The 127,927-nt window shown below is 40.1% G+C and overlaps 1 protein-coding gene across 2 annotated transcripts; it reads right to left on the bottom strand.

The window, feature by feature from the left end:
• Nucleotides 1-34,565: 34,565 nt before the first annotated feature.
• Nucleotides 34,566-120,464, bottom strand: LRRC8B (leucine rich repeat containing 8 VRAC subunit B). Of its 2 annotated transcripts, XM_090269707.1 has the most exons (5): nt 120,349-120,464; nt 73,993-74,047; nt 62,572-62,676; nt 44,332-46,496; nt 34,566-35,561 (listed from the first exon to the last, which is right to left on the bottom strand). In XM_090269707.1, exons 4-5 carry the CDS (start codon nt 46,468-46,470, stop codon nt 35,289-35,291), a joined length of 2,412 nt encoding a protein of 803 aa, XP_090125833.1. In that variant the 5' UTR covers nt 46,471-46,496; nt 62,572-62,676; nt 73,993-74,047; nt 120,349-120,464; the 3' UTR covers nt 34,566-35,288. The 2 variants fall into 2 exon arrangements, with proteins under 2 accessions (XP_090125833.1, XP_090125834.1); XM_090269708.1 differs by lacking the exon at nt 73,993-74,047.
• Between the last annotated feature and the right edge of the window lie 7,463 nt (nt 120,465-127,927).

The raw sequence follows: 127,927 nt of genomic DNA, 5'->3' as shown, positions 1-127,927 counted from the left end.
TTCCGAGACATTGACAGCCCAGCTCCCTGATCTCTCAGCAGCAGGTTCCACGGATGCTGTTATCGAACGCGCCACCCATAAGTTCATGACATGCGTAAAGGAGTTGACCGTGCACATATAAATCACCTGTAGTTTAAGAGTATGGGGGGAAGGTTCTTTCTTATTGATCTGAACCGTGCTCTTCTTCTCCACACTCCCCTACCCAATTTCAGGACGCATAAGCAAACTCTGCCTTCTTGAAAGCTGACAGCAATCTATATGGAAAATCTACCCAGTGGGGAAAAAAATGTACATACAAGATTACTAAGCAATATAAAGTCTTCCAGGATGCCTATCAATACCAGCTATTCTACAAGCACCAAAAATTAAAAATTGCTCTGTCCCGGCAGCCAGGAAAAGACCGAGGTACATGAATAGAGTCATCTTTCTCTGGTTGGTTTGTTCTTACACAGCAAGCCTTAAGAAAGCCCGCACCACCTTTGACACCAACAAAAGCTGTTCTCTTGAGCTTTACCTTCTTACCCCCAGCTCTCCTGGCAATCTCCTGCACTTTTGCAACTCCAGTACTGTTTTTGCTCCCACCCACCCCCAAGACTATCTTAAATCCTTTTAGCCTTTGGGAGATAGCTCCAACACCAGCCTTAACCCAGGTGGAGACAAAAATCTGGAGTGGGGCCTTCCTCCTAGATATCAGGTGGAGAAATTCTTGGAGTGTTTTTAGGGGAAAGACAGACGCTAACTTTGGAAATTTGCTAAAATTTTTGAGTACAGTAGTCCCTCTCTATATCACGGCCTCACTGTATCGCGGAATTTTAAAAAATATTTAATTATTTATCACGGATTTTTCGCTATATCGCGGGATTTTGCAGTACTGTATACGTATGTTGTTAAAGTTATGTAGGTTTACGAGTGTAGAATATGTTTAAGAACATAAGTAGTGTTTATAAAAGTGAGGAAAAGGTTAATAAGGGAGTGGGAAAGGTTAATAAGGAACTGGGAATGGTTTATAAGTGTGTGGGAAGAGTTTATAAAGCCTTAAAATATACATAAATACTAAAATAAATGTAAGGTTCCTACTTCGCGGATTTTCACCTATCGTGGGGGGGGGTCTAGAACGTAATACCTGCGATAAGTGAGGGAATACTGTACCTTGCAAGCCACCAAGTACTATATAAGGTATGTTCAGCTCTTAAATGTATTCAAAGGCTCTATGAGGCAAGTACTAAGGGCACACACCTGTGGTGGGCCTTATCCTACAAGCTCTCTCTGAACACATCTCTCCCTCTTGTATCATTGGCACCCTGACCTCAAGCTTAGGCATCCCTGAAATGCTCGCTCACTACCCAGTGCCAAGGACTACTCAACCCTAGACTTTGTATTCAGATGAACCAAAAATACTGCTCTTCCTGTATCAATGTAAAGAAGTAATTGCTACTTTTATTTATTTTTTATCATCAGTGAGGTAACTGCTATAGGGTACTATGAGAATTAGATAACATGCTTAAAGCAGCAAGAACAGTGCCAAGTACATAATAAGTACGCAGTAAAGGTAGCTGTTATATACTCTTACTACTACTCTTCATTGCCCTGAAAACAAAAGGACTGAGAACAGCAACAAGGTTTGGGAATGGGATATGAACCCCACAAATTGAGTCTCCCCATTCTGTCCTTCCACTTGCTTAATTGCAATACTTTTGTCTACTCTGTGCATGCTTTCTAATAGGATGAACTATTGTTCTACATGTAGTCAGGTGATACACATACACACTGAAGTCTGACGGGCACTAGTCTGAAAACCACTAATAATACTGCTTAGGTCACTATTTTTTAATTTTTATTTTATAGCTTGTAAACCTTGCGTCTAGTCACCTCACCTCAGTCAACCTAACTCAACTCAGCATTCACATTTAGGCCTCAGTAAAGCACCAGGTGAATCATCAGTCAATCAGCCAACTTCTGTGCATACTGGATTGTGAGAGTCTCAAAGAAGTACTGTATAAGGCTTATTCTCTAACTTGAAGGTATTCACAGAGCATGGGAGAGGGAACTTGGCATGCACATGAACCACAATAAACAATTTCAAACTAAATATAATTGAAGTTCAGAGAAAGGAGAGGGCACTATGGGCTAGGTGTCTACAGAGCCACCACTTTGACTTTTCACTGAACACCCAATTCTTCAGGCCAAAGTTTGACATTCTAGATGGCCTTCTAGAATGACTTCCCACACTAAGCCTCCACATAGTTACAAGTTAACCATGTACTGGCCAGCAATAGCAAACAAAGTAGATTTTCCTGGGCAGTGCAAGGCCATGAAGATACAGACAGATCTAAGCTCAAAACCTGGGTCCACTACTCACTAGCTATGTGACTGAGCTTCTCGATCTTTGAACTCCCGTTCTCCATCTGTCTATTGGAACATTGATACCTCCTTTTTAAGGCTCTAGAAAAAATATCTGCAAGCCCTCTAGTGGGCCTATGGAAAAGGTGATTATATTACATTGTTTATTGTTAGCTACAATGTTGTTAGGCAGAACGCAGGCTGGGTTATATCATTCATTCCTTAAAGGCATATTTCAAAAGTCGCCTTCTCTGTGAAGCCTCTGCAGGATCCAGGCATGTATATTTCTCCCTTCCTTGTGCTCCCACACCACTTGCTCTTTATCTCTACATTTTGGCTTTACTACTGTATCTTTATTCATCTCTATGTCAACGCTTAGCATAAAGCCTAGTATTAAATGCTGAAAGAATGAGTTTTAAAGTGTTTCAATTTGTTGTACTGGTTCTGACTTTCAGTATAGCCTGTGTTAAACTAAAGGCTGTAGACCCCGCATGGATCCTTTAGCTCATAAAGCATTTACATTGAAATGAACTATTATGTACATGTATGTGCTTAAGCCTTGATTTTTCAGTGCTGACCTTATTCTTTAAAACCAACCTGCCATTCTTGCTTGTTTTGTATTTGATGTCAGTTGATCCTGCCTAGTAATAGTGAAAGTAAAATCTGATTTCTAAACCAATACCACATCATTCTCTGTCCAGCCTGTGCACATCTCTGCAGACCATTTCGGAGATTTGTGGGAAGGATGCTGAACTAACAGAAAACATTGTTTGCTCTTAACACTGTTGCAACCATTAGCACTTTCTGAATTAAGAGCTGCAAGATAAAACCCCTTTAGCAACAATTTTGAAATCTTTGACTCCATGCCACTAAAATGTTAGGACAGGGAGAACTAAACCTCCCTTAGAAAATGTCCTGTGAGACATTTACCCAAGAGGTGATGTGGTCACATGTGATCTTGACCCTAAAATGGCAGGCGAATTTGTGCCAGAGGAGACAGTGGTGATGCTGATAACCTGAAAATAGAATACTATAAAACTTAAGGTCAAATCTTCCAAAATCATCCCTTTAAATTTTATACCCTCCCACACACACATGATAGAAATGGTTGGTTCCACAAACTTGTGCGATATTCTTTAGAAATAATAATAATGAATAAGCACTTATTAGATACACACTATGAGCTAAGTACATACTAGCTTTACATATCTTATCTTGTTTAATGATCACAGCTATCCACTAGGCAGGCAGTGTTATTTTCTCCTGTTGACAGAGAAGAAAACTGAGGCATGTTATAATCAAGTAAATAGCCAAAGGTCATGTGACCAATGAGTGGAAGCTAGGATATGGACCCAGGCAAGTCTAATTTCAGAGTTCTCATGCTTAACTACTTAACCACATGGCAAAAGTGTATTTATTTTTAAATTGAGTCCATCAGGTATATTCAGTAAGGTTAATGATTTTTTTAGTAGTTTTTGAAATTGCATTCACTTGTGCCTTTCCTACTAGTGTACTCACACCCTAAATGTACCTTCATCAGCTGATTTTACAGCTCAGCCTTAACTGAAAAGCATTTTATGACCAAAAGCAAACTTCTTAATGAAAGATTATGAAGTGTCTGTGGCTCTGAGTTTAGGCAATATGAAATATGCCAGTCAGAGAGTCTCATTCTTAGAATTGTTGTTTATATGAGCCAATGATAAATAAGTAACTTTAATATGATTGATATGCAATATAAGTTTAAAGTAAACAGTGAGTCTGACATTCTCAGCAGTGATTTTTTTGTACCCAAATATCACTACTATAGCTAATTACTAAATAATATTTACTTGCTATTATTTAGCACATAGGGTCACTGATCTAAGAACTTTCATGTATTATTTACTCATTAATTAAATCTATAAATGACTGATTCTAGCCATGAGATGAATTATGCTAAAGATAATGAAATGCTCTTAGGGGTTTAGAACTTGCTTATTATTAATTTATTATAAATAAATTAAAACACATCTCCTAAAGAAGGTAACTCTTTTTTTCACAGGACTCAAAAATTTCAGCCGTTTCTTAACACCATATTATATTGTGCATATAGAATGTACCACAGAACATCTCATATCTAGTTTAACATTGACTTGCTTCAAATTTCAGTGACATCAGCCTTGCCAAAGCACATAATTTCAAGCCCAAGGAATTGCTTTTTTTCTTTGACTAAGAAACGTCTCTTTTTCTGAGGCATAAAGATCAATGGCTCAAGAAACCTTACCAGTGTAGTGAAATTGAAGATGCTCTTGTTACTCACATAAACATGACTCTCTCTTTAGAAAGGTATCATGGATGGTGCTTTGTACACTTAGAAGATACCACCCTGTAGTGACACAAGATACATTTTTTGAGCCTTTTTGGAGTTCACTTGTTAATTTCCTAACTTACATCATTTATTTCTCTGGGGAAGGGGGGACAAGAAGACCTGGTTTGCCTTTCCAGTATCAGTGATAGTGATCATTAATCATCACTTTTATTGCTATTTGTGAAAAGAGCATAAACTGAAATTCCAGGTGTGGCTCTGCCATTGACTAAGTTTGTGACTAGGGACAAGTCTCTTAGTATCTTTGGATGCTCTGCCTCCTGAAATGAAGGGCTTAAAATAGGCAATTTCCTATGACTCGTCCAGTGCTAAAACTATTCACATCAATCTTAAAATAACATATATTTATATTTCTTAGATTTTAATCAGTAATAGATACAATCACCAACATGTAATCAAGGAAGCAGGAAGGCACCATGACTGCTATCTATGGGAAATCTGTCTAAAGCAGGGCAAACTACGCAAGCAACGTCTTCCCGAAGCATCCATCACCAGAGAGATAGAGCCATTCCTCTACTGAGACATTTGCAAGCAGCTTTCTGTAGAACTCTACCCTTTGAGCACCCTGAGAAAGAGGGGTCCTGTGGTCAGATTTCCTTGGGGAATACTGTATCCTTCTTAGAGATTAACAATGCATATTAATGTGCTTAGACCATTGGAAAGTCCTACATTAAAAATACTTGTTAACTTTGCTGAACCTGGCATTTTTCTAACCATCTGATCATTGAACTGTTTCCTTTGTCACATCTATCAATATTTCAAGAAGAACAGAATCTCCCAGAATAGAATACCTGCATTGTTATTCTAGAGTTAAGGACTACAGAACCTTCATAAGACATTTTTTTTTTTTGAAAGAGAAGGATGTGATATGCTCTATTAACTCATTTAATGAATACTTACCAAATAAGCTCTCTTGGAAGATGTTTCTGCAGCTATTTTCCTTACAAGCAGCCATAATAGAGTACCTGTCATCTTTAATGGGACAAATAGCATCCATTCTTACTGGTAATAGTGTAGCCCAATTTTTTTTTTTTTTTTTTTTTTTACACTGAGGAATCTTCCCTTGTCTTTACATATTCTTATTAGCCTCTGGTTTCTTTGACAGCCTTTTAGAAATAGTTAAAACTAGTGTAAGACAAACACACCTATTCTGAGCACTCAGAGGGCTGGTGTAGAATAGTTTATTTATTAATGACTGTTGGGAGACAATTTTCCATGGGTCTCTAGTATTTCTGCACATCTTATTTCTCACGCACAGAGAGCAAGGCACTGCACTTCTTGTGAGCAAAGGGTAAGCATACTTACTGCCCCGTATAATAATGTTTCTCTCAAGGGCAAAGCACAGGCTTACTTACACTCATTATAAAAGGTTCACATTCCCTAAGCTCTTGGTTCCTCTCCTATAACACAATCTACTGTTACTGTGCTGGAACTCCAGGAACTGACACAAAAATGCTGATACCATGGCTACTGCTATTGCTATAAATAATAAACTTTCTTTCATCTCTGATTCAGGAGTTTCATGTCTTCTACCAGCATCTGAGGGGGAAAAAAACAACTGTGTCACGCAAGTTTTTTAGCTTGCAAGGAATAAAGTCTTAGACCTTTCACACTTTTTGATAATAACTGGTTTTTTCCTCCCTGTGAATTGAACATTGGTAGAATAACTTTATATCTTCAGGCCCTCCCTGAACCACCCCTGGCCTTGTGAACATTCCCTCCTATGAATGCTTCTCTAGGTTTGTTGTTGCACGTATAGCTACCCTTCCTGTTTCGGAGGATCATTCAATAGAAGGCTAGTGTTAGTGATGCAGTCTGATTATAGAATATCAAAGAAGGCACCATGAATTTCTGTCCAACATGATAACATTTCATGAAAACGATTACAAAATATTTTATACTTATCCTGTTTTTTAAAAAGAGATTTAAAAATTAATCCTCAATGAAAATGAAGTACCATCTTACAATGGGTATGTGAGGAAAGGGGTACTTGAGTTAATTGTACTGATTGCTTCCAAAAGCAATATGGAAAGAGGAAAAGGCTAGAGTTCAGATAAGATACATTTCTTCACGTAACCAGAGGAAGAATCATTTTACCACAAAATTATAACATCCAAATTTCTTGAATGTCAACAATATTCTTTAGCTTGTAAAATGCTCCTGACAACAGTCTGTGTACATATGATCTGATGCCATTTCATACTAAATGATTTCATCAACTAAACCAAAACTCAAAATTATGCTTTCTGTAATTATGCTATTGATTAATTACTTTGAAACAAACATTTTCTGTTTGAAAGGTTTTCAGGGATTTTAGAATATAACAATAATTAGATTGGGAGGATCCTGGTTTGGAAATTTGAAGAGATATGCTGCTAACCTGCAATAGTAATTTGAATGTCACAATAGGGTAGTAAATTAACATTTGTTGAGTGCTCTATTCAAAGCATGTTTTAAAGCATTTTGCTCATATTATTTCATTTAACCCATGCAACAACACTATGGAGTAGGTATCACTGTCCCCACTTCACAGATGGGGAGCCTGAAGCACAGATCAGTAATGTGACTTGCCCAAGGTCATGCTGCTAATAAGTGGCAGAACCCAGAATAGAATCTAGGCAACCTGGCTCCAAAGCTCACACCTGTCTGCCTTATAACATTAGAATTTTTTAAACTGCTAAAAAATGTAATTTTTTTTCCCTGGAATATTTAACAGAAATAAATATCAATTTTCTTGCTTCCTTGGAGTTTTATCTCTAGACCATTTTCTTCCCAGATATAATGTGCTGTTCTTCATTTCTCTATAAGGAATGTATTACAGGACCATTAAGGGTGAATTATGTGGATCATCAGCCGATGTTGACTGAGAAGGAAAATATTGCATAGCTCATTTTGAATAATGAGACATTCCAATTAAGGACGCTCTAATCAAATTTCCAACTTGAAATGTTCCACATAAGGTTTTGATGTATCTCAAACTCCTAACATATGATGCATTTGAAAAATCATTAAATAATCTAAAATAAATAAACAATGTTTGGTGTTTGCCTTTAAATCTGTATCCAGAGAAGGAGAAAAAAGCAATATTTTTAATGCTACCAGTTCTTTTCTTGGGCAAGCTTTAATTTTTCATGATGAGTAGTGTGATTACCATTTCCCAATCACCCACAATTTCCAGTCCCCAGATGGGCACATTGTGACTGTCTAGACCAACAATCACATCACAATGCTTTTCCTCAAACCAGACTGGCTGCTTATCCTAGCCAATTTCCCAAGGATTGTGCAGGTGGAAAATAGTGGGGGATTTCTGAGGACTTTAAGGGGAAAGGAACTTTAAAATATTGGCTTGACTACTACAATGATGAAGAAATCATTTACTATACAGAATTTGCAGATTGCTGCCCAGCCTCTGAAACTCCAGACTGATTTCTGAAAACTAGTGATAGGAAGGTTTCATGTAAAACTCTCCACAATGTTAGATCTGTTCAGTGTTGTGGCCACTGAAGACAGATGATATGGGACACGTTTCAGATGCAAGAGCAGGATGCACTTCTACATCAGCTGCCACTGTTTTCACAAGAAAATGAAGGAATCAGCGTGGTCTTCACTGAACAATGTTTTGGAAATCGGTGGGTATTTTTTCTCTTCCTGTCAAGGCTTTAAAGAACGAAGAGTAGAGCAGAACTATCTGCTTCTCTGTATTTCAAATCTAGAATCTAGAGGTTGAAGAGAGCAAGCCTGAATCCATCTCCTGATGTTTGTGAGACCTCAAGTAGCTGCACAGAAGTAGTGTAATTCCTTAACTGGAAGGATTTGCATTTATCTGGATTTTACCATTTATTGCATGTTGTTATAATTTATATAATAACTGAATGCCTATGGACCCAACGTTTTTTGGCAAAATCACCTTCCTAAATGTTGCACTCGTTTACTGAGGTGACACTCTAATCAAATTTACACACACCTTCAATGGCTTTATTGCTTTTTTCTGTCTCCTTGATTTTGCACATGTCTTCGTACCACCTTCCAATTTCTCTTACTTTCCTTTTCTCATCTCTCCACTTTTCTCCAACTCCCATCAGTCCTTAAATGTCCTATTCAAATCTTACCTCCATAAAGCTTTTCTAATATTTTCATTACTGTAAACTCTTACAGTAATTAATCACCTTTAATCGTCCAAGTGAGAACTTGGATAAGTCACTTAACCTCTCTGAGTCTCAGTTTCTCCATAGGTAAATGGGGATAATTAGAGGACCTACTTTATAGTGTGGTTGTGAGGATTAGATAATTTAGTACATGTGCCTTAGCACAGTGCCTGATACATTATAAACATGCAATAAATGTTAATTTTTATTAATATTAAACAGCTAAATATATCTCTTTTTTAACAGCATTTTTTTCTTGTTTTTCACATGATTAAGGTTAAAAAATTATTTGTTGATTTAATTACTTTAATGTAAAAGGAGGAATCTGTTCTTCAAGATTGTTAAAAGGATATTGCCAAACATAAAGAGTTGCCAGTTGCCAGTTTTCTTAACAATCAACATCTTGTAACTTGATACATAATAATTTTTAAATAAACATATGAGTTCATATTGCCTGAATAAACTATATACTATTTTTTACTATTTCAATTTAATATACCAATGATAATTTAATCATAATTTATCCCCCTCCCCAAAATCTAAACCCTGAAATCTGCTTGCAGGGAGAAGTAGCTACTTTTAACACTTCAGTGTTACAGGTTCTGTTTTACACAGGACTTGCACGGGGGTGCATCCCATATCCCTCAACCCTTCATGAATTTGTGATCTACAAGAGGAGGAAGATCCTTTACTCAAAAGTGAACAAATTTCTTGAAACTTAAAAAAAATTGGCAATCTTCATTTTAAAACAGTAACAGGTTTTCCATTTGAACACAAGAGGAGTCAACATTTTTGTTCAGAAGAACCAATGGGAACATGGCATTAAGTCAGGGCAAGGTTCCTAAAGTTTGTTAAAGAGGTAAAATATTAATATCTTTAATGTTAGTTGAGTTTTTGTAAAGTATATTTTATTGATTATGTTATTACAGTAGTTCCAATTTTTTTCCCCTTTGCTCCCCTCTGCCCAGTACCCCCTTCTCTCCAGTAATCCCACGCCCCTTAGTTCATGTCCATGGGTTGTGTATATAAGTTCTTTGGCTTCACCCTTTCCTATATTATTAACTTCCCCCTGTCTATTTTGTACCAACCCATTATGCTTCTTAATCCATGCACCATATCCCCATTTCTCCCCTTTCCCCCTCCCAGCTGATAACCCTCCAAATGATCCCCGTACCTATGATTCTGTTCCTAATCTGGTTTGCTTAGTTGGATTGTGTTTTTATTTTTTAGATTCAGGTGTTGATAGTTGTGAGTTTGTTGTCATTTTAGTGTTCAGAGTTTTGATCTTCTTTCTCTTAAGTAAGTCCCTTTAACATTTCATATAATAATGGCTTGGTGATGATGAACTCTTTTAGCTTTACCTTGTCCGTGAAGCACTTCATCTGCCCTTCCATTCTAAATGATAGCTTTGCTGGATAGAGTAATGTTGGTTGTGGATCCTTGCTTTTCATCACCTTGAATACTTCTTGTCAGTCCCTTCTTGCCTGCAAAGTTTTTTTTTTGAGAAACCAGCTGATAGTCTTATAGGCACCCCTTTGTAGGTAACTCTCTGCTTTTCTCTTGCTGCTTTTAGGATTCTCTCTTTATCTTGAACCTTTGGCAATTTAATTATAATGTGTCTTGGTGTGGTCCCCTCTGGGTCCAGCTTGCCTGGGACTCTCTGCGCTTCCTGGACTTGTATGTCTATTTCCTTCACAAAATTTGGGAAGTTTTGCTCCATTATTTTTTCACATAAGTTTTCAATTTCTTGCTCTTCCTCTTCTCCTTCCAGCACTCCCACTATTCGGATGATGGCATGTTTAAAGTTGTCCCAGAAGTTCCCAAGCCTCTCCTCATTTTTTTCAATCCTTGTTTCCTCACTCTGTACTGGTTGACATTTTTTCTTCCTTATGTTCCAAATCATTGATTTGAACCCGTTTTTTTCCCTTCACCATTGGTTTTGTGTGTATTTTCCTTCATTTCACTTAGCATAGCCTTCACTTCTTCCCTTATGCGTTTGCCATAGTCAAGCATATCTTTCAAGCCTGTGAACATCTTTAACACCAGTATTTGGAATTCTGCATCTGTTAGGTTGGCTATCTCGTCACTTAGTTCTCCCACTGGAACCTTGATCCGTTCCCTCTTCTGGGCCATACTTCTCTGTCTCCTCATCTTGACAGGCTCCTGTGTTTGTTTGCCTCTGTGTCTTAGGTAGTGCTGCCACTCCTATTATGTTGTAAATGGGCGGAGCCTTAGGTATTCATCAGTAAAGGGCAATCTGTTTTACCACGTTGTGGCGCTGTATGTGGGGGAGAGGTCTGAGAGGGAACAATGCCACTTGCCCAGCACTCGTCCTTTTTCCAGGCACTTCTCCCACTTCCACATGGGACTGGTGCCTCTCTAGCTGTTGCCCTGGCTGCTGTTCCCAGAGTGGGTGGTCTGTGGACATTCTAGGACCATGGGGGCCCTTTAAACAAGCGGACTCTGCTGAGAGACTGGCAATTTCTTCCTCCACCCCAACCCCAACTGGTCTGCACAGTCAGAAGCAATGAGGCTTGATTTTCCCTGTTGCTGGGACCATGAGCTGCACAGTGCGGTCTGGTGAGGAGCTGGGAATGGTCCTCAGGTGTCCCTCCTGACTTTTTAAAACATGTAACTGTGCTTTCCATTAGCCTGCCACTGCCGTCGCTACTGCTGCCACCACACCGCATCCTTTCCACCTCGGCTCCGCCTCTCCTACCTGTCTGGATGAGTATTTCTTCTTTTTATCTTTGTTTGTTGGAGTTCCATGCAGTTTGATTTTCTGGAACTTCTGGTTGTTTCTAGTTTTGAGGTAGTTCTATTCCTTCTTAGTTGTGGAGGGAGACGCAACATATCTGTCTATGCCTCCATCTTAGCTGTAAGTCGTTAGTTGAGTTTTTAATGTTTAAAATACAAAGTTTTGTTAATCACAGAGGAGCCACTATATCAGTATTACTTGGATATCATTATAATTGAACTCTTCAAGTAGTTTTAACTTCTTGACCCACTGTGTAGTCTTTTGTAATTGATCTGACACTTTAAATGATAAGTTGAGTTCTTCCTTTAAAATCTCTCTCAAGTCCTGCCTTTCCATTTCCACTTCTGCTCCCCTACTTTAGCTCTCATCACTTAGTGGTTACACAGTGCTACTGCCTTCTTCCCAGGCTTCCCTGTCTTAGCTTCATCCAGACCATCCTCCACATAATCCTCTAATTTATCCCCCAAAATACTGCTCTCAGCAAAAATATTATGAATGACTGGTCCACAGCATCTGCTCAAGAAATGACTATTTCAACTTGCTTTAAGTGACTCCCCACTGCCCACAGGGTAATATGCCCTGCCTCCACTGGGAGAGGGCATAGGAACTCTGCATTCTTTTAGATACCTGGCCCTAGGCATCCCATCTGGCTGTGCTTGAGTTGTATCATTTATGATAAAACTTTGATCCTAAATATAGCACTTTCTTGAGCCCTGTGAGTCATTCCAGTGAATTATCAAATCTGAGGGTGCTATGGAATCCTCAAATTTGTAGCGAGTTGGCCAGAAATGCAGGTGGCATGGCCTGGGGACCTCCCAAGGCTAGCATCTGAGGTAGGGGCAGTCTTGTGGAGATCTTTGTCTTTAAACTGTGGAGTCTGCACCAACTCTGGGTAGTCACTGTCAGAATTATGTTGGGATAAAAACCGAACAGAGACATATTGAGTAGCTATTACTGGAATCTGCAGAAATAGATCAAGTCACCAAAGCATGATTTTGTAGATTATAGCTGTAATAGACTAATTTACTACAAGTCTCCCCAGGATGACAAAATAATAATACTGTTTCTTCTAAATTGGCTTACATACAACTGTTAGGATGGCCTCATGCTAAAGAATCATGCCTGTGAGTCATTAGAAGACAAGAGGAGTCAAAATATTTTGACTAGCCTAGAGGAAGGCATTTGGAATGCATTGTGATCTATGGTCTTAATTCCATGAGGTTCTACCAATAGTTTATTTTGGCATAAGATAATATGTGTCCTTTTCCCAGTTTCTTTGAAAAACATTCCACCTGGACAAGGCAACTAATCTTAGCTAAAGGGTTACAAGTAAATGGGTATATTATGTGCAAAGATTTGGGATCTTCTGCATTGACTACATCCTTGGTAGCAACTCTAACTTCCCTGAGGTCTCATAGCTAGTAAGTTAGAGAATAAGCATTAGTATTTAGGGCTGTTTCATTCCAAATTTAAACTCTACACTCAACTTTACTGCCAAGTGCACAGTTTGGGGACTTGCCCTGGCCTGCCCAAATCTCATTCCAGGGTAAGAGAGCAGAAAAAAGTTATCTTTTCCACCTCAATTTATTTTTTGGGGGGGTGGGGACTGTGTTAATCAACACTCAGGGTAGAGTAAGCTGCTGAACCAATTTTCCCCAGACAAATCAGAGATTGCCACTGGCAAGACAACACTGAAATCTTTTTGTAGTCTTTTCCTTCAGCATGCTCTCTTTTAGGCAAATTGGTGCAAATTCTGGGGCAGGCGGCAACAAGTCATCATTATAGCCTCCTAGAAACATCACTCGGTGCAGCTGCCCAGAGCACACTGGCCTGTGTTTTCAGAACGTTCCCCGCCTCCCCTGAATTAACCTTCTGGTTTTTTGGAGCCAGCAGTGACTCTTCCAGCAAGAACCCTTCATTGGTGCATCTCTGTCCACCAGAAGATTCAAAATGTGCTGAAACTGTGCTGGGACTGATAAGGTGGGGGCTCTGCATTACGAAGTGTCTATATGTCATTAGTAAGGTGCTCTTCCTCGCGTGGTTGGCTGAGGACCGAACCCTCCAGGGCCTGGAGTATAGAGCCCAGCCCCTGGTGGTGGACACCGAAAGGAGTAGGATAAGAAGGCTGACCTTTGCAGGGTCTCTTGGCCACCAGCAGGGTGGGCCGCCTAGGAGAGTGTCTCACCTGTCCAGCCTTTGAACAGCTGTGGGCTGGAGCCCAGCCCACAGTCACAGGGCAGCCACCGGCCAGAGAACACCTCAAGCTGAACACTCTCCCTCCCATTTCCTAAGGTTTCATGGCATTTGATTTCCCATGGAAACAAGCAGAAATCTGTTTTAATCATCGAGCATTTTTAGTTCCCAAATTTGTATGGGAACCTGCAGATACAGACATATGGTACATTCATTATTCCAGAAAGCTACAGCTGAAAGAAAAATAGTTAAAGCCAGTCTTAAAGCTGGAAAGCGTCATCATATGCCTTCATATTACATTCCTTAATCTCAGAGACTGTCATCAGTGCTGCCAAAGGAGTGGTTTCTGTTTCAGCTCAGGACTTGTAGCAGGATTTACATTCAAATCTGGGTGTGCCTCCCCCGCAGCAGAACTGAGCAGGCCAGCTCCCATGGCTGGAGAAGGGGCCCCTCTTATCTCCTGAACCAGACTGAGGAAGTGACATGAACACTGACTCAGTTCTAATCCTGACCCTTGAATTTACTAGTCTTGTGATATTGCCTAAAACCAAGCTTCTCTGTGCCTCATTATTCTCATCTGAAAGTTTTATTCAATCAGTAACAACTATTCATTGAACATCTATTTTGTGGCAGGCACTGTTCTAAAACTGAGATGATAGCAGTGAATAAAAGAGGATCTCCGCCTTTGTGGAGTTTGGATCCTATTTGGGAGAAATAAAGCAAATGAGTAGAAGGCATAATATGCTCACTGGTGATAAGGATTATGGAGAAAAATAAGCAGGGAAAGGGAGTATCTGGGCAAGGCAATCACAAATTTTAAATACACTGGCCAGGGAAGTCCTCTTGGAGAGGAGGCAGATAAGGACAGGCCTGAAGGTGGGGTAAGAGCGAGTGGGCCAGACAGTGAAAGAAGAACATTTTGGATGGAGGTCCTGAAATTGGAGACCACTTGCTGTTTTGAGCAATAGCAAGAAGCCCAATATGGCTGAAGTCCTTGAGCTGGGGGCTTTGGAAACCACTGAAGAGATTTGACTGTGCTCACTCTCACAGTGGAGGGTTTTGGGCAGAGGAAATATGATCTAAGTTGTGTTACGGTTACTCTGGCTGCTGTGCTGAGAAGCTGAGAGTAGAGTGAAGGTGGACAAAGGCCTCCGTGGTCATCCAAGGGAGGTCCTGTGATGGCTTGGACCAGGGGGATTGGCATTTGGTGGTGAGAAGTGGTTAAATACTAGCTAATAATGTTATTCTGATGATAGAGCTGCCAGGCTGATGGATTGGATGAAAGAATGAGAGGAGTGGAAGGCTACTCCAAGGTTTTTAGCCCGATTACCAGGAAAAATGGAGTGTCTGTTTTCTGAGATGGTGAATAGGGTAAGGGGAGCAGGTGGAGAGGAATGGGAAACCTGGCATTCAGTTTTCAGCATGTTAAGTTTGAGATGCCAGCTAGAAATGCAAATGGATAAGATGAAAACACACCATTATCAAACACCAATACTTACCAAATGAAATAAATCTAAAGGAACAATTGCTTTTGCTTCCAAGGAAATTAAGAGTAATCTCTGCTGATGCTATGTGATGAGAAGCGGAAATAACTGAGAAGTAAATAACTTGGTTTCTATGCTTTCCTATTATTATTATTATTATTATTATTGCTATTACTATTATTATTATCATCATTAATCTCCTTGCGGTAAAGGTTCACAAATTAAAGGTTTTATCACTGGAACATACAATAAAGAAACACATATCCACCTGTCCATTTACTTGGTCCTTTTGAGAAAGTTACACAATGCTTTAGTCTGAATGTTTGTGTTTTCCCCAAATCCATATGTTGAAATCCTAATGCCCAACATGATGGTATTTGGAGGTGGGGGGCCTTTGGGAAGTGATTAGGTCATGAGGGTGGAGCCTTTATGAATGGGATCAGTGCTCTTATAAAAGTGACGTCGGAGAGCCCCTGCCTATTTCACATGAGAGGACATGGTAAAAATTCAGCAGTCTGCACCCCAGAGGTCCTTCACCCAAAACCCCAACCATGCTGGTGCCATGATCTTGGACTTCCCATCTCCTAGAACTATGAGAAATGTTTGTTGTTTATAAGCTACCCTGTCCTCAGTATTTTGTTATAGCAGCTAGAATGGACTAAAACATACAGGTGAGAGTTAGAAAGAGAGTATTTATGAATTAGGGTGTAGAAAAGATCATGGAGACGAGAATACCTATGCTAATATTAGTTTCAAGAAACTTGCTCTTTCCTCATTCCCACCTCCACCAAAAAGAGAAGGCTTGAATTTGGCCTCTAGTGTGTAGTGAAAATTATAACATCTAGCTGGCAAGGATGCACAGGGCCTGGCACAATGTAGCGCTCAATGAATCTTAGTCCTCCTCTCCTCTTTTTTTTCTTAAGGACAAGAACTGTATTATTAATCTTTGTGCTCTTAGTAGGTACATAATAAGTGTACTTATTTCTAGATCTGAATTTAGTCACTTTATATATTAATGTTTCTAAGGTACTTGAGATAAGTGTCTGGTCAAGGTAAATTTAAGGTTTTAATCTAGAGCAGTGTTACCAAGTAGAAATATAACGCAAGCCACATAGGTAATTTTAACTTTTCTAGTATCAACATTTAAAAAATAAAAAGACAGCAACGAAGTTGGTTGTAATTATATTATTTAACCCAATATAGCCAAGGTATTATCCTTTAAACATGTAATCAATATAAAAATATCGATACATTTAATTCTGTTTTTAATGATTCTTTGAAAACCAACATGTATTTTACTCCTATAGAATATCTCAATTCAAACTAGCCCCATGGCAAGAGCTTGATTGCCACATGTGGCTAGTGGCTGTTATACTGGGCAGTGCAGTTCTGGTGGCGATCAGGAGGCATTTTCCTCTCATGCTTTATAGTTTTGTGAGCTTGACGTCGCCAGCAGAAACATGGTGTATTTTCAGTCACTCGGGCTAAGGTATTACTTGTGTTCCTTTGCTTTATACAGCAAGCAGTTATGTGGTTGCTATTCCCATACACATCGGAAACAGAAGATCTTAAGCTGTCTTTATGCACTAACTACTTAGAATGGTAAACTGCCCTGCAAGTCTGCTTTACCTGTTCTCACTTCCCACAGGTAGAAACGCAACTTAGTAAAAACCACAAAGGAAAGATCCAAATATCAAAACTTGTGCTTGGGGTGGGTGGTCAATCCCAATGGCTGGATTTTAAAATATTACTTTTCTCTGATTTTATGTTAAAAATCTCTGCGATGAAAAAACATAAAAATGCTGGTTGGGGGAACACAACTTAGAATTGGTGGCAGGAGGTCTTCTAATGGCACACATAGGAAATAAAAACAAAGGGAAAACTATCTTGAAAAACAGAGCTCTTAGTTACAGAATAAATGGGACCTTATCTTACACTTCAGTTTATTAAAATGGGTTCACATGCTTTTGCTGACTTGATCATGTTTATAACTTACAAAATTCCTCTGACTCCAGAATATTAATGTTGGCCCTTAATGGGGAGGGTTACTATAAACAATACTGGTTCTAAGCACTTAAAAATTTTTATTTTCCATTTTTTAAAAGACTGTTTTTATTTCTTTTTAGAGAGAGGGGAAGGGAAGGAGAAGGAGAGGGAGAGAATCATCAATGTGTGAGACATACATCAACCGGTTGCCTCTTGCACACTCCAACTGGGGACCTGGCCCGCAACCCAGGCATGTACCCTGACTGGGAATCAAACCAATGACCCTTTGGTTTTCAGGCCAGCACTCAGTCCACTGAGCCACACCAGCCAGGGCTAAACACTTAAAAAAAAAAAAAAAAAAAAGATTTTATTTATTTATTTTTAGAGAGAGGGGGACAGAGGGAGAAATAGAGAGAGAGAAACATCGATGTGAGAGAGAAATCCATTGCCTCTTTTACACTCCCTGATGGGGAACTGAACCCACAACCCAGGCATGTGCCCTGACTTGGAATCAAACTGGTATGACACCCAACAAACTTAGCCATACTGGTCAGGGCTCTAAGCATTTTAAATGTATTAACTTATTTGATTCTTGTAACAGTCCTATGATCTTTATAATAAATATATAACAGGTTTGGACTGAAAAAAAAGAAAAAAAACAACAGCAATAGCAACAACAAACCCCAATCCACCAGAGAGTAAAATGGTAGTTACTAGGAGATGAGGAGTGGGATGATAAGATTGATGGTATTTAAGGGTACAAATTTGTAACAAGTAGTAAATAAACTATAGAGATATAATGTACAGTATAGTAAATATAGACAATATTGTACTATGACTATGTGATATGATAAATACTGCTACAATGGCAATCATATAAAAACATATAAATGTATCGATGTAACATGCTGTACACCTTAAATTTTACACAATGGTGCATGCCAAATTTATTCAATAAGCAATTTTTTCAAAGCTTATAACAGGTCGGGATATCAGCTCTCACATGCTTGTTAGGACACTCTCTAAGGCTCAATTTTATAATATGTGTAATACAAATAATAATGACTCACCTAATAAGATCGTTGTGAAAATTAATTTGAGTTGATTGTGAAATGTACATTGAACAGTGCTTGGTTACTTTACAAATCTTGAGGAAAGAGGTTCCAAGGTATTGTAAGGCAAGAAGGCCACAGAATTAGAATCTTTTCTTCTATTAATAGACAGTGGTTTTCAGCTTCAAGAGCCACAGTTGCCCTTGTCCGTATATTAGAACATTTAGGAGGCTCTACTAACCTTCAAGGCATTGGAGAACTCTTTCTAGAGTATTTAAATCAAGAACTTATTCCAACATCACTGAAATTTTGAAGTAATTTTTGAATAGATAATATGTGCTCATGATGCAACATTAAAATACAAAAAGAAATGAGGAAAAAAAGAGTATATAGTTACCAGCTTTTTCTGCATACACCCGAGGTGCTCTGTGAATATCAAAGGGCTCTCTCTTTTCCTCTCTCCCCCTCTTCCACTGCCCCTCTCTGGCACGCATATACACTTTCGAATGCTCAATTAGCAAGTACATTCAACAGACATCAATATTGTTTTTACTGAGATACTCCAAAGCTCCAAGTGTTTGTAAAGACTTCAAGCAAGAGTTTTAATTTAGGAGTATTGATTAAAGTTTCCCCAAGGACTCTCTCTTTTACAGACTCATAAGAGCTATTAACTCTGTTAGTGATCATCTCACCAAAAGCCCCAGACAGGTGTCAATAATTAGGTATAATGAGCAAGAAATGGTAAGGAGAGCACTTAAGGAAAGAAGGTAAAGCTGATGAGTACCTACTGGGTGTCAGATATGACTCTAAAAAGTTTTAAATGTACTGTCTTATTTAATTTTCCTAACAACTCTGGGACATGGTTATTATCCTTTCCCATTTTTCAGATAAGAAAACTGAGGTATAGAAAGAGTGACTTGCCTGAGGTAGCACAGCTAGAAACTTGAAGAGGCAGGATTCAAACTTAAGTCTGGCTGATACAGAGTCCCAAGGCCAACAACTTCCACCCTATGAAGAAGACAGAAGGGACCAGGTACCCAGGAAAGTGAAGAGTAGCTGAATTGCCAGTTGTTTTAGATGGTCTAGGAAGAGGGGGGGAATGAACACTGAAAAACTAACAAAACATTAAAAACAACACTCAATGGACAAAGATCATAGTCAGCAACACTTCTCTGGCCCAGTACATCTTCAGACATATGGACTAATGACCAGGACGCATTTTAAGTGTTCACGGAGATCAATTTAAGACAAGCACAAGGGGAGGTCAACTTCTCGTTGCTGCCGTAGTGCTTCCCCAGATTCCTCACTTCTGTGGCTCAGTGGAAATCAGTTATAATCACTTGAACACACAAGATATTTGAAAACAAACATTTCTGAATAAAAAACTTGGTCCATTTCTGGTGGTGGTATTGTCTTCGTCAGTTCAGGCAGCTATAACAAAATACCACAGACTGGGTGGTGTAAACAACAAACATTTATTTCTCACAGTTCCGGAGGCCGGGGTCCAGGATCTAGGTTTCTTCTGATTTCATGGGGGCCCCACCCTCATGACTTCATCTAAACTTAATTACCTCCCCAGGCCCCAACTCCCAATAACATCCCATTAGAGCTTAGAGCAGTGGTTCTCAACCTTCCTAATGCTGCAACCCTTTAATACAGTCCCTCATGTTGTGGTGACCTCCAACCATAAAATTATTTTCATTGCTACTTCATAACTGTAATTTTGCTACTGTTATGAATCATAATGTAAATATCTGATATGCAGGATGTATTTTCATTGTTACAAACTGAACATAATTAATGCATAGTGATTAATCACAAAAACAATATATAATTATATATGTGTTTTCTGATGGTCTTAGACAACCCCTGTGAAAGAGTCGTTTGACCCCCAACAGGGTCGCGACCCACAGGTTGAGAACCACAGGCTTAGAGTTTCAACATATGCATTTTGGAGGGACAAACATTCAGTCCATAGTACTGACAATAACAAAATGCATGCATCCAGAATTTAGCAGTTGGCACAGTTCACATAAATCATCCCATTTGCACCTCAGGGCTGTCATCAGTAAGTTAGCTATTTTATTTTCCCTGTTTTACAGATGAAGAAGCTGAGTGGAGAAGAATCCAGGGATTTTCCCAAGGTCACACAACCAGTAAGTGGCAGGGGTGGAGTACAACATTCTGGTTTTCTTATTCTAAATCCATGTTCTTTCAGCCGCATCAAGAATCAGGCCTGTTCTGCCTCTAGCAATAACAACAGCATTACCAAAGCAGGAAGAACAAAAGATGTTTATTTAGTGCTTTACCAAGTGCCAGTCTTTTTGACATTATCCCCCGGGGTAGGTACTATTATTACTCTCCATTTACATCTCTGAGAAAACCTAAAATTATCAGGGTTAAGCCACTTTTCAAGATCACACAGCTAGTACCCCACAGAACAACTATTTGAACCAGGTCTAGCTGAACCTGCAGATTATGTTCTTAATAAATGCTGTGCTCTACTGCCCTTTGAAAGCCAGTGTGTAAGACCCAAAAATTTTGTTAGACATATTTATTGAGATTTTAGTCAAAAGTGCATTTCTTGCCCTTTAAAAGCATTAGTGTCCTACAATGTACTCTATTGAAAGTCCTGTTTCTCAGGCAGGCAGATGGAAGACAGATGTTTCTTTATGCTCTGAAAGGTCCACTCTATGTAGCTGACCATAACGAGATTGTATCTTGTACTGAATGTTTCTGAAAAATGGCAACAGACCGACCATTCCAAGTAAGAGCGGAATCAAAGCAGTTACTGCATCCAGTGGATGAAAACAACAGGATGTTACTCAGTGGGCTGAGTGGGAACCTTTCATCTCAGACTTCATTCTGACTCACACAGACATTTTCAGAGGTGTCCTATCCTGAAATTCAGCCTGAAGTCAGAGAATTGCACGACTGAGACGGACGCGATGGGTGGGGTGCCCCAGGTCTGGGTAGTGCAGTGCTGAAATTTATTTCAGTGTGATACAGAATTATAGGCAGAAAACAGGCCCCCAGGCTGTGGAGAGCGTGTGAAACTGCTGTGACGTAGGTGTGACTATTCAGACAAACAGACACATTCTGTGAGTTGAGCAGTTGTACTTAAGTGCCTGAACATATTTTAAATGCCCGTTGGGAAGAAGGCTTAGAACTCCAAGATAGTATTTCACAGCCTTTCTTGTGTTTTGGAGTCAGGATTGCAACCCGTGAAAAAGTTTTTAGGGTCAATACACACGTGCACTTAGTTTTGCCAGAGCTGATTTACAGGTCAGGAAGTCCTGCAGAGAACCATAGCATCGCAGCTTGAAATTGGCCTTCCAGTCCCCTAGCTCACTGTTCCTCATTGTACTGAAGAGGAAACCGAGGTGGATCACGGGAGGTTTAATGCAGTTCTGGAGTCCATCTTAGCACAGCTGTGAGAGCAGTCCCTGAAGAACCCTAGTTCAGTGTGGTGTTTGCAGATGTGGCTGTGTTCGTGTAGCATCTAAGAACACAAACTCCGAAATCAGACCTGGATTCTAAACCAGATTTCTTTGTTTACTAGCTGTGTGTGTTTTGGTAAAACATTTAACTTATTAATGCTTCAGATTTCTCATCTATAGAACGGGCACAACCTTTTCATCATTTAACCTCATCACACCCATTAAACCCTTATTTAATGTACCTGAATTCTACTTCTCCGTGTTGTTTCCTTGCACACAAGCCTATAATGACTTCTCATTGTTTTAACAGTCTCTCCGCAAAAGTACCTGCTAGTCATTTCTGGCACATACACTTGCCTGTGGGTATTCTGGCTGACCCACTGGTCCCAGGACAGTCTGCCAATGCCTGGCTTCCTGCTTTTCATTCATTCTGCACCTACAATGTGCTAGGCACTATGCTAGCTGAAGGGGATTAGTGGGTGATGATTTTTTGTCATCAATTTAGTGAGGAGGAAATTTATAAATAACCTCACCCCATTGTTTTAAGGGTTAAGCATGAAAGCACCTAACTCCGATTTGGGGGAAGGTAGGTGGTCAGAGAAGGTGTTAGAAGGTGTTTCATCTTGGTCTTGAAGAATAAATGGAGCTTTGACAGATAAATGGATGAATGGATAGATAGATGATCGATAGATAGATAAGATAGATAGATTGAGCTTCCTTATTTATGTGGAAGGAAGGGACTTATGATTGAGAGCGCAGCATGGGCAAAGGCGTGGAGGTCTGGAAAGGCGGCTGTCTCTGCAGTTCATCTATGCAATGCAGTTCCATGTGGTGGGCCTGCAGGAATGCATGTGGGAGGGGAGTCCAGCACTGCCCAGAGGATTTGGATTGTGGCCAACAGAAAACCACTGGAGTCATGTCACATTGCTGCTTCGTTAAATCACACAGGGACAAAAGAGCAAGAACATTTAACATTTCCAGTGGGTCACGTGTAAATGACTGTGTCTGCCGGGGTCTCTTTCTCAATGTACTGAGGCACCTGGAGGCTGGGGGCATCTTCTACACAGGGTGACAGAGTGAAAAGTCAGTGTGATTACATTTCTGCCACTGACATCATTCCAATTATGTGGCGTTGGATTTTATTTTTTCAGGCTTCTTCTATTTTCAGTTACAAGGGACAACATGTTTTCCTTTAATTCCTGCTTCCTGGCTATGGACGAACACGAAAGGCTGGTGTATGGTCTCAGAAGGACTCTAACTGTCCTGTTCTCAGTAGTGCGCTGAGTGGCGATGGTTAAGTACTTATTGACAGTAGGGACCCCCGCATGCCATCCTTTGTATCTGATTGTTTCCAAGGAGATGTGGAGCTGCCCAGGGCATGGCCTGTTCTTCCAATCATCTCTTAGCTGTCTCTCCTTTTCATATTAGGAGAGAGAAAATAGGGAGGAAATAAAGGGCCCATGTGCTCCTGATGGGCCTGGTCCTCTTCTTTCTGGTCCGGTGTACTTTTCTCATCTGAGGGGAACATCCCCTTCACGTGTCAGCCAGTTGGATGGTCAGATATTTATGGAAGATCTCAAAGTCAGGTGTCGCGACTTCAGGTAAACAAGGATGCTGCTCACACCAGGTTTACAGTCTTGTTAGGAACACAGACATTAAACAAGTAGTAATTTCCAAAGTGATGAGTTAGTCAAAGTAGAGTGCTGGTTGCCGTGAGAATGCACAACAGAGGAACCTAAATGTGGACCTGGTCAAGGAGGTGGGACCCTGAGGAGGCAACCATTTAACCTGAGGACTGGAGGAACAAGAGTTAGCTACCCAAAAGAAGCAAGGGAGAGTCTTCCATACAGAGAGAAATCCATGTGCAAAGACTGAGGTGGGGAAGGGCATGTTTTAAAAAGATTTTTCTACTATCTTTGGAAGAAAACTCATTAGAGCTAATATGCTGTGAACACTTACTAGGGTCAGACAGGATGCCAACCATTTTACATAAGCTCATGGATCTTTCTAAGACCCTGTGAGGGGCATGTTTTCATGAGGGCAGAGTCCTGTTTGTCTTGTTCCCATTGGTCCCACTGTAACTTCAATACGTAAGACAGCACCTGTGTAAGAGCAGGCACTCAATATTTGTAGAACAGAGTTTACATTTTACTGAAGAGGAAATTGAGGCTCAGAGAGATAAAATTTCTCAAGTGCTATTGCTGGAGAAAGAACTCCAGCCCAGGGTGAAGCTGAGCACCTTCCTGGCAACCAAGCTTGCAGTCTGGCTCTGTCTAGGTCAATGGTTTTGCTTTTTGTTCTATACACGGCAGAGCCTGGAGCAGTCCTGAGCTAGGCACTAGAACACAGAGTTGGTGCACAGCACACCGCTCCAGGACAGCCCACTGCGGGTCAGCTGGGCCTCATGGGCATGCAGTTGGCCTTTGGAGCTGGACTGGCACTTGGTTAGGGCTATACCCCAAATGCAGGAAGGAGCTGACATCCCTCAGTGCACCCATGCCTGGAGGTGTGTCGCTCCAACTGGGAGCCTGTTAGCTGACTGGACAGTTGGCCCAGGTCAGATTCTGGGCTGCACGTCAGTGGTGATGGATCAGCCTCAGATTTCAAGCTTTGGTGTTAAAGTTCAGGAGGGCTGAGTACTTCACAGGTGGCCTCTTTACCTGTGCAACCTCAGGACGTTTCTCCTTACTGGGAGCTGTAACCTGAGCATGATGAAGGCTCCCCTGGGAATGTTCCTCTGCCCTGCCCTAGATAGCTCCTCTTCACTGTGCACCCAGCTCTCCTGATGCCGACGTACCTCAGAAGAGCCCATAAACGCATTCCATCCTCCTTTGCTTGTTTGTATGCTTTCGGTTCTTTGGTGAAGAAAAGACCTGTTCATATGTCATAAAAGTGAGACATTTCAAAAACTAAAAAATAAACATAAGACATACTCAAGCTCTTAAAAATATTGTTCAACATTAACCCCGATCAACACTTTGCACTCACTAAGCATTTCATGTGTAGGTCAGAATACTGGAGTTGGAAGGCACCCAAGGGAACGTCTAGGCACTCAGGAGGCTCAGGTAGGCCGGGGCCCTGGGCACGCCGACATACCCAGATCACATTAGAAATGGCAGGCAGCATCTCGAAAGTCAAGGCTGAATCCCAGATATCACAGGGACATCCCTCCCTCTGGCATCCTCAACACTGCCAGTTCTCTGGGAAATGTGTTAAATTTCCTGCAGGCCCCTCTAGGCCTGGGCTCAGCCAGGGCCTCTGCTGACTACCTGAAGCAGTACCCAAGCCATTTGGCTGATTTCCAGCTTTGAAAAAGAAAAAAAAAAAAAGGCTCTGGGGGCACTCTTTTCTAAGCTGGAGGAATTGGACCCACCACCAGAAAGAAAAAGGGAAGAAGGCCAATTTCTTCCACCTTCTAGTCTAGAAGAATATAAAAAGCAGCTAACATGATTGTGCAAAGTCACCTGGTATATCATCTTCCCTCCATTAGCAGAATTCAGTGGGGGCGGGAGTTGGAGGACATTTGAGACCTGCAGTCCCACTGTGTGAATGGGCCTTGGAGACACCTAATCAGAGTGACTTACAGTGGGCTTGACATGCCACTTGCCTTGAAAGGCAGGCATTTTGAAGCACCCAACGGGAAATGCCAAGTGAACCAGTGCTTCAAGAAGGCAGTTTTGAGGTAAGGCTTTCTCCATGGTTAGCCAAAAGGGAAAGCCAGGGAGGAGCACATCAGCTTTGGGTGAGGAACACAGCTTCTTATCTGGAGCATGACATGAATTCAATAAGGACAGCGTAACCCGCCCCTCCTCTCCCTTTGCAAACATCTAAATCAGCAGAACACATTTAGAATGAATTTAGCCTGAACTGGGACTGGTAGTCATTTTTCAAGTCTAAATTCTGCCAGCATTTTCTTATAATAAATATGAACTCTCAGGGAGCTAAGCTGGGACTGCAATTCAGCAATAACACCCAAACTGACTGTGAGCCTCATCTGCACCGTCAAACAAAAACAAAAACGTTAATGGCTCTCTTTATCAGGTGTGGTCTTCATCCACTATCTCCCACAGGGTCCGAAATACCGAACAGCACTCCATTCTTCTAATGAGGGCAAGTGTGCTCTTAGTTTAGGATAGGGCATTAAAATAAAAAACTGTGTACTTTCAAAAATAACCTCACCATTTACAAGTACATTGGTCCTTTGGATTAAATTATGATTTATTTATACTAAACTGTTTAAAACTGTTTGTGTATAGGTGTGCGTCTGCATGTATATCAGTCCTTCTTTAGATTATCCAGAGTCTGCACCATTATAAAGGACAGACTACAGGATTAGGTATCAAAATCCTAGGCTGGGATCGTTAACGAGCAGAGGGGAGCTTGTTCACGTGGCGCCTCGGTGTAAGACCAACAATTAGTGCTGAAGAAAACAGGGCTTTATTTACAATATTCCAACCTGGGGGTGGGGGCTTTTGTGAGCACTCCTGCTCAGAGCCCTGTTCTCCCACGGGATGCAGCACTTCCCTTGCTCCCGAAAAGGCTAGAAGCCAAAACCAAACCCAATAGTTCCCCATCCCTTATCTGTCAGCTCTTTCCTTCAGGATCTGGGGTACGATGTCATCAACCTCCATATAATAGTCCAGGAAAGCATGTGCTGTGTTACACTGGATCATGGTGAAGTCCAGGAGAAGTCCAGGAAAGGCACAAGTCTTAAGAGAGTGTCCTCTCCATATGTCTTGAGTTCCAAGAGTCCAGATAGAGTCCAGGTTTGCAAGGCAGAGTCCTCGGTGGCTTTGGAGTCAGCAAGAGCAGGCACGATCAAAGAAGCAGCGTATCTGCTTTCTTACCAGCCCAGGCCGCATGGTCAAATCCCGGCTACAAACTGCATAGCCGCTGCTTCTCACATGGCCACCACAACCTGCTGCTTCATCCTGCTCCTCTAACATGCTCCTTCCATCACACTTCTTCTCATGGCAGGTGGTGCCCTTCTACATCCTTTCAAACCGCATGGCCCCCTTCCTTTTGGCTGGCTCCTTTCCTATGGCACTCTCCTTCAGGAAAGGCTTGGCTATCCCCCTTGTCATTGATAGGCAAAGTATCTTAAACAGCATCATCTGCCCTTTTACCCACCATAGCTACCAGCCTGCCACAGATTTACAAAGGCATGTTTCAGGAAATGCCTGTGCTCCACTTTGAGTCCCATCCCCAAAATTTTGAGGCCCCTCTGTCCACTTTCTATTACAGGATCACATCCCCATACCTTGCCACACGATCTTGGCAGCGTGCATGACACAAAAAGAAGAGATTTGGTGTTACAGCCTCCAGTTCAAAACCCGGCTCTGCCATATACTAGCTATATCATCTCCTACACAACCCAGTATATCATTTAACCCCCCTGGACCTATTTCATTTTCTATTAAATAGAGATAATGCCTACCTTAATATGTTTTAAGCATTAGTTATATTCATAAAGTGTATGGCAGATGCTTTAGTAGTTCTCAATAATGGTAACTATTGAAGATGGCTCTCTCAGAGCCTAGTTTTCTTCTAAGTGAAATGGGGACAGGGGCCTACAGTGCTTTGGGCCCAGTAATACAGAATGCACAGGCAGGGCTATTATCAAGATGCAGGACGTAACTAAAAGGAACATGGCTTGTTAGAGAATGCACAGGACCCCGAGTTAGGGAGGAGTCCTGGATCTTCCACCAGGCTTTGGTTACATGTAGATGATTTGTCTCCTGAGAGCCAGCTCAGGGGGATGCACCGACTTGGATGCTTGGATGCCATGTCTCTCCCACATGGGTTTGCCGTCATGGACAAGCTGCTTAGGCTTTTCCTTCAGAAAAAGTCCATGGTTCCTTCCAATTGGAAAGTTCTGCAATTCTAGAATGACGTTAGTGGGTGAGGGAGAAAAGAAAATGGATAGGGAATGACTCACTGGCTCAAGAAGACAAATTAGGATAGATACGGAGCAGGAGGAAGCACTGGGCTTAAAGCTGATAGGAAGAGACCAGTGAGCTCTGAAAACCAGAGTGTCACTAGTGAGTCTTCAAACACCAAGGTGGCTGAGAGAGAATGAAGTGCTGATGCTGCGTTGTTTCCCTAATCCTCTGCAAAAACAAACTTTGCAGACCTGTAGGTTGAATATGATCCATTTTCTGAACAGTTGTGAGGCCTGGGGAAAGTTAACAATGTTAAGTTTTTGTAAAATGGGAATACTGCACCAAATGAAGTTGTTGGATGGGCTGAGACAGCACCCGTGAAGAACCCAACAGAGTACCAGGCATGCAGCAGGCACTAAATCACATTATTGTTGTACTCCACTATATTATTTTCCCCTCGGGTGACCGACTCCAGCTGAAGGAGCAGGGACCAGGAATGATTAGATTTTTCATCTTTTCTCAGTTTGAAGCCTTTAATGAGGTTCTGCCCAAGTAACACAAGTCCAGCAAATTTTCCTCAGGCCTCTTAATGGAGATGATTAATTCTCTTTCCCTTGGTTAGTTCTCCAGCCTTTCCCTTCCCACTGAGCAGTTGCCTGAGACTGGCTCAGTCTTATGAAAATGATGACAGAACTGCTCTTTTCTCCCCATAATGATCTGAGTAGTTTCTCTATGTTACCATAGAGGCAATAGACAAGGATGTGAATCCAAACCCAGTTCAGGCAAAGACTAGACGGAAACTCCATTCACACAGATGGCATCTGATACTCCCTGTGCTTAAACATTTGCCTGGGATACTAATTTACAAGCAACACCAAATGTCATTGGAATAATTGGAAAAAGGGGACCTGTTAACTCAGGTTTCCATATTCAGTTTCTTAGGTTACCAGCCTAAGGAATGCCAATTGGTCCCACTCCCAGTCAGCACACTGAATAAGTGTCTTATTTGAAATTGTGACAAGAAACCACCTTGTAGGAAGGAAAAATCTTGGTAACTGAAAGATATTTATTTTGGTGAGGAAAACTAAAATATTACCCTTGGCATGATGGGTATTTAATACTCCTGAAGATGGGGTTTAGTAATGAGAGAGGATATGCATGCATGGAGCATGTGGTTAGGCAGCAGTAAACAGCAGAGAAGGGCAGGGAGACGGAGGGGAGAGGGAGGGAGAGGGTTGGAGTGGGTAGGGAGTGAGATCTGGGAAGGGACAGGGTGGGGGCTGGGAGAGTAGGGTGCTTTGAGGGAGGGGGGAGGGGGGAGCAGAGGGGAGACCCAGCAGCTGATGAGCCTGCTCACGATGCCTGGGAGTAGAGGTTGCCTCTGCAACGCTTGACAGAAATGCTATGACCTGTGGGAACTCGTCATTTGCCCTCCTGCCCCCATTTGTATCTCTGCTCAGTCATCCCTAAGCTTTATCTCACTCTTGTGGCAGTTTTGTTTTTAGAGAAGGGAATAATCAGACAGCTGATATAAAGTTTCATGATTTTCCGTCATAGAAAACCAGTTCCCCAACCTCTACCAAATGCATATTAAAATATTCCAAGGATGTTTTTTAAAGGGTACAGAATTCTTGCTTGCCCACCTCTGTTCTGGGCCCGTGCCAGGCTCTGCAGGGGACTAAGCACATCTCACTGGAGACAAGTCACTGGGATTAAGTGAGGGCCCTGAATTATCAAGATCTTGCCTCCAGGGCTGCATTTGATAAAAGGCAAGGAGAGGAGAAACCAAGTAAAAGGGGAGGAAATAGAAGCCAGGAAGACTTCAATTTGGTTTATTCCCATCTCAGCGGCAGAGGGAGGCAGAGAGTAAAAAATAATGTGTTGAGCTCTACACCAACAAACAGGCCTGTGAAAAAAAGCGGACAAACTTTAGGTGTTTATTGTAAGAAATCATTTGAAAAGCTTCTCAGTAACACAGGTAGTTCTCTAGGAGGCAGGACTTACAACTCTAGTCTAGAGGAGGATGAGATGCCACAAGGTGAAGAGAGATTGGTATTTTTAAGACTATACGTGATAAAAATGACATTTTTTCTGATCCCTTTTTGGCATATAAATATATATTCTTGGATAAATATGGGGCTTGAGCTCAAGGTCTAATTTGGTGCCTGTGGATGAACAGCTTCTCTCCAGACCCGAGAGATGAGAGGGACAGAGTTGACAAGCTGGAATTTCAGAGAATCCAGAAAAGGGGGCAGAAACCCAACAAAAGCGGGAGCCCCAGAGAACCAAATCCTGCCCTCAACAGCACCGCAAAGCCTCTGTCTCCCACCAGCGGGCTTTTCACCGCATTTGCGATGAGCCATTTTGCAATGCGGAAGTGAATGCTGAAGAACCTAAGCCCCACTTACCGCTGTGCTTACGGGGGCTTGTCAATGTCACCGCCCTGCCGGCTGTTAGCACAGGATCCCAGCTGCCTAAACACCTCACCGTCCCTGAATGGCTGCTAATGCCTTCAGTCTGGCACAGGCTTTATTTCCTCAATGTATTTCCCATTCTCGAGGCATTAAGAGGTGGAGGAAAGCATTCTTAAAGTACTGCATTTCTAGGGAAAAACATGATCATCTGGTTTCAGCCGTTAATTTCCTTCATAATCTGGTTCGGTGTATATCAAGTTCTGTCCCCCAGCAGAGAAAAGATCTGAGTATCAGCTTTCTAATGAGTTCCTGAAACTGTGTGTATGTGAGGTAAGATAGAGATCTATTCAAAACGTCAAATGTTTGTGTGTTTTACCTAATAAATTTTTTTCTCCCTTTACTAAACCTTCTGAAAATTTCATCTTGCAGTTTATTCCTTTCTATTTATCTGGAGGCAAGAAGAGAGGCAGAGAGATGAGCTGGTTTGTGATCATCAGCCTCCAAAGATGAACCGGTTAGGAGAGTGACAGGTTTCACCTCTCCCTGCCCCTCAGTGTATTCTAGGATCAATCCAGCTCTTTTTAGGGGCTTGCTAGTTTGTGACTATTGTAGCTTATTTTGAAAATTCGAACGACAGTTATGAGATTCACGTGTGAACCTAAAAATCTGTCTTTGGTGAATAATGGAACCATACAGCTAGCTGCATAGGGAAGAGTGGTAGGAGGGAGGGAATCACTTTCGGACCCTGGGCACTGATAGGTGTACACCGGTAAAAATTAGTACAGTCAACTTTTTCCAGCATTTAATCTGTTTTTATTTGCCATTTATTATAAAAATTGAATCTTTATTTTACACAAAACATACTTTAAAAACAGTAAAGTTTACCAAAACTAATGAATCTCAGGCAAAGGGATTTACCACTAAAATGCAGATTTACATGGTAAACCTGAGGGCCAAAAACATTCAATGCATCACAAAATATTACATTTTCTAATAATTTATTACCAGAAGCAAAAACGGATTATGTAGGTTTCAAAATATGTAACAAAGATAAAATAAGCTAACAGGAAAGTGTCTCTACTTAAGATTGGCCCATTATTTCACTGAGAGTGAAACATCTGGAGTTTTAAAAATACTTAAACATATACAGTTAGTGTTATACACAACACATATATGCACAGCCACATCCATTCTAATTCTATGCCCCTTTGTATTTTTTAAATTGCACCATCTCTTTTAGAGAGAATATGTAACATGCAGGAGGCATTCATAACTGTTTTTCTCAGCAGTAATGTATTATTATACAAGTCAAATGCAAAACTTAAATCAGAATTAAATTCAATTGGAAGCCATCTCAACTCAGTACTTCAGCTTATGTTTTCTATGTTAATGCTTTAGTGTTGATGAAATTGTTCGTGTAAAAAAAATGTTGAAGAGAATGTAGTCCACTACCAAAGGTACTAGGCAGGTAGTTCCCAGTGGATAGAGGAGTGATGGGCCAGAAGCAGGAAGAAAACAAACAGGACTGCAGTTTTTTCACTGCCTCAGCTTTCACATCCAGCCAAAGATGAGAAGTAATTCTATTCAGGGCATTTTGCGACAGTTTCGTGTATACCATGTTTTCATAATTCAAACCAGGATACAAAATAACTCCTCCCCTCTCCCACCAGCCTTCCTCTTATTTCCAGAAAAAAATTAACACAGATTCTTACGCAATATACAGTTCCTGAAAACAGACTTATAGTTATATTCTTGTGCTTTGGGGAGGGATGAGGGATGCTGGATCAGCTCTAACAGAGATGGGTAAAGTAAAACTACTCAATTAGGTATAATTCTAGGCTCTGGCTTCCCCCCAAATGAACACATGCTCAAATAGCACTGCAAGTTCTCCAGCACAAATATATTCTGTTACTGTATAAGTGCTGATAAAGTTTAAGGAGGCGGGCAAGTGGAGAGAGATAACAAAACACCTTATGTGGCTAGGATAATGGTAAGAGAACAAAGATGGAAAGAACATTTTATTTAAAATGCAGAAAATAAAGCTCTAAATCCACAGAATAATTGTTTGATTATTTTAATAGTTTCTGAACCCATTGATATTATGCAGTGTTTTAATTAAACATACAAAATTTGAATCAGGAAACACTTGAAGAACAAAAACAAATATTTTCACCATCAGGCAATGTTATACAAATAACTCACTGCAACTCGCCACAGCACACAGTGCTGAGATTCTGAGGATCTCTATTTACCCTGTTTCACGCAGACATTTGTTAAGTGGCAGTGAAATATGTTCAACGTCTGGGGGGAAGAAATTAAGATTGAGGAGGAAGAATGAAAACACAGTATCTCTGTACCACATAGATATCCCCTGATGTAGGTTAGGGAAAGAACACTACCTTACCAGAAATGCTCAAAACTGCTTAGGTTCTCACACTAAGGTTGAACATTCAGTTTTCTTTTAAATATAACTAAGAAAATAGAAAACTTCATAATTATAAGTAATGAATAAAAAAGAGTATCTTAGCATTACCCTCTTGCAACCTTGGGAAAAACACTAAACATATCCAAAACCAATAAGCTACATTTTGCATACATAGGAGTGTGTATGTGTGTCTATGTGCATTCAAGGTCATCTGTGTGTGTGTGTGTGTACATCTCCTTATGCGTGTGCATGTAAATAAAATGAACCAATGCCATTGCTAGCATAAGCCACCAACTTTGTTCTGAATCACACCCACATCTATTTTTTGGAAAATGCACTGCACATTGTTGAAAATTAAATGCCAACTAAAGTCTCACAAGTTTAAGTGAACAAACTTCATTTTTCTTCATTTAAAATCCTCTTAAATGAATATGAACACTTACGATCTGCTCCAACAATACAGTAAAGGTGGCATCAAACTCATTTTGTGTGTCAAGTGGTGCTCTCAGAGTTCATTGCATCAATGCTATGTCATTTCAAAAGGTACCTAAAGACTGATGTGTCAGATTGACATAAAAAAGAAATCTAATAACTATGGCATCAATATCAGAATTTGCACCAGTTACTATACTCCTGTGTTTGGAGAGAAGCTTACAATACTCATTACTGATCCTGATAGTAACCTGTGTCCAGAAATTTAGAGAGGTGACAAGGAAAGTTTAGCCAATGACTTCTGCATGTGAACAAAACCAGTGACCAGCCACAGAGAAGTTCTAGTTTGTCAGGGAAATGGTAATTATTTACCCAAAAACATTTAAGTTCCAAGAACATTTAAACACCTCTCCATGTATCATGTTCACGTTTAAAACATAATCTTATCTAACAATGGAATCAATATACATGACAGTTCTATTGTGAAACATTAATATGACCATGAACTCACATTAAAAAATGGAAACAACAAGAAAACCTAGATATAGTTTTCTGCAATCCTAGAAGAAAGGTTCATCAGTTATGCCTGGGTCCCTGAGAACTTGCATGTTCTGTCTAAAGGCAAGTTTTGGTAAGAATTACATTTTTATACCATTTCTTCTCATTTAGAATAAACAATAAAGTTTAGGCAACCTTTGGTGTTCTATAGTTTTTATAGCTAATATTATTCAAATTTCATTTGACACAAGCAATTCTTTTCTCTGAGATTCAGTCCAGGGGTGTGTGGCAGGTGAGGAAAGCTACATTTTGTTATAAAGACCCATTTTCATCTTTTTGGAATGGGCAGCACATATCACAATTCCATGTTTACATTACTCTTTACCCCACAGTGTTTTCCAGTTTTGTTGTGGTGCGCTTAATAGAGTACTTCATGGTTACATCCAAAATGAGATGGCATCATAATGCCTAGACCCATTAGAGAAAAACACATTAAAAATGTACATTTCCCCAAAATGAGTCAGTTCATTTTCATTTTACAGTCGGGATGATAAAAGGCCAAGCACAAAAGCTCTCTTTCAAAAAAGAGCAAAATGTATTCCAAAGTTAAACACAGGCATGAGATGAATTCCAGTTAAATGGATCTATTTCTTTGTGAGCTTTGAGAAAGCATCTTAAACTCTGAATAGAGGCGGAGTGTTTTTCATTATAACCATATCTATAGATCATGCAGCGGGAGAAGAAAGTAAAGTATTTTGCTTTAACTCTTACTTAATTTCTACAAGGTATTTTGAAGTCAGTTTTTAAAGATGGAAATCTCTACCTCTCCCCTCCATCACAGTCTTTGAAGTAATTAAGAATTGTACCCATATAATAGCACAGTAACAGGGAAGAGAAAGGTAGATGATGTGGCCATCCTCTTATAAGGAAACCCCTAAAAACTTTAGGGCATGAAACACAGGCTTTTGTGATTCAAAAGTAATTAGTTGCAGAGTGCAAAAAACATTGTGGAGAATGCACACAAATGTGAGAATTGTGAGCAGCCAAAACAAGTATATTAATAGTAAATTCTTAGAGAAATGCGTGTGCTCTCTGTACCTTACAAAAATTATTCCTGCAGATCTGGGATCCAAGAGTACACAATACAAATATTTGTTTTACGTTTAATATAAAAACATACTAACAAATAAAAAAGGCTTTGATGCTACACGAGTAGAAGTTTTAGACAATACATTAATCTTCAGGATGTCCCAAGGGTGACATGTCCTAAGTACCCTGCTCTTGTCCTATGCGAAGGCCAAAGGCAGGCACTTTCTCAGGGCTCATTACTGTTAAGAGAAAACCAGATGATGGAAGACTCAAGCAAGCTGGGACAGGAAGTAAAAAGCCAACACGGAATTCTGCCAAACACAAGGCACCCTGCTTAAAAATAACTAAAAACATAAATCAAAGACAGTGCTGAGTGTACATCAAGGAAATTTATATTGATGAGTTTATGGTCTAGGTGATAAATATCCAAAGTCAGTTAAAACAAGTGTGCAAATAAGTAATGGGGACTGGAAAGGGAGAAGAAAGAATATCTAATCTTTGAGGTAATAATTGCAAGGTAGAGAATCAATAATTTCATGTCCCCCATTCCACCCTCAAAGTGTACTTCTCACAAGTCAATAAGCAAAAAATCAATTATTCACAAAACTCAGTTCAGTGTTAATATTTTTTACCTGTTTAATTTAGGGCCAGACACTGAGTTGCTTTAATAAGACATTTGGTTATAGTTAGTCATAATTATTACCGATATTTTTTTTATAAGTTAGGAAATTTTCATTCTCATTTAAAGCCTTGGGCACACATTTAAAAATTATTTTCTCTTTAGGTCAACATTTATCTAAGCATGACTGCAAACGTTCAGTTACGGGCAGAGGAAGAGTATTGAGCAAATTCTCCTCGACAATCAGACAGCTCCGTTTTAGGGACTGACATGCTTCCAGTTCAGGAGGAAGCGTTTCCAGGTAATTACCGATGAGCTCCAGATGCGTAAGGTTCGACAGTTCACCCACGTGAGGGGACAAACTCATCAGGCTATTTTTCCCCAAAAGTAAACACTGCAGCTTTTTGCACTGAAACAGCCCATCTGGTAGCATCTCAATCTGGAAAGGGAAAAAAGAAGCTAGTAAAGCTAGTTTTTGATGGCCTATTATATATTTACTTATGTACCTCAACCTTTCCCCAAAAACATTTCTTGATGTTTACATGTAACAATGATTATAAATCTGAAGTAGATGGAAAATACAAGGGAAAAATAAGGACATCCATCATGGAGTCAGAATTGAGGCTACCAAAAACTTCTAAGTCCTTGTTGTATATGGGTGGGCAACAAATTTGGCTCTAAATATTCTCATAAGCAATTCTCAAAGAAAACCTCATCAGTTACATACTCATTTCCCCTGAGATAAAAAGCAGCAAACCAGTAACTCAAGAGAATCATAATTATTCTTGAGCCCTAGATCAGAAATAAATTGCTCTCAAGAGTCCTTGTGAAGAGTTTACTGTCTTATAAAATGAACAACATCCTAAGAACAGATATGAGGCTATTTTCCTTGGGTTTCACAGTATAAACTGAAAATGTCATGCTGTTAAAAAAAAAAGTTGACAGAAGCAGACACAAGAATATATGATTATATATACACGTACATTTCATTGCCTTCCACATACACAATCATGAGTACCTTATTTACCCTTCTTCTTGCTTTCTGGATGGTTTGATCAAATCATATAACAGACAAGTAATTTTAAATATGATAAATAGCCTGCAATTCAGTCAACTCCAAGAGCCACTCAACTAAACTGCTCCCCTATCTGGTGGGTAGGTTGCAAGTGAATTTCTAAGGGAGCCACTGTGTGTATATGAAACAGGATTTATTGTGGAAAGATATCCAGAGGAGAGTTGAGCATGCACAGTGCCCTCAATCTCACCATGCCACACTGGGAGGTGCGTTTGGGCCCGGCAGAGCTGGACAGGACACACCTCATTCTGTAATATTGCATGTATTTATACAGGTGGGGACAGAGCATCTTGGCTACTGTGAAACAGTGTGGCTCTTGGTTTAGAAAGTGGCTGTGTTAGAAACAGGGATGAAAGGAACACTCCAGAGGAGCTCCGCCTGCTCCTCTGATGGGCTAACACAGCCCCACTGAGATCCCCTTTTAGCTGGAACTTCCAGGGCCATCCAGAATTATCTCAAAATGGTCCTACTGCATTCAGAAATGCTCATTATGTTGGAAACTCCCCTCCCCTTCATCACCCACACACACACTCAGAACTGGACAGCCTTGATGATAATCTAATGATCACTGTGCCTGAGATCAGCATTCAGTATAGCTCATCACTGTACATCAAAATACTAGGCATGAGCAACAAGAAAACATCTACTCTTTTATATCATTCCCTTCTCAAGAATGCAAATGCAACACCATACATAGGTAGGTTTCATAGCAAAGAGAGGAGACAGAAGAAACGTAAGCCCTCTGGTCAGAGACATCGGCAACTGGGCATCAGGGTTAGTGACATCTAAGTAGAGGAAACATTCGGTCCTGTGCTACGTGCTCAAGGTTGACAGTGCCTGCTGGTACCTAAGCAATGACTTAGGCAACCCGGCCGGCTCATCTGTATTTGGAAATCCGAACTGAGAGCCTCCTTTTGTGCTTATGTGTTGGGGATAAAGTGCTGAGCAAGACAGATGGGTCTGTAAGAAACTTAGTCTAATGCAGGCTTCCCTAGCCCTGGAGCTGTGGGTATTTGCTGAAAATTCTTCGTGTGGTGGGTGCCCTATGCATTGTAGGGTGCTCAGCAGCATCCCTGGCCTTTTCCTACTAGATGCTGCGCCAACCAAAAATGTCTGCAGGCAAATGTCTCCTGGGGGCAAAGCTGCTCTCATGTGAGAAGCCCTGGTCTAATGGGAGAGAGAAATAGTAAACAATCACACACAGTAGTCTGTGATGGGTGCCATGATGAAGGGAGCCCTAAGCAGAGGGGCATCAGGATACCACCCCACATCGCCCTTCTTCAGTTTGCTTCCAGATTCCAGCAAGAACCTTGCTTAATCGAACTGATTGCCTAGTGGATGAACACCCTGAAACCGCTGCCCTCACCCTCCTGTTTGGCTACCAGCACTACTGTGTTCTCACTGATCATCTTTGAAATCTCTGACTTTGTGATTTTAGTGACTTCTCAGCCCCCAACACAGGAGAGGGATTTCACAAGGCCTCTGGGGCCCAGCTATCAACGTGTCTCTGTGAGACAAGGGCTGTGGTCAGCAGAACCGCTGAGTGCCAGGTGTCCATCTCAGAGGCTTTGGCTCAACATTAGCACCCCGCGAAAGCACAAGACCTTAACACTCACTTACTTGAATTCAGTTTTGCTAAAGAAGGCTGCGAAGCTATGTTAGAGACTCAAGACCTCCTTTCAACTCCGTAATTTTGTTCTGAAAATTCTACTTACATCTTTAAAAAATAGTTTGCCCCAAAGCTTACAACAACATCAAACACTTTTTTTGCCTGGGCCAATAAATTTTATTAAAAAATGTTTGTATAATATTTATTTATATTGAATTCATTTAGTATGTTCTTTCTTAGACTATATAATACACAAGTCAGAAAGAAAAGAATTGCCTGGTGGGTCACTGATTTCTTTCAAAAATCAAAATAAATATTTATAAACTTGGTCAGGTAGATGATAAAGTTCATAAACTGAATAGTTCTATAGACTAAACAATATATACATATTATAAACTATAAAATAAACAAAAGAAACAATGGCTACAATATCATACATCCTAAAGTTCTCTGGCAACCAAATAACATCAACAAAATGTACTGATGCCCCCAGATCATCTAAGAAAGGATGATTCTCTTCCTGTATCTATGGCTGACATTGACAATGAAATATTCCATTGTTTTCCAGAGGCTGGGACCTTACTTCACAATCCTTCCTAATGTCAGATTTCCTTTTTTTCCTGGCCATTGACACATACTGTCTCACTCAGGACATGCTAATCAAATACATAAAACCCAATCATAGCAAGAAACAAAGCGTAATATTTCCATTTCTGAGTAGTGATGTCAAAGACAACAACAGCCCTGCCACGCAAAGAATCTTCTGCATTATTCCACATTCATGTGTGAAGCAATGAGGAATTTCCACGTTATCCACCTTCTGGCTACAAGTCTTTAAGTTAATAAAAGAAATGCATTCAAGGCAGAGTCCTAGGTGTAAGTTGGACTGATGTTTCAGATTTGAGTGAGGCTATTAAACTCCCCTTCCTCCCCTTCCTTGTGCTTCTCCATCACATTCCATATGATCAGAATCCAATTACACTCTGGCACTGGGAGAGAGATGGATGCGGCCTCTCCCCCTCCTGTGTTCCACACACCACTCTTAACACTGTAACAGCATTTGGACTGATGAGTCTAATGTAGTAGAAGGAGCTCTAAGTAGGAGTTGAAACACTTGGGTTCCATCCCAGTTTCATCACTAGGAATCTTCAGCCCTCAGTTTAAATTATTATACTATGAACCTCAGTTTCACTATCAGTAAAAGGAGGATTGTGGACCAGAACAGAGGCTGGATAGTAAATATTTTAGGTTTCGTGAGCCAAGAGGCAGAACTGAAAATTATGTAGGAGCTTATATAAAAAAAGAGAAAAAAATTCATACATTTTTAAGGGATGAAATTCAAAATTTAATAACAATTGAACATAATATTTTGTAATATAGGCCCACTAATGAGAAAAAAATAATTTATTCAGACAATGAAATTTGAATTTCATAAATTTTTACACATGACAAAATATTGATATTATTCTTTTGCCTTTTACCCCAACCATTTAAAAATTTAAAAACCATTCTTAGCTCAGGCTATGGGTAGATTTTGCTCCCAGACTGCAGTTTGCTGATCTCTGGTTCCTTTCAGATATGAGTCTTTGTTTCTTATTTTAGATCTATATCCCTAATTGTAAATCACAACTGATTGGAGCTTTTCATGGAGTTTAGTTTTTTGATTGTCCTCGCCCAACTCTTGTATATGCTACAATCAGAGCCTCTTTTGAAGCTACCAGTTTAAGCTAATTAGAACTTTCAAGGTCAAGTCTCACCACAGCCACTATGCAATGAATCAAACATGAACTTCACTTTAAACCTCAAGGCACTCTCCATTCCAACCACCTTGCTAAATGTTCTCACTTCTTATTACACCTGGGTGTGCCTGCTGCAATCCTCTGTGCACGTCTATCTTGTTACATTGCCCGCACCCAGTGTTTGCAGGGTGTGTTCCACGAAACACTCCCCTCAAGAGTTATTATGAAAGGGTGTCTTGCTCAAGTAAGTCTGGCAAATGTTGCATTCCTATCTCCCTGTTGGAGAAGCATAATGCATACTCATATTTTAAAGGCTCTGAAGTATCCTGCTGCAAAAATATGATTAAAAAATGCTTAATGGTTTTGTGGTAACACCTATTACTATCTTGTGGAAGACACTCTGGAGTGTTTCTCACTGAATGTGTGTCATTTGGGGAACTGCCCAATAGCTTTGATATCTAGAGAACCCCCTACCTTATCCTGGTGGGACTCTTGAAAGGAAGCAGAGTCCATGTCCCATGAGAACAGTGGTTCTCAACCTTCCTAATGCCGCGACCCTTTAAGACAGTTCCTCATGTTGTGGTGACCCCCAACCATAACTAAAGCATAGTGATTAGTCACAAAAACAATATGTAATTATATATGTGTTTTCCGATGGTCTTAGGCGACCCCTGTGAAAGGGTTGTTCGACCCCCAAAGGGGTCGCGACCCACAGGTTGAGAACCGCTGCACTAGAAGAACCAACACCACCAGATTCTTGTGTTCCCAGCCGCCTTACAGCTTGAGTGTGAGCACTCATAACTCTGCCAGTCAGGTGCTCAGACTTGGACTCTGAATTGGGCTAGTGTCACAAAGCAGCAGACACCACAAAGAACCCATTTGTGGAAGGGCAAGGGCCGCAGCAGCAGCAGACCCAAGCTTTCAGGGGCAGCGCTGGTGCCAAGAGTTGGTCAGAGGCAGGTATCTCTACCATTCTGCTTTTGTGCTATGATTTTGGCTGTGTTCCTTTTTGCTATCTGACTAACTTTGGGCTTGTTTTCCAAGCTTAATTCTGCAGCCTCTTCAGTGATAATAGATATACAACATCCTTTAAAAAAATTGTCTTTTCTGCTTAACGTCAGAGTATTTATTGCCTCCATCTATGAATCGGATACACTGCTCAAGCCTTTGAAAGTCTTTAAAACATCTTCTGTCAGAAATCTTTACCAACCTCCATTCCAAATAGATGAATGTTGCAACACACATCTCTGAGCATATGCATTTCTAAATATTTATCCATCTAATTTGATGTTTTATTTTCTAAATATTTGGTCTTCCTCAAAGAATCATGAGAATCTCCAGGTTAGGAGGAACCTGGAAATTAGTTTAATCTGTACATGAAAACTGAAGTGCCTGATTCCCTTTAACAACATTCCTACCAGGTGGCTGACAATCTATATCGGGAGAGTTTTATTAATAAGAAAATCACTTCTCCCTTCTCAAATGTTCATTCAATCTTTAGATCACTTTTTGGGAAACATGAGAAATCTTCTGCTTATCTTAGTTCTAATACTCATGGGTACTCCCAATAAGCTTTCTTTTCTATTTAAGTCTTCCAAATTTTTGAAGACCGATTTGTGGACTTTTCTCTGTCTCTTCTCTACACAATTCTTTCCATCATTGGGCTAACCTAACCTGTTCCAACTGGAGGTACTTTTCATCACTCTGGTTGCTGTCTTCTGAGTGAGTTCCAGTTTCTCTGTATCTTTTTAGGTAAGTCTCTTCACAGTTCTGAGAAGAATGTTCCTTGCCCATGTATTTGTCACGGTCATCATTATAGCTCTGAGCATGCTCAGTGACAGCTAATCAGGTTTTTGAGACAATCCAGCCAAAGGTATCATTCTACTTTGGCCATAGACTACCTTTAGCATAAAATTTTTCTTGTGTGATTTTCAAGCATCCTCCCTTATCCAAGATAGGCTTGTGCCTGATACTCACCCCTAATCTCTCGTTCAGACACAGTCAAAAAGTCCATAAACTTGGTGTCAAAAGTACCAATAGTCTTAAGGTTTCATTACATTAAACTTGAAAAAATATTAACCTGCTTATACATTTAAATAATTCATGGCCAGCTAACAATGTAATAAGCTGCAACTTTCAAAACTTCATGTGGTGATTTAACTGTATGACAACTTGGTGAAACCAATGCCTCTCAAAATAATTATTTATACTTTTTATTATAGATTTAACAATAAAAATGTAACCAAAATATTAATAGTAATCAATTCATAATTGAGCAAAACTAATTATAAATCTCTAGACCCACAGTCTCCCAAATATGGTCACAAAACCAGCAGCACCAGCTTCATCTGGGACTGCAGTATTCCCTCGCTTATCGTGGGTATTACGTTCCAGACCCTCCGCGATAGATGAAAATCCACGAAGTAGGAACCTTACATTTATTTTAGTATTTATATATATTTTGAGGCTTTATAAACCCTTCCCACACACTTTTAAACTATTCCCAGTCCCTTATAAACATTTCCCACTCCCTTATTAATCTTTTCCACTTTTATAAAACTACTTATGTTTTTAAATATATTCTACACTCTTAAACCTACGTAACTTTAACAATATATGTATACAGTACTGCAAAATCCCATGATACAGTGAAAAATCCGCGATAAATGATTAAATATAGTATTTTTAAAAATCCCATGATACAGTGAGGCCGCGATATAGAGAGGGACTACTGCAAATTTGGAATCCTGCACCAGACCTACTGAACCACAACCTGGGAGTGGGGCCTAGTAATCTGTGTTTTAACAAGCCCTTCAGGTAATTCTGATGTGCACTGCTATGTCTAGATCAATCCTAAGAACAACCTCATAATCCTTTAAGACCTGAAGATTTCTCATTTATCTTAGACTGGGCTGTAGTTTTTACATATGCATAGTCTTAGAGTTCTAAAAATCAGCATGAATTTTGCTCTCATCCCCTGACTTCCTTGTATTTCTCTAACAATCCACTGATTTCAATAATAATACCTGGTGATTAATATGTTTATTAGCCAACACCATGCTCATAGTTATATTTAGCATGAAATGTGAATTATAAAGAGTCTAGTAGAGCCCTAGCCCTGGCTGGTTTGGCTCAGTGGATTGAGCATCGGCCTGCGAGCTAAGTGTCGCTGGTTCGATCTTCCAGTCAGGGCACATCAGAGAAGGAAAACTCTGACTCCAAAAAACCTCCGCTGCCTTGCGGTATACCTCTTCAGGGGAAAGGTTAAGGGAGTAAACCCCGACAGAAAATCCGGAGCCGGAGTCCCTAAGGCGGTTTGACGTTGTAGTCAACACCGGCAACTCCTGCGGCGCACCTGAAGCCAAGCTGTATTGACTCCGTCTTTCCCTTGGACCCTTCAGCTGCGAAGAGAGGGGGGGTCTGCTGCATGGGCAACAGCAGACCCTCCATATCACCCTGCCCAGGCTCTGTAGCTTCAGCTTCACTGGAGAGGACACTCCAGCGTCATCGCAAGATGTCGATTCAACACGGGAGGAGACAGATACCGTGTCACTCCCGAGTCGGACTGCGCAGCCATTCTCGGCGGTGCAGATAGACTCTTAAGAAGCTACACCATTGTCTCTCGAGACGGACGGCTGCCGACGACGACAGAGTAGAGCCCTGGCTGGTGTGGCTCAGTGGATTGAGCACCAGCCTGTGAACCAAAGGGTCACCCATTTGATTCCCAGTCAGGGTACATGCCTGGGTTGCAGGCCAGGTCCCTGGTTAGTGGTGTCGAGAGGCAATCACATATTGATGATGTTTCTCTCCCTATCTTTATCCCCTACTTCTCCTCTTTCTAAAAATAAATAAATAAAATCTTTAAAAAAAAAAAAGTCTAGGCGACAACATATTTGTGGGTGGGGTAGAAGGAAATAGTTGCCATTTTAAACTAGAGGAAGATTACTTTCAGCTTTTGGCAGACCTGAGTTCTAACAGGTTTTTTCTTTCTTCTTCTTCCCATACAGATATTACCATCACTCTCTTGCCCTTTCAGCTAGCATGAATTTTTTTCTTTTTGTTCTTCCTTCACATTTTAACCTAGGAAACTACTCATTTATTCTTTTTTTCTTGTTTCAAAGATGTTAAGTTTTCCTTAACTTGGCTTTACTGTTGCAAATTATGGTTCATTTTTAAAGCCTGGATGCTGGAAAAAGCTTCACAGAAGCCCTAGTGTTGCATTATAGAACCAGGCCTTTCATTTTGAATTGCCTTTCCAGACGCACATGTAGACTTCAAATATCTCTTACTGCATCACAGAAAAGATTTATGAATAACTCATGATTACAGTATTTTTAACAAAAATTTCTGCTCCTATGACAGATTTGGAAAGCTGAACAGTTTTATGAAACTTTGTACATATAATAGTTAAGACCTTTCCAAAATGAAAAGTAAGTTCTGTCATAACTAGTTTAAAATACTTCAACTGTGATGTTTATGTAAAATATGGGAAAAGAGAATACAAAGAACATATGTTGAGCAATTATTATGTGTCAGGGACTGTGCCAAGTGCTTACTTATATAGTTTTTCATAAAATCTCCATGACAACTTGTAAGATAGATTAAAAACTTGTGCTTAGTGTTTTGGTAACTTGTCCATAGGTTGTGTGTCTATTAAGTGGCAGTCAGATCATTCTCAGAGGATGCTTAGTATGATTGGAAGTCCATTTTCTTTACCCACATCCCACACTGCAACAGCAGATACTCAAAAGACTGGGTGAATAAAGGGAAGAATGGATTTACTTACATTGTTGTTGGTCACAGCAAAGTACTGTAAATTACTCAAATATTGGATTTCTTCTGGAATGAAGGTCAGGTGGTTATAGCTTAGATCCAAATAATGTAGTTTGGTGCACAGAAAAAGCTGCAGGGGCAGATTCTCAATATTATTATGGTCCAAAAACAGCTGCTCTAGATTAGATAATGCCCCAATCTGGGCAGGAATATAAGCAATGTTATTGTGCCACAATTTTAAGCAGGAAAGATTTTGGAGATGCTGGAAGCTAATGACCTCTTCCACAGTTTTAAGGTTATTTTCTTTCAGGTCTAACTCATGCAAATTGTTCAGACTGAAAATGGAGTGTGGAATGCGTTCAAGGTCACAGCTGATCAGCTCTAAACTTTTCAGATTGACCATCTTTTTCAGGTTGTTCAACACAACCAGTTTGCTTCCCTCATTATTGAGGGACAACCTCTGCAGGGAGGGCAGCAGGTCTGTAATGACTTGTGGGATCCGGGATAGGCTGCTCTTCAAGTAGAGGGTCCTGAGGTTTTTTAAGTCCTGAAAGCCCTCCAACTGCATGCTACTCAGCTGCTCAGGTAGAACACAACCCGACAGATAGAGTTCCTTGAGATTTTTCAGGTGAAATACCCAGCGTGGAATTTTCCCCATTTCAGTAAATTTCAAGCGGAGAATTTTTAAATTCTCCTCTAGAAAGGCCAGGGCAGGATGGTCTACCACCAGGGACGAATGGTACACGCGAAGCTCCCTGAGGTTGACCAGCTGTGAAACTGTGGAGGGCAGCTTGACCTCAGGAATCAGCTCCAGGCTGAGCACTTCGATTTCAGTCAGTTCAAAAACATTGTCTGGAAGACCGTTTAGCATAAAGAGATGCAGTTCTATCTTGTCCTGGGAATTTTTCACCAGCTTGCTTTTCAGTTTCTCAACTGTCCATTCGTTATTGAGGTTTATCTGTTTCAGTTTGTTCTCACTGACCTCCGACAGGAATATGGAGAAGCGCTTGGAATAAAGAGGATCGTACTGATCAGCCAGATGGAGGATGAAGGCGAAGTCATTCTTGACGTCAGGTATGTCACTGTATTTGCTTTTTTCTCTCAATGCCTCAAAGGAATATTGCTTCAGGGAGCTTCTCAGCATCCACCACAAGCTGTAGGAGGAGGTGAGACCATAAAGTATAACCAAAATGACATAAAACGAAGCCAGGACCTTAAATATTTCTGCCAAGGAATAGACACACTGGTAACGCTTGTATCCTGTAAAAGCCTGCACATCAATTGAACAGTCAATTTCCAGAGTGATATAGGTTAAAAAATATGGAACATAAGTTATGATGAGGGCAAACAAAATGACTTTGACTATTATCTGCTTCAGATAAATTCTGTAAATGATATCTTTCTGCTCCACATGCATACGGAACCTTTTCACCTTTTCAAAGATAGCTTTGGCCTGTTCGCCCTCTTTCTTGTCCAGGACACTGGAAGTTGGGCTTTCTATGCCAGCTGACTCCAAGCCAGGCTGCGGGTAGGGCAATGACTGCTTACTGGCATCAACGTCAGCTGAACACCCTGAGGATGAAAGCAAGACCTTGGACTTGGAGAGCGTCAGGGGCCTCACTGACTGCTCAGCCACTGTTTCTGACAGGGCACGGGTGGTCCACGGAGAATCGAAGCATTTGTGAAGGATGGCCACAAAATGCTCAAGCCTGGAACTGGTGCTGGGGTAGTGAAGCCAGAAGTTGCTGCAGGCTGCAAAGATTAGCGTGTGCAAGAGCACCAGGTAGGGAAAAAACTTTGCGAACCAGTGGAGCTGCTTCTCGTAACAGACGGCATCGATGTAGGAGTACTGCTGTCGGTGGAGGTCATTCTGGATTCTGAGGGGGAGCGGAAGCGGTGTCCCAGGATCAGAGGATGTGTTCACGCTGGCTTTCAGGATGTGCCAAGGCACGGCGCAGTGATTGTCGAATTCCACCTTACACGGAAGACAGCACAGAACCCTGCTCTGCGTGAGCTGCAGCGCTCCGGCCAGCACGGCCACCAGCAGCATGACCAGGGTGATGTAATACCAGAAGACATCCCACCACGGTTTGAGAATATGATAAGATGATTGGGCGTCTGCTAAACATTTTAGCTCTGTTAGTGTAATCATGACTTTCCCTTGTAGGAGTACAGAAACTGAAAGAAAAATAAAAGGAAAACCACTGAAGTAAAAGTATCCAAAACAGGCATTTAACTCTAATGCTTATACATACATAACCTACCTAAGCAGGACTTAGCTTAAGGGCAAAACCTTGAAGGCAGAACTGATAAAGGAGTATAGAAGTCTGGTTTCATTTGAAAATGTACTCTGTACAGTAGCTTAGATGAGAAGCTCTGTAGACAAACTGGTAACGCTTATATCCTGTAAAAGCCTGCACCTCAACTGAACAGTCAATTTCAAGAGTCACAGAGGTTAAAAAATATGGAACATAAGTTATAATGAGGACAAACAAAATGACTTTGACTATTATCTGCTTCAGATAAATTCTGTAAATGATATCTTTCTGCTCCACATGCATACGGAACCTTTTCACTTTTCCAAAGATAGCTTTGGCCCTTTAAGGTCCTGGCTTCGTTTTATGTCATCCAGTTCCTCCTGGATTTTGACTTCGTGCTAAGCTATTACAAACTAGAATCTAAATTTTCTTCAATCAACACTCGAAAACTATTCTTATGCTACTTGTTCCTAGTCACATTTTATAACAAGCTCTTTTCCACACCCTGTCCCCATGTCTGGAGCGTTGTCACAGCCTAAGAGTTGTGTTCCAGTCACTACAAGGAACCTCTTCTGAGCACGCACTGCTTCATAAAATTATCCCTTTGGATAATTCTAAAAGGATCTGCCAATCCTAATTTCAAAACAAAATTTAATATAATGCATTATCTCCTTTTTCCCTCAAGCTCTTGTTTTGCAATTTACGTTTATGTTCAACTTAGAGGATTTAAAAGCTGACGAACAACAGTAATGACTTAAACAGGGATTAAGAATAAAAACCCAGAACAATATTGTACTATGGAGACTCTCATATTCAATGTTTTCATGGCAAAATACTAATAGAATAAATGATTAAGGGCAGAATCTATTATTAAATTATATTTACCTTCAGAAAAACAAGGTGAATTTTTCATTTTCATATTTAAAAGTACTCAATGTTCCTTACATAAATGATTTATGTAATGTTCAGAAAGAAACACTGCATAAAACATTAAAAAATTAAGTAACGTTTTAAAAAATCAATTGTTTTAAAAATTATTAGTAAAATCCAGACCACCTATAAGATGGCACAGAGTAAGCAGATAAAAGGACATATTTGAGTCTAATAACATGTTTGGTAAGAAAAAAGAAGAAAAAAGTCACGGTGCCATGGTTATCTGTTGCTGGTGGTCCAGTTCTAACCGATGTCCAAGGTCTTCTCTTGTAGTTTCTTGACTCTGAAGTCTTAGTCTTATTTCTTGGGTCTGAGTTTTCTCTTTCTAGATATCCTAGTACTGGTAGCACTCCCACGGAGGTCTTTTTCGAGCTCATTCATCCCCCTTCAAGGGCCTGGCATCCTGCCTTAGACCCCATAATTCCATTACAGATGCTCTGCTACCTGTTAACAAGTGTGTTCTCTTTTGCTGGTCAGCCCCAAAATATTCCTCATCATCTGACCCTGAACTCTACACCTTCATGCTCTCCCACTTGTTAGGGCAGCCCGAGATCCCTGGTTTCAACTGCTGGACTGGGGCACCATATTCTATGTGCATCCTCTCTGGACACCGTATCATATTATATGGATTCAACTTCCTCTTAAGACCTGTGGCTTAATTACACAACTCTCCAGGCTTTCCCTCCTTTAGTTTACTGTGTCTATTTCTAACTCTCAGCTCCTCCCATTCTGCCTCATCCAACTCCAGTTAACCATAATTGTGTGTCAAGACAAGACAAAAACCAAAACCAAGAGGATTATATGAGACAAATAGAAAGTCCTTGACTTGGACCCCAAAATACCATAAACATGATGGCAGGCAGGATGATGGAAAATATTACCAGATGAACATGTAAAAAATACCTAGGGATTTTAGTTGACACAAATATATACTTCAAGCTAATAGTGCCAACTTTAGTTATAATATTACTATTGTATAATCTGGGGTCACATTGATAGGTAAGCCCAGATAAAGGGACAACAGTCATTCTGTGCCTGCTGGTAGGATCACATCAGACAGATTAAATATAAAGGGACAACAAAAACTCAGGAGCTACTTCTCTGCAAACCATTATCTACAGAGAAACACAGGTAATCGATGACATTCAGCTGAGACTAAAAATGATTAGGGAAGGTGAATCCAAGATGGTGGTGGGGTGGGTGGAAACTACACTCACCTCCTGCCAGGACTAAGCTGGAATTGCAGCTAAATTATATGGAACAATCAACCTGAATAACCAACTGAAAATTAGCTGAACAGAAATCTTATAACCAGGAATTGACACAAAAAGCCACATTGAGACTGGTAGGAAGTGAGGAGATGCAAAAAGCGCTATCCCTACGCCCACATTTGGTAGTTGAGAACTGGGAGGGATATGTTAACTGCAAAGGTCCCTCCTTAGGAGCAAGGGTTCTCAACCCCATGCTGGGATCCCCAGCCTGGAACACCAGAGCCAGGAAGAGGAGCCCAAATAACATCTGTCTGAAAATCAGTGGGAATTCTGACCACCAGGGAGAGATAGGAATCTGCTAGAAACCCAGGCACCCTTCCAAAGGGCCAGAGAAAAAATCTCATTTGCGGCCACCCCCACGGACTCCAGTGGAAGAAAGGTGGACCAGAGTGGACTGGAGTCATTCAGGGAGACACTGGGTTGTGTGCCTCAGGGGAGAGAGCTGAAGGAACAGCTGCCAAGGTTCCTGTCCTGAGTCCCTTTCCAATACCGTCTTTCCTGGGTTGGGCACTGCCCCCTATACCGTGTCAGCCTGCGGGAAAGCACTAGCCTCACCACCTCACTCCCTGGGGCTCCAACCTGCTGAGCTCACAGCCTGCATATGAGTGGGCTGCCTGTGGCCAGCTGGGGCCAGCAGTGCAGGCTTTCTTGGGTGGCTCTCAAGGAGATTCGAGCACACTCGGGGGAGGGGGTGTGGAAGAAATGATGGGGAAGGACTGAGTTGTGTGATGCTAGGGCAAGGGCCATTTTTCCCTCGAATGCATGAGAGCCACCACTGTTCCTGTGAGGAGCCCTCCTTCCACATGCCCATATCTTGATCTGTTTTCATCTGATGATCTCTGCTGGCATCACCCTGATGTCACCCTGAGACCCTGCCCCAAGAATCGCCCCGTCACACAGGTCCGCTGGCCCCAGGTAGGTGGCAGGTGGCACCTGGACTTGGACTACACTGAGACTTCTGCTGAGTGGCCTCAGACCCAGATCACACTGAGTTTAAATCTTTATCAACATGGTAAAGACTACTCGCCCCTACCTGGTGACTCACTAAGAACCTGCCTGACACAACCTACATGTCATTTTCAGACAGCCCGCAGGCAGAAGTGTGTCTTGGGGGCCTTGGGCCTTTTGCTGACCTGCCCCCAGGCTTAGTGCTAGTAGAAGCCAGGCTTGGTACACAACTTGGCCCCTCCCATGGGTACCTGGGCCCAGAAGAGGCAGCCACAAACTGCAGATCACTTTGCAGTTCCAAGCAGGTAACCCAGGGCTGGTCACAGACAGCACCTGACATTGACCTGCACTAGAGTCCCTCACAAGAGCCCCAGAACCAAGACACCAGGTGATGGGCTTCAGGCCACATCAGACATGACCAAATTAGCCCATAATTTGGCACAACCAAAGGGAGATGTCAGCAGGCACTAGAACCTGCTGTGGTGAATTTCATTTTGTGGGATTAGCCCCTGTAGAGCAACTCATACACTATGGTCAAGGTCAATCCTCACAGCCAGTCTGAGAGTCAATACCATCAAGACAGGCCACTGGTACTCCAGACTCAACTGCAGCAGGAAAGTTCACACAAGACACACAAGAGACATTCCTGAAGCACCTAGGTCAGGTGATAAGAGAGACTGTGCCACAAAGCCCCACAGGACACCTGCTACAAAAGGTCACCATACAAGACTGGGAGGCACAGCAGATCTACCTAATATACAGAAACAAATAGAGTGGCATCCATAATGGGGAGACAAAGAAACATGACCCAAATGAAAGAACAGGAGAAACCCCCAGAGGAAGAACTAAATGAAATGGACATAAGCAATCTACCACACACAGAGTTTAAAATAATGGTTATAAGGATGCTCAAGAAACTTAGGGAAAGAATAGCTAAATTCAGTGAGAACCTCAACAAAGAGATGGTAAACATAAGAAAAGAACATAGAAACCAAAAAAAAGAACCAGTCAGGCTTATTTCACTTGGCATAATGCTCTTCAGGTCAGAGGAAGACAAGTACCGTATGATTTCACTCGTGTGGAATCTAATGAGTAAAATGAACTAACAAGCAAAATAGAGACAGACTCATAGGGAGCAGGCTGACAACTGTTGGGGGAGGTGGTGGGATGGGGAGTTGGGTGTGGAGGTAGTGAGCAAAAAAGAAAAAGAGAAAAATCTCATGGACACAGACAACAGTGTGGTAATTGCTATAGGAAGTGGGGTGGAGGATGATATAGGGGGGATAAATGGTGATGGAAGGAGACTTGACTTGGGGTGGTGAACACATAAGGCAGTGTACAGATGATGTGTTGTGAAACTGTGCACTTGAAACCTGTACAATTTTGTTAACCAGTGTCACCCCAATAAATTCAATGAAAAGGAAAAAAGAAACAGGAGTAACGTATGCTATAATAAATAAAATGAAACAAACAAACAACAAAACTAGGAATAAAATTCCACACATTTCTCCAAAATATTTCTTGGACTGGTATTTGATATATTATTATAAAAATACTTCGGCTTTTTCTTCAGTAAAACCAAACAAAAGTCAATGTATGTTCTTCCAAATTAAAGCATTCATGGCTTTCAACAAAACTGTGGCAATATTTAGATATGTAAGCATCTTAGCTGAATAAGAAATACACATATGATCAACATGAAGCTGACTTTACAGTTAATTTTAATGGGTGTGATGAATAATTTAAGAGGGTATGATTCCCAGGTTCATACTCCAAATCACAGCAATAAGTTAATTCAGCAGGTGTCTAAATGACTATGTGTTCCACAATTAACAGTAAGGTCAGACTATAATTTTAGATTGAAAAATGTAAAGGCTATTTACTGAATTCGGGGCTCAAATACAAATGTGGCTTTGCTATCACTATTAAATTGGCCTCAAGGACTGCTAATTAGACCACTGTCCTTAAAAGTTGCCTTCTTAGGTAGCTTAATCGGTTTGGTTTTTCTTTTAAAGACTTCTGTTTACATCAAAAAGTTCCAGTAGATTGCTAAAAATAATAAAAATAAACCTATAGACATCGAAACTTACACTCTTAAAAAACATAAAAAAAGGAAAAAAAATCAGTGACTAAAAGGCAGATTTTTCTTTATTGTCTGTCTTTGCTTTATAAATTCCTATTTCCTGCTCCAGGGAGGGTAGTGAAGGCTAGGTTATGGTGCTTTAGGTGCAAACTGTCTACTGGGTTATGCTAGTTTGTTGGTAGGTGCCAAAGGCTGATTATTCAGTACAAACTTTTAGCCTTTGGCTACAGAAGTTCAAAGATTTACAGACGGCTGCTCTCTGGATATTTGTGGTTGTTGTCACTTTAGTAGTTCTCTTATTCAAAAACTTCCATATTCTTGACCTGTGTCAACAAATGGCATGCTCATGAACACAGTAAACCTAAAATTTACTTCGTTAAAAAACATTATTAATATTGATGCAACCAGTCTGGATTAGCCTGAAATTTTTTCCTCTTCTCCAGCTCCCCAGGACTGGAAGAGCAAGTGAGGGGATAGTTCTAGCTGATGGGAACATCCCCAGTTGAGGTTGTTGATTGGCTCCTAGCACTGTTCATTTGGGCGACAGCTCTGTGATCCACAAAGATGTCATGACTCCCAGCGAGGTGATCAGAAACTCCATTATATCCTCTAAGTTCTTTTGAAGTAGAGAAGCAATAGTTTATGCTGGTTGTTCTTCTACAGCAGCGGTTCTCAACCTGTGGGTCGTGACCCTTTTGGGGGTTGAATGACCCTTTCACAGGGGTCGCCTAAGACCATCGGAAAACACATATATAATTACATATTGTTTTTGTGACTAATCACTATGCTTTAGTTATGGTTGGGGGTCACCACAACATGAGGAACTGTCTTAAAGGGTCGTGGCATTAGGAAGGTTGAGAACCACTGTTCTACAGCTTTGCCCTAAGTGAAACTGACTTTCAGAGGTGTGCTATGATATAATCCTAGAGGAATGATGATTTGTTTGCTAGATCTTTGGACACAGGAGAGAGGGAGGAATGCAGGGAAGTCAATAGAAAAAGAAAAATGGTAGAAAAGAGAACAAGAACTTATTGAGCACCTACTGTATTCCATTCATTGTGTTCAATCAGCTTGTTTAATTCCACAGCTTCCTTAAGAAACAGATGTCTCCATTTTATTGGTGAGGACACCAAGGCAAAAAATGGTTACTTGCTAATATCATCCAGTTAATGGGTGGCTTTCTGTTGCCTAAAGGATCCCCCAATGCCAACTCTACACCTTCTATTGCACTATGCAGAAACAGACGAGTGCAGCTGGAATAGAAGAGGAGGGGAGGAAAAAGAGGAAGAAAAAAAACAACTAAATACACTAGAAGAAATCAACATCAGATAAGGTGAAGCAGAGGATGAAAATAAGTGATTTAGAAGACAAGGTATTAGAAAACACCCAATCAGAGAAGCAAAAAGGAAAATAATTTAAAAAAAAAATGAGGATAGTTTAGACCTGGCCATGTGGCTCAGTTGCTTAAGAGTGTCATCCCCTACACCAAAGGCTGCTGGTTTGATTCCCAGTCAGGGCACAGGCCTAGGTACAGGTCTGATTCCTGGTTGGGGCATATATGAATGGCAGTCAATTGATGTTTCTCTCTCATATCAATGTATCTCTCTCATTCTCTTCCCCCTTCACCTCTCTCTAAAATTAATGAAAACATGTCCTGAAGTGAGGATTTAAGAAAAGGATAGTTCAAGGAGAATTGGAACATGAAGAGCAACAATGTCTGAATCACAGGGGTACCAGAAAGAGAAGATAGTGAGCTAGGCATGAGAATCTATTTGAAGAAATAATAAAGTAAAAACTTCCCTAACCTGGTAAAGGAAGAAGACAAAAAAGTCCAGAAAGCATAGAGAGTGCCAAACAACACCCCAAGACACATCATAATTAAGATGTCAAAGGTAAAAGACAAAGACAGAATCTTAAAAACACAAGAAAAAGACAGAAAGTCTACAGAAGAGCTCCTATATGACTGTCAGCTGATCTCTCAACAGAAATATTTCAGGCCAGAAGGGACTGGCATAAAATATTCAAAGTGATGAAAAGCAACGACCTACATCCAAGACTACTCTACTCGGCAAAGCTATCATTTAAAATTGAAGGAGAAATAAAGAGCTTTCCAGACAAGAAAAAGCTAAAAGAGTTCATTACAACCAAACCAGTATCACAAGAAACATTTAAGGGACTTAAGAAAAAAAAAGAAGTGAAAAATGGAACATAATTAAAAAGAATAAAATAGCAATAAATAGGTATATAGCAACAATCACTTTAAATGTAAATGAATTGAATACTCCAATCAAAACATCTAGGGTAGCTGCATGAATAAGAAAACAAGACCCATATACAGGCTGTCTACAAGAACTAAAGACACATACAAACTGAAAGTAAAGGGATGGAAAAATATATATCATGTAAATGGAAATGTAAAAAAGCTGGCATAGCATTACTTATATTAAGACAAAACAGACTTTAAAACAAAGGCTATACTGAAAGACAAAGAAGGACATTACATAATGATAAAGGGATCGATCCAATCAGATATACAATCCTTATAAACATTTATGCACACAACACAGGAGCATATAAATATAGAAAGCAAATATTGATGGACACAAAGGGAGTGATCAACAGTAACACAGGCATAGTAGGGGGACTTTAACACCATATCCATGGATAGATCTTCCAGATAAAAAATCAACAAGGAGGAAACAAGATGGCAGAGGAGTAAGTGGAAGCTACACTAACTTCCTCCCAGAACTAGTCTGGATTTACAATGCAATTTTGGAGAAATCATCTGGAATAACCAACCAAACACCAGCTGGAGAGAAGTCTTATAACCACGGAGAGACAAAAAAGGCCGCTACATCACAACGTGACCGGTAGGGAGTGTGGAGACACGGAAGGGCTGGCTGGGCTCACACGGGTGGCAGCTGAAGGGACTGAGAAACAGCTCAGCAGCTGGGGATTCCCCCTGAGAAGGGCAGGGTCTAAACCCCCAGCTGAACTTCCCAGCCTACAGCAACAGAGTGGAAAGTAAAATAGTATCCAGCTGAGAAAAGCGAAAAGTCACAGGGTTTCTTGCTAGCCAGAGAGAAACAGCTGGAGAAAAAGAGCTCTTAAGCGGATCACATACAAAAATACTTTGGCCCCCACTTACCCTGGGCTCAAGCGGAGGGAAGACAGAGAGGACTGAAGATGCTTGGGGAGAGTTTGGTGTGGTGGCTTTGAGGGGAGAGCTGGGGAAGCGGCCGGCCAGGTCCCAGTGCTGACTCATCCCCAGTGCTGCAGGCAGACCATTCCCAGTCAGGTGGCGTCAGCCTGAGGGGAAGCAAAGGCCCTGCCTACAGGAATTAAGCTGCCACACCCACGGTCCTTAAGCCTGAGGGCTAATCACAGATTGAATAGATTATCAACTAAAGGAGACAGACAAAGGCAGTAGATCCCTGGAAGTCTCCAACAGGCTGCCTAGGCCCAGACTGGTACAGGATCTGACGCCACCAGGGGCAGATCCAGGAAGTGCAGATCATTCTAAGAAGCACCAACAAACAATAGGAGTCACAAAAATGGGGAGACAGAGAAACAACCCCCCATCGAAAGGAAAGGCAGAGTCCCCAGAAAGAGTGCTAAATGAAATAGAGGGGAGCCAACTATCAGATATGGAATTGAAAGCATGTATTATGGAGAAGCTCAATGAGCTCAGCGGAAACTACAAAGAACTCCAGAAAAACTACAGTGAACTCCAGAAGAACTATAAGGAACTTACTGAGAATTATACCAGCATCAAAAAGGACATGGAAACTATCAATAAGAGCCAGGAGGAAATGAAGAATACGATCTCTGAATTGAAGAACACAGTAGAAGGAATTAAAAACAGGCTAGAGGAAGCAGAAGATCAGATCAGCGAGCTGGAGGACAATGTAGACAAAAACTCACAGACAGTGCAACAAAATGAAAAAAGGCTGAACAAGACTGAAGAGGCTCTAAGACAGCTGCAGGACAACATGAAACGTAATAATATCCGTATCATAGGAATTCCAGAAGGAGAAGAAGAAGAGCAAGGGATAGAAAACCTCTTTGAAAAACTAATGACAGAAAACTTCCCTTACATGAAGAGAGAAAGAATCATGCAAGTCCAGGAAGCACAGAGGGTCCCAATGAAGATGAACCCCAACAGGCCCACTTCAAGACACATCATAATTAAAATGCCAACATTCAAAGACAAAGAGAGAATCCTAAAAGCAGCAAGAGAGAAACAACTAATAACATACAAGGGAGCTCCAATAAGGCTATCATCAGATTTCTCAGCAGAAACACTACAAGCCAGAAGGGAATGGCAAAATATATTCCAAGTAATGAAAAACAAAGGCCTACAACCAAGAATACTCTACCCAGCAAGACTCTCATTAAAATGGAAGGTGAAATAAGGAGTTTTCAAGACAAAAGAAGGTTAAAAGAATACATCTCCAGCAAACCAGTATTGCAAGAGATGCTAAAGGGTCTGCTTTAAGAAGATGAAGAAACAGAGAGAGACAGAGAGGAACACGAGTACAAAGGGGGAAAATGACAATGAATAAATACTGAAAGAAAGAAGGAACTTCTACCATTTGCAACAACATGATTGGAACTAGAGAGAATTATGCTTAGCAAAATAAGCCAGGCAACAAAGGAAAATTACCTTATGCTATCACCTGTTAAAGGAAACTAATGAACAACACAGACAAATGAGCAAAATTGAACCAGAGGTATGTAAACGAGGAATAAACTAACAGTAACAAAGGGGGAGATGGGAGGGAGAGAAGTGGTAAGAAGGGGAAGGGTCTAGTCAAAGAACATGTATAAATGATCCATGGACATGGACAGCTGGGTGGGGACTGAATGTGGGAGAAGGGAGGGACAGGGTGCAGAGAAGCAAGAGGGGGAAAAAATGAGACAACTGTAATGGAAAAACAAACAAACAAAAAGTTTTAGTGGGGGAAAAAATAAAAATATAAAGAATAGAAATGCAAGTTCAGTGAATATTAGAAGGACAAGGATTTTCCTTCACACTGTATATATTTTCTCCCTATCTGATCCCTCCAGAATTTGACATTCTAAAGAAGTAAGTAATGACCTAAGTTTCTTTGCATAAAACTAATAAAACCAGTTGTTAATAACGATTTTTTGACTAAGACTTTGACTGGAATGTCATGCCTAAAGGAGACATGCTTGGGTTTGGTTGTTACCAAAAAGCCTTGAGCAACTGGGACTGACTTTCAAAGGTAATAAAAGTCCACGAGATAAAAGGCCTGGTACCTTTGATGGATGAGCGGTCCATAGCAATCTTTCCAGGGAAGGAACGAAGGTTGTTTTCCTGAAAGATGGCTAGAAGGGACCTTAAGGCACAATGGAAAACCAGGAGGACCTGGAAAAGACAGGTGTTTACAGGCAAGGCTGAATGCCAGGTATGTGGCTCAGCTTCTGTGCCCTGAAGGGCAGACTGAAGGTCACCCTAAATGTTCCTTGCGTAAGTTCCAGCAAAGCAGAACTAAAGATCATAAGTGATCATTTGCTGCTCTTGTTGTGTTTATGCAAATGAACAGGATAAATTAAAAATGAACTTAATGCAGTCCCTTTAATGACAAGGAGGGTAATCTTAGGGAGAAAAATCAAGATTCAAGGAAGATCACAATGCCCAGTGGTAGACTATAAAGCAGTGCAGCTAACCGTCTTTAAAGTTTCTTTTCATTTAAAATTTGTTTTCATTTGAAAGTTAAACTATGTCTGTGGTATTATCAAAGATGTTTAATTTACAGGCAAGAAGAATGTCAAATGCCTTGCAACTGGATGTCTTTCTGATAAGACAGTCCTACAGATCTATAAACTTGTGTGTGGGTTATGTTACATAAATTAACATGTGTTTTCTGTTTTCAAAGGGCATAAGCCTACGATCTCATTACCTGAGTGATTGTCTGTACGTATAGGCCTCACTTAATCCTGTCTGCATTGCTGCCTCCTGAGACTCAATGGTTTGGCTGAACTAAGTGGCTGGGTTGGTGAAGAACGGGGTGGTCTGTGGGCTTCACTTTAAAACTGGTTTCTCTTTTCTATCCTAATGGCTTGGATAGAAAGAGCCCAGAGGCCTGAGAGGGGGGAAACCTAAAATATTCCCATCAGCTTAAACTAAGTATAATGGGCAAAAGGGTTTTGGACAGGTGAGATGTACCTGGCATACCTTCCTCTAAAGAAGCCCTTCTTTTCCCTAATGTGGGACATCGAAAAATTAATACCTGTCTTTTGTCATCTAGTGGTTACGGATTGAATGATGTCCTTTAACCCTGTTGCCCCCAGAATACAACAAGGATGCCAGCCTGTTAAACCAAGCATGCCGTTGTCCAGAGACAGCCAACCAACCTGGAGTCTGCACGATCCTTCCCCTTGTGGGAAAGCCACCCTCCCCTCCACACCCCCACTCTTATTAGGGATTTCTTGACCCAAGGGTAGGTAGGACGACGACCATGTCCAGCTTGAAGCAGCTAGAGGAGCTCGAGACCTTCGTCCATTGTCCTTTATAAGATTGTAAAGGGTCTTAAGTCTGAGAGGGAGGGATTGTTATTTTTTATTGTTAAAATATTTAACTAATTAATTAATTATTTTAAAAAAGAAGAAGAAGAATATATTAAAGGGTGAGCCATGGGCATGGACTTGGGGAGGGGATTGTCGGGGAAGGGGGGTGCTGGGCGGAGGGGAGCAAAGGGGAAAAAATTGGAACTATTGTAACAATATAATCAATAAAATATACTTAAAAAAAAATCAACAAGGAAACAGCAGCCTTAAATGACACACAACCAGATAAATGTAATTGATATTTTCAGAGCATTTCACCACAAAGCAGCAGAATATACATTCTTTTCAAGTATACATGGAATATTTTCAAGGACAGACCACAGGCCAGGCTGCAAAACAAGTCTCAATATATTTAAGAAGACTGAAATCATATCAAGAATCTTCTTAAACCACAATGGTATGAAATGAGAAATCAATTACAAGAAAAAACCCTGAAAACCACACAAACACATGGAGTCTAAATAACATGTTACAAAATAACAAATGAATTAAAAATGGAATCAAGGAAGAAATAAAAAAATCATGAGACAAAAGAAAATGAAAACACAACAACTCCAAATGTATGGGACATAGAGAAAGCTGTCTTAAGAGGGAAATTTATGGCAATTCAGGCCTACCACAAGAAACAAACAAAAAAAACAACAAAATGCAAACAAACAATCTAAAGTTACACCTAAAGTAACTAGAAAAAGAACAACAAACAAAGCCCAAAGAGAGTAGAGGAAAGGAAATAATACAAATCAAAGCCAAAATAAACAAAATTAAATAAAAATACAATACAAAAGATCAATAAAACCAAGAACTGGTTCTTTGAAAAGATAAACAAGACCTATAAACTCTGAAGTGGAGTCATCAGGAGAAAGAGACAGAAGAACCAAGTAAACAGAATCAGAAATGAAAGAGGAGAAGGCACAACGGACACCGGAGAAATACAAAGGATTGCAAGAAAATAGTAAGAACAACTAAATGTCAACAAATTGGACAGTTTGGGAGAAATGGATAAATTCCTAGAAACATACAATCTTCCAAAACTGAATTAAGGAGAAACAGAAAATATGAACAGACTAATAACTAGTAACAAATTCGAAAGAGTAATAAAAAAGCTCCCAACAATCCCTGACCAGTATGGCTCAGTGGGTTGAGCGCCAGCCTGTGAACCACTGGTTTGATTTCAGGTCAAGGCACATGCCAGGTCCTCGGGTGGGGGCGTGTGAAAGGCAACTGATTGATTTTCTCCCCCTCTCCTTCTCCCTCCCTTCCCCTCTCTATAAAAAATACATAAAATCTTAAAAAAAAAAAAAAAAAGCCCAAACACCTCCCAACAAACAAAAGTCCTGGACTGGATGGCTTCACAAGTGAATTTTACCAAACACACAAAGAACTAACACCTATCCTTGTCAAACTATTTCAAAAAGTTCAAGAGAAGGGAAGGCTCCCAAGGTCAGTTTACAAGGCCAGTATTATCCTAATTCTAAAACCACACAAAAACACTACAAAGAAGAAAAAATTGTAGGCCAACATCCCTGATGAACATACATGCAAAAATCCTCAACAATATATTAGCAAACCAAATTCAGCAATAAAGCAGAAAGATCATACACCATGATCAAGTGGGATTTATTTCTAGGACGCAAGATTGGTATAATATCTGCAAATAAATTAGTGTGATACACCACATAAAATAAAAAATAAAAATCTTATGATAATATCAATAGATGCAGAAAAAGCATTTGACAAAAATCCAGCACCAATTTATGATGAAAACTCTCAGTAATGTGGGAACAGAGGAAATATACCTCAACATAATGAAGGCCATATATGACAAATCCATAGCTAACATCATAGTGAATGGAGAAAAACTAAGTGTTTCCCTTAATATCAGGAACAAGGCATTGATGTCCACTTCCACCCCTATTATTCAACACAGTACTGGAAGTCCTAGTCCAGTAATCAGATAAGAAGAAAATAAAAGGCATCCAAATTGGATGACATAATAAAGATTCCACCAAAAAAACTACTAGAAGTGATAAATTCACTAAAGTAGCAGGATACAAGAAATATTCAGAAATTTGTTGCATTTTTATACACCAATAATGAACTATCAGAAAGGAAATAGTAAGAACAATTGTGTGTCATTTACAATTGTCTTGAAGAAAAATAAAATACCTTGGAATAACTTTAAACAAGAAGGTAAAAGATCTGTATTCAGAAAATTATAAGATGCTGAAGAAAGAAACTGAAGAAGATGCAAATAAATGGAAGCATATACTGTGTTCATGAACAGGAAGAATTAACATCACTAAAATATCCATTCTGCACAAAGCAATTTAAGATTCAATGCAATTCTGATCAAAATACCAATGGCAGTTTGTACAGAGCTAGACCAAATAATCAAAAATTTATATGGAACCACAAAAGACTCTAAATAGCCACAGCAATCTTTAAACTGAAGAACAATGATGGCAAGAATATTTGGGTAAAGACAGTTTAATCAAAGAATGCTGTTGAGAAAATTGGACAGATGTGCAAAAAATGAAACTAGACCACCTTTTTACACCACATACAAGAAGAAATTTAAAATGGATTAAAGACTTAAATGTAATACTCAAAACGTAAAACTCCTAGAAGAAAACATAGGCTGTAAAATTTCTGACATTTTGCCCTGACCAAGTAGCTCTGTTGTTTAGAGTACCATTACAATGCACCATGGTTGAGGGTTCAATCCCTGGTGAGGACACATACAAGAGTCAACCGATGAATGCATGAATGGGTGGAACAACAAGTTGATGTCTCTCTCTCTAAGAAAATAAAAATAAATATTTTAAAAATCTTTGACATTTCTCCAAGTGATATTTATTTTGATTAATCTCCCAAAGCCAGGGAATCAAATTTAAAAATAAGTAAATGGGACTACATCAAACTAAAAAGTTTTGCACAGCAAAGGGAACCATCAACAAAACAAAAATACAATGTACAGAACAGATGAAGATATTCACCAATGATATATCTGATAAGGGGTTAATATCCAAAATTTGTATAGAACTCATACAACTTAACACCAAAAAAACAAACAATCCAATTAAATGGGCAGAGGACCTGAACAGACACTTCTCCAAAGAGGACATACAGATGGCTAATTAACATATGAAAAGATACTCAAGTGCCCACTTATAGATGTGGGGATAAAAAGAGCAGTGGTACATATACAATGAAATGTTAGTCATAAAAAAGAATAAAAAGAACAAAATCTTACCATTTGCAACAGCATAAATGGACCTAGAGGGTATTATGCTAAGTGAAATAAGTGAATCAGAGAAAGACGAATATCATATGATTTTACTTACATGTGTAATCTACAGACCAAAACAAACAAATAAAACTGAAGCAGGCTTATAGATACAGAGAACAGACTGATGGTTGCCAGGTGGGAGAGTGGTCAGGGGACTGGGTAAAAACGGTAAAGGGACTAAGAAGTGCACATTGGTAGTTACAAAACAGTCAAAGCGATGTAAAGTTCAGCACAGGGCACATAGTTTAGTAATATTATAATAACTAAGTATGGTACCAAATCGGTACTGGAAATATCAGGCTGGGGGAGGATCACTTGGTAAAGTATATGATTGTCTAACTACTATGCTGTACATCTGAAACCAAAATAATACTGAATGTAAACTGTAATTGAAAAACACACACACACACACACACACACAGAAACCAAAAATAAGTTGGGAAACAATATGATGATTTGCTCTAGAGGCAGACCTAGGTGGGTGACATTTCAGAAAGTCATATTTTGATTCAATTTGTGGTGGAATATCATAGAACTGGCAATTCTGTGAAATAGTTCAACTTCTTCTCACTACCAAGGTCGAGATGAATAATTTGATCATTTGTCAGGGACGTTGCAAAGGAATTCCTTATAATGGATAAAGGACATGAACCAGAGCATCTCTAAGGGCTCGTCCTGCTCTGAGGTTATGGGTTTATTTTTCTCTCAAAGGTCCTGAGTTAAATTAATTCAAGATATGCAGCTGAAGTTGCAGAAGATGATAAACTCAAACAGCTCTAACAATAATAAAGGTATCTGACAGAGAATGAATATTTATTCAACAAAGAACACAAGTCAACGTTGACCAAAATAATGTACTTTAAATATTTATACTTACGTCAATAAAAAAAAAAAATGATTCCAATAATTCACAATGCTTCAATCAGGAGGTCTACACCTTTTAAAATTTCTTAGACACACCATCTCTGTGTTTGTCTTCATTCTATGAGAAAGCATAGGTATTTTGAAATAGCTGCAGCTACTTAAAAAAATGGGAGATACTGTATTCAGAGAACTTCTCCATCATAAGACATAATAAGGGAAATAAATTTTCACAAATCAGTTCACTGTTCACACTGCAGCATATCCTAGTAAAGCTACACATAAAGGATCCCACTCACACATAAGATCATACTCACTCTCTGAACTCCCTTAAGTTACAAAAAAATTTCCACAGAAATTTAGACATAACAGATTTTTAAATCCCATATCCATACACTTAGATGAACATTTAGCTTTTTTTTATTAATTATTTTTTTAACAAGGTTACTTTATTTTTTTAACTTAATTTTATTTTATTTATCTGTTTTTAGAGAGAGGGGAAAGGAGAAAGAGAGGGAGAGAAACATTAATGTTTGGTTGCTTCTCATGCACCCCCAACTGGGAATCTGGCGTGCAACCTAGTCATGTGCCCTGACTGGGAATCGAACCAGTGACACTTGGCGACACTCAGTCCACTGAAGCCACAGCAGCCAGGGCTCAACACTTAGCTTTTCCGAAGCAGTGTAAAATGTTAATTTCTCTCACTCAGTCCTCATACACAGTTGGTTTTACTTGTATTTGTCAGATGTCCTGTCAAACCCTGTAATTTCTGAACGTAATTTAAATCGGCACATCTATCCAAATAAGAAGACTCAGTGCTCTTAAAATTTAGCCTACTAATTTCATTAGAAATGGTCACAAGTAAATAACTTTTTAAGACAGCCCAGAAATATGGCTGAAGTTCTCTGAAATTATATTATTAAATGTAGTTACCCTTTTAAATTCATTTCTTTTTACCTTGAGGTAAATAAAAGCCATTCTTAGCATCTTCTTCAAACAATCGTTTGCAATACTTTAGATTACATATATGAGGCCTGTCCAGAAAAAGCCCAACCATTGCTAATATAATGAGAATGATTTGTGTGACACAGATGTAACCTGGCAGCCAAGGAGAGTGGACTGTGCACATGTGTGCACATGCCTTAACAGTGACGACTTCACTGTACTGTGGGGGTGGTAGATGCCACTGAGTGAGCACGTGCACTGTGTGGCTGTCACATTCAAAATGACTGGGAGAGTAAAGCAATGGATCTTGTGTCAAATTTTCCATTAAGCTTGAACATTTTTCTGTGGAAACTATTCAGATGACAGAAGTCCTCAGCTATGGGAAAATGGTGACTGGCAGCTTCATCACAACAACGTGCCTGCTCATGCATCACGGTTCATGCAGAGTTTTTTGGTGAAACATCAAATCACCCAGGTGACTCAGCCCCCCTACAGCCCAGATTTGGTGCCCTGCAACTTCTGCCTTTTCCTAACACTAAAATCACCTTTGAAACGGGAGATTTGAGACCATCTATGAGATTCGGGAAAATACACCAGGGATGCTGATGGCGACTGGGAGGACTATGTGAGGTCCAAAGGTGCCTACTTTGAAGGCAACTGAGGTGTTATTGTCCTATATACAATGTCTCTTGTATCTTCTTCAGTTAATTTCTCTATTTTTCATAGTATATGGCTGGATACTTTCTGGACAGAGCTCATATATTGTTTGAAATGTGACAACATTGTAAAACAAAAATTTTTAAATTGGGCATGAAAATTTTTTAGTGCGTATGTAACCACTGAAAGTTGCTGGGAAGGTTATTATATATTTGATATTTGCCCTGATTATATGATCTTGTTTTGGTTTATTAAGCAGCTCAGAGTACTGACCCCAAATTGTATTTCAGATGTTTTTAGCAATAATTCTTACAAAGAATTTTTCAAAGATCAAAAAGTTGGACGTGTCTGAAATTTACTTTGGATTAACCAATTTATGTGTAAAGCCTGCTTAATAATTACTAACCAGTATCAAATTATTCTGCACACCAGAGAGTACAGTTAGTGTGCATGACAACCTAGCTGTACACTAATTCATAGTTAGCACCACTGGAGCATGAGTTTCTCATTCACAAATTATTTTTCAAAGACTTCCAACACATGATACACAATTACATTTATGTGCAGCAAGCATGATAATGACATTTGATGTGTGAAATATTTTACATGTATATTCTTCCACTGCATTGCATTGCATCTGTAATGTGCCAGAAAAGAAATTACTGCATAATCCATAATGTGATTCAGCCATGATGATAATTCTGGTATACAATCCAGTTTTTATAAAATATTGTAAATACATTTTCTATTTTAAGCACAGTATTTCTATGAAAGCAAAGATACAACTCTCCAATTATAGTAATACTTCTATTTATTTATTTATCTTTACCCTAGGACATTTCTTTTCATTGCTTTTTAGAGAGAAAGGGAGGAAGGGAGGGAGGGAGAAAGGGAAAGAGGGAAAATAGAGTGTGAGTGAGAGCAAGAGAGAGCACGCGAGAGAGAGAGGATGGGTGCCTTCTTGTATGTGCCCCAACTAGGGATAGAATCTGCAACCTCAGTATGTATGTGCCTTGACTGGGAATCGAACCCATGACCTTTAGGTTTATGGGACAATGTTCCAACCAACTGAGCCACACCAGGTAGAGCTATAGTAAGATTTTAAAGTAATCATAGTGAGAAACTAATATAACTAAAATGTTAGTGAACTATAACTTACTTCAGGTTCAGCATATTTATTCTAACTGAAAATTATCTGTAAAGTACTTTTGTCTTTTGGAATTATTAACTTTTCCTCTAATTACCTAGTGCAGATTTCCTTTGGTGAGTTCCTTTTCAATAAAAGAGAAAATAAAAATCTAGTATTAATAATAATCTAATGTCTAGTTTCCCAGTTTCAAATCAGTTTCATTTATATTTACTTTGTACTCAACAACAAGCCCTTGAGATAAATATTATTTTCCACATTTCATAAACATGGAAAATAAGGCAGGCCCAAAGCAGTTACCACGTCTGAGGTGACAAAACGAAGAAGAGTTATAAAAATAACCTATGTCCTCAGACTCAGATTTCAAGCCTTGTCCACCAGACCACACTGTCTCACTCCATCCAATTAACTATGCCAGTCTCAGTCTCCCAAAAGCTAAAGAAAACCTGAATATTTAAACCTCTTCTTCAACTACGATAGCTGGATGTTTGTGTCTTCAGAGACACATGTAAAACCGAACCCCCAATGTGATAGTATTAGGAGGTGATGCCTCTGGGAGGTAATTAGGTCATGAGGGGAAGCCCTCAATAATGGTAGTGTGCCTATAAAAGGAACCCCAGAGAGCTCCTTTGTCCCCTTACATCAAGTGAGGATACAGCAAGATGGCTGTTTACAAACTAGGAAGTGACCTCTCTCATCAGACACAATGCACCTTGAACTTGGACTTTCTATCCTCCAGAACTGTGAGAAATACATGTTTGTAAAGTCAGCCAGTCTACAGTAGTTTGTCATAGTGGTCCCAATTGATTAAGATATCAATTTATCTGCATTATAACTGGGTTCCATTGCAATATTTTGAAAAACAGGATGAAAATGTACAGTTTTCTGTAATGTCTCCAGTTACATATTATATACTCTACTTTCTCAGCTGACATTCTTCCTACTATTTTCCACTGATCTAAAAAAAGTAAATATATAAATATATAACATTTGAATTTAATAATGTATGAAAAGTCCCAAGTATTCCTATATGTTAACTGATGTTAATTTTTTTCTCATTGAAGTGTTTAATTGGAGAGCTAGGGCATAGCTGTCTTTTGTCATTACAAAATTTTATATTGTTTGTGTATCTAGTAAATTTTTTCCAGACCATATTATTGCAGACAATGAGGGCTCAATCCAAATCAGATCTCTATTTCTAGTACACAAATGCACTAAATCAGTTCAAAGAAACAATGTTAAGAATAAAGAATTTTATGGTCCTGATCCCATTCCTTTAGCTTTTGAACCTCATTTAAAAATCATAAAAGCCCTTCAAAGCACATGAATTCACTTGACAATCTCACCCCAAAGTTTCTAAGACTGGAACAACAACACTCAAGTTAGGCATCTTTACTTTCCACTAGTCCTTATTTTACTTTGAAAGCATTTCCAAAATAACCAGGGAAAAAATAAGCAAATGATGACCAGATGGTATTTCGAGTCATTATATGCTAAGAATTGGAAGGTACTTCAAATCTCTCTGTCTCTGACCTCAGGCAGGGATATAGCCAAACAATTCAAAAATGGAGTTTATCTACTTACCCTCACTGAAAATTGATGTAAAAGTTATTTCATATCCTTTCAAAATGTTTAGTACTACTTCAAGATGTTTCTTGGTTCTAACATATATCTGAAATTTAAATTCCTCTCTTTGAGTTGTCACTCTGAGAAACAAAGCATAAATATCCCTGATTACCTTGCTCCTTTATGGTATTTTAAATAACCTTTGGAGAGGGCTGTCACTAACAAGCTGCCTGGTGTGCCAGTTTATGCCCCTTACCAATTGTTTTAGATCTCGTCAGTATAGCAACTTTCAAATAACACCCTTGCCAAATTTAGTTGTAGTTCTGAGACCTAGAAAGGAACTAAGATTTATCTAGTAAAGCGTTTCTCTTACATTAATATCCATGAAAATCATTGGAGAGTTTGTTAAGACACAAAGTGAGAGGTCTTCTACTCAGTTTTTCTGAATCATTAGGTCTGAAGTAGGCCCCAAGAATGTGCATTTCAAACAAATTCCTAGTTAATGTTGGTGCAGAGACCATTTTTATAAGATTCACAAACAGGTAACAGTGGTTCACAATTTTGGCTTCACATTAGAATCACCTGGGGCATATTAAAAGAAACCTAAATCCAGGCCCCACTCCCATGGAGCAATTCAATTTGGTCCAGGTAAGGCCAAAATTATTATTATTATTCTTTTCTAAATGTCCCTAGGAAGAGAAAGCCCACAAGACAGATTGGCAATAAAATATCTGGGAAAAGTGCCTACCTCTACAAGTCTTCTCGAAGTTTCACTAGATGTTTAGAATATACCTCTCCCCAACCTCTACAGACGGTGGAGGAACAGCTACCATCTCCCACATGAACCCCCGAGAGGCTCAGCTGTGTGAGGCGGAAGAACAGAGTCACTAAACAGTAGAGATTAGGAGGATGGGTTTAAGGAGGAGGGATTAGAAACATGGGGCAGCTGAAAGGCTATTTCAATCATGTGGGCTGGAAATAGTAAGGAAAAATTTTAATGCATTTGAAAAGAAAGCAAAGAATGAAACAGTCACTGTAAATAAAAATTCGCACCACTTGCCAACATCAGGTCCATGGAAAAGCAGGAGTCAATAGATTCAGATTTTGATCCTATGCTATTGTAGCATCATCTACAGTTTCTAGAACACAGTGCACAATGAACACTTGTACAATAAAGAACTGAAATACAAAAATGTAGAAAGCAGAAAAACATATGTTCAGATGTTTAGGAAGGGTGTATCTACAAAGCCTTTCCCAGAGGGAGGGCAGAATTCATAGTTTATGGATCAGAAGGATGTTGACTATTGTGCATATTCCGAACCTTAAAGGCTTCAAAAATATGGTTTTATTTCTCATGCTTCCATGGGTGGTTCTTCTGCTTCATGGTGTTGGCTAGCACAAAGATGGCTGGAAGATCGAAAATGTCCTTATTCATCAGGGGGGAGTTGGGGTTGCCTGCTGGCTGGTAGCTCCCTCTGTGAGACTTCACGTGGCTGTTTGAGTGTCCTCACACAGCATAGTGGCTGGGTTCTAAAAGGGTGCATGCCAAGCACAGAGGTGTGAAAACTGCTGATCTTTTATGGCAGAGCCCTAGAAGCTACAGTCACATTCAGTGCAATCTATTGGCCAAAGGAATTACATGGCCAGCCCAGAACGAGGGGCGAGGAAGCAAGCACTACCTTTCGATGGGAGAAGTTCCAAGGAATGTGCAGCCAGGTTTAATCCACCAGTTTATTCTCTGTCCACAGATTTCCATTTCCATCCATACAGAGCGTACTCACCCTCTCCCAAGCCCCACCCCACTGCCAAAGTTTTATCCTGCTATGGCATCAAGTTCAGTCTTGAAGTCCAGGATCTTATCACCTAAATCAGCTCCATGATGCTCTGAGACAGTACCCTTAAGATTCCTCCTAGGGCCCTTCTGTCTAGCTGAGATCCAGGAGGTACTGCCTTAAATCTTTTGAAATCTTAATACAAGGTCTTATAGTTGTTCCCTGGCTTTTATTTTTACCTGGAGACCAAGTTTTACCGGCAGTAGTGCTCTGGATCTGATCTTTCAACCCAAGGTCATTTCTTACTTATAGTATTTGGTGGGTAGGGAAGCTGGCCATGAGAAACAATTTTAGTTATGACCCAGAAAGAAAATATTTCCTCTGAAGTCTACTTAACCCTTTGAGTGCCATGCCTAACTGCTAAAATTCGTGTGAGAAATGCCACGCTATTTTGCTGAGAAATGCAGTTTATGAAAAATGTCTATAAAAACATTATTATTCATAATAATTTGCTGAAAACTTCATGACATACAGTAAATACACTCTTCTTTTGTAAGCAGTGCTCTTTTACGCAATTTAGCAAAAAAATTTATTGCATTAAAATTATTTTATTATAACATTTTAGAAAAAATAAATCCTTTACTTCAATATGGCTTTTGAAGTATAATATAGGGCATAATATAAAACCTATGATCATAATTTGAAAAAACACATAGCAACATGGATAACATGCAAGAAGTATGCCAAATATCACATAAATTTTTGAAAAAAAAACTTCATAACGTACAAAAATAAATGAATAAAAACGGCATTCACACTAGACATATATCAATAGATATCAACAGTGAAAAACAGTTTATAAAAATGAAATGCAAAAACAATACAATAGCAAAAGCTTCCTTATCATGCACACTGCATAGTGTTTCGACGATTATTGCAAAGATAAATGAAATTAAAAGGAACGTTTAAAATGTAAGTAAATATTATAACAGAATTAATATGTCAGTATTTGAACAAGCGTAAAATTTGGATCAACATGAGAAAAAGTTATATCAATATATAACCTGAGGTACAAAAAAAGAGAACAAAACATAAAATACGAATTACTTCATTGTTATTTACATTTATAGCCATTGAAAAAATTGTCGCTGGGGGCAATGCTGGCACTTCTGGAAAAATTTGTCAGCATCACTCACAGTGACGTTGGCACTCAAAGAGTTGAACTCTGAACAGTCTCTTCTTTATTTCATCTCTGCAATACTTTGATTATAGGTGGTTAAAAAAAGAAATTAATTAGCACTTCCAATATTCTGCTAGAAATATCTCCTAAGCTAGATCCACAAATTCATTAGGTTCATTTTCCTTCTTCCAAGTTACTATAGGGGACAGTCTTGCTGATTTTTCTGTCACTATGAAAAAACAAGGGTACTATTTTATATTCTTCAATAGCAGTTTCCTCACTGTTCTTCCAGCCAACATTTAATAGCCTTCTTACTGCCCTTCAGGTCTTCACTGCCACCTGCTCTCAAAGCCGATGCCAGATGTTTTATTATGGTAGCATCGCATTTCTTTCTTCTTCTTTCTTTAAAAGATTTTATTTATTTATTTTTAGAAAGAGTAGAATCAAGGGAGAAAGAGTGGGAGAGAAACATGAATATGTGGTTGCCTCTCATATGCTCCCAACTGGGGACCTGGCCTACAAGCTGGGCATGTGCCCTGACTGGGAATCGAACTGGCCACCCACACTTTGGTTCATAGGCCAGTACTCAATCCACTGAGCCACACCAGCCAAGGCAGCACTACATTTCTAGGTACCAGTTTTTGTTTTGGCTCTTTATTGCTATGTAACAAACCATCCCAAAACTTAGCAGCCAAGATAATTATTTATCCTTTCTCATGATTCTGTGGGATGATGAAGCAGTTCTTTATCACATGATGTTGGCTTCCATGCTGGGATGGCTGGAAGGTCCCAAATCAATCCTAGGGTTGGCCCTTGGGCTGGCTGCTGGCCTGGAGCTCAGCTTGGACTAATGACCAGAGCCTGGGTGCTCCTCCACATGGCTGTGTAGGCTTCCTCACAGCAAGGAAGCTCAGCTGTAAGAAGGAACCTTTCAGGCACACAAAAGGAGAAGCTAGAAATCTCTTTTAAGGTCTGGACTTAGAAATTACTCCATATTATTTCTGCCACATTGGATTGCTCAAAAAAAGCAGGGCCAGCCCAGATACAAAGGGGGGTGGGGGTGGGAGGAACAGATTATGTCTCTTGTTGGGAAGAATCACAAAATATTTGCAGTTATTCCCCAGATGAAGTCATTAAGTATTTAAGTAGTAGATGGTGCCATAAGAAATGAATTCTTTGAGAGAATAAATTTAGTGAGTGAATAATAGAACTTCTCACCCCTAGATAATATATCAGATGAAGGACTATCAGACACAGAACGATAAAGGAGGATAGAGAAGCAGGGTCAGTGAAACAAAGGAGAAGCATAGTATTTCTGGAGCACAAAATCAAAGAGTTTCAAGGAAAGAATCTGACATCTTAGTCCAACACCACAGAGAAACCAAAGGACAATAGAGATGTGTGAGTGCCATTCTGCAGCCTCTTACCCAAAGCAGTAGAGCTGTAATAGGTCTGTGAAACAATCATAAATACTAGTCTAAATTTTAGGAAGATAACCGTAATCATTTAAAGCCCGGGGAGAAAGTTACTGAATATGACAAAGCTATGGGAACAACCCTAGATATCCTAATAAAAGCTGAGTTGTTGACTTTAAGGAACATTGCTTTACTTTTTCTTGTTTCTCATGGTCATGAAATACATCATATATTTAATTTAGATGGCAACTATCTTTTAAGGAAAAGACATCTCAGTTCTTGTATGTTTTTAGTGAACTACCAAATTATCTGGAACACATTTAAAATGAAAGCTGAAGCCACATTATTAATATTAGTCGCTGAGCATAGGCCACCAGTGGCTGCATAATTCTTAGAATGTGTAACCTCACACCTTTCTCCACCACCTTCATTGTTTATAAAAATGTTTCCCCGACCCCCACCCCTACCCCTACCCCACAGTAAGCAAGTCGTAAAGCAGAACCGATCTTGGTGCCTACGCAGTCTCTCGTCAATCACACATGCTCTCCTTTCAAACGACAGGTTGAAAGTGGAGATCATCATTCCATTTGCTTCTCTTAATTCTTCCATAGGTGACCTACCTTTCACAAGAGCAGAATCATATGGACTATTTACTCCAGGGAGAAACCATAGAGAGCAGAGCACAAGTCTTTACAAATAAGGAAACTAAAGTTCGGAGGTGTACAAGTGACTTATCTAGGGTCATAGGGTAGAACATGGGCTTATGCCCAAATTTCCTAATTTGAAAAGAACTAGACGGTTGATAGCACTGATTCTGACCATGTAGCCTAATTGATAATAGAATATCCTAATTAAAAACAAACAAACAAACAAACAAAAACACCCTAGGATTTTGGAACATGAACTTACAAATATAATCCAGAGCAATTCTTTGTTATAATTTCTCAACTATAATTCAAAATGAGATTTCGTTTTAGCTTTGGAGCAGACAAACCAGTGTACTCTTAAAACAGTTAAAAATATGAGTAAGCCCTGGCTGGTGGGCTCAGTGGACTGAGTGCTGGCCTGTGGACTGAAAATTTGCCAGTTTGATTCTTGGTCAGGGAACATGACTGGATTGTGGGCCAAGTCCTCAGTTGGGGGTGTGAGAGGCAACTGATCTATTTTTCTCTTCCTCTCTTTCTCCAAATAAATAAATAAATAAATAAAATCTTTTAAAAATACGATTAAGCAACTAATCTCAACCCCTTCTCTAAATTAAACATTTATGTGTACTCAATTATGGAGGCTAGAACTACAAAGGCATACCAAGAAGATATGAGGCCTTGTTTCTGCTTTCACAGGACTTATATTCCTGTTGCAGAAAGAAAACATGCATAGTTGAGAGCACCCCATCTTATAAATAAAAGGTACTACATTTGGTTCCAGACAAACAAAACAACCCAAGAGAATGAGTGAAACACTACTGAAAAAGCACTTGTCAGAGAGGTCAGAACTTAAATCTGTTCATGCAACAAATATTTAGAATGCCTACTATGTGCCAGGGCGAGTTATTAAGTATTCAGGGAAATATAAGCATGTAAGGTAGACAAGACCCCTGCTTTCAGCGAGACAATAACCAAATATACAAACACAATAAAATCAGAAACACTAGGAAGACTATAAAGCTACTTTAGATTAGATGGTCAGGAGAGGCCTCTTTAGCGGGACTGCCATTAAAACATAGGTTTAAATGGAGCCAGGCAAGTGATGATACCATGGAAGATCACTCAGGAAGGAGGAAGAAGCAGCTCAGGGCATGTGAAGGTCAGCTAGAAGGCCACTTGGCTGGCATATCAGAGCCTTTGGAAAGCAGAAGGGTGACAGAGGGACTACAGCCAAGGTAAAGAGTGTGGATAATAGATGGCCCAAGAGCAATGGAAAAGCCAATGAGGAGTTCTAAGCGGAGGAATAGCTGATGGTATTAGCTTATAAAAATGTACAGTGACTCAGTAGCCAATGACTCAGTAGGGAAATGGGAATATACTCAGGAAGGCAAAGGCTATATAATAAGAAGGGTGTTCAGAATACAAAGGAACAGACCCATTATCCTCACCACTGTTTCACCTGGACTCTATGTTCAGAACTGGGAGACACACTTTTAAGACATACGTTGTATTTACAACACTAGAGAGTCATGCTATTTAATACAGTATAAAAATTAATCACTTATTATGACAAGTCTAAAGCTCTGCCACAGAGCTAAACGAAGATTATAGTCTTTCACAGCTATAAAAGAATGACGTTTGCAGGAAGCAACAGAGCACAGGAAGTGTTTATTTCTGACTTACCTACTCTAGGAATGCATGGCCATCTGTTACCTAACGGAAAGATGGCATACCAAGTTCTATGCGTTAAAAATGCTACCTTAAACAAAAATCATAAAAATACAGACATGAAGTCACGCAGTCTAAATCTCACAGACATTTATATTTTTTAGATCTTTAATGTTAAAAAATGACAAATATCACACACACACACACACTTCCCTATATAAAAACTGACAAAGCACAGTAAGATAATCTTTTACCAACGCGTGTACAAGATTTAATTTTCTGTTTAACTGGTTTATAAACATCAAAACGATTTTACTCAAACCACCTATAAAAAGTTATTTTTTTTACATACTGAGTATTCAGTATTCGTTTGCCCCAAGCCACCAGTGTAATAGTGATTATCTTTACCATGTGTTCACAGTTCAGAATGTTAATCTTACCCTATGAATGCTGGTCAACCGGAACCTCTGCAATTAGTTTCTATTTGAAATATTCCTAAAGAGAAAACATACACATGTTGTTATATTTTAAGCATTATAGGACTGTAACACAATTCATCAGTGTATGTGGTTCTAAAATTTCCAACATTTATAACAACTTTTTATAAAACATACAAAAGGTAACTTTAAAAAGAAGTGAGTGTTGTTGAAGAGATCACCTTCTGACCTTTCACAAAAGGGGTCAACTAATACCCAGGGAAATAAATCACTGTCACAAATTACAGATTTAATCTCATCACACGCAATTTATAAAGCGTAAAATACGAACATTAAATTTTTGGTGAAAAATGAGATAAGCATTGTATCTGAGGCATGACTCGTTTCACAAACAAAAGACAGAAAACCCCACTGAAAATATATAGCTTCTTACAGAAACAAGGAAATACGGGGTAGGAGGAAGATTTAATATTTGAGTTTGTTTTCTCCTTCCAGGTTTTTTTTGTCTTGTTCTGTTTTAGTTTGGCTTTTGCTGGACTGCCATGTGTACACAATTGTGCCATTGTACTCTACAATGGCGCAATGCTGAGGTCTCCTTTGCCTCATCATTTCTCACAGGCTTTCTCAATGTTGTTTATAGTTTCTCTAAACATAGTTCATCACATGGGTATGTTATAGTTTACAAAACCATTTCACTATGGAATATTAGATTTTTCTTAATACTAATAATACTGTAAATATCTCTGTACTCTGTTCACATGATTTCCTTCGTATTGACTTCCAAAACTGAGAGTACTGGGTTAGAGCATGAACATTTTAAGGCTTTGATATGTAAATCAAATTATTTCCCAAGAAGGTTATGCTAATTTTCTTTCCTACAAACAGTACGTGAGCAGAACCCTCACCAGATGTGGGAATCAACAATAAAAAAATAAAAAAAACTTCATTAATTCCATATGAAAAATTATCTTTATTATTGCTGTATTTTGCATTCCTTTGATTAAGTTGGGTTGAATGCTTTCAAACATGTTTAATTAATAATGAGTTTCATTCACTTTTTTCTACTTAACATTTACCTAAACCAGAGGAATATTTTGCTGAGGAGATATATGAAGGGAGAGCCAAAAAACAAACACGCAAACAAACAAACAAAAACCCTGGAGTTATCTTCTGCAGGACCAGCCCCTTGTAGTACAGGCTGCCCCCACGAGGTGAGTGCTCTAGGAACCCATCTGTATCAGTGTACCGGCTGGCACTGTTCTGAGAGGCCGCGTTCAGCTTCAGTGAATTTTTTTTAGACTCTTTCAACCTCTGTCCATTTTGTAATGGGTGATTTACGAGCACACTTGCCTACACTAACAGGGTGCAGAGCATAAGTCCCCTGAAAACAGGAGAAAAATTCCCACAATCCTTGATTGGGGGTGTGGGGAGTGGATGGTACAGTGTTTAAGATATACTGCATAACAATGGCAAGTTAATAGCCACATCTTCCTGAAACAAAGAAGGCTGCCACCCAGGGCGAATTGTATGACATAATGGGGAAGGGGGCCTCACGATGCTTCTGTGTGAAAGGCAGGGGGCAGATGCCCACCACAGATGTCCTCGCATCGCTGGGAACTTTTGCCCTGAATAAAGATGGCAGCCAAAAGAAGGTAAGAGATACTGGGGAACTGGCAAAAAAGGGCACACACTAACATACCAAAGGATGTGCCAGATATGAGATCACCCAGGCCAAGCATTTAAATGAGGGCAGGCTAAAAGAAGGAGAGAGCCAACGCAGTCTGGAGTAAGAGAGAGGAGGTCTGAAAGTGAGCAGTCCAGTGAGTTGCCAGAGCTGGCGGTGCGGCCGGGGGGACCTGCCCAGCCACCCAGACTTGTGAGATATGCTTGGAGCTGACCCATGACCAGGAATGCTGAGCTGCAGCCTTCTGCTGGTCTGAAAGGTGGTACCTCTCTGACTGGCGTATTCTAAAACTGGCCTGGTTTGGCAAAGGGAGGCAAAACTATGTGTTTTGGGTGTTTTTAAAGGGAGCGGGATTTAACAGCAGAAATCTGCCAGTATTCTAAATCTGTATAGCTTTAAATAAACAACCCCTTTCCTTTTTCACCACACTCTTGTATTGGGAGTCACACTTCTTGGCGGTGGGCAAACCCCACAGCTGTTCCAGAACAGCATTGGTGGGGTTCTGTACAACACCATGCTGAGTGTTCGGCAGTTTACGTCCAAAAACGACATGATCCCCATGCCCCACCCTCTCTATTCACTCGATTTCATCCCAAGAAACTTTTTGTTTCCCTGAATGAAAAAAAGGGAAACGTTTTGCCAATGTGTAAGAGGTGAAACTGAAAATGACAGAAGCACTAAAAGGCACCAAAATCGATGAGTTCAAAAACTGGTCTGAGCAGTGGAAAAACCATCTTCATAGGTGTATTACATCAGATGGAGAATACTTTGAAGGTGACTGAAGTTGAAACATGTAAAAATAAGTATACAATTTTTTATAAATAAATTCTAATTTTTTGAGGGTCGCCCCTCATAAATGTAGAACTTAATGAAAGCTCTCTCATAATGACAATTTGTCATCTCAGACTGTAGCCATTGCTGTCAACTAAAAAAACAAAAAACAAAAAACCACATATACACACACACAACAAAATGTAGTTCAGTTTCTTTATCCAGGCTAAAACCAACTCACTCTAATTTTAGAAATGATAGCAAAAGTTATCGCCTTTCTTCCTCCCCAGCAGCAAACAAAAGTACAAGTTGGAAGGATGAGAATGTGAAAATACCAAATGGCAATGCCTCTTAGAACAGAATAAATAGTCCATGTTAGGCAGGATAAAAATAGGACTGGGATGCACAGTAGTTCTGACAGATCCAGCTGCCCAGACAGCAACAGTGGCTTCTCCGGTTTGCTATGCTAATGCCTGTTAGGAAACTGGCATTACCTACTCCCTCAGAAACATTTTCTTTCCTCACAAGCAGGACACAAGACATGTATTTTCACTTAAAAAGTCACTTTCTGAAAGTCATCTCCAAATCTGGAAGAGAAGCAAAACACTGAGAATTCCCTTTCTCAAATAAGAGCTCCTTTCTGAAGGTTCCCCGAAAGAGATTAAGGAACAATAGGGGAAATCAGCCTTCTGATAGACAAACAAAGGCCCCAAGGTTTTTACTATGAAAATTGAGAAGTCAGAATGCTCTTATTTCTTGCTTGTCAGTAGAAATCACGGATATTGACAAAATAAACTCTTTTGTAGTATAGCAAAGAACTACTGTAAAATTTTGGAATCAGAATGGCTTTCCATTTGGGTAATAAATTAAATACAATTTAAAAATTTAAGATTTAGCAAGAAGTCCAGAATCTCCTCATAGTCACTTGATGTCAACTTTGCAGGTCATCAAATATGGCCAGAATCACTGCAATCTCACACTTATTCACCTTGCTTTGTGCAATTCCATAAGTTTAAGGATTTAGGTGATGTGAAATTAAAGTATCCTATTTCATCCATTTGAAAGGAAGATTTCACTTTACCACATGCCCCATTTGGGATCACCTTCAAGAATCACCTTCCTAATGACCCACAGACATGGACAACTGGGTGGGGACTGACTGTGGGAGAAGGGGTGGGCAGGGTGCGGGGAAGCAATAGGGAAAAAAAGTAATAAAAAAACAAATAAAAAAATTTTTAGTGGGGGAAATAAAGAAAATATAAAGAATGGAAATGCAATTTTAGTGAATATTAGAAGAACAAGGATTTTCCTTCACACTGTATATTTTTCTCCTTACCTGATCCCTCCAGAATTTGGCATTATGAAGAACTAAGTAATGACATAAGGTTCTTTGCATAAAACTAATAAGACCAGTTGTTAGTAGAGGTTTTGCTGACCAAGACTCTGACTGGAATGTCATGCTTAAAGGAGACATGCTTGGGCTCTGGTTGTTACCAAAAAGCCCTGAGGAACTAGGATTGACTTTCGAAGTTAATAAAAGCCCACAAGAAAAAAGGTCTGGTACCTTGGTTGGTTGTGCGGTCCATGGCAATCTTTCCAGGGAAGGAAAGATGGCTAGAAGGGACCTTAAGGCACAATGGAAAACCTGAAGGACTTGGAAAAGACAGGTGTTTACAGGCAAGGTTGAATGCCAGGTATGTGGTTCTGCTTCTGTGCCCTTAAGGGCAGACTGAAGGTCACCCTAAATGGTCCCTTGTGTAAGTTCCAGCAAAGGAGAACTAAAGATCATGAGTGATCATTTGCTGCTCCTGTTGTGTTTATGCAAATGAACAGGATAAATTAAAAATGGACTTAATGCAGTCCCTTTAATGACAAGGAGCGTAATCTTAAGGAGAAAAAATCACGATTCAAGGAAAATCACAATGATCAGTGGTAGACTATAAAGTAGTGCAGCTAACGATCTTTAAAGTTTCTTTTCATTTGTAAGTTAAACTAGGTCTGTGGCATCATCAAAGATGCTTAATTTATAGGCAAGAAGAATGTCAAAGGCCTTGCAACTGGATGTCTTTCCAATAAGACAGTCTTACAGATTTAGAGACTTGTTTGTGGGTTATGCTGCATAAATTAACACGTGTGTTCTGTTTTCAAAGGGCATAAGCCTATTATCTCATTACCTGAGTGATTGTCTGTACGAATAGTCCTCACTAAATCCTGTCTGCATCACTGCCTCCTGAGACTCAATGGTTTGGCTGAACTAAGTGGCTTGGTTGGTGAAGAATGGGGTGGTCTGTGGGCTTCACTTTAAAACTGGTTTCTCTTTTCTATCCTAATGGGTTGGACAGAAAGGGCCCAGAGGTCTGAGATGGGGGGAAACCTAAAATATTTCCCTCAGCCCAAACTAAGTATAATGGGCAAAAGGGTTTTGGACAGGTGAGACGTGCCTGGCACACCTTTCTCTAAAGAAGTCCTTTTTTTCCCTAATGTGGGACATTGAAAAATTAATACCTGCCTTTTGTCATCTAGTGGTTATGGATTGAATGATGCCTTTTAACCCTGTTGCCAAATCTGTTGCCCTCAGAATACAACAAGGATGCCAGCCTGTTAAACCAAGCATGCCATTATCCGGGACAGCCAACTAACCTGGAGTCTACAAGATCCTTCACCAAGTGGGAAGGCCACCCTCCCCTCCACACCTCCACTCTTATTAGGCATTTCTGGACCCAAGGACAGGTAGGACGACGACCATGCCCTGCTTGAAGCAGCTAGAGGAGCTCGAGACCTTCGCCCATTGTCCTTTATAAGATTATAAAGGGTCTTAAGTCTGAGAGGGTGGGAATGCTAATTTTTATTGTTATAAAAAATTAATTAAAAAACAAATTTTTTAAAAGAATAATATAGGAAAGGGTGAAGCCAGAGAACTTGTATGCACAACCCATGGGCATGGACTGGTGGGAGGGTGTTGCTAGGGAAGCGGGGTACTGGGCAGAGGGGAGTGAAGGGGAAAAAATTGGAACTATTGTAACAATATAATCAATAAAATATACTTTAAAAAAAGAAAAGAGATCCCAGGAAAAAAAAAAAAAAAAGGAATCACCTCCCTGAGCCACCCTGACTTCCACAAGCGGAACCTACTGCTCTTCCATCTCTGCCCCTAGAGCACTTTACATACTAACAGTTCTCTCACGCTGTTTTCTAGTGTATCATAGCTATTGCCTCAAGTTCCTGAGGACTGGGGCAGCATCCCTGGGACCAGCTCCAGTGTCTCTTCCCCCTGCTAGACTAAGGGGCCTGGATGTTATAGTGGCTTCCATGCACTGATTCATCAACAGGGTGGTGAAAACATCTCTGGAAACTTAACTAGATTAAACAAAAATAGTATCTACCAGAACTTTTTTCAGGAGTTGTACAGAATGTGGTTGGAAGGAAAGATAAGGAGTCACTATTTTTTTTCTGGTCAGTTGAAATCCTGGGAACTGGCAGACGCGGAACAGAGGGCCTCTGGCTACTCTTCCCTCTCATAGAGTGCTTGTCTTCTCCTCTTAAAAATGTCACGAACAAGTATTTAAAAAACAACAGTCTGAAGTAGCATCAAATCATTAGCCTGCCCAGGGTAACAAGTAATTAGCTGACCCCATGTCTCAGTCCTATCCCTGTCTCCACTATGAAAATAACTAGGAAATAATTGTTGAGTGAACAAATACCAGATGAGCACAATGCCCATTTGGGAGTCAAGGGTATGGAGGAGGAGGCCTGTGTGCACCCACTGGTGCATGCGCACGATGGGCCTGGAAGAGTGGCAAAACAAAGTAGTGGGGACAGAGCTTGACGCATTTCCATCACCCTATGACAGATACAGAGACTCAGAAGCAGAGGCTAAGGGCTAAGCCTTCACTTGTCAGGAAGAAAGGAGAAAAATTCAGTTGCCAACTTCCCCTCAAATATGACATGTAACAAATTTGAACAGAGAACCGCTGTCAAATTCAGCATGACCGGCAGCTTAAAAATGACGGTGAGTCATCCTGAATCAGTGATGGGTCACTGGATAAATGCCACAGCATTCCTGAATGACCTCAATATCTTATCAAATTATAATATTACAGTTCTTCTTTTGTACACGTTAACAACATAGTGTAACAGGAAGAATGCTGGAACCAGTAGAATTAATCAAGCTATCACCCAAACGAGGATGGTGTATATCATGCCCTGTCCACCTTCCCCCAAGATCAGGGGCTCTAGGACAACAAGGACATTTCTGGATTTCCCAGGGCCTACCACACAGTAGGTGCTCTATATGTACTACAATTTCAAAACCCTATGAACTGTGATCAAACTGACAACCCTGCAAGTCCTTGGATGGTTTCAGTCTAATAAAATCAGTAGCTTCTCAGAGTCATCACTGTAAAGATTGCTACATCTGGTATAATATATTCTTAACCCAATGACAAAAATCAAATTGCCATGCACTGCAGACCAGCCTAGTGTTTAGAATGAGCCGATTTATGACCATAAATTACAAAGGTTTAATGTTTGCCAAGCAGTAAATGACTATTAAAGACAAAAGTTGTTTAAAATGAACACTGCTGCCCACTGACCCCCTAAAATGTAGTTGCTCCATACCTCATGCTTCTCCAGCATTTAGGAAGTGCTGATGGTTCTACTATATGCTTCCATTAAACTGCATCACAAAGAGTTGGTTAGATACCCTACTGCCTCTCACTTTGATCTCTTAGAAAAGTTCAGTGCAGAGGACACGAGCCAACATACAAGAGATTCTCAGTAATTATTTGTTGAATGGAAAAAGATGGCAGGAGATGGAAAGTGGAAGGCTATGATTGACTGTGTACTTAACTTAGTGAGGTATTATGATCTCAACTTTAAAGGTGAGAAAGCTGAGGTTTGGAGAAACTAAGAAACTTGCTCAAGCTCACAAAGCAAACTCGGAATTCACATCAGCTCTAAGTGCCATCTGCTACACTGCCTCTCCAATGAGCTATATAAAATGGAGTTTTTAATACAATATGATGTCTCTGTTTTTAAAAAATTTGCAATCTGTTTTTTTAGAGAGACTACAAGACACAATCTAAAAAAAAAAAATTAGGTCTATATAGTTTTTCTAGCTATTACACAGTATTCCATTTAGTGAAACAATCAACAAGTGCTCCCTCCATCCTGCCTGGCTCTATTAAGTAATTAAGGTCGACAGGCTAGATAGCCAGAGCAAGGGTGCATCCTGCCTGCACCTCTTAAAGAGAAACATTTACCCACCAATTTAATGACAAGAGGAATTACAGAAGTTTAATCTGTCCTTAAATAATGTTTTATGTGGCTTTTCTTCCTGCTTTCCTATTAAAATGTGGGTTAAATAAGTTAATACCATATCAGTGAAATATGACCTTTTTTTCTGAGTGATTTAACAAAGGAGTAGCACATGACCTCAATTTGTTGTTACTTCCAATATGTTACTTTGTTAGGCCTACTTCTTATCCTCAAATTCTTATGAATATTTGAGAGACCTGAAAGGGAGTGTAGCAGAATGGTCAAGATCAAGTTGTGACTTTGTCATTTACCAGTGCTTGACCTTAGATAAGCTAATGAAGTTGTTTCAAGAATTAAATGCGGTAACTATAAATCAAATGCTTGTTAGCACAGCTGCAGGTACAAAGTAATTGTTCAAAAGTGGTAATTTATTAACAAGAGTAGTAGCTATATCTAAACTTAATCCTTTAAAGGTTGGTTTTAAAGTATTATCAGGTAAAGAGAAACTACAGTGGATGTTAGGGGGTAACCTAAATTAGTAATTTACATGCTAGATTTTGCAATATCACATGACTCCAGTTATTCTTCCAGTGTTATGAAGTACAAATGTAAATTACCTCGAGTATTTAATATATGGCCCATAGGGAAAAGAAAGTATTGTGAAGCCAAATTAATACACAGTGATGCAACTTAAAAAAAAAAAAAAACAACCTGTGCAAGTAACCTCCACTTTTTGATGCAATGCCTACCTCCCCAGTCAAGATCCATGCTGCAGACAAGACAGGCATAGCCAATGCCACCCAAGCACAGGACATGTTTATACAAACCTATACGCTTAAATGTATAAATATATATATATATATATATATATATATATATATATAATCTCATTGCATAATAATGAGAATGTACATAAAGCCACAGAATTGTACACTTAAAAATGATTAAAATGGCAAATTTTATTACATATTTTACCGCACAAAAACATCTAAAATCATGTAAAGCAGAAGAACTGTTCTGACTGTTTTAAAATTAACATAAATGGATTACACCAATTAAATACATAGTGAGCCTCAACATGCTAAATATCTAGTGACTGTCTAGGTAAGCACACATAACATCTTTTTCCCCCCAAAATAACCATGAAAGCACCCACATGTTTACAAGGATCATGAATAAATTTAGATGAATTTGAAAAGTATTTGATCCTCTTGTTAATGTTCTTTTATTAAAAGGTCAATCTGTAAAGTCAGTCAACCCCCACAAAGTGTCATGAGACCCAATTTCAACTCCCTGCTTTACATCTAACAGTATAATGCTGGGCAAGTCATCTCACCTCACCCGACCTCACTTTCCTCACTTGAAATGTTAGAGAGCCAGATGATCAATAGGCCCTCCACTTCCTGCATTCTTTCAATAGCCTATGAGTTGATTAATTGCAGCTGGACTCTGAAAAGACTCCAGAATTCTGGAGTGGTAAGAACTGGACAGGACTTTAAAGGGAAAAAGTGATAGCACCAGGAAAAGCATTAACTCCAAGAAGAATGGTGTATTTTCTTAGAAAAAGGGCACTGAACGGTCTTCACCTAGCAACTACTGTACTAAATTGGTCTTGCTAAAAAGAAAGTAAAAGTGGGTTGTAGCAAGAAAAGAGTCATCAGGTCAAGCACATAATTAATGAAAGCACTGATAGTAACTGAAGGTAAAAAGGTAGCTGAAATTATTTGTATTAGTATAAACCCACCCCTTAAGGAATGGGGTGATTCAGCAGATTCAGTCCTTGGCCAGTAGATGTATATGTCTCCTGGGGTGACATCCTCTACTCTTAAAGATCATCCATGTAGATGATTCCCAAACTATCAATACACGGTGAGTTCGGCTCCCTAAGCCTACGCCGCCTCCTGGCTATCAACTGAGATGTGTGGAAGCAGTTCAAACTTAGCATGTCTCCAATTGAATCTGCCATTTCTGCTCACATCCACACCAAATGTGCTCTTTTTAGGTCCCTGAATATTGATAGCAACATCAAGGCTAATGGCTGAATGATGCTGAGTGGTGTTAGCGGTTATCAAGAGCTCAGGCACCCAACCCAAAAGCCTTCCCATTCTCTATTCCTTCACATCTGACCAACTAGCCCCTTCTGCATTTCTGATACTGCTACTATAGGTAGTTAGCTAGTTATTAACAAAGAAAAGCAGCAAAGGGAATCAGACATTGTTGAGCATAATCAACCAGGGAGTATAAGCCTGCTTGTTTAGCCAGGAAGCTACAGCTTCACACACTCCAGGGGATTGCAGCACTGCCTGCCAAGGGGAATTAACAACCCTTTTCAATCTTCCTGGTTCACTTGCCCAGACTTTGCGGGAAGGTGGGGGAGATAAGCACATGCGCAGTACAAGTCGCATAGCAGCAGGGGGAGGAGCTTCTGAGGCATGCGTAAAAGGAGGCAAAATGGTGACCATAGAGGCCTGTCTACCTGGAAAAGGGATCAGCTGTTCAGGAGCCGGGCCCAGCGCAATCCTGTGAGGGCTTGGGAAATTGATTGGTTATTCTGGAAAAGCACCTGGTCCATTACAAGCCCGAAGAAGTTCTCTGTTCTCCCTCTCTCTCTCTCTCTCTCTCCCTACCTCCTTCCCAGGGAACACGTGCTTACCTCTTTTGTTTCTGTATTCTCTCCATAGTAACCACGTGGGTCTAGCAGCCATGCAGCTGGCAGCACAGACTTCAAACCACAGACTATAAATGCAGGCTCCAGGTGGGGGCCTGGGTACAGCAGCACAGCCAGGAATAGTGCTAAGCTACCTTGATGGGGACTGAGACTGCTAACGCCTTAACAATGAAACAAATTCTGGACATTTGGCTTTGCTGAAGACACAGCTGGACTTTTTCCATGGCAGGGCAGATAGAGAGAGATGGGTCACAGCTACAGCCTTCTATTTCCACCTAAATAATTCTTGCCACTCCACAATCTCCCATGTGTGGGTCCGTGAAATGCTTTTCTCACGATCCCATGAAAGAGCCCCACTTCCGCCAGCAACAAAAATACTACTGCCTTGGGTAGAGCCTGCCCCATCTTTGAGAGGAGAACCGAAATGCCCTCCTCTCTGGGCCCTTCTTAGTCCTGTTTCCACATTGCAGCCAGAGAGTTCCCTGTTTTGCTCTTTGTTATTATAAAGACAAAATAATGTCTCAGGGAGGGGTGGAGGAGGCCTGGCAGTGAAACTTGTTCAAGAGATATCCAGCTTCTCCTGTTGTTTTATTAAATCTTGCTATTTCCTGCTCAGAGTTTGACCCCAAAGGGCCGGGCAGACGGAATTACATATCCTGTAATCACTGTGGGCATCACTCACTTGAGAACGGCTGGATAGGAAGAAAGGATGCTTCACTATGTGGTTCACTGGGGACACACATTCAACCTCCCACGTTGGTATGGCCACTTCTGATTTCAGCTGACGCTGCCTACGTCATGGATTCTGAGACAGTTTCGACTACAGGGGAAGGGATTTTTAAAACCTCTAGCTCTGACTCTATTTACATGTTTCCAGTATCTATGTACACAGGTACTGGGCACTTTTACAGATATGTCCTTCTACTTCCTGGTCAGCAGCAGTCATTATTGTGGCAGTCAGTTCCGGGAATACAGAGTGGTTGTTCCTCCCGCTGACCTGTTGCCCTGGAAATGCTCTGAGCTGCTTTAGGCAAGTGCACACTGCCCAACTGTACTTTATTTTTATACCTTTTGCTCCTTCCAACCCTAGAGGTCTTGTTGCTGATTGAGTGAAGCCTCAGCTTTTCCACTCAAGTGTGACTGGGAGGTAGGGGCTGGTTTTCCATGGCTGCAGCGTGGAAAATGTGCCCCGCCGGGAGTCCCGGGCCCGTCTCCACCACCATCTGCATGGGCTTAGGCAAATCACTCACCAGTTCAGGCCTTCCAGGCCTTGGCTTTACAATATGGACAATAGTATAGGCCCTAAGAGCGGACGTTGGTGGTAAAATAAATATTGTGGAAGTATTTTGGAATCATTAAAGTGGCACATAAATGTAAAGGGGAACTCATAAAGGAAGAAAATCTTTTTGCTGGTAAAATAAAAAGACGATGGCCTTGAAACATTATCTTAAATTGAAACAAAACAACCCATGAAGTGAGATTTATTTACCCCAAATTGGGTTCCAAGGAAACAAACAGCAAGTGTTACAAGGTCATTGACACCCTCTAACTTTTAAATCCTAACTTTTAAATCCAAAGTCAAAAGGAACTTTGCAAAAAGGCCCAGGGGTCCAGGTAGAACTACGTGGCCCAAACCGAGAACTGCACTGTGAGAGGGTAACCTGAGTAGGATTTCTCCAAATCAACCTTGCAATAATGGATTGATAATGGGCCATTTACATTTGATCAGTGGGGATTTAAAAAGAAAGAAACAACAAACAAAAACATCCACAACCTTTGGTTCATGGTGCCCATGAAGAGCAGCCTATTTGCCCAAACCAGAGAAGACCTTTCAAAACATTCCAGTCAGCCAACACTGCTTATCTCTCCATGCTCCTATTTCCCCCTGAAAGACTATGTGGTAAGTGAATCATTGGGCAAGAACACTATAAGAGAAACAGGTCAGTTTTGAAAGAATGGGCTCTTAAGTCATCTATTATTTCAGGTAAAAAGTCCACTTTCACCCTGGTGTTAGATCAATGCTTCATATTTGCAACTTGGTTAATGGCTGCTGGCCAAACTCACTGGTTTCCATTTGCTCCTCTGCTGGAGCAGAGCAAAGTCTGGTTTCCATTTAGGATAACATAGTGAAATGTCTTTTTCTCTGGCATGATTTTCTCTCACACGAACTGTGCGTCTTACAGTGAGTTATTGTCAGTCTTCACGGGTTTAAGGGTTCAGTCCCACAAGACTGTCCCCACTTCAGATACCAGTCACAAGTCCTGGCACCCGGACTCCCCTACCCTTCTGTATGACCTGATGACAAATGCAGGGGTTCCCACAACCCCCTCCTTAAAGTCAATAATCCTCTAGAACACAGAGCAACTCACAGAACTCAGGACAAAACTTAGCATTACTGTTTTACTGAAAAGGATACAACTCATGAAAGTTCAAATGGAAGAGACGCATCGGGTAAGACATTATGTGGAGGGAGAGTGGTGGAGCTTCCAGGGCCTCCCCAAGTATTCCACCCTCCTGGCACCTCAATCTGTTCACCAACCTAGAAGCTCCCCAACCCTGTTATTTAGGGGTGTTTATGGAAGTTTCATTATACAGGCATGACTGATTAAATTGCTGGCCATTGGTTATTGAACATCTATCTCCAGCCCCTCTCCCCTTTTCAGAGGTCAGGGGTAGACTCAAAGTTCCAATCCTCAAATCACAAGATTCGTTCCTCTGGAGACCAGCTGCCATCCTGAAGCTATCTAGAGGCCAACCAAGTCACCTCATTAGCATAAACTCAGGTATGGTGGGAAGGGGCTCATTATGAGTAACAAAAGATGCTCCTACCAGGACATTCCAAGGGTTTTAGGAGTTCTGTGTCAGGAACCAGAGGCAAAGGCCAAATACATATTTCTTATTATACCACTCATAGTATGTCACTGCATGAAAACAGTTTCACGCAAGGGCTAATTCTCATGTGAAGCAGTTGCTATCTGAAACAGTGTCAAGCAGTCCACTTAGAAGGTCAAGCTCACCTTCAAGGCAGACATTTAAGCCACTGCCATACTGAGTCAGTGACTTATAGAAGTTACTCTCCAAGGGCTGTCTTCCCTGACCACTCCAACCGGGCCCTTCACAACATGCTCTTTTAGTTCCCCATCCCTTGCTTTCATAGCTCTTATCACACACCTTCACGTAATAGTTTGATAAAAGGTTTGTTTCTTTCCCACTAAACTATAAGCACTGTGAGGTCTGTTCTACATGTATCATGCTCATCATTGTATGCCCAGGGCTTAGCAGGCAGAAGCTGCTATTAAATATTAAATGAACACGTGTTCGAGAGGTTGTAGAGAAAGAGGCATCCTCCTTCACTGACAGTGGGAATGAAAAACATTATGGAGGTTCCTCAAAAAATTAAGAACAAGGTTACAACATGACCTAGCAACTCCTCTTCTGGGTATCTATCCAAAAAATTTGAAAACATTTATGTGTAAAGAATATGCACCCCTGTGTTTACTGCAGCATTATTCACGGTGGCCAAAGTATGAAATCAACTGAAGCGGCCTTTGATAGATGATTGCATAGAGAAGATGTGGTACATATATAACGTAATACTACCTAAGGCAAGGCCCTGGCTGGTTTGGCTCAGTGGATTGAGCGTCGGCCTGCGAGCTAAGTGTCGCTGGTTCAATCTTCCAGTCAGGGCACATCAGAGAAGGAAAACTCTGACTTCAAAAAACCTCCGCTGCCTTGCGGCATACCTCTTCAGGGGAAAGGCTAAGGGAGTAAACCCCGACAGAAAATCCGGAGCCGGAGTCCCTAAGGCGGTTTGACGTTGTAGTCAACACCGGCAACTCCTGCGGCGCACCTGAAGCCAAGCTGTATTGACTCCGTCTTTCCCTTGGATCCTTCAGCTGCGAAGAGAGGGGGGGTCTGCTGCATGGGCAACAGCAGACCCTCCATATCACCCTGCCCAGGCTCTGTAGCTTCAGCTTCACTGGAGAGGACACTCCAACGTCATCGCAAGATGTCGATTCAACACGGGAGGAGACAGATACCGTGTCACTCCCGAGTCGGACTGCACAGCCATTCTCGGCGGTGCAGATAGACTCTTAAGAAGCTACACCATCGTCTCTCGAGACGGACGGCTGCCGACGACGACTACCTAAGGCATAAGAAAAGATGCAACACTGTCATTTGTGACAATGTGGAAGGACCTTGAGAATATGATGCTAAGAGAAATAAGTCAGACAGAAAAGTTAAGAACCATATGATTGCACTTATATGTGGGATGTAAAACTGAAAGCAACAAATGAACAAACAAGAAAAACAAACGAAAACTCACAGGCGCAGGAAACAGCATGGTGGTTACCAGAAGGAAGTGGGTAGCAGGGTAGTAAAGGATAAAGGGGGTTAAATATTTGGTGATGGAAGATTATTTGACTGGGTGGTGGGTACACAATGCAATACACTGTCATGTCTCATAGGAATGAACGCTTGAAATCTATATAATCTTATTAACCAATGGCACCCCAATAAATTTAATAAAATACATTAAATGAACAGAGAAAATAAAGATTAGACTCCCTTGCTTTTAGCAAACACCATAACATCTTCCTATTATAGCAACATCACTTTTTCTTCAGTTCATCAAATTCTATGTGATGTGCAAAGGTCCCTGAATCCCTTAGCAAGTCAAGACTCCGTTTGAGCCCTATCAGCAGAGAAGAGTGTTTTAGCTCAGCCACAGCATTAATAATAATTGGAGGTAGGATAAGGCATACTGAAGTGATAGAGTTAAGGTCAGCCTTCTAAAAGAACTAACAGGAATCAGGTAGAAAACCCACATACCAAAGAAGGTGACAGGTAGGTTTTTCTGCACCTTGGACTTCAGTACTCAGCAGGATCCTGCAGCTTCACTTGGTGTTAGCAAAGAAGAGAAACCATGTTCTCCCTGGGAATTTTAGGGTTTGATAGCTTCCCAGGAGACAGAAGCCACATTCCCCTTCTAGAAGTTTAACACATGACTTCTAAATCAGGGCTGGGCTTTGTCTGGCTTAGTGACAAATACAGCTGCATGACACGCATGATCTCTAGTCAAATATAAGTTTCTCCTTTGTACATAGCAAACAAATCTATATATTTCTTAGCAACCAAACTTGGAAGGTGGAAAGACTGTACAAAGACAGTTATTGGTGTGGTTTTTTTCTGTATCTTTTTTTTCCTTACCCATTGCAAGAAATAATATTTTTCTATTTATATTTGACAACACCATCTGTTTTTACTGTGGAAAAATCTTACCTATTCAAGGAAGGCAACAACTTAGTCACTGTTGGTTGAACAGAGTTAGAAATGAAGAGGACCCTAGGTATCATCAATGTGTGTCATGGCCAGAGATGTGGTTTCCAAGAGAAAGTGTAAGAGGAACATCTTATCTTGTATCCACTTGGACACTAGATGTACTCAACAATCATGGACTAACTTCTGCTACATGCAAAGCATCGTCCATGATGCTATAGGGGATACAAAGGTGACAAACTCAGACAGGACCCTCAAAAGGAGTTTATGCTTTGGTAAACTAAAGCATGAATATTAGAAAGATCACACAAATAAATAATATAGTTGTGCCTTAAGGCAATATATGCTAAAGGAATAATAGTTATGGCATAGGAGTTGGGCCAAGAAAAATGTGCAGAATTTATATAGGTGGGAGGTGACGCGAAAAGGGGTTAATAAAAGGACAAATAATATTTTAATGTGGAGGAATATAGAAACAAATGAAGAAGGTAGAAGGAAGCCAAGATGAATTTAAGAAGTTAGTTATGAGACATGTAGATAGAGTGGTATTTTTTAGACAGAAATAATGAAGATAAAAAAGTAGAGTAGGGTCAAATATTAAAGAAAGTCTGGAATGGTAGGCTAAAAACTTTTCAAGACATAGCTCAGATCTTAGCATATAACAAGCACTTGAGAAATGATTGTTTTGGAGTAAAAATATCACTTTTAGAATTAATATCCAAATATTCTTATGAGGGCAGAAAGGAATTTAGACTGGGTCATACAAGTAGTAGGGCATCACTGATCATATCTGAGCAGGGGGATCATGGAAAAAATACATTTAAGACATATCATTGTATATTAGGAAATTAATTGGAAAGTATTAGGAAGGGGGTTAGAGAATGAGACAGGAAGCCTAATTCTATATTAGGGTATATATCAGATCACCTTGTAAAATAAAACAAATATTAAATTCAAAATTAAAGTAGATATTTTCAAGGAGAAAAATAGTTATGCTTAAAAAAATTAAACTATCAGATTACCCAGTAAAATGATGTAACTGGATGAAGCAATTAAATTGAGGGAGCAGGTTTTTCCAGAGAGTCTTAATTGATGCTTTCGAAAGAGAAATGAATTTTATTAGGTGGTTTTTTTTTTCTTTGTTTTATACTAAGTGGCACCTAAATAATCTGGTAAACTTAGATACTCTGTGGTAAAAATATGGCTTTTAGAAGTAATAGCCAAATATTTCACGCACTGCCATGTCACACAAGAACAGTCATCTAAAGCACACACACAAAAGGGTACCAGACACTCTAGCGGCCAGGCTAAATACACCCTTAGCAAGTTACCATCTCAAGACTACGCTGGGTCCTTCGTCTGGAAAAATCACTAGGCACTGTCACTCACCATGCATTCAAACCTGTTTAAAATCAAGTTCAAACTACTCTAATTATGGGCCTGCATCTCATTTCTTCCACAACTGATGTCTACTCAAACAGTTCTGTAGATGACTCTAACACAAGATAACTTAATTAAATTCAAAGTTTGTTTTTTTTTTTCCTTTAAAGACTTTTCTCTAAGCAACTGATTTACAAGTTTAGGCATCAGAAATCTTATTTCTATAAAAACTACTACATGAACTATATCTAAATCAGACCAAAATGCTTTTGCCCATTATAAAACAATATTCTTCTGTCCTAAACCTTGTACTTAAATATTTCCCAGCAACAGGCTTGTGTGGACAAACCAGGAAGTAAAACCAAATATCCTATTATGAAAGTGGAGTAAAAGTAAAGAACACATTTGGAATTAGCTGAGGCACTATTAAAATTTCATTTAAAAATACATTCCCTTAGAAACATCAGTTTCATAAAAGCAGTCATATGGGGGATTTCAAAAGCATATGTCTTCATTTTGTTGTTCAGCAAGTTCCCCAATCTTCTACGCAAATATCTTTTCATAGCCAGGCTGGCTCATCTTTTACAAGGCGGAAAAAGGCCATCCCCAAAATTCCCCACAGCCTGTGGTTTGGGGAATGGAGGATGGGGCTCAGGTGAGCACAGCCATTCTTCCTAAAAGATGCCTTTGCATATCTATGGTCAGTAGCTAGTGTCTTAGTTATGCAAATGAGCGTGGCCTTTCAAGGAGATGGGAGGAGTTTTGACCATAAAAGGTGACCAAAGAGCTTACAGGCCCTGCACTGTGATTTCACGGATGGCTGTGATTGGTCACCCTGCCCATTGTGACACAGGCCATGGTCAGCGATTTAAAAAATAAGGCAGCCGCCATTAAGCAGGAAGATGGCCATGAGGTCTGAAAGAAGGAAGGAGCTGCTATGCAGTTTGTATGGATAATTGGACCATGTGCCCTAGGCTAGTAAGAAAACAGACATGCTGCTGTTTTGATTGTGCTGACTTCAGCTGAGTCTAAACCTTTGCCTTGCAGATCTGGACTTTCTGGACTTTTACATGCAAAAAGGACTGTTAAAACCTGGACTTCACCATGATCCAGTGCAACATGGTGCATGTTTTGCTGGACTATTATAAGGAGGCTGATGACACCATAACCCAGAGCCTGTAGGGAAGAGCTGAGAGATAAGGAATGGGGGACTTCTGGGCTTGGTTTTGGCTTATAGCCTTTTGAGGAGCAAGGGAAGTGCTGGGTCTCGTGGAGAGAATAGGGTTCTGAGCTGAAGTGATCCCAGCACCCCCAGGGCCAGAATATTGTAAATAAAGACCTGTTTTCCTCAACACTAATTGAGTCTTACACCAAAGGGCCACATGAACGAGCCCCCTTTTGTTCAGTAACAATCTGAAATGCAAGCACTCACCCAGCCTGCCTGGCGAATTGGAGAACAAGGGTAAGTGATCATTATCATGCTAGCAAATCTACTCTTCAACAAAACAATCAAAATCTTTAGTGATCTGCTTTAGTGAAATGCACCTTTAGCATCAAAGGCAATGAGCAAATCCCTTTTTTCTTAGTTGTTTTCTTGGAGTCACTATTATTCCCTTTACTCTATTGTAAATTATAAACTCCCTGAAAACAGGAACCAGTTTTTGTCTGATTAGTTAATTCTTTTAACTGAGTAGGAAGACCCAGTGACTTGAGAATTTTAAGAGTTACAAAAAGTATCTAATGATTATTCCTTTAAAAAAAATCCTCACCCTAGGACATGCTCATTGATTTTAGAGAGGGGAAGGGAAGAAGAGAGGGAGAGAAACATCAACGTGAGAAAGAAACATTGATTGAAAGTGGGCAGCCTGACCAGTGACCAAACCTGCAACCTAGGCATGTGCCCTGATCGGGAATTGAACCTTTGAGCTTTCGGTTTATAGGACACTGGCCAGGGCCCATTGATTACTCTTATTGTCCAAGGACAGTTTATCAACCAAGACTTGTCATAATTTATATTACCCTTCTAAGATGGATACTAGGCAGAATTTTTAGCACAGGTAGCTAGATATTAATAAAGGAAGGGAGCAAAGGGAATTGGATATTGTTGAGCCTAATGGGCTGGTGAGCTGCATCTAACACTTTACCTTGCTTCACTAGGAAGTTACACCTTCACATATTCACCAGGGCATTCTTCACCCTCGGGATCTAATCCCCCCACCAGGGCAGGGGAGGAATAAAAATAGCAGAGAAATTCTTCTGCTGGGTGCATGCCCAGTAGAAGCCAAGATGGTGCCAGGTAAGGTGCTTCTCCTATGAGGCTTGTGCAGTAGGAACTACAATGACAACCATAAAGGGGAGGTACCTAGCCTTGGAAAAGGTCTGGATTGGATAAGGGACACAGCAGAATCCCAGAAGATCTAGGATATAGATTGGTTAGGGAGTGGACCCATCAGAAGCCCATGAAAGATTGGGAAGTTGATTGGTTAGTTTGAAAGGGTGCCTGGTCCTTCCCAAGCCCGAGATAATATAACCCAAGCATAACAAAGCTCTCCCACAGCACCGCCCCACCCCGCACCCCCGCCTTGGCACCATAACAAGTGTTTGCCCTTTTTGTTCATGTGTTTTTTCTCCATAGCAGTCATGCAGCCCTAACAGTACCCAGATTCAGGCCTGGGGTCCAGCAGCCGTGCATACTCTAAGCATTGGCCTGCGCACAGAGCCAGCCAGAGCACAGCTGGGAATAGACTACGCTAGCCAGATGAAGACAGACGTGGACAGAACCAATGGCACAGAATTTCTGGACCTTGGCCTTTGTATTGGGCCAGAGGAAGACAACGGTGGACTTTGTTCACAGTGGGACAAATGGAGATGAGACACTGGAAATCTGGGGGCAGCCTTGTATTTCCACCCAAATAAATCTTACCACCAGACCTCATACTCCCATGTGAGTCCCTGAAAATGCTTTTCTTGCGCCACAAGGACCCCACTTCCACTGGCAACAGAATCATAAGTTTTTGCATGCCACTACCATGACCTTTATTCCTAGGGGGCTGCCTCTGAGAAGGGAGCTAGAAGACACCTGTGCAAAACTAAAATAAGCTCTGATTTAATGATTATTATTTATTCTTATTCTTTATTTTTAATTGTAAGCAGGACTTGAGTAAGTTTAATATTATATACAATGCAATATTTCTATAGACAATTTCTTAGCAATCTAGATAAATAAGGTAGTCCCTGAACTGCCTATGATGCCAGCAAATGATCAGGTACCCCCGTCAAACACTGCGCAAACACAGTGCCAATATGAATATCAGAGCTACTCTGTACACAAAGCAGACACACTGCTGCTACACATGAGAATGAAATTTAAAAGGGAAAAAGAAACTGAATAAATATCAGCACTGACAAATTCCTTGACATGTATATGTGTATATAAACATCTTGTGTGTGTGTACACATAATGGTATGAAAATCAGGTGAACAGTGAATTCAACAAACATTTGAGAACCTGCCTGTGTAAGAACTGTGTTATTTCTAAGAAACTGAGGCAATTCTGTCACCATTGTCTAAAAAGGCTGAGGAATGTGCCTAGGAGGTCTAAATCCTGAGTTTGTCTTTAGACATAGAAATGAAGTCAGTATGGAGGCAGGCCTGTCCCCTAGTAAGTCTACTTTTTTCTGGCCACCTCATTTTCTTCCTGTTACTCTCTCCCTGTACCAAATACTATACTTTCACTAGAGAGCCTAATACTTGCATGCATTGGATTGTCTTGACAAAGGAGTGTTTACTGAACATTTGCTATGGTGTGGGCTGAATAGGACAACAGATAATAATAATGAGTAAGTAAGACTTTTTTGGTTCTTTACCTTATATCTACCCTTGAAGCACTCATAAAAGATGGGAAATATACACAAAGTGAATAGGGAACAGGAAAATATAAAATCAAGGGTTAAACTGTATAGGTGATACAATGAGGTACAACTGCATAACACTTTAATGCTTATGGAGCATTTCTTCCCCGTAAGTCATTTAAACCATGCACTTGACTTTATGACAAGGATTCCAGCTGAGAGAGAAAAAAATAAGCTGCTTAAGTCACATGTCTAGCAATCAAGAGCTTGATCCCATAACTGCCACCAAACATCTTGTTCTTCCCACCACCTGAAACTGCCTCTCACAAATGTCAATAGTTACAGTGTGAGGAATGGGGAAAGCAGCGTGGGTGACGTGTACCTCAGGCCTCTAGGGATATGCAGAAGCTGGATCAGGAAGAACTCCGGCTGGAAAACGGCAAGAGCAGAGAGGACTTGAGTGAAGAGCAGTGAGGCAGCAGGTCCCATGGAGAGAATGTTTACAGCCGAGAGAGAGATGACTTCACAAATAATAGTGAGGTCATTTAGGACTTAAGATTCCACAATGAAGGGTATGACTTGATTAGACTCACAAAAGAAAACAATGATTGATTCTAAAACAGAATGCAAGCAATGTTTTAGGAAAATTAACCTGGTAGGACATGTGAGATTCACTGGGGCAGTAGAAGGGAAGGAGACAGAATGAAGGCAAGGGAACCAGGTAGGACCCAACTGTAGTCATTCAGTAAGAAAGCAGTGAGGACCAGCAGTGAGGGGAGTATCAGTGAAAATGACTGGGAATAGAGGAATTTAAGTGTACTAGCAGGTGAAGGGGACCAAAGGTTTGCGGCTCTGAAGCTGCCTTTTTGGGATATTGACTTTGAGTAATTGAGACAGAAAAAGAACCTTTGAACCCCCCCCCCCCCACTTCCTGCCCAAGAGATTCAGATAGGAAAAAACCTGTTTCAGGAAGGAGATCTTAGGATGTTAGCCTTAGCTGCATTTGAATTAAATATGGTAAATAAAGAGGGTTTTTAGGCAGGAGCTTGCGAGCTAGATACCCTCTGTGCCCACTGTTTCTGAGTCTCCCAGAAAGAATTTGCCTGCCACTTCTGTTCTCCTCTTCCTCAATTACCTATAAATCACTCGTTCTCACTTCTGAAATCTAATACCCCTTCCCCACCCCCTTCTTTTTCCAAAAATGTCATATATATCCAATGTTGTCTCATTGTCTTTGGAATTGTCATGCTTATTGTGAATTCCCCATGTATATGTATTAAAATTTGGTTTTCTCCTGTTAATGCTTCTTTTATTAGCCCAGCTAGAAAAACTTTGAAGGTGGCAAAAATCTGACAAGTATTGGCTGATGGGAGAGATGGAGAAAGCAGAGAGGAACCATGTTGGACTGGTGAAAGTGTATCATAAAGTGCTAGTTAATATTCCAATATTCACTGGAAGACCAATGAGCAATCTGGTAAATTTTGTTCATTCACTTTGAATCAAGGATGACTTATTAACACAATTGAGATTTTATACCCTTACAGGGGTTTGACATAACCAAGTTTTGACTGAGTATTGCTCTTGAGAGTAAACCCAGTGGGAAAGCTGAAGATGAGAAAGCCATTTAGGTTCAGATCATAAAAACACATGGGTACCATGCTATAGAATCAATGAAAGTTTTTATGCAAGTGAGTGACATGATCTGGTCAGGGTAAATTTTAAATTTAGGAACTTAGAATTTGCCCCTTTGGTAGGAATGTGGAGGATTCTTTAGGAGAAGGAAATGTATGATGTAGGTAGCCCAAGGGATAAAACAAGAAGGCTGCATTACGATGTTACTGGGTGTGAGGAGAACAGGGAATAAAAGCAAATATTTCTAAGCACTCTTATGTATCATCACTTTAAAAAAATTTTTAGCAGGTACTCTGCTAAATAGCTTATGGGCATGGATTCTCCAGTTACTCAGGTATTGATGAGGACTGCTGGCTGTCCAGATGTTAAGGAGAAGCGGAAGTCAAGGACAGGTGACCACCCTAGATTTGGCCACAGGGTCAATGGTGAAAACTGGTCAGTGGAGGAGGGTAATGAGTATGATTTTTAAAATGTCAAATTTGCGGTACCTTTGGGTCATTTAGGTGGTGAGGTCTAGCAGGCAGTTAGAAACACAAATGAAAGCCCTGGGGAGAGGAAAACGAGTGAATGAGTTTGTCAGACTGCTCCTTTTTGATACAGACCCTGGCCAATGCTGAATTTAAAGACTTGCACTTGGTAATTTGGGGCAAAATAAGTTATTTAAAATAAAGAACTAAATGTAGCCTGAGTCCATCTCCTGTGTAAAGGAGGTCACCTAATACCTTCATTTTCTACAATCCATTTTAAAGATGATACTTCTTTTTTTATGAAGGCAATCAAGATGCCTAAGACAAAAAGTCTTACGTTATAGAACACACACACACACACACACACACACACACACACACAACCTGTTTGAATGGCTTCCACTGTCCCAACTGGAAGTAAAAACAGCTTTAGAAGAAAAAAATTTAAGTAACTTGCAGCCTCCGTTGTAGGTGTTCATTGCCTCCCTGATCATGAATGGGCCAACTCTCTTAACAAAGAGGTAAGGGCATATTTTTAATTTTCACTTCAGTGTTAAAAACCTGCTCCCTATCCCACACTATTTCAACTTCAGTTTGTGCTCTAAACTTACTAGTTGTAGTAAAAGTGATTATATTTAGTTTATCAACAAAGTTAATAGAGACATGAAAGAATTTAAGATGTGGTATGTTTTGTATTTTTATAAATATCAATCTTTCTTTTGCTGGCTTTGATAGAGTTGGAAAATATATCCCTGGGGAATTTAATCTGAAGAATACTTCCTGTTTTGTTTTTCTCTGTGGAATTTATCTTTGTTTAGTGTACTATATAATTATTTTGTCTATTTTCTGTGTCTATCCACTAGGCAGTAAGCTTGAAGAACACAGGGATTTTTTAAAACTCCTCACCCAAGAATGTTTCCATTGAATTTTTTTTTTTTTTTTTTTTTTAGAGAGAGAGGAAGAGAGAGAGAAAAACGTCAATTGGTTGCCTCCTGTACATGTCCTGACACAGGGTTGACTGAGCCTACAACCTAGGTATATGCCCTGACTTGGAATTGAACCCACAACCTTTTAGTGTATGGGGACAATGCTCCAGCCAACTGAGCCACGTGGCCAGGGCAACAGCACAGAGCTTTTACCCGTAGGGGTTCACTGATGTCCTCCCACCACTTGGCCTAGACAGTAGGGGCTCGATAAATAATTGAGAGTGAATAAATCAGTCCTGTGATTACTATACCTTAAGAACTTATCATGTGCTTTTTCTTAACAATCATGACTTAATCTCAATGCTCTGACTTAATCTTGAGCGATGATTTCTATTTATATACTCCAAAGAAATTCTTTCAGGTCCTATATTGCTGTGGGACCCTGCAGGACATTGAAAGTTATCAATACAAAGAAATTAACATGGGAAAAATGGTAGCCAAGTGTCAAAACCTCCCAGGTTCTCCAGGTGATTCCTTTGCCTAGCTCTGACTTGTGAGGAATTATGATTCTTCTATCCATCCTACTCTGTCTTCTGCTTTCCTGATTTCAATTCCTGTCTGTTTCAGCAAGTTTCAGTCTAGACTTCCTTTTCGTATTCTGACCCCAGGTTACCTGAGGGTGACATCTGTTGTTTTCATTGCTTGACACCTTGAGAGAGAGAGAGAGTGAGTGTGTGTGTGGTTAAACCGAGAGAATGGTCTCAGCCTGAATTTCTAAACAGATCAGAGACTCATAAAACTTAAAAGTACAGGACGGATATTATAGACTACTTTCCTTCTCAAGGTTCTTAATGTCCTTTGCACTCCCCATTATAAAACTTAATATTATTTTCTCACTACCCTGTTTGATGGGATAATCATGGTGACCACTTGAATTCCTTAACATAAGTTTTTTTCTGGTCAACTGGATTTAATTAGTATGAATTATTATACAATCAAAGACAAAAAGAAATTATTATACTACAAATTCATGTTGAGAATTAAAGGAACTTCAAAATTAGAAAAAAAATGTTTTCTAAGTAGTTTTCTAAGTAATTTATGTTACAACTTTTTCATCTGATGTCTAGATATACGTTAGAAAAAAATACTGTGCTTGAGCACTCCTTATGAAATGTAGCCAGTGTATAATCTATGCTATGGCTTTCCCTCTCTCTCAGCATTTTATTGAATTTATTGGGGTAACAGTGATTAATAAAATTATACAGATTTCAGGTATACAATTCTACAATACACCATCTGTATGTTGTATTGTGTGTTCACCATCACAGGTCAAGTCTCCTTCTATGACCATTTATCCCCCCTTTACCCTCGTCTACCTCCCCCCACCCCATTTCCCTCTGGCAATCACCATACTGTTGTCTGTGTCCAGGAGTTCTTTTTTTTTTTCTTAATCCCTTCATCCCTCTCATCCAGCCCCCAGCCCCTTCCTTCTGACAGCTGTCAGTCTGTTCTCTGTATCCATGAGTCTGTTTCCACTTTGTTAGTTAATTTTGTTCATTAAATTGTATGTATAAGTGAAATCATATGGTACTCATCTTTCTCTGACTGGCTTATTTCACTAAGCGTAATACTCTCCACGTCCATGACGATGGCTTCCTAAGTCATTGGATTGATCTAATTTAATTCATAGGGGAACAGTCCCAAACACATCAATCCTACCAGAGAGGCAATGTTTAGGAAGGTTCTCATCATCTACACAAATGACAATTCACTTGACAGCACTCTTTTCTTGGGCAATAACTCAAATCAGTTAGACTGAAAATAAATCTAAAGGGCACACAACAGCTATCATATAGCCTGAAGTAGCCCTCTGAGCAATAACTTGATTCATTTTTCCCTATTTGTACAACTGGTTCTGCAAACAGGATTGCAATCCAAGAAATGCATTTTCTCCCCACTGCGCAGAGAGCCTCTTAGCATCCTAGCGAGGGCTCTATTGGATTTTTTTGCCCTTATGGGTATGGTAAACTGCACATAGCGATTTCTTGATTTTATTCAACAAGAAACAGACATTTAACTCAATGAGCTATGTGAACCAGTTACAAATGAGGGCTCTAAAATTAGAAAATAACATTTTATCAAAGTAATGTTAACATAAAGTTTGAGGAACAGACAGGTACCAGACTGAATTTTTATGTCTAGTAGGTGTAAGCAAGTTATTTACTTTCCTTGTAACATTCTTTATTTGCTTGACTTTATGGAAAATTTAAACTATACACAAAAGTAGAGAGTGGTGTAATGAAGCACATGTGCCCATCACTCCGATATAATGATCATGATACCCACCCCCACTGGATTATTTGAATCAAATTCTAGATGTCATATTTTACCTGTCTCATTTCAGTATGTATCTGTAAAAGATAAAGAGAGTCTTTTAAAAATAGAGCCACAATATCATAATCTTACCAAGTTGTATGCTGGTTGTTTTTAACAACCAGTTCTTGGGTTACGGCAGAGGGTTGGTGGTGAGGGAGGCCCTGAAATGCAGTCTTTGCCAATTTCCATTTCACGGTGTAAATATTCCCACTACGGCCAATTTCAAGGTACATACCAGCACGATGCCACTGAATGTAGCATTGAGAAGCGATGTACAGCACATCATTTTATAGAACTTCCACTATGCAGATACATTAGACATAAAGAACCTTAACATAAATAATAGCAAATTATAGTAAAATAATTAAAAGTGATATATTTTGAGCATTACTTTTATTTTTAACACTTTAACTGCAAGTATGTATGATTTAATTTTTAATGGCTGTGTTTAACAACTGGCTGGCAAAAGTCCTGAGAGATAACCATCAGCTCTCATCACTAGCATACCACGGAATTACATCCCAATACTTAACAATTCCTTAATATTACCAACTACTCAAATTTCTCTGACATGTCTCTCCTTTTTTGCCTCAGCAGTGGAGAAACATTTTAAGCAGGAATATTAGAGGAAACTTTGCTTTAGAAAGCTACACCAAAGCGTTAGGATTTCCAAATGGTTCAGTGCTGCCATCTATAACTCAGTTTGCTGTTAGTCTGTTTCCAGACAGTTAAATTAGATGTGGGATGCAAACACATAATTACATTACTGGGGAATCACAGTAGTGTTTTTTATTTCGCTTGTACTGCCCGGTCTCAAGCCTCCAACAGAAAGGGATAGGGCAGAGACTCTTCAGGAAGAAAAATAAGTCTGTTCCAGGCAGACAACTTTGAATTGATGGATGATTCCTAAGAAGATGTGAGATACCCTTCTGTGCTTGATATGTCCTACCATTGAAACTTGATTTGTGTAAAACCTCCTTAAATGTGCCCTCCAGCACTGAACGCGGCACCGTAGGGCCTAAGTGGGGAAGCTCCATCCTCAATGAGGATGCCAGGCTGCACTGCAATTCCTCCTTGAGTTCATGGTCAAGTAACACTCAAGTCCAGTCACTGAGCCAGTGTCTCCCACTACTCACCCAGACTCCACCGTGCGCACTCATGAACCCCTTCCCACCACATCTGCTCCCAACCTGCCTTCCCGATGTCATTTCCCACCATGCCTTTGAACAAACCTTTTATTCTAGACAGGCCAGCCTACCCACTGTCCAAAAAAGCATACATACTGTTCTTACAGGCCAAACTTTTTATTGTAAAAAATTCCTAACACATACAAGAGTATAAATAACACTTTAAGGAAGCCTCATGTACCCTTTACCCAGCTTCAGCAATTATTAACTCACATCACACCCATGGCCCTGAACTGCTTTGAACCAAACCCTGGACATATCGTTTCAGTACAATTATTTCAGTACTAGATACTTTCTCTCTTGCACACCTGCTCAGCCATTTTATCTTCTACCCCCTTCACCTTTCTAAATTCTATCACATCCTGCAAGGCTCAGCTCCGGTCTCACTTCCCACATTCTTTACACCGAATTTGGCAATAGTTACATACTGCTATCCTACTGTTCCTTACCTCTTACATTGTATGCTCACAATGTCACAGGAAAGCAGGAAACCTATCTCACTACACATATAGAACAACAAATGCTGAGCAGGGAAAGAACTAAATAACACTTTGGCTTTATTCAGTTTATTAAAATTGGTACAACAATTTTACACAGCATGTTCACCAAATTCCTTATATGGAAAATGTTTCGTGACATAGAACATGGTACACAGACACAGTATGACGAGGCAGAAAGAACATGGAGTCCAAAGGCCTGGGTTCTTGACCTGGCCCTTCTATTTGTGCACTATTTTGGGTATATTGACTGATTTCATGGAGCTCACCAATAAAATAAGAATTAACTGCACCCATCCTTTCTCTTTCCCTCACCAGACTGTCAAAAGCAAATATGATTATATATAAAAAGTTGGCTTTGGAACTGATAGCGCATGTTGTTGGTATACATCATGACCTGTAAATGCAGAAATGAATGGCCATATGACTTAACAACAAGGAAAACTATTGCTTTGGATTCTGAAAATATGAGAAGAATAAATGTAAGCTCTCAACAGGGAAAATGGAAATGTTATAGATAGTATAGAGATCAGGTGGGAATCAGGACCAAGAAAATTAACCCTGGGAGAAATTAAGAATATACTTAAAGTCTTTCTGAGACCTCAAAAACAAATGCCTTATAATTAAAACAAACTGAAGGACCCCTAAAAAAAGATTGCAAAGGAAGCAAGACATACTGTCAGCTATTTACAAAAAATTCCTGTTATATTAAATAATTAAATGGTAAGACAAAATTCAACATCTGAGTCCCTCCTTCAAATAAAATTATAGAATTACCCAATAAAATGACTATAATTCTGAGTTTTTGCTCTCCTAGGACATTGTCAAAGCCTGTGCTTTCTCAATTTTGCATTCGTTTCGCCAAAGAACAATTATTAATATCAAACTGCAAATATTTACCGTATTATACCAAACACAACTTAAATTACAATGGAATTGAAATTTCTTCTTTCTCCAGTAGTAAAGAGGATACATGGCTTTCCCAGGAAAGTACTGTTCTACAAACCATACTGCAAGCTGCATGAGTATCCTGTGAGAGGCAGGTTCAGCTTATCTAAACCATCCACTGGAAGATTAATACTATTATTATATTCTTCTTGCAAGTAAGTGAAAATTACAAGAGTTGGAGAAAGGCTTGAATTTTACAAAACTCTGAATAATCTAGGCCAACAGAGAAAAAGGCTTTTTCAACTTTGGACATTAATACAATTTAGCAATAGATGGTAAAAAACAACAGCTGCTATGCCTGGTAAATCCAAATAAGATTATTAGGTCAAAATCACAGAATTACACAGAGAACATTTCAAAATTCCTAGCGCACTGACAACAGAGCACCAGAGCAGAATTTCATTAGAAAAGAAAACATTTTGTTTAGAAAGAATTTTTTTATAAATTTCATCATATGTGATATCTCTGAAGACTTCACTAGAGAGGAAAAATACAAGAATTAAAAGGGTAAACTTCAGAACAATAGTTTCCTTCTTCTATTCCCTTCCTCTCTCATTAACCCCCACTCTACGCACCTGGCAACTCTGCATATCCTTACATCTTGTTCTTCATACATACATGTATACAGAAATTTTTTTAAAAAATCAATTTTAAGGCATGATATATTAGAATATACTTTCTCTTTTTTTTTTTTTTTTTTTAGAATATACTTTCTCTTGTATAGCTCACTTTAAGACGAGGGAAGTACCAGTCACTGATTTCATTACCTTCGTGTACAACAAGAAAAGAAACAAATGAGTTTTAAGACTTCTGACAAATAAAAATTAGGATTTTATATAATCTAGGCATATTAAGAGTATTGTTACCTATGATGATCAACTATTATGAAAGACTTTTCAAGGATAAAGTCTATACATCTATTGCAAATAAGCATTAAAAATTTTAAGGGCACCGTCCCCCAACCCCGCCCCACCTTGCCCCTGGCTGGTGTAGCTCAGTGGATTGAGCACCAGCCTGCAAACAGAAAGGGCACTGGTTTGATTGCTGGTCAGGGGACATGCCTGGATGCAGGCCAGGTCCTCAGTTGGGGGAAGAGGCAGTGGATCAATGTTTCTCTCCCTCTCTTTCTTTTTCCCTTCCCCTCCTAAAAATAATAAATAAAATCTTTTAAAAAATGTGAAGGACCATTAATTTTTTTACTTTTCCATTAGGTAAATAAGTCAAGGTTGAATTTCAGAGGATAGAAAGAATGAACAAATTTCAGGCTATAAAAGAAATTTAGAAGCCTTTGTGATCTGGTCCTAGGACAGCTATACATTCTTCTAATTTGTCTGTAGTGCTCCTTTTCAATCAATAATTATACAAGCCTAATTTGTCAGTATTAAGTAATTTGACTGTATTTTAAAAAATAGCCAAGAAAAAGTCCATTTAAGCCTAGTTAACTAAAACAACAAATTATAAATCATTGAAAGACAAATCAAGTGGAGCTTTTCCTAATCTTTCCTTCTCGGTAGATAAGACGAAAAGTCCAGTATGAGGACACAAAGATAAACCCTAGTAAGTAGCTGATGTGAGGCTGAAGTAGTTGAATATGTTCAGAGTATTACAACAGTAATGGAAGCGGATGCTCAAGACAAGATTAACCATGTTAAATATTCTTCTAACCCCTTATTATCGGTTAATTTATTTAATGTTCCACAACTCATGACATTATCACCACTTTACAGATGAGGCGACTGAGACAGTTCTGTGATTTACCTAGACCTGTACAACTTGTAATGGTAAACCTAGCACAAATGTGAATAATCATCAGAGTAATTTTAAGAACAAAATGTAGCTTAGTTCAATGGAATGAGCAGAGTAAACATGCATTCATTCATTCACTCATTCATTCAGTAATGAGTGGGGTAGAAAGCGGCAAAATGACAAAAGAGGTGAACTTCCACCCTGCCTACTATCTGCTTGAACTTTTACCAAGGTACACAGTCTCTCAGAATGCCAGCTTCTTAATTGTAAAAGTAGAAATCATTCCACCTGGCCTACTTTCTACCTTCACATTGATGATAACATCAAATGCAATGGAAACTCCCTCCGCCCTGGAGGTATCAGAGAACAATCACCCACGAAGGAATGAACTCATCACAAATACAAGCTCTGTTCTCTCCCCACGAAACCTACCCAAAATGTCCCCAGTTTTCAAGCGTTCTGGATGACAAGGAGCTGTCCTGCATGGTTTAAGCAGACCTCTCCTGTACAAAGCTAGTCATTATTCTTTCCATAAATAAATACAACTTCTCCTGAGTCTTTTCTCATTTCCAGTCAGAAGATGTTCATATTTAGACACCGTCTTAATGCATTCGGCTGATATAACAACAAACTACAATGGTCAGGGTGGCTTAACAAACATTTATTTCTCACAATGCCAGCAGCTGAGAAGTTCAATATCAAAGTGGCAGAAGATTCCGTGTCTGGTAAGAGCTCGCTTCCCAGTTCATAGAGCTGTTCTCCCTACGTCCCCACGTGGTTGGGGGGGGGCAAGGAAGCTCTCATGTTCTACTTTATAACAGTGCTAATTCCATTGATGAGGGCTTTATCCTCATGACCTAATCCCTTTCTAAAGCCCCAACCTCCCAATACCATTACCTTGGGGATTAGGTTTCAACATATGAACCTGGGGGGTGGGGGAGACACAAACATTCAGTCTATAGCAGAAACCATAGTTTTTAACGTTGTACTAATATAATTTATATTCACTGGTCAACTGAAATACGAGGATTTGGGGGACCCAATAAATAATAGGAAGAATTTAATCTATTCCTTCTATAAAAACTGAAGGTATAAAATAAGCATAGTTTGATTTAAGTAATTACCATGGGATCCTTGTGATGAAAGTTAATGGAAATATTTAATTCGATGACCTCTTTCTCAAATTTCTTTCATATCAGTCTTCTCTGTTCTATCCTCATTGCCCTACTTGGTGTCTCAATATAATCTCTCTCATCTCTAGCATATCCTCCATACAGATGCCAGCATCACTTCCCAAAACAAATCTGACCTCACGTTCTGCTTCAAAACCTTCCTTGTGGCTCCTAGGCTCTTCCTGATGGAGCTGTGTGCTATTTATAGGGTTAAAAATGCATCTCCAAGGCCACCCCAGGCAGCAGCGTAGCCAGAGTCAGCAATGGGTCCTCCAGCTCCCACTCCAGTGCTCTCTCTCATGCCATAAAAGGAAAAGGCTGACCTTGCAAGGGAGGGCTACACTGTGTTGGTACTTTAAAAACTCAAAGTATGAGGTTGATTTCAAGCATATTTTTGCTTCAGTGTAAAAGTCCTTACAGCAGAAAACAAAATTGGCAGAATATGGGTCATCAGGCAAAAAGGAACTACATGCCAAAGAATCGAGAATGTAGAGCTAGAAGGAATTTCAGACTCCCATGCTGCAATGCAACAGGCAGGCAGATGGAACATTCAGCTTCTTTAGCTCCAAAATTTTTTCACGTCCCATGACTTTATATTTTTTTAATATGAACAATAAAATGGCAATAAATACATACCTATCAACAACTGAATCTAAAAAACAAATGAAGCAAACAAGAAGAACAGAGACCAAATCATGGATACAGAGAGCATTTTGATGGTTGCCAGATGGGAGAGGGGTATAAGGGAATGGGTGAAGAGGTGAGAGGATTAAGAAGTACAAATAAGGCCCTGGCTGCTGTGGCTCAGTGGATTGAGCGTTGGCCTGCGAACCAAGTGTCACTGGTTCGATTCCCAGTCAGGACACACGACTAGGTTGCACATCAGGTCCCCAGTTGGGGGCGCGAGTGAGAGGCAACCACACAGTGATGTTTCTCTCCCTCTCTTTCTCCTTTCCCCCCTCTCTAAAAATAAATAAATAAAAATAAATAATTAATTTAAAAAAAGAAGAAGAAGAAGAGGAAGTACAAATAGCTAGAGAATAGCCATGGGGGTGTAATGAATAGTATAGGAAATGGAGTAGCCAAAGAACTTACATGCATGACCCATGGACATGAACAATAGTGTGGGAATTGCCTGAGGGAGTGGAGGAGTGCAAAGGGGAAAAAACAGGGACAACTGTAGTAAAATATCAGTAAAGTATAATTTAAAAAAATGCCCCATGACTTTATATTCTAAAACATTGTGCTAAATTATTTTGCTCTGTATCTGTCACTTAAACAAAAAATATAAGCAATATACACTTAAAATACAATAATATATTTTAAAATAATTGTCCAGAAGATGGAATTGATTAACTAGAATATTTTACTTAATCTTCGGGTATTTCATTAGGGGTGTCTAAGAATATGACACATGAAGACGTAATCTATGAAAGTATGAACATGCACGCAAGAAGGTTAAAACTACCTGTGGCACCTTTTCCCAGATCTTACGGAAAACACTAATTTCCACCAATATCTAGAAAAGATTTCATTGCAATTCTAAAATAACTACAAAATAAGCATGCAGTTAATAGTTTAATCACTTATTTAAAACAATCCATTGGAGCAATGCTGCAAGCTATTAGCAATCAAGGTAGATTTAATTTTAATCTTAATTTAATACAGGCTAAGTACCTTGAAGGGAGAAAAATCTAAATTGGTAAACCTTCTCTATTGAAAGCTTAAGGTAAACAACGTGAAATCATGCAATGGGATTCATGATGGGTAAACCTAAAAACCAGCCTAAGATTCCCTCCAATGAATATGCTTCAGTAGATTTGTCTTCTGCCGTTAGCTGACTCCTTCTGTGGCACTAATATTTGTACTCCATCCTCTCCACAGGCTCCTATTGCTTCCTTCAGCTTCATGACTCTGGATAGAGAAAGGTCTGGCAAAGTGCAGAACAATGGGAACAGTAGGGACTGAATCAGCCTGTAACCTCAATGCCCCCTCCCAGATGGGCTGGTCCAGTTCTGCCACCAATAAAGAACAAGCCATGCCTGAAAAACCTAGATCCCTTTTTAGCATTGTAAACCACGTAGGAGATGCTTATTACATCCTCTTTGTTCTCTATTTCTCTGGTGCCCATCACCATAGTAACAACGCACAGATGGAAAAGGAGGCTAGAAATACCCCAAAGTAGGGGGCGGAAATAGGGAATGCAGAGGAAAGGGCCCTTCGCTGAGGAAAAGAGAAAGAGCTGGAATTTCTTCTATTGGAGGTATCACAGTACTAAGGGGCAATTCTAATGGAAAAAGTAGGTTTTCTTTGTCTTTAAGAGCAACGATAGAAAGCAGCTTAAAAATTCAATAAGTATTAATGTTTATAAGAGGGTGATTTGCTGGGCTTTGGAAGTTTTAAAGCCAGATGTATTTTATTAGGAAATCTTCTATGCAAGTACAAATGTTTATATAGCGTCCAATTTTGGAAATCAGGTACTCATTCTGGTGTGGATTATTACTACTTAAAATTTTTGGTTAGTAAAGTACAGCGTAAGAAAATAATAATATTGTAATAACTATGTATGGTTCATGTGGATACTGGAGGGATCACTTTGTAAAGTACATGATTGTCTAACCACTGTGCTGTACACCTGAAACTAATACAAAATAATACAATACAACTGTAATTGAAAAAAAATTTTTAAAGAGTTTTGGTTAAAAAGGAGTATTACATTTTACCAAATGATTTTTGGCCACTGTGAGAATGGCACTTAATTATTTAATTTAATAACTTATATGCACTGATTTTCAAAAAAAATTGGGGGGTTATTTTGTAGTACTAAAAGTTGGGATGTCTGTTAAAGAAGTGTGGCTGGGAAGATAAGATGAAACAGTATTTTCCTGAAAGTGACAAGTTTACCTTCCAAGTTTTTGTATAAAGTATACCAAGAGGAAATCACTGTGTGGGGTGATGGGGGTGACTGCTGTTTGACACGACAGAGTTACTGCTCCTGTTGAAACTATGCCAAGGCCTTTTGCAGCTCCAGGCCCTCTGCTGCCTGCACATTTACAGACCTTTGAAGGCACTATGAGTCCCTTATCGCTCTTCAAAGCCTTGATGTGCCAAAGTTTCACTGTAAGAAAAGATAAGTCTTCCCACTCCAAGATCTCCATTTTCTGTTGTATTTTGTCCTTTCCTGCCACCAGCCTGAGTCCTCCGTGCTCGAATTTTCTAGGACATTTGGAATACTTGGGGTATTATTTATGTTGTTATTGGTCAGGAAACAGGAAAAGGAACCACACTAGCTGCATTAGCTGCTTGGGGAAGTTTTACTCTATGCAAATAAAAATGGTGCACATACAAGAAAAGCAGGAGGTGCTTTATGGACAATTGTTTTAGAAAATTTCATACTCTAGTTATGTAGATTTTAGCAGAAAAAGCAATAAATAATGTTGTAGGGATCTTTAGGTCCTTGACGCAGCCTCAAACTAGTTGAGACACTACGGACAGTTTTTACTTTGCCTTTCTCAACCTTGATGTTCTCTCAGTAAAAACAAAGGACTAGAATAGAACAGGAATGTGAACTTGAGGTGACCCAAGGATTATTTCAAGGAATGTTTAAGTGTTATGCATATAAGTCTGTGTGTATTATTCTGGGAAAGACCCTTAATCATATTCATAACATAAAAAAGTAAAAATCAATAGATACCCTCTAAGGTCTTTTCCAAATAATTCTAGAACACCATGACTTGAATCAACTTAACCAAATCAACTCAAGGTTCAGAACTCAGACTCTGGTTAGGGTAATATTCAGGTCTTCTCAAAAGTCTCCAGCCAAGGAATGTTGTCCCTGATCACCTCATCTAACCCCCATCACCAACCACTCACTAGCCCTTTATCCACTTTATTTTTTTCCATAGCACTATGACATTATATCTTGTATTTGCTTATTGTCTAACTTCCCTCTTCTACAATATATGCACTTGTGCAAAAAGCATCTTTTTTTCTCCATTTATTTTTTCATTGTTGGATTTAGTCCCAGTGCCTGGCATGATTCCTGACAAATATTAAGTGCTCAAAAAAAAAGTCTCTTGAATGTATTAATTTTTTTTTAAATCCACAGAACAAAGCATGACAGTGCAAAAACTCAAAAACATTATTTTTCTTTTTAAAAAGTCTTTCTAAGAGCTATGCACTGTACTAAGCATTTTATAAGCACCTCTATCTTACTTAATCTTCACATGATCACTTTAAGTCAAAATTTCCAATCCTTAGAGCCTTTTATAAAATAACACATCTGGGAAAAGGCAGTGTCTTGTAGAGCAAGTCGCTTCATCAAGTGCCAGATCTGCTGTCAACTTGTGGGGTTTGCTTAGACAAGCCTCATATCCTATTACAAACTCAGTTCCCACATTTGTATCATGGGGATAATACTTGCCCCATCTACTGCAGGTCATCAGAATAAAAACAAATATAAATGCTTTAGTAAGTCAGAAGTGATGTACAAACGTTTAATATTGTAAGTGATTTGGGGGTTCCTGTAAAGTATTTCTGGAGAGATTTGCTATAAGCTGTTGGGAGAAGGCAAGAAAACAGGGGACATCTGTAAAGTGTCCTTTCACACAAGGCTAGAGCATCTGGGAACTGGGAGGATCCCAGCAAAGGCTCCCTACTCAGTAGGATGCCAACAGGTTTAACTCCTCTCCCTTCAGATGGCACTACCCCATAGAGGAAAAGATACCCCAAATCTAGCCTGGGACCAACTTTTTGCTTGCTGTAATTCATAACCTTCTACTGGGAAGACACTAGTATTTTTAAATAAAACGTAAAAGAAAAAATTTTTTCAATATGATTGAGACTTCTTAGAAACAGGTCATCCACTGACCCAGCTGAATATCAGTCAAGCATCGGGTGATCTTTACCAATGTTCTTCCTTCCTGCCTGCTTTCCGTCCTTCCTTCCTCCTTTCCTTTTCTTTGTGTATCTAGTCTAATAACAGGTGTAAAAAATGTATGTGCAATTTCTAACTGTTTTAGAAGAGTTCGAAGAGTGTGTTCTTAAAATGGATGACGGTGATTAAATCACTTTGGTATCAAATTAGCTTCTTTTGGAAATATACACACACACACAAACACACACACACACACATACATACACACACATACTGATATTTACTAACCATGCTCTTTCCCTTTTGAATGTTACTGCTCACCAAGAAGAAATCTTTAAATTGGTCTAGTAGCGGAGCGTCCCCCAACCTTTTTGGCACCAGGTACCGGTTTCCTGGGGGTTAAGGGGGATGACCAGAGGTGGAGCTCAGGGGAGCCTAGCTCCTTCTCCTGCTTTGGCAGGGAGGGTGAAGACAGGAAGCGGAGCTCCGGGGAGCTTTGCTCACTCGCAGAGGACTGCTAGCTGTCTGCGTGCGGGGGGGTAGGGGACCCCCGGTTTATAGCTAATTTGACTGAAAAGTTTTCTTTAGCACTCAACCAGTTTATCTTTAAACAGGGCTATGGAATCTGGGGGCCTTTTATTGGAGGAAGGGGTACTCTGGAAGAATTTGTTTCTAGATCATCAATTAACCTGTGTCTAAATGTATCTACTTCAAATCACTTGACATCCTGTTGGTTCTTTCTAGCCATCTACTTTCCTCCCTTTTCCCACTCATCCTTTCCCCACGTCCTAAAAGAAAAGCAAACATCTTACTTGCCAGGAGTCTGCCTATAGTCCACTGTCCTGGGGAGTAAAAATCTCCAGGGCCCCTGCATAGGACCATTTTAAAACACTTACAGAGTTATAGAGGTTAAGAAAATGAATGATGAGAAACAAATCCTTTGGGGAGTCAGAGGAAAGTTTCCATTTCTTGGAGCAACATGGAGGAAGATCTAATTAAACTGTTAGTAGAAAACTGAAATTCACTTCTATGATCAATCACTAGATCACTTTTGGTATATAACTCAGGAGTTTTAAAAACAGGGTGGAATTATACTGCCTTCATTACCATATACTGATTTATGCAGCAAAATTTCTAAACAACTTACATTTAAAAAGCAGAACATGATTTAATATGAAGCCTAGCTCATCCAAGGAATAAGTGATATTTAGTTATGCATAAATGAACTATTTTAAGCCCAAGGCACCTCACTGAGAGATCATTTCCCAATAAAATATTACCTATGCTTAATAATGATTCATCAAAATTTCAATATACTTGTTTTGGTCAATTGTATTTTAAAAAATCAATATTCAATCTAAGAGAAATTTTATTTAATAGGACCTTATTGTCACAAGAACTTTAAAAAAATAAAGATATAGTGTGTGTGTCACAAGAGTATGATAAGGTAATCAAGGAAAGATTTTTAAATATATAATTACTTTGGGATTAAGTTTTATACAAGAGGTCAGAGATGAGTCCCATGAAGACAACAACTATGTAAAATTCCCTAATTTTCTAGCAGGGCTTGTTCATGTATTTTTAAATGGATAATATTGTAGGTATGAAATCATTTTGTTATTAATTTAGCTTCTGTTGGGTACATTACAAAAGCTTTTTTTAAAAATCAATATGATATCAGAAATGTCATCTTTTACAACTACTTAAAATCATGATAAAAATTAGATAATTAACTTTTACAATGTATGAGTAGAGCACACAGTTTTTCAAAAACTTTTAGGGGATACTGGAATAAAAACATTCAGTGACACTGTTCTATATTGTCTGAAAGCCAAGAGCTTGTGTTGACCATCTAACATTTTGACTTGTAATAGAAAGGCAAAGCCAGAATTATGTCAGAAAAGGTCAAAAGCTGTCCAAAGCATCCCCTTTAAATTGCCAAATCTAGAACTCTGAACATAGTATAAGTTCAATAAACATTAGCTCACGGACAAAATATTTTGGCTATTTAATTGATATCTATAACAGTATGTCTTTCTACTTCTAACCTTTAAGGAGAGCTTTCAAATTTTAGTCAAATGCTAGTCAAACATATGATATTGAAGCAAAGTGCTGCACTAGGTAATAAGTATGCTAAATTTCATTCCCTAATTCTTTCCCAGGTTTCCATTTACATGCCAAGTATGATGCCTGGCCCAGGAAGCCCCAGAGATGAAAATAATCTTTATCATGAAGGAGGACTAAGGAGGAGGTAGAGCTGTTCTCTGGCAGAGATACTATAATGGGAATTCAGGCTCAGGGGCGGCACAGAGGAGGGGATGAGGAGCTCTTGGGGTTGGTAGGCAGAAGAAAGCATCTTGAATGGTATGTCAGAATAGGTAGGCGTGACCGAACGAATTCTTGAAGGACAGGATATGAGGCCCTCAGACAGAGGGAAGGAAGAAAGCCATGGAGTGCAGCTATCTTCCTCCCTGTACTGTAAATAGTGCAGGACGGCTGGTGTATGAGGATGTGATCGTGTACGCTGCGTCCACCGTACACGCACTGGTAATTAAGAAATGACAGGGTGGAAAGAGGTGAAGCCGGAGAGCTGCAGAAGCCAACAACAGAAGACTTTATTATAGGCTCACCAAGGAGTTTGGACTTGATCCTGTGGCAAAGAAAGTCATTAAAAGGTTATAAAACTGGGCAGTGATGGGATGAGATTTGCCTTTCAGAAAGATTACTTTCCTGTGGTGTGAACCACAAATCTGGGGGGTAGGGGGAGGTAGGAAAGACTACAAACTTGACTGGTTGGAAGACAATTAGCAGTGATTTGGAAAAGACTCAAGACAGAAAAGGGGCTGTGTAGGGAAGGTGCTGATGGGAAGAACCTTAAGAATATGGTCTCTGGACAAGTCGCTTACCAGCTGTATAACGAACAGTATGGGGTGGGGGTAGGGAATGGGGCAAAAGCAAGCCTAGGATGAGTTCTAGGCTTCTCTGGATTGTGTAATTGAGTAAATAGTATTGTTACTGCAAAATCTGGAATCTAAAGATGAATTGTCAGTTTTGGTGAAAAGAAAGAATCTTCAGTCTACTAACCCCAGGCCCTCATTTATTCTATGAAGCAGGTACCATAGGTATTATGAGCCTCATTTTATTATCAAAGGGGTAAAATTATTTGCCAATACCACATACAGCAGTTTGGGAAGCTTACTAAAAACCAGGCTTAAGAATAGGTAAACAGAGAGACAGGTCTGCTTTCACAGGACTTATATTCTAATTAATGGGGAGTAAAGGGAATAGGAGACAAACAAGCAAACAATAAAGCAAGGTCTGAAAGACCATGCTGGGGCAGGTGTGCAGGGTCTGGGGACTTTATACTTAGGGTGGTCAGGAAAGGTATCTCTGAGGTGACATCTGAGTTGACTCTTCATTGGGGAGAAGGAAGTAGTCATACAAATTCCTAAGGAAAGACCATTCCAGGCAGAGACAGCAACTGAGACGTCCCTGAAGTAGGAACAAGCCTGGTGTGTGCCACTGAGGGAAGAATTCCAAATACACAGCAAGTGAGGAGCAAGAAAAGTCCCAGTGGCAAGGGCATTCCTGGGAGGGCGAAGGTGGAAGGCTTGTGGCACCTCAGGGCGGTGCTGGCACAGCATAAGCTCTCTTGGCGAAGCCTGGGAACCTGAGCACCAGGCACAGCCCCGTGCGTTTGAGAAACCGCATCGTGACTCACAAACGCCTTTGGAAGACAAGTCATTGCTCAGTTGAGGGCTGCCTATTTTGGCACTGAAATAGGGCCAGGAATAAACTCATTTTGTTTTGCCTAGAGAGATGAACTTTAAAATCCTTAGATGAATAGAACTCATCTTAAATTTATCTACTCAGAGCAAGAAACAACTTGCAGTCCAATGGCAGGGAGATCGGCCCCCGAGGCTCAGTCATGCCCCACCACAGGGCGGAAAAGCACAGCCCCCCAGCCACCCTCCAGGGCTCTCAAAGGCACCATCTCCCCACAAGGGCACTCCATTAGCTCAGCTGGACAGGGCAAAGAGAAAGAGCACCCCACTGTTAATGCGTGGAGCTGGGCTCCTGCCTACGCAAAGCTGAAAGCCTGGAAGGGACTGGATGTTGGAGCTGCCCACTGGCCCTGAGACAGGCCATCCCAGGCACAGCAGTCCAGCTAGCTCTCTGGGACACACTGCCCACACTTCCCCTCCTGTGGTCATTTTTCACTACTGCTTTATGTAAAGGGCTACTTAATTCTCCTGCCAACAGTCTCTCATATGGCGCCCATTCAGCCAAATGGCTTCAAACTCCATTTGCTAAGGGTGATGCACATCAAGCCTCTGACCCTCTCTGAAAAGATCCTACTTAACCCCAACTTTCTCAGATGCATCTGCTTGTTGTATCAAAAAGTATCTATATTTAAAGCTTGCCAATATAGCATGAATTGTAAAAGATTAAATTATTCCTGAATTAGGCAACCCCTTTCAGAGTACCACATCGAGAAGATATATTTTATACACACTTATTTTAAAGATGGCTCCAAACATTATGAAATACCTTCTTAGTAATGGTGTTGGAAACCTATGGCACATTCTGGTCCCTGCCTAAGAGCAGGCACAGGTCATGTCTGCACTCATTTCAAACAACACTCTTGTGCCATCTCTTTACTTTTCAGTTTACTGGCCAATATTTTCTTCCTAAAGACTCCATTCAATCTCCAACCATAGACACTTATTTGCATATGCTTTCACAACACCTGGAGCTCTCCTTCCTAACAACATTCATAGTGGCATTTTTTTATTTATTTGCTGACTCCCCTGGTAATCTGCAACCTTCATAATGGCAGGGAATGCACTTTTGCACTGTATTCCCAGGACCTAGCACAGTGTCTGGCATATAGTAGGTGCTTAATAAATAGCTGATGAAAAGAATACTATGAAATATAACCAGTTATGGAAATGTTTCAGCTTCTGAGAGTTTAACAGCTCTAAATCATTCAAATCAAGAATGAGGAAGTGCAAGGCTGAGCTATTCTGTTTTTGATTACAAAAATACAAGAAAGATTTTGCTGTTATTTGGATTTAAACTGATTATGGAGACAATTCTCAGAAAAGTTTGACTACTAGTTTAATAACACTCATCTGCCTATGTATGGAAATGATTACTATTAAAACATTTTTTTAATGGAGTAAGAGTTCATTTTAAAAAGCTTCACCTAGATTAGGCCAATTTAAAAAAGAAAAGCTATCACCTACTTTATCAGGCACAGTATTAAGCACTCTACACATATTTTAAAATTTAATCCTCATATCTGATTAACAGTTCCAGTTCACAGATGGGGAAAATTGAGGGTGTAAGAGTCTAAGGTTGCACACTAAGTGGCAAATCCAGGATTCATATCAAGGTCTATTTGATTCCAAGAGCTATGGGGTTTTGTTGTTTTTTAATCTAAGCCATGTTTTAAACTAAGAAATATATGCTGACATCGAGTAATAATGTGTTGCTCCCTCCCATGAAAAGGTACAAGCATACAATCTGATACCACCAATTGGGCAAATGACCAAGTATTTAAAATTGGGTTTGGACGTCAATGGTGGTATATGGAATAAGGAGGGGTACGAACTAACATTTGCAGAAACCTTGTGTTATGCTGGATATTGTATTAAGATACTTTCAAGTATAATATCTTTTAATTATATTGTATTAGATACTTTCATGTATAATATCTCTTTTAATTCTAAGAATCCTGTAAGTTGGGTAATAATAGTCAAGAAAAAGAGTTGCAGAGTTATTGTCATGTTTGGCTACCCAATGTCCACTCTCCCCTTTCTTCCTAAGGATGTGAACCTCCCACATTTTAGCTGGGCATAGGCTGTATGGAGTAAGGACAATATTACCATCTCTATTCCAGCTAGGTGAGGTCACATCACTAAGTTCTGCCAATGAGATATAACAAGAAGTGTAGGAGAAGCTCAGGAATTTTCCTTAAGAGACCTTCCTTAAGAAAGGCTTTTGCCTTTCTTCTTTCTCCTTCCCACTACTTCGAAGCTGGATGTGATGGCTGAAGCTCCACCTGGGATGAGGACAAGGAGGGTCTCACCTAATGTATGGTAGATCTAAGAGGTGAAACCAGCCTAGGTCTCAGAAGACTATAAAGCCATCATACCAGCCTTGGATTGTCTCCCTATAACCTTTTTTTCCCCCAAATATGTGAAAAAGAAACAAATATCATTTTGGTTAAGCCATTGTTCTTTGTGGTCTCTGTAACTGGCAGCTAATCTTAACTAATCCAGCAACTCATTGAAACCCAGTGTGCAAAGTCCATGCTCTTAGGCAGAAGCCTGAAGAACTCCAGCTTATAATTTGCAATAGATTGGGGGTGGGGTAGTATGAAATGCTGCAAAAGAGTTTCACAGAAGAAGGAAGGTTTGAATATTCTCTCAAACTGGCATACCTGAGAAACAATCAGAGGGAATATGCTACTTGATAGTGAAGACTTTAGCCTCCATCACAGATGGGCAGAGGAAAATTGCAGGCACCTGCATGGAGCTGGAACCAGAAGAAAAATAGAAGCTGTGCAGCTGGTACCTTCTGTAAAAGCCGCTTTTGGCTGAGGGGTAGGCATTGTAGAATGGAGCCCTGGAAATGGCCACAGGATAAGAAAGACAAGAAACACTGAAACTGAAGTCGGAGATGAAGTTCGAAGACACAGTCTGGAAAAGGACAAGCAGAATCATGTGACCCATATTAAAGACAGCATAAAGGTCAAAAGGCAAAAGGAAAGATCAAGGTTGAAGCTCTGACAACTTTTTATTCATTTCCTTTACCCAGTTCACAACAGCACTGAAGTGAATTTAAATTACGTTGGAATTGAGTAGAATCCTAAATGAAAGGCAGCCATAGAACAGGGAGTTTATTATTATCCTTTGTTAAATTTCTAAATGAACAGCAATGATAAGAACTTAGAAGAGAAATTCAGTGACTGGAGTTAGGACTAATTTTATTTAAGATCTTAAAGACCCAGAAAAGAAAAAATAAGCTATGTCTTCCAAGACATTATTTTAAACACTAGAAAAAACTGTCATGATAAAGGTATGTAGGAAGTTTAGAATATACAGATGAAAAAGAAAATAAGAATAAGCAATATAAAAACAGACATAAATAAGAATGCATTTTATAATTGGTTAAATAAATTCTGTGCTATAATTGGGCCTCCAAAATTCCTTTTGGGTGGTCACAAGTCTAAATTGCTGCAGGATCCTGTACTCTGAAGTCAAGACAGCAGGGAGAGACATGCTTCCTATATGAAAAGCAATGTACACCACTCCACCAAATCTGGAGGAACACCACAAATTCAGCATACATTCATTGCTGAAAATATCAGTGTAGGCTAGAAGGATGCTGAAAAGGAGAACAAAAATAAAATTCAGAAATTGATCTTGAGAGACAGAAAATAAAAACCAGGGATTAGATTAAATAGGATATTTTTATATGGGCAGCAAAAACCCAAAAGGAATATAAAAAGGCTCAGATGCTTTCAAAAAGAATTTGAAAATTAAAAAACAAAAACTTGTTAACAAATAAAAACTTTGGTTAAGGAATTTTCTAAATATTATATTTGCCCCCTTCGACTTCAGATTAACAAAACAAAAAACAGCAAAATTCAAGGCACTTCAGGAAAATATGCACACAGTCTAAGAAAACTTGGAGGGATAATAGGATATTATTTAGCACTCAAAAGAAATGAGCTATCAAGCCATGAAAAGACAAGGAGGAAACTTAAATGCACATTGCTAAGTCCAAGAAGGCTACAGATTCTAATGATTTCCGGTATATGACATTCTGGAAAAGGCAAAACTATGAATATAGTAAAAATATCGGTGGTTGCCAGGGGTTGGGGGGAGAGAGGGACGAATAGGTGGAAACAGGATTTTTTTAGGGCAGTGATACCATGATATAGTATCATAATCTGATGATACTATAATAATGGATACATGTTATTATACATTTGTCCAAACTCACAGAATGTACACCACCAAGAATGAAGCCTAATGGATAGTATGGACTTTGGGTGGTGATGATGTGTCAATATAGGTTCATACATTATAACAAAAGGACCACTCTGGTGGGGCATGTTGATAATGGGGGAGGCTATGCATGAGCAGGAGCAGGGAGTATATGGAAAATCTCATGAGGATTCTGAAGAATGAAACAATGATCTCTAAATTGCAAATCTCAATGAATCAAATGAACTCACTCCAGATGTAAAAATATTCACGTTTGCCTGGACATGTCGGAACACTTTTAACTGAAGAAAAACAGTAAGTTTCGAAGAACAGTAAATTTAATTCTAACATTTAGATTTTTTTCTATAACAAAAACATTTTGTGGGGCTAGTAGGTATTAAAAAAGCATCATGAGTCAACTGTAGACTCAGTGACAACTATGCCCCCTTCACTACCTGAACTAAGAGAGTGTCCGACCTCTAAAGGCTTATATTCTTAGATCACACTGGCCAATTACATAAGGGATTAGCTATCATTTTACATTCTCTTGAACAGTGAAGCTTCGGTCTACATATGCCGGGGGGCAAAAGAAAGTCAGTCACCTTGGCACCCTCAACTCAAAGAGCATTTGGGGCTCTCAGGAGATGTAACCTGAACGCTGGAATTGTTCAATAATTATACTGTACTGTACTGCAGTTTGGCGTCTTTTGCGTGCTTCAACCCCACATTTACATTTAGTAGAAAGGAGAGTCTGACAAAGACACATGCCATTTAATTTCTTTAGAAAGACGTAAACAGATTTCCTATTTTAAGTTATCTGCACACTTGCAACTTAAATTTTTCATACTGATATCTTTTTACAGTTCTAAAAAAACTTTTTAGGTAATGTAAACTTACTCAAGGAAGTTCATGCACAGGTTGTTTTTAAATTTAGGTTTGCTCTTTTCTTGGGGGGGGGGAAGCAGGGGGTGCTAAAAAGGCGTTTTTCTGACCACAGATGTCATCTAAGGGCAAGCTATGGACTTTGGGAAGTCAGCTGAGGACAGAGTAATGAGCCAACATCGTCCCTTCTCCCTTCTGACCTCTCAGCACCTGCTCAACTGCACCCAAGAGGAGGAAACTCTTAGCTTTTCTCTCTACAAGGGTATAGGTTGCCCTCTTCTCCATCTAACAAACAAGTGCCAACATCACCATCAAACTACATGTAGGCGAACAATGAGCATCCAATAAGCCTAAAATGTTTATCAACAGCGCCAGAGCAGAGGGGAAACGACAGTGACCAAACGCGAACACCTTCGGAGAGGTCTTATCACCTAGAGGCGAGACTTCAGCCTGGAAAACCAGAACCCAGTTCCCGCACCGCCCCAGGACTCACACTCAGGTGCAGCGCCCAGACCGCCGGTGTAGAGACTGGACCGCCTCGTTGCGGCCGGGGACGAGGGAGCAGCGAGGCCGTGACTCATCTCCGGCCAAGCCCGCTGCCCGCAAGCCCGGCTCGCAAGTGAGGCATGGACAGGTAACCGCACCTGTTCGGCCAACCCCACCTGCTGCGTCCACTCTCCGCGTCCTCCACCTCCACCTCCACCGCCTGGGTCGGCTCAGCTCCTCCTTCGAGAGCCTCGGGCGTCCCACTCCGACCTACCTGTGCGAAGCCAGTCCCGGGCGCCCGCGCTCCCTGCGGCGTCCACCCCGCGCCGCTCGGGGCGCGCAGGCGGCCGCCGAGCGCCCGCACTTTGTCGCCCGCCCTCGGCTGCGGGCTCAGCGGGAAGCCCCGGCGCTGGCAGGCTCGCCGCCTCCAACCGGCTCCATTGTGACGCGGCGCCTTTCGCCGGCCAATCGCCGCGCTGCGGCGCGAACCGCTGACTAAGTTCGCGGGTGGAGGAGGAGGGGACTGGGCGGAGGCAGAGGCGGAGGCGGCGGCCGCGGGGTGGCGGTGGCAGTAGCCGAGGAAGAAGAGGAGGAAGAGCTTGCGGCTGCCTGCTTCGGGTGCTGCTGCTGCTGTTAAATTTACAGCCGCCTTGGCCCCAGTGTTTGCCCAGCTTTGGAACTGCGGGGGTCGGTGACTCACCCCTCGCTGATGGAAACAAAGCGCAGCTGCCATCACCCGGGAGCGCGCCATGTGGCCGTCCCGGCCCGCTTGCTACAGGCGCTGGTCCGCCGGCAGCAGCGCACAGCTACACATCTCCCCGGGGCGGGTTACAAAGAGCGGGGGTTGTTTTCAAGGGACTGGAGGGAGAGGCTCACCGTGCAGGGGACTTTGGAAGTACAGTATATGTCGGCCTCCGCCCTCACGAGTGCACCCCCGAGTAACTTGTGATTTACATAACGAGCTTTGGGCCCTAAGGGAAGGCTCGGGTGGAGCACGCGGGAACCTAACCTCTTAGACACAGTTCCTTTACTTTTCTTTACACTGCGTGCTTAGAAGGACTGCAGGACAGAGCTTGTGCGGTAGAGTTTACAGTGGTAGCAACCTAGGCAGCTTAAGTTAGGATTGTGGGCCTCCAGTGCCACCCACCTCTCAAATGTCCTTATCCTCGGATTGGGGAGAGAACATGGTAGAGGGGCCATTCTATACTCCTAACCATACTGCAGGTCCACCCCAATCTACTGTTCCGCCGATTTCCTCTACGTGTAATCCAAATCCAGGAATTTGGGAAATGTAATATGTATTTTTATCATCCGAGATTCATCCCTTCTCTCATCCCCCACCCCAGATTTAATTCCGTCTTTTTGTACGAACTACTACTGTATCATTAACAATTATTCAGTTAGACAACATGTGCATCTCTGAATTGCTATGACGACCACATTCCCATTTTTAAAAAATGCTTGTACAGGGACCTCCCAAAAGTAAATGAAGACTACAAAACACTCAGCATTTGGGGCATATCTGATCAGTTTGTGTAAATGGGAGTAAAGAAAATGGCACAACTGAGTTATGTGAGACTGTGTTGTGCCACACAAAGTGTGTTCAGATTAGGACTATAATCTGAATTCCCCTGAAAAGGATTAAGAAGGGTGTCTTTATGACACTGCTTTATTCTTTTCTCTCCTCCTGCCATTCTGGGGTGTCAGCTGTCAGTGAGTCTAAGGCTGAAAGAAACTCCATTTGGTCATTCAAAGAGTTTATGGAGCTTATGTGTGAGAAGCCCTGTGTATGTACAGATCTACTAAGCTGATTTAGATTTGGGTTTGGTTCTTGGAGAGGAAGATTAAAAAATACACAATTAAATATGATATAAGGAAAAAAGTGAGTGTTAGAAGAGATACCAATTGTAAAGTCATAACATTAAAATTGAGAATGTCTAATTTTCTCTATGTATCTTTGAATATTTGGAAAGTGATGTTCTCTTTCCTTCCAAATCGGTAAGTAAACAATTTATTCTTTTACAGCAATATCACTACATGTGTGACTTGGGATAGTTACTTAACCTCCTTGGGTGCCCATCTCTTCATCTATAAAATAAAATCTTATAAACTAGATGATCTGTTAAGATTTCATTTCAATAATGGTATGAATGAAAAAGTGACTTCTGTGCTTAGTAACCTAAGTCACCATTAGCAGGAAGTTAAAGTGATAAAATTCATGAAAACTGTATTAGGTTTGGGTTAATATTAGATATGTAGTTTATAACTGCATTTATTTTATTCTAATTCTCATTTTTTTAAATCACCCTTCATGGTAACAACATTTATTAATGACGCTGGAGAAAGTGAGTTTCTAAATTTGTGATTTCCTCCTCTAAAACTGTAACATCAAATAGATGTTTCTCTTATTTCCTCTTCCTTTTACAGGGCTTCATATCAGCTTCTGCTTGCATTACAGTGAAGAGACAGATAAATAATCTCAAATGCTGTTCTTAGAGAACTCTGTTTCTATGCACAAGATATAAGCCCATAAAGAAGAGAGAAAAGTATTTTAATAACTACAAATTATTTGCATCTCAAGATAGGCCTTAAAATGAGAAATACAAATACTGTTTGGCTTTTCACACTTGTGTCCTGTCGATCTCTTTGAAAATAGGACCCGTGGAGTCTTGGGAAATATGCAGTCCATACATGAGTATCTGAAATTCTCTAAGGGAGTCTCTGATCAATTTATTTTGGTAAAACTTCTAAAAGACTCAGCAAAATTCATTAAAGTTTGTAATAGTGATTCAAAATCCCATCATAGATACTAAGCACATATTATGTGTCCATCAATATGCTAGACATCAGGAGTGATATCAAAGAAGTGTCAAACTGGGTCCTGGTCCCTAAGCTTATCTATTCACAACTTAGATGAACACTCACAAAACAATCACGTGCTACCTACACTGAAATAAAGAGGCTGAACAATGCACATGGTAGTAGTCAGAAAAAGCCTTATGAAGAAAAGGGAACTTAAATTAAGCATTCAAAGAGAAACAAGAGTTGGGAAGACTACATTCTATACCTTTGCTTTATTTGCCTCCAATATTATCTTAAAATGATCAACCCATCCTCAGAACTCAGTCTCTTTTTGGTGAACTGAGAATCTCTAGAAAAAGCAGTAAAGCTACTTTACTTTCTACACATCTCATTGAGTAGAGAAAGAGCTGCTGGTAGAGTCTTCACATTCATGTGATAGAGGGATGACTGAACAGCAAATGTGACAAGTTTCTTCACCCAATAACACAAGCAAAGCCACAAATAATAGAAATGAAAGGATCACTACAATTTGGTAATCTGGTGGCTTAATTCCATGACCCATGTGAAGTAATCTACTAATACTTGGGTCTGGCAGACCCCTTGGTGGAGGGTGGAAAGCTCTTAGTGACATGATTAAACTACACTTCATGTGGCTGCCTTAATAAGAGTTTAGTTTTCTCTGAGTCTTAAGAAAATTTTTATGATTAATGGAAGACAGAATATTATCTAATATTAAGTCTTTTCCAATTCATTGTTCTAAAAATTATGATAATGAAAAATCCTCTACTTCTTTAAATTAATTAAATATTTGAAGTCTACAGTATATAAAAGAAAGCACTGGGGATCTGACAGAGGGGAGGGAATATGCCAAAATAAATATAATAATTCCTTTACTTAAAAAGATATAGTATGGCTCTAGTGGGGAAGGCATGTCCAGAAAGCATACAGCATCTTAATGGGGAGATGAGGTTGGTGGGCCATGTATTGTTGAAGAAGTATCACACTGAACATGGGTCTGAGGAACTTTGTCTAGCTTTAAGTTTTTAAATTAAAATACTACTTTTAAATATTGTCTCAGCATCATGGTTAAAGTTTGTTAGTTCTACTGAGATGTCAGTTCAGAAGAAAATACAAAAGTCACTCACAGTTTTGCATTCTCAGAAAGTTTACCAGAATCCTCCTGGTTCAGCTGTGTATGATTGAGCATATGGTCATTAGTAAGGAATTTTATTTATTTTTGGCTACTTTACCATGTTTTTCTGACCTTTTTAATCTCTTGGTTGCAGATGTTTAATATGAGCTTTCCTAGGGCCTGGGGAAAACTCTGAGAATGATCCCTGAGAGTGAGCACAGTGGTGAGAATTCTGAGAACAGGATGAGTAAGATATTGCACATGTGTTTGGAATAACATAGCTTGACCTAGAAATCCAAACTGTAATTGTGTAAGGCCAGCTGTGCACTTCTGTGTGAGTTGATCTGTTATCCTGGTCCCAGTCTGAAATATTCATGACTAGTTACTTGGTGTTCTGATCACCCGTTGTGCTGATTGCCCCTTTGCTTTAACTATACATTGCTCCTTCCTCATGAGACAGGTGATAGGAAGATGACCTTCAGCCTCTTCTCTGAAGGAAAAGCAGCAATTCCTGCGGCAGGATGCCTGACATCCCCAGTTGATCTGGGAAGTTGTCCAAATATTTCTTTGAAAGTTTCCCATGCATCACATTAAGAGAATATATCCTGTCATCTGGGTCACATATTGGAATCCACCACACAGTAGCCAGCTGGTTATTGATTCATGTCCATGAAAAGGAGGTGACTTCTAAGAAAATATCTGCAAGTGAAGCCAGGCTGAAAGCCTAGAATTAAAGCAGAGCTGGTGTTCCTCAGCTTCTATAAAATGGTCTGATACATTCTGCTAGTGACCAAAGCAGTGCTTGCTGGGATTCCTGTGAGGATTCAGTCTGTGTTCCCTGAATGATGTTGAAATCTGGGCAAAAGGTTTCCCGGTGCTGGTTTCTGAAGCTCCTCATAGTTAACCCTTTTGTTTCTTTGGAACTGAGTAACCCAGGTCTACAACAGCCAGACCTTGATTTTTCCCTCAGCAACTGTGTGCATGTGTCTCTTTGTGTGTGTTTCTTGGCCTTTCATAAGGCTATCTGTTAATTAGAATTACACACTAAATACTAAACTTTACTTCTCATCTTTACTTTACATCAGAGAAGGAAAACTCTGACTCCAAAAAACCTCCGCTGCCTTGCGGCATACCTCTTCAGGGGAAAGGCTAAGGGAGTAAACCCCGACAGAAAATCCGGAGCCGGAGTCCCTAAGGCGGTTTGACGTTGTAGTCAACACCGGCAACTCCTGCGGCGCACCTGAAGCCAAGCTGTATTGACTCCGTCTTTCCCTTGGACCCTTCAGCTGCGAAGAGAGGGGGGGTCTGCTGCATGGGCAACAGCAGACCCTCCATATCACCCTGCCCAGGCTCTGTAGCTTCAGCTTCACTGGAGAGGACACTCCAGCGTCATCATAAGATGTCGATTCAACACGGGAGGAGACAGATACCGTGTCACTCCCGAGTCTGACTGCACAGCCATTCTCGGCGGTGCAGATAGACTCTTAAGAAGCTACACCATCGTCTCTCGAGACGGACAGCTGCCGACAACGACGACTTCTCATCTAATCTGATTTGCTAAAATCAGGAGCTCTTAGCAATCTGTGGTTTATTACAAATTTTAAAAAATCAAAATGTTTTAAAAGAACAAGATCCACAATATTTTAGGGTCAGAGAAGAAATAGATATGTGCCAGAAAGGGCAGTGGACTTGGAGTCCTGAGTTCTACTGGTGGCTCTTTTGGCCATGAGACCTAGGGCAAGCCACTATCAGTTTAGGCATGAGTTTCTATTTTCCAATGTGCTTAATATATCTATTCCAGACTATATAGGAAAAGAAGACAAGTGTAGTTCATGTTTCAGAAGTCTCAGACTTAATTTTATTCCACTCATTCTTTTATCATGCAAAAATACTTATTCTGTGCATTCTATGTGCAAAACACTGTACTAGATTAGGGAATACACTGGTCTGTGTGGTGAATGTGGCCTTTGTCCTTCTTGGGTCCTCAGTCTGTCAGCATTCCTCCAGAGACTGTTAGGCTGGACTTCATAAGTCAATGAGGACTAACTAACCAAATTTCAGTCTGTCACCTCAACACCATCCTCTTTGGCTTTGTCTCCTGTATCCTACAAACCCAAATGCAGACATACTTTCCAATTACCTGCTTATCCTTCTACTAACTTATCTCTGAAAACTCTTTACATTCCAATTCATTACCTCTACTAAACTGTATGTGTGTTGTTGTTGTTGTTGTTTGAGCATATAAAAGTGATAAAACCCTTGCCCTCAAGAAGCTTAAAATTTTTTAAAGAAAAAAATAGAGGCAAATATGCAGCTGATATGTGAGCAAATATGGGGGCCCAGTAGAATCTCCTAATACAGAATATTGACATGGTTCAGACCCCACGACTCGATATGCTTTATGACAGCTGAATAGAACCTGATTACTTTAACAAAAAAGGGAAGTAAAATAATTAACCAGATATTTTTTATCTCATTACAAAGTTGAGGGCAAAGGTCTCACGTTGATAGAGGAGAAAGTGGGTTCAGGTGGCTAAGACTCCTCAGAGAACTTGAGACTTGATGAGTGAATTAAAGAACTTAGGGCTTCACAGAAGGCCTGTTGTTATGGTGAGTAGAATAGCTTTGGTGGCTGGCAACAACCTCAGTGTAGGTGGGGGAGTTACTGACAGCTTGATTACAAATAACGATTAGGGGGAAGCATATTGAAGGAATAATATAGATATATAGATGGGTGAAAATTTTACAATTTTATCTTTATCTTTGAATGAACTCGATTGTCAAATTAAATTCCTGGATATATTTAATTTACTTAGCTCAATAAGCAGATATAATGTTTTGACCTGCAGGGTCCTCAAGGACAAAAAGGATGTGTGCATTCTGAAAAAAATACAATGATAATGCAAATAATTTCTATTTATAAACTACTTTATAGTTCATGAAACTCACTCAAATAACATATTACAGTCATTTCTAAACAAAATGCACTTACCTCTATAGTCTGTACACCCAAGAATGATGTCATCTCTTAATGTTTAATAACCACATGGAGTTACCTTGTTAAAGTTCTGAAGCTCAGCGATCATTCAGAGGTAAATAGATTGAAAAATGGCAGTTGGTTAACTGCAGATCCCTAATATGCTGTGGAGGAATGCTGTGAGAGTGTGGACCTTAAGAGGGCAAAGGCTACATCCATCATGTGGACTAGTGCATCACCAGAAATGGATACAGTGCTTTGCACATAGTAGCACAGAATAAATATTTGCGAAGTGATGAATGAAGAAATGAAGTCTCTGAGACTTTTGAAACACACATCTTCTCTGTGAGGGATAAAGAAGCAAGCCAGTGACTCTCAAACCAGTAGAAGGTAATTAACAGATGATGATGGAAAAGAGGAGAGGAAATGACATTTCGTAGCTCCTCACACATATCTCTGGGATCGAAAGGAGGAAGATTGTTGTCACCAAACACAGAGAAATGGGAAGATGTAGCTAAATAACTTTGCAAATAAGTTGGAGATAGACCTATAACTACATTACCCTTACTTAATCACACCCTCTCCCCTGGCTGGTTTGGCTCAGTGGATTGAGCTTCGGCCTGCGAGCTAAGTGTCGCTGGTTCGATCTTCCAGTCAGGGCACATCAGAGAAGGAAAACTCTGACTCCAAAAAACCTCCGCTGCCTTGCGGCATACCTCTTCAGGGGAAAGGCTAAGGGAGTAAACCCCGACAGAAAATCCGGAGCCGGAGTCCCTAAGGCGGTTTGACGTTGTAGTCAACACCGGCAACTCCTGCGGCGCACCTGAAGCCAAGCTGTATTGACTCCGTCTTTCCCTTGGACCCTTCAGCTGCGAAGAGAGGGGGGTCTGCTGCATGGGCAACAGCAGACCCTCCATATCACCCTGCCCAGGCTCTGTAGCT

This window comes from Furipterus horrens, unplaced genomic scaffold, assembly GCF_987537825.1.
Source record: "Furipterus horrens unplaced genomic scaffold, mFurHor1.1.pri manual_scaffold_3, whole genome shotgun sequence".
Taxonomy (NCBI): Eukaryota; Metazoa; Chordata; class Mammalia; order Chiroptera; family Furipteridae; genus Furipterus; species Furipterus horrens.
The sequence above is the reverse complement of the archived record's forward strand: the minus strand, read 5'-3'. Positions and strand labels throughout refer to the sequence as shown.

Bases quoted from the DNA above. Each gene is read 5' to 3' on its own strand.
- LRRC8B (XM_090269707.1), bottom strand. From the start codon at position 46,470: ATGATTACACTAACAGAGCTAAAATGTTTAGCAGACGCCCAATCATCT. The intron at 35,562-44,331 runs GTAAGTAAATCC...TTCCCTTTCCAG, and splicing joins TTGCTGTGACCAACAACAAT to ATTGAGATGCTACCAGATGG.